The sequence below is a fragment of the Hoplias malabaricus genome, chromosome 2 (genome assembly GCF_029633855.1).
Source record: "Hoplias malabaricus isolate fHopMal1 chromosome 2, fHopMal1.hap1, whole genome shotgun sequence".
Taxonomy (NCBI): domain Eukaryota; kingdom Metazoa; phylum Chordata; class Actinopteri; order Characiformes; family Erythrinidae; genus Hoplias; species Hoplias malabaricus.
In genome coordinates, this window is record NC_089801.1 from 31,119,041 (window position 1) to 31,263,219 (window position 144,179).

Consider the following 144,179-nt stretch of genomic DNA (forward strand, 5'->3'; position numbering starts at 1 on the left):
CTACAGACACGTTTCAGTAGCCGATCCAACAGGGTGTGTTTTTGGACTTTGGGAGGAATCCGGAGCACACAAGGAGAACACACCAAACTCCTCCCAGACAGGACCCTGGAGCTGTGTGACAGTGACACTACCTGTTGCGCCATTGTGCCGCCCGTTGTAGGTTCATGACTTTTGTAATTCAATATGTAGGGAAAGAGGAAATTGAATTTCAGCCAGAGACAAGCACGCTGTGTGACATCAGCTTTGAGACTTCACAATTATCCCGCCTCCTCATTGTTAATCTCTTCAATAACAGCGCTGATTAGTAATAGAGCAAAACAAACACAACACACACAGAGAAATAAGATCACCAATTAAACCTGGAGTAAATGAGAATCAAGCAAAAATGGGTAAAAAAAAATCATCACTCCTCGCTCCTGGGCTCTCGCACTGAACTGATCTGTGGCTCATTCTCATTTAAAGGAACAGGTGCTGAAACCAGTCGTTCTGAACAGGGCTGTGTAGACAGGGGGAGAACACAAGAACACAGCTGTGGTGTTTATTTATTTATTTATTTATTTATTGACCACAGCATGTCACAGACGTTTCAATAAGACCCCAGAACTGTTCACTAGTGGAAAATGGGTAGAATATGTCCCCGTTACACACTGTGTCTACATGGGCTGTTTTCATCAGAGGAATACTGTGGATACTAAATAAAATCAGTATAGATTTCTTTATTCAGAAAAGCCTTCAGCTACGATTTAATCTCAGCAGAAGGATGTGTAGCATTGTTCAGCTGTGCCCCACTATTGAATATCACTCAAAACGAATCCAAAAGCGGGTAAATATACAGTTTAAGTATTGTTGGAGAAAATTGGCACTGCAAAATGACATCCTCAAACAAGTAGCTCTGCCCACTCCTCACAGAAGTAATTATGATAAATATTTTCTGAGCGTTATTACAGGTTTCAGGTCGATGTACAGTGGGGAACTTTGCTTGTCATGATTAAAACGACACTCACCTCCGAATTACCATAATTACCAGCTTCCGACTGAGGTGAACACTTTGTTTTTGTGCTTGATGCTTGGTTTCAAACGCTATCCAGTGCTTGACACCGTCAAGTTATAGTTCTGCACATGACAGGACCCTGCTGTGCACTTGTCTGTGGCACATTTAACTCCTGTGCCACTTGTATTACGTTTATTAAATAAATCAACCGCTGCCATTTCTGACACCACTGAGGCCCTTAGCGAAGCCCTTGGAGTCATCGCTTATTTTGGCCTTTTTCTATAGCTCTGATTTTGCGTTAAATATGACATTACACCATGTTGACTATATTTTCTCTTTTTGTTTTTGCTCTCTCTGCCCCTCCCCCACCCATTCCTTATTGTATTCAGCTTGTAGTTAAGAGTCAGTCAATTACAACCTTTTTACAGCATCTGTTCCGTCCTATTTTCCAGACTTTTACTCACGTGGGACCATAATTTGTTTAAAATAAAATTTAAATTATGATTTTTTCCTTTCTACTTTTTCTAAGTCTAGAGCACAAAGCCAGTACATTCAACTGGAATTAGCTGCAAAGCCCAAAGACTTTTTTCATGCGCCCTTGACCCAGCCCCGAGGTTTGATGCCAGCGTTTTCGGTGACCCCTGAGGTTTAGTTCTGGTTTGTAGACACCTACATACCGTGATTCTTCTGAAGGGTATGAACAGCCTCTTCTGAGGTCTCTTCACACTTTATGTTGGTGAGGACATCGCTGAGGATTTGATTGACCACAGCCACATGAGAACATTAGTCATATAGATCAGATAGTCCGTCTGGAGCATCCTCACTCTACAAAACATTTTGCTTCTAGCTGACACTTGATTTTGAGCATGTTGGGTTACTGTGGGTGAAGAGTTTGGTGTGTTCTCCCTGTGACTGCATGAGTGTTCTCCAACAGTCCGAACACACACATTTTTTTAAGTGGATTGGCCCCCAGGTGTGTGTGTGTGTGTGTGTGTGTGTGTGTGTGTGTGTGTGTTCCTTCCTTGCATCCAATGGCTCCAGATGGGCCCCGGACCAGCCGCAACCTTGAAAAACACGAACTGGTTACAGAAGATGACTGAATGAATGTATCTTGAGAAGCGCTTCACTGTTGTGAGACAGTGAACAACTGTTAAAGCCGTGGTTCTTCTTGAGAATGTATCTAGAGAAGCATTCTATATACTGTTTAGCCTCAAAGCAGCACTTCTTTCGTTGTTGCTGTGTTGTTTGTCCCTTCATTTAGGGGCAGGAAGCCCTGATGCTGGCTTAGTTTTGCTGAAATTTGCCCCCTGAGGCTTTCAGACCCAATGGCTTGAGAGTTCTGCAAAGAGTACACAGGAGAGCCATAAAACTCCATTGGCCCAATTTTACCAGGAGTGCAACACATACCCTCTGGGACACATATATTTGTGTGTGTGTGTGTGTGTGTGTGTGTGTGTGTGTGTGTGTGTGTACCTGAAACATTGTAGGGACCCAAACCTGTTTAAACACAAACATTATGATGATTTTTCTTCCTGTACTGTAAAAAATTGCTGTAAATTTACAGCAAGTCTGTTACAGTATTTTATTGTAAATCACAGTATTTACAGTAAATTATTGCATTACTCATTTACAGCAATATGCTGTAAATTTGAAATACAGTAGTGTTCCTGTAAAAATACGATAAATGGCTAGGAACTCTGCTGCCAGTATTTTACTGTAAAATTAACAAGAAATGTTTTACAGTGTAGTGTTCCCCACAATGTAAATAAATATATGATTATAGAAGATGAAGACATTTTAAAGTGAAGACATTGGTTAGGGTTAGGGTTAGGGTTAAGCTCTTTGTACTTATGGAAAAGTTCATGGTAAATCTCCATAAAATGAATGGAAGCGTATGCAACGTTCTAACAATTCACAAATACAAGATTTTGTGTGTGTTTGGTTGTGGGTTGTAGGAGACGTAGGGATGGTGTGCTGGTTTTGGTCTTTTTGACCATCATTTGGACACTTTTAAGACTGTAAAATGTTTCTTAATAGTCATTTCATATGGTTTTATGGAATAACAAATGATTTCTAAATCTTCTTTTATTATTATTATTCCCCAATGTTATGTTTAACCATTGCCAGTTCTTGAGGCGGGGAAACTGAGGGGCATCCTCCCCAGTTTATAAATGCTCTCTTTGACTATTCCCAGTTCCCTGAAATGAAATGCACTGGAGCAAATGCACATGAGCTTGGCAATGCCAAGCATCTGAGAGAGGGCTAGAAAGCCCCCCAGCGTGGGGTGATGGAAAACTACTTGCTGTTTTCATTGATACTTATTAAATGATTGATCTTGGAAAAGGAATATCAAGATTGAGAGGAATCAATAATTCATCAACCAACTCATCTCCATTACACCCTTTACTACAGGAGAGAGAGAGAGAGAGAGAGAGAGAGAGAGAGAGATGGATATGAGGAAGTACAGCTGCTGCCTTGTTGGAGAGGATAGGGATGACTCTAAGGAGCAGCAGTGCTGAGCTTGCTGTTTGATCCGTGCCACTCCTTTCATTTTCCCATCACACCCCTTGTTTTGGTTTTTTTTTGTTGTTTTTTTTTTTGGTTTTTTTTTGTTGCTCCACTCATTTTTGTTGGTGGGATGATGCAAAAATATATAAATAAATGAGAGGACTAATAGAAATTCTACAAAATTATTTGTAATAAAAGTTTTCCATTGACTTCCTTCACCTGGAAATTGACTATTTTTTAAAGGGGACATATTATGCAAAACTCAGTTTTTGTGTGTTTTGTATTTCCACTTGGGTCTCTTCTGCTCCTATAAATACTCCAAGTGCAAAAAAAAACATCCATCCATTATTTGTGAGTCCGCTGAAAGATTTTGGTGTCAGGAATCATTTGCTTCTACAAGCTGTTTGGATGGCTCTCTTATTGTGACATCACAGTAAGGAAATTTGCATAGAATCACCCTGTCACCACCCCTCACCTTCGTAAACATGGGATGGGTGGGCGTGGCCAGCAACAGCTTATTTGCATAAAAGCGACAGAGCCCTTAAACGGCTCATTCTGAAAGGGACTGAAACTGGCAGGAATAGAGCTAGTGAGATCTCTTTATGTGAGAGTGATTTTGTGCAAAGGACTTCATGAACATGTTTTGTATAGCCCATAGACCTATTCTATCTATCTATTTATTTACTTATGTTATTAAAATGTTTTTATTAAAATATTTACTCAGTTTTCCCCTCCCAGGATCATCACCTTAACGTAGTGGAGGGGTTTAGTTGCCTGTGTGAGCTAGGAGCTATGTTGTCAGGGGCAATAGCCCTGGTAGGGTCTCCCAAGGCAAATTGGTCCTAGGTGATGGGCCAGACAAAGAGTGATCCATAAAGACCAAGATGAAGAGATCAAAAACAGGGACACAGCTTCCCTCGCCCGGAGTAGGCCTGGTGGTCAGACTTTCACTCATGGGGTCCGGCCGGGCTCAGCCCGAAGGAGCAACATGGGTCCACTCTCCAGTGGGCCCACCACCTGTGGGAGAGGTAGTAATCCAGGTCTGGTGCATTGTGGATCGGGTGACAGCCGGGGTCGGGGGCCCTGGCGTTCTGATCCTCGGTTACTGAAGCTGGCTTTTGGAACATGGAACATAACCTCTCTGGTGGGAAAAACAGACTGAGCTGGTGTGCAAGGTTGAGAGGTACCGGCTAGATATAGTTGGGCTCACCTTGACACACAGTATGGGCTCTGGAACCAATCTACTTGAGAGGGGCTGGATGTGCTTTCACTCTGGAGTTGCCCAGGGTGAGAGGCGTAAGGCAGGAGTGGGCTTACTCATAGCCCCCTGGCTTAACGCCTGGAGCAGGACTCCATTGTTCTGCTGGGGGACTTCAACGCTCACGTGGGTAATGACAGTGAGACCTGGAGGGGTGTGATTGGGAGGAACGGCCCAGCTGATCTGAACCCGAGTGGTGTTCAGTTATTGGATTTCTGTGCCCGTCACAGTTTGTCCATTACGAACACCATGTTCGAGCATAAGGGTGTCCACAAGTACACCTGGCATCAGGACACCCTACGCCACATTTCGATCATTGACTTTATAGTCGTATCATCAGACCTTCAGCCATGTGTTCTGGACACTCGGGTAGGGCGAATGGATGAAGTTCGCCCCGGGTTGCTCAAGGCTCTGGATGTTGTGGGGTTGTCCTGGCTGGCACGTCTTTGCAACATCGCGTGGACATCGGGGGCAGTGCCTCTGGACTGGCAGACTGGGGTGGCAGTTCCCCTTTTTAAGAAGGGGGATCGGAGGGTGTGTTCCAACTATAGGGGGATCACACTCCTCAGCCTCCCCGGTAAGGTTTATGTGGGGGTACTGGAGAAGAGAGTCTGACTGATAGTTGAACGTCGGATCCAGGAGGAACAATGTGGATTCCGTCCCGGTCGTGGAACACAGGACCAGTTCTTTACCCTCGCTAGGATCCTGGAGGGTGCGTGGGAGTTTGCTCAACCAGTCTACTTGGGTTTTGTGTATCTGGAGAAGGCATTCGACCGTGTCCCTCAGGATATTCTGTGGGTGTGCTCTGGGAGTATTGGGTACTGGTCTCTTTGCTACGAGCCATCCAGTCCCTATATAAACAGAGAAGGAGTCTGGTTTGTGTGGCTGGCAGTAAGTCCGACTGGAGTTGGACTCTGTCAGGGCTGCCCGTTGTCACCGGTCACCGCAGAATTTCTCAGCGTAGCCAAGTGGCGGAAGGTGTCCAGTTTGGTGGTCTCAGGATTCCATGGAATCCTGAGTTGGAATCCAACTCAGGATTCCATTTTTGCGGATGATGTGGTCTTGTTGGCTTCATCGAGCCGGAATAGGAGCTCGGACATCCGGGAGAGACTCGGAGTGGAGCCACTGCTCCTCCACGTTGAGAGGAGCCAGTTGAGGTGGTTCGGGTATCTGGTCCGGATGCCTCCTGGACGCCTTCCTGGTGAGGTGTTCCGGGCATGTCCAACAGGGAGGAGGCCCCAGGGCAGCCCTCTCCAGAATGACCAGTTTCAGCGTCTGTTCCTTTAAATGAGAATGAGCCACAGCTCAGTTCAGCACGAGAGCCCAGGAGTGAGGAGCAGAAACTCATTTTTTTCATTGTACCCTTTCTTTGAAGTTATTGTCTCCAAATTTAACCAGTACTTTTCCAAACTTTTTGTTTTGCTGTGTTTAACCTCGTCTTTGTACCCTCGCATAAACAGGGGTCCAGTTGAGGAGGCGGGACAATTCTAAAGGCTCTGCACTCTACACAGGAAGCAGCGCAAAATCATTTTCTGCCAAAAAAAAAAAAAAAAAACACAAAAAACTGGGTGGTCTTGTTTCACTGTTTGTGTGTTGGTAGGCTCCAGAACCCCAAATGGATGTGCACATGCTCTGAACAAGTCAGTTTTAAACACAGCCCAACTAACAGATACTTTATCTTACCCCAGTGCTAACTGTTCACACGTTTTACATCCATGTCGCTCTTGCCTACGTACGTATGTACACCCTGGCGTCACTGTGGCAGTGTTTGGAATTAATCCTGTGTCATCTGAGTGTATAATCGAGGGCTCTGCACTGTGTTTTATCCCAGTCCTCAGGGGGGCTGTGGTTTTTGCGGTTCTGGCAGTATTCTGTTATTCTGTTATTCCGTTAACTGATCCGCCGTGATCCCAAGAGTCGCCGAGCCCATCTCCCTCATTAACATCCATCTCCCACCCTCCCCCCGGCACAGAGAGAGAGATCCGGCACAAGCCGCAACTCATCCATCTTCCCTACACACTCTCACACACACACACACATTCTCTCAACCACATATGGCTCTGTATCTCTCACTCTCTCTTTCTCTCTCTTTCACTTTACCTCTCGCCCTTATCTACTTCAGAAGCAGAGTTACTCTTGCCGACCAGGTACAACAGACCTTGCAGTTTTGTCTCTGACATCCACAAACACAAATAGTGTGCTGAATTGTGTACACTGCCTGGTCAAAAGTTAGTGGACATCCATTTGTGCCGTGCTTCACAGTGGACAATTGTTAAGGCATTTGCTAGAGTCTCTACTATTCTGGGTATATGCTCTGTGCTATATGTTGGAGGCAATGTTCTGACAATTTGATGGCAGTCAGCCATGTGAACTTTAGTCAGATGTTGGTGGACTAGTTCTGTGTAAAAATAAAACACTCCACCTAATCCTGAAGATATTGGCCAGTGCTCTGTCACTGCTGACAGCCCAGTTACACAGCTGCACAGAGCAATGCTGGGGGACTTCAGAACCCTCAAACTGATGCCTGGGACTGAGAATGGTGACCAGTTGCTCATGTGCAGCTACTCATGAGCATTGACTTAACTCATTCACACAGCCATTGTATATGCACCTACAATTCATTTTACAAGACAGATGTCCCTACTCACTCACTGGCCACTTTCTGAGCGGCACCTGCTTTAGAGTTTCAGTAGCCCATCTGTTGTCCTGCACCATTTGTTAGCTTTCCACTTCCCCATTAATCATTGGAGCGTTGTGTATTGCACTGGTCCTGAGGTTGCCAGGTGGCCTGGTGTCCTGTTTTGCACTGTACAGTGCTCCTGAGCTCCACCATGCAGTGTTTGGTTAGTGTTGTTTAGAATGAAATTTATAACCCTTACAGTTTCCCCATATTACCTCTGGGATATTTTACAGTAAACTCTTAAGAATGAATAACAGCATCCAGTGATCATAGCATAATGATACAAAGCGAATATATAAACAAATACTCTGACGTACTAAACCCATTTCCAGGAACGTTGGGACCTTTTTTGTGATAAAATCAAGAATATCATTTGTTAATTCCAATAAAAGCTGAGTAAAAAGCAGAAAGAACAGAATTCCAGTGTTTTTACTGAACAGCTTGATTGTATTTAGTAAAAACACAAGCACAATTTGATGCAACACACTACAAAAAAGCTGGGAGAGAGAGTCATGTTTACCATTCTGTTACATCACCATTTCTTTTAATTATTTAATCGCCATTTACTCATTTGCATACGTATTGTTAATCTTTTGCAAGTGAAATGTTTGCCCTTTCTTTCATGATGCAAGGCTTCAGTTGTTTAATGCTCTGTTGTGGCCATTGCTTGATTTTTCTCTTCGTGATGCACCTTCAGAGACAGATCTGGACAGCAGGCAATGCTTTAAAACTGCACTACATAGATTCTCTATAAACGTTTCACCCTTTTATTTATGTTATTAACATGTTTACGTTTACAAAACACAGTCGAGTTGTTCAGTGAAAACATTTGGAAATTGATGTTTTTTTTGTCAGTTTTATTAAAGGTTATGTTCACAATTTTATTTTAAAAATTATAAACAATGAAGAGACCAGCAAACTGTGAAAAGCATGAACTGAGATGAGGATATTGCTCTATTCCTGCTCTAAAGGTGCTTCATTTTTGCTGTAGATGGAACTGACTCGGGAGAGACCTAACTGCAAGAAAATGATCACTGACCTACAAAACTACACAACTCGAGGTCCAAATGACTTTCTGTGGTAATTCAAATGGTGAATAAAAAGTTACAGACAAGTTCAAATTCAATCACTATTTTCTCCTCAAACACACTGTTCCAACTTAAAAGACACTGAGCATCTGAATGTAAACAAACCAGAGAACAGTTTTTGCCCCCAATGCAACCCTGAGCCTATAAACCAAACAGTAAGCTTAATACATGTATATTTTCCTTGATCCAAAGATTAAACTTAAAACTAGACATCAACCTGATGTTAACCTTAACCTCCAGACATCACACAAGAAATCACCTTAAACATTTCTCTGACCCTCACTTCAACATTAGGCTTCACACTAACACTAACTCCTTCTAACCCTGAGCCTACATCATGTGGGTAGCATGGGTGACTCTTTATTTTTTTAAGGCAGTTGGAGGTTGCACCACCAGAAGAGAAAGGGAGGTGCCTGTTCTACATGGTTGGGTTTGTCCTGCCTCTGAACATCAAAGTCCATTCTGCACCAACTGGAGCACAGATTGCTCTCATGGTTAGGGTTTTTATTTATTTATTATTATTTTAATGCAGATGTTTCAATGCAATTTCTACATTACTTTGTGCTGCAGTATTATCAGGAACTGAATTACAGCTGGTTGTAAATGCCATCTTGTGGTTACTGGTGGAATGGTCACATGGAAAAATGACAAACATTGTCAAGTTAGCTTCGTACATGGCTAGGTGCCAATTATCTTAATTTACAACTTGAACTATAATGAATGTGATGTGTGAGTCTACCTCGGACGTATCTACACACATGTTCAATAAGCACCTTGCACTTTATTTCTTGTACTTTTGCACCTTTGTTTTTGCATTTCTGCACCTTTTTCAATGTACCTTCTCCCCCTTATGCATGCCATCTCCCATCCCTTATCCACTATAGTCTGCACTGTGTCTGCACTAGAATGTAGACCAACAGTGTTTCATTATACTGTACTACACTGTATTGTATAAGGACAATAAAGCTGAATTGAATTGAACTGAATTTATAGTTATTTTACATTCAGTAAAAGTGCTCCTGCCAATGGTGTCACGATTTATTTAAACCTGTATGAGAGCTACAGAAACAGTGCTGTAAACTGTTACGAGAGAATATTACACAGGAGACAATCCTTTCTGTAGATTAACGTTGGCCCTAGGGTTAAAGTTAAGGTTAAGGCTATGAGTCATGGTCAGGGTTATTGTTATAGTGAGGTTTAAGGTTGATTTTAGACGTTAGGCTGCACTCCTCACACATTCCCTTGACAATGATAGTCGTCCCAAGCACCAATCCACACCTCATTGCACATTCTTTCTCTTGATTTCACGTTTGCAAGTTGCCCAGTAACGCACAGTGAGGAAGCATGTCTTTCTTTTCTAATAACTACGCATTTTTATTCCCATTAACCCCTTTACAGTTGCTTTCTCCACCTCCATTGTTCTCCTTAACTCGATCTCACCCTCTCTGTGTGATGTTCTCTGTCCTTATCCCCCACTCCTCTCCTTCTCCACTCTCATGGTAAGGTTATCAGTTCCTGGCAGAGCCACTCTGCATTATGTATGAACAGTGGAAAACGGCACTCATGGGATAATTAAGCAGGGGTTGTTTAGTATGGAGGGAGAATGGAAACGATGGAAATACTACGATGGATAGATATTAGAGTACAAAGGAATGAAAGCAGAGTTTCCGCTCTAGTATAAGGTGTGCCCAGTGCCGACACAGCTCCGTTTAAAGGTGTTGCCCCATTACCCCTCAGAAGAGGAGCCTCTGGAGCAGCTGCACATGAGCTTGAAGTTACCACACCCAATGCCAGTTGTTGGCAGTGGAGTAATCGAGCCCCACTAACATTTCTGTAAAGGAAACCCATCAAATCCTCACAGAAGTGTTGTAGCGTCCAGTGTTCCATATCGAGAATGTGCACTTATTTCACTCCCAAACATATGGCCAGAAATGACCATGGATGAGCTTAAATACATTCTGTAACTAACTCTAGTTAATAAAGAGTATGGGACGTGGAGGTTGTGGGTTCGAGTCCCGCTCCGGGTGACTGTCTGTGAGGAGTCTGGTGTGTTCTCCCTGTGTCTGCGTGGGTTTCCTCAAGGTGCTCCGGTTTCCACACATTGGTATTGGGATCCACACAGGGACAGCACCCCCTATTGGCCTAAACAGCACCACTTCCAGCAGCCAAACAGAGGGATAACAGCTCATATTCCCCTCTGTTTCATCTCAAGAAAACAACAACAAAAAAACATGCATCCGTTTTTGTCAAAGACAGAGTACACATGCAAATCTCCCAAGACCATCACCACGACTTAGCTGTCAGTAGTGTCTGTCAGACAACAGCTTTCATCAGTTCTACTTCATTCGCTTTACAGAAAGTCATATGTGCAATCAGGAGAAAGTTTACATTTCCTTGAAGCTGTGGCAAAATCAGGGCATGCAAATTGTTATGAATATGGAAATGCACGAGAATGTGCCCATTGCCATTACATAGCTCATCCATTACATCTCCAGCAGGGAGTTAAGCTCTTTGTTGCTAACTTTAATATTCCAAAATACATCCACAGACACACGCTACATCTACCTCACTTCTTAAATGAAGGGGATTAACAGGGAGTGTGTTCCACTTTGATGCAGTAAAGCCTTAAAGACTCTACACTATACGTCACACCAAGCTTTCAGCCACTAAAGCAATAGCAAAGTCAGCTCTGGATGTTGAATGACAGTTTTCCGAGGTCCCCCAGGTTTGTGTGTGTGTGTGTGTGTGGGGGTGTGTGTGTAGGGTTAGGGTAAAGACTAAGGCTAGAGTTAGGGTAGGGCTACAGTAAATGTTAGGCTAATGGTGCTTAGGGTTAAGGTTAGCGTTGCCTTGAAATCAATGTGTGTATGTAATGTCCCCAAATGTGTGTATGTGCTTCTCAAACCTCTTCAATCAACTGTGCGCCCCTTGTCTTTTTCCCTCCTCCACTACAGAAGCAGACTGCATTCATTTCTCTCCCCTGCTCTCGCTCGCTTACTCGCCCCACTCTCCCCTATGCTCTCTCGCCCCTCCTTTCTCATTCCCTCATTATTTTAGGCGGGTGACCTCATCACAAAGCTCTCAGTGTGTGTCCGAGCCCTGAATGAATGATTGTAAAAGCGACTGAAACACGCAACTGAAAATAAAGACACTTCCCCTTCTGCCACCGGCCCCTCAGAAACTCTGCAGGAACCAGAGCCAGAACCAGAACCAGCTGCCCTCCTACTGAGCACTTCAAACTCTCTCTCTCTCACTCTCTCTCTCTCTCTCTCTCTCTCTCTCTCTCTTTCTCTCTCGCTCTCTTTCTCTCTCTCTCTGTCTCTTTCTCTCTCTCTCTCTCTCTCTCTCACACACACACACACACACACACTTTTTCTCCCTCTCTCTCTTAATGTCTCACACATTCTCACTCTTTTAATCTCTCTCTCGGTTTCTCTCTCACACTGTCTCACTCATTCTCTTTATCTTTCATCTCACTCACTCTGTCTCTCTTTGCTCTTTGTTTCTCTTTTTCTCTCTCTAATTTTCTGTATTCCTTTATCACCCTCACTCCCCAAGTCTATTTTCAGATAAAGTCTCTCTCTCTCTCTCTCTCTCTCTCTCTCTCTCTCTCTCTCTCTCTCTCTCTCTCTCTCTCATTTCTACAGGACAGACCTAATTAAGATTCAGTCCTGACTGAGAATATGGGAAGTTCCTATGAAGTCACAGTGCCATCTAGGGGCCAACCAGTGAGCTGCACATTCTAACACCAACGAGACACCGGCTCAGCCAACCACTTTACTACACAGGCTATTAATAGGGAGTTTGTCCCCTTTACTGCATCCTGTACACATCTGGTAATACCTTTAGATGTCTTGTCACGATTTGATGGCATTCAGCCACAAAAACTTTAGTGACGTCAGGTGCTGATCCCAGATGATTGATTCTGGATCAGAACATCCACTAAATCTAATCCCCATCGTACTGGATGATGATGCATCACTGCAGAGCATTGAGTCCCCCTGCTATACACTGCTCTAGCCAATGCCTGGCAATGGGTATGATAACCTTTAGCTCCTGCCCAGCTGCTCAAGAGTATCCTGTTATCATTTCATGTATCTCGAAGAAGATTACATGGAGAACCAGTGCAGATTTAAATAATTAATTTTAAGAAGAAAAAATGTATAAAAGAGAGAATATTTGGGCATATATTGTTATTGTTGTGTGCATTCTCAGAGCTAAGATTCAAATCCATTGTTTTAAGACGGCCTTTGAAAATATCTTTGTTCAGTTCTTGTTGGAAAAAAATCTATTTGGCAACAGACGTGATAAAGTTATTAATGCTTTATAACAGGGGCAGTATGGTGTGTTTACAGATCTATTATGTGTTACCTTCTCCCTGCCAAGAATAATTGGACAGTTCTGTTTTGGCTAGAGGCAGACTCATGTCGCTATTACTTTATCACTACCAGCAAGGAGTGGAAGTGAAAATCTAATACATTCTAATGGATTTTTCACCAATGTGATTGAGTTTTAAGGCTGGCTGTTGCTATCCATGGTCCTGAAGCCCTTGGGTTCGACTACTGCAGAGTTCCAGAAGTCAGCTTTGAAAGCTGCCAGCTGTCCAGACACTAACTTAGAATACAAAATTATACTCTATACTGGATGGAAGTTTAAAACTCTTACTGCCCGTGGTTTTGGAAAGAATTGTCAAATTCATACAGGTGTGATGTGATGATTTTTAAAATGTAAACTCATTTCAGTCATTAGGGTTTTATTGTTTGTGAAATGCATTAAAAATGAGAATCTATGATTTGTTAATTCCCTTCAAGATTTATTAAACTGAAAATTTACAAATACAACATTTACAATGTTTTCACTGTATCGTGCTGAAACATCCCTGGCTCCTCAGGACCTGAGCTCAACCCCGTACTGTCAAAGGTTAAATGAATCATCCAGAATGTTGTCAGTGATGGGTTCAAACACAAAGTATCTATTGATCCGGAAGCATAAAGCGTAATTCTAGACTTATGTCTATTCTAGTTATGTCTTTTTCTAGGGAAGTCCATGGTTATTCCAGCAAAACAATTTTGAAAATGCTACAGCAGTGTAGCTCTTCTGCCTACGGTCCACATCTGTATTCTGTGGTGCATCCATGGTGCAAACCAAACTCTTTTGTCATTAAAATAAATTGTAAATGCAAATTTGTAAATTGTAAATTGTAAAAATGCATGACAAATCACAAATTCCTCTTTTTGATTGCACTGTACAAAAAAAATCTAAATTAATAATAATGCAGTTCAATTTAAATTTTCAAAATTTTAATCAAATTCTCCAGAAACGAGGATTACACTATTGGCCATGTAGTAAATGTTATATTAATAATTAAATACAAATTCAACACTACAAAATTATATGTAAGATTTTGCAAGAATGTCCTGAAGATTTTCAAATGTTTTGTAAATGTTTAATTAATAATAGCGAATAAAAAATATTGCAAAGCAAGACAGCCCAAACCACTGTATATATTGAAAACAGCTATAACCAGCAGGATAAAACCTTTTTAAGAGTAAGAAGAATTGTAAGGTTTCGCTTTTGTGTTTTATTATTGCTGTGTAGCTCTAGCTCACCACTTTAAAAAAAAAAAAAAGATAATCTTAAATTTAAATTGCTAATGTTAATTAAAGCCATCTTAATATTTAAGCTCTCCAAGCTAGAGGTATTAGTTAAGCAACATGAGCTGAGCTTTTCAGTATCATTTTGTATTCCACCTCAAGTAACAGTTTAATACACAAATACATTGCATGTGACGTCATTGTAACTAAAATATTCACTAATGCAGCTGAATAATAAACTGCAACCTATGGTGATTATATGTAAGAATTTAGTAATTCCATAAATAACTGAAAAGTGGTTTCAGTCCACCACTGCTAGTTAAATTGTTATGTATTTAATAATGTGTAATTACAAAGTTATTAAACACATCAAGCCATCCAGCTATTACTAGGTGTGTATTATAAGAAGGTGTGTATTCTTCTCGTCTATAACTTTAATGTTGTTCCTTATTAAGCTCACTGTACACACTAAAGTCAGGGTTCAGGGAGGGGTTCCTCTTGATGCGTCTGCTTGGCCCTTTGGGAATATTCAGGGAAGCATAGTACACCTGCATGTCTTCACTCTGCAATAGATATTGAATAACTCAAATTTGGAATAGTTTATTAAGGGGTCACAAAATCAAAAATTAATTACTCATTAATAAACACCGATCAATGTAAGTGTTATTTAAGTGTTCATTAAGCAATAATTATTACTTAGTAATTAAATACTTGACAATAACCACTTTGTCCGCTGTTTGGTTTGTTGTTACTAAATTATTTGCTTATTGGTTTATTCCACTGATGAATGTGGCTACGTGCATGGAGGAGTAGCATTTGAACTAGCTTTTATTTAGTGGTTAAACCTCTTAATAATAAGTTAATCTTCTGATTTATTGATACAGTTTTCCTCCATTTTGAGGTGTTGTATGGAACAGTTCTTGGACTTTACTCAACCCTTTCTAGGGCCGTTTCTACATTCAATTAATAATTCATCACGTTTTGGAAGGAAATTCCATCAATATTAATTCAACACAACTACCACACAAAATTCTATAAGTCTGATACATAAAGCTACTGAAAACTGCAGGAGTGTACCACCTTTCAGCCTGTGGAGATGAGGATCAATCATTAATATACTACAAATACTTAATGTCATCATGGAAATTCAGACCCTACCTGTTCCCCATTGGTTTCCTGCTTGGTGGTGTTTCCTTTTTCATTATGGTCTTGTTTTAACAACCCTGTGGAATACATATTCAAACAGTTAGGTCCATAAATATTTGGACAGAGGCCAAATTTTCAAACTCTGTATATTACCACAATGAAATTTGAACAAAACCATTTAGATGCATTTGAATTTCAGACTTTCAGCTTTAATTCAGTGTGTTCAACAACATGATTGCATAAAAATGTGATGAACTAAAGCATTTATTTATTTATTAATCCCTTATTTTAGGGGCTCAAAAGTAATTGGACAAATTAAATAATTGTAAATAAAATGTTAATTTCTAATACTTGGTTGAAAACCCTTTGTTGGCAATGACTGCCTAAACTCTTGCATGCATGGACATCACCAGACGCTGAGTTTCCTCCTTTTAAATGCTCTGCCAGGCTGTTACTGCAGCGGTTTTCAGTTGCTGTTTGTTTGTGGGCCTTTCTGTCTGAAGTGTAGTCTTTAACAAGTGAAATGCATGTTCAATTGGGTTGACTTGGCCATGCAAGAATCTTCCACTTCTTTGCTTTAATAAACTCCTGGGTTGCTTTGGCTGTATGTTTTGGGTCATTGTCCGTCTGTATTATGAAACGCCGACCAATCAGTTTGGCTGCATTTGGCTGGATTTGAGCACACAGTATGTCTCTGAATACTTCAGAATTCATCTGGCTGCTTCTGTCCTGTGGCACATCATCAATAAACACTAGTGACCCAGTGCCACTGGCAGCCATGCATGCCCAAGCCACCACACTGCCTCCACCGTGTTTTACAGATCATGAGCTGTACCACACCTTTCCCATACTTTTTTGTTTCCATCACTCTGGTCTCTACTGCCCAAAGAATGTTCTTCCAGAACTGTGCTGGCTTTTTTAGATGTTTTTTAGCAAAGTTCGATCTAGCTTTTTCATTCTTGATGCTTATGAGTGGCTTTCACCGTGCAGTGAACTCTCTGTATTTACTTTCATGCAGTCTTCTCTTTATGGTCGATTTGGATATTGATACGCCTACCTCCCGGAGAGTGTTTTTCACTTGGTTGGTGGCGGTTATGAAGGGGTTTCCCTTCACCATGGAAATTATTCTGCAATCATCCACCACTGTTGTCTTCTGTGGGCATCCAGGTCTTTTTGAATTGAGGAGTTCACCAGCGATTTCTTTCTTTCACAGGACGTACCAAACTGTAGATTTTGCCTCTCCTAATATTGTAGAAAGTTCTCTGATATTTTTTTTTTTTCCTTCATTCAGTTTTAATGGGGATACCCTCAAATGAAAGCTGAAAGTCTGGACTTCATGTCCATATCCATTATATAACAATAACTTGAATATGTTTCAGTAAACAGGTAAAAAGATATACACTTTGCGTCAGTGTCCAAATATATATGGACCTAACTCTATAGCACAAAAACATTTAAAATATCTTCATAACATTGTAGATGTTATTAAACATTTTAAGTTCAGTATCTGATAAATTACTTTTATGTTCAGCGAGAACTACTTAAGAAAAACACTATGTATTCTGACTAATCCAGCTGTATATAATTAATATTGAAAAATCATCAAACACTATAAGGCATAATTATGTGAGCATCTTTACCTGTTTTGTGGCAGCAGCAGAACACAAACACAGAGGTAAGTAGAGCAGAGAGAAGGAAGCACACTAGACACACAGTCTGCAAAATCAGCCAACATTGACTACAGTCACGCTCTTCGGTTACTGGAATTGTTGAGGGGACAGAAGGAACTGAGGGAATACAGTGAGAGGCATCTGTTAGCAAACAAAACATAACCGGGCAGTAAGAGCTCTCCTCCAAGTGTGCTGAACTGGCCCAAAACTATTAGTATTATTATTTTTTGTATTCTGTAGTGAATAATATGAAATAAAAGGCATTACTTTTTATTGCTACAGTAAAATCTTCTTGGAATGTTTCTGTGAGAATTTGATTGAATCCATTTTCAGAAACATTATTGAGGTGAGGTCAGGTAAGAGATAGCTTTAGGGACAGTTCAGAATGCAGTTTTACAGGTTTGATACTCCTCTAGCTACAGCTTGGCATTGGGCAGAACATTACATAAAAACAACATTGATTTTGTAATAAAAAATGTACAGTGAGCATGAAGTGTGTCTTAAAAGTCAGAACTGACTCGGATAAATGTTGTACGTGGCCAGTGGAAAAATGTTTTTGGAAGAAATAGGTTGCTGGCCTGGTTGTTCAAGGCATATCTGATTTTCCATTTCCTTATTTTTGTTGTTAAATGAAGATCTATTTCCAGCACAAGTCATTAAACAAAAACATGCTTTTACAGAGTCAGTTCAAATCTTTTTTTTCTTCTTTTTTTGAGCAATATTTGAGGAACAGTATCTCCAAGACTTTGTTGTAGTATACTATCACTTCTTCAAGGTTATTCAATCTTTCCTTTCTATATTCAATAATTATATTTAGAAATATGAGTTCCTTATAAAAATGTTTGAGTGCATTAATGGTCCTTTGAAGGACAGATTCAGATTCAGATTGATGAAATGTGTTTCATATGGATCTATGAAGAGTTAAAAACGTATATTAGTTTTTTGTTTGTTTGTTTGTTTGTTGTTTTTTTATATATCCAGGTCCACTTTAATATATATATATATATATATATATATATATATATATATATATATATATATATATATATATATCCTGTAATAGGTCTTTTCATGGTGAAGTACATGTTATATATCATCTTTCTAAATGGACGCTTCAAGAACAACCTTTTGTATGTGTAGAGTCAATTTGTTTATAAAAGTGGAGCTTAATTAACCATCAGTGTAGCAATTAAAAGGAACCAGAAACTTTTAACATAAATATACATTCAAAGTTATCAAATATAATAAATACATATTTTTGATTTGTTTATTACTATGTAATTACTGCATAGTAAAGCAGCCTATAAAATATTTTATAGCTATTGCTAATTAGGCATACAATTTTGTACAATACATCAGGACCATATATATGTATATATAATAAATATTAACAAATAGCAACAAATATTTGCTCTATAACAAATAGTGTTGAGTACCATGTAGTAACTGTATAATGTCTAAATATTGCATTTAGATAAATTAAATCTAAAAATTTCTGCAGTTAATTAATCAAAGATAAAACAATAACATACATAATACATATAATTGTATAACCATTTTACAAGTACATAAATACTGTAGTTATATTAAGTACTTTTAAGTAATTACGCTATAATAGGCTTTTAGTTGCTATATACAGTGGTATATATTTTGGTACACTGGGACCCAGGACTATAGTACTACCTTCAAACAAAACCTTCATGGAAGTGTTACAAACGCGGTACACTTTTTCCTCTGACAATCTCTGATCATTGCCGTGATCCAGTTTGGATTTGACTTTAGTGCAGTAGTAGAGGCCGAGATCAGTCTTTGTGATATTCTCGATGATTAGAATGTTGGATTTATTCTTAGGGTGGATTTTGATGATGTGCCGGGGAATTGGATTTATAAGGGACTCGTAAGTGGAAAGGACCATTGGAAGTGGAGTACAGATTCTGATCCAGGTGATATCCCAACCAATTTCTGATTTACAGTCACACTGCAAGGTTACGTTATCTCCGGGTTGAACAAACAGCTCCTCACTCCTTCCACAGTTTATCCATTGGCCAGAGCCCTGGGCAACTACTGAAACAGAAATGTGAACAGTACGATCACTCATAAATTATTTAACTCCTACACTTGGAAAAAAAACAACAAACATTTATATATAATTTACAGTGGGTTTTTTGTATTACTCGAGCTGAATCTAAAGGCAGGATATACACACATGGTTTAAGTTCCACCAACTGCCAGCATCACCATTTTGGGCAACTAAAGCATGAAATGCACATTCTACTAAAACTACCTCCACATGCTCTAGGGTTAGTATTAGGCTTAGGGTGATAACTGTGTTAAGCTTAGGGTTAGGATTTAGTCTCTGGGATGTATTTAGCAATGGTTACCTATATTTTTGTGCTTTGGCATCACAAACAGTGTGAGGGACACATTGGTGCACTAAAGTGTGTATCACACATTTTATCTAGATATTGGGTTTGGTGACTAATCGTTCCTGTAGCCTGCAGTCACATAAGTTTTACTGAAATATGTTTTGAGCAATGACATGTATGTTACCTTCAATTGCACTTACACTTCTACGTTTAAATCCTTGATTATTTCTTAAGTTAATATTATTATAATTCTGTTTATGTCATCTGCTATTTGAGTGGACGAACATTGATTTAGTCGTTTATTAACAAACGAAAAATATTATGTTATATAATTTAACATCTTATCATATACAATATTATTATACACATATTACCAATGTGTAAAATGACAACAATATAATTAATACCATTAATAATTCAGTTTTAAACTGGTAGAGTTATAATTTAAGCAATCCTCAACATTAAATAAACATATAAGTAGATTTTTCTTTAGTAATATTTTAGTACTACAAGTAAATTTATTATAATTTTCACAAGTGTAGGCTATGTAAATATTGTTATATAAGTTTATTTTAATCATCAGACATTATACAATAAATAATATGGATGTAATACTTACACAGGAGTGAAATGAGAACAAGGTGGTGTGTGGGCATGCTTGCTTGTTTGAAGACCCTGGAAATGACGGTCGATTTTCCGCACACCAAGAAAAGTGTCAGCAAAACCGCGCGCGCGTGTGTGTATGTATGCGTGTGTGTGTGTGCATATGTGTAATTATTATTGCTCTACTTCCTGTCCTGATTTTAGCTTTGGTATTTTTTTAGTCTATTTTTAGTTAGCCTATTATTGGGGGCAAAACTTTTTGGGTTATTTGTTTGTCAAAATGTCTAGTACAGAGCTGTGCAAAACTATTGATCAAAATGGCGAGCAATTTAATTTAATAAAAATGACATATTTAATATTCAAGCACACATTAATTAAAAAGGTGCAAAAATATAACGGCAGTCTTACAGTAGTCTGTGTGTTCACACTTTGCCTTCATTTCTACTCAGAATGACTTTCAGTTTTAGATATCTGAGATATCCGCCACAAGTTATAGTTAGACTATAAAGTTAGTAGTGGTGTGTGGATCAATACTGAAATATCGGTACCTCCGATACCTGACCTTTATGCTCTAAAATCAATTCTTGATTTCTTTTTTTTTTTCATTTTTTGGTACTTTTTATAATTAAACAATAATTTATTTGAAATGTTTTATTATTTAACTTATTTTTCTCTTTTTTGTGTGTTTGAAACACCATTTTCACATATTTTGAATGATCTGTTTTTTCTGTTGTTGTACAAACCGGATTCCAAAAAAGGTGGGACACTAAACAAATTGTGAATAAAAACTGAATGCAATGATGTGGAGATGGCAAATGTCAATATTGTATTCGTAATAGAACATAGATGACAGATCAAAAGTTTGATCTGAGTAAATGTAACATTTTAAAGGAAAAATGTTGATTCACAATTTCACAGTGTCAACAAATCCCAAAAAAGTTGGGACAAGTAGCAATAAGTGGCTGGAAAAAGGAAATTGAGCATATAACGAACAACTGGAAGACCAATTAACACTAATTAGGTCAATTGACAACATGACTGGGTACAAAAAGACCTTCTCAGAGTGTCAGTGTCTCTACTGGATGCTCGTGATCTCCGGGCCCTTAAACGTCACTGCACCTCAAACAGGAATGCCACTGTCAAGGAAATAACAGAATGGACTCAGGAATACTTTCAGAAAGCATTGTCAGTGAAGACAATCCACTGTGCCATCTTGAAGTTCTTTATGGAACACTGGGACGCCATGTCATCCGGACCAGAGAGGACAAGGATAACCAAAGTTGTTATCAACGCTCCGTTCAGACGCCTGCATCACTGATGGTATGGGGTTGCATGAGTGCTTGTGGCATGGGCAGCTTGCATGTCTGGAAAAGCACCATTAATGCAGAGAACTATGTTCAGGTTCTAGAACAACATATGCTCCCATCTAGACGTTATCTCTTTCAGGGTAGACCCTGCATTTTTCAACAAGATAATGCCAGATCACATTCTGCAGCAATCACAACATCATGGCTACGTAGGAGAAGGATCCGGGTACTGAAATGGCCAGCCTGCAGTCCAGATCTTTCACCGATAGAGAACATTTGGCGCATCATAAAGGGGAAGGTGCGACAAAGAAGGCCCAAGACGATTGAACAGTTAGAGGCCTGTATTAGACATGAATGGGAGAGCATTCCTATTTCTAAACTTCAGAAACTGGTCTCCTCTGTCCCCAGACGTCTGTTGAGTGTTGTAAGAAGAAGGGGGGATGCCACACACTGGTAAAAAATGGCCTTGTCCCAACTTTTTTTGTTGACGCCATGAAAATTTGAAACAACATATTTTTCCCTTAAAATGATACATTCTCTCAGTTTAAACTTTTGATCTGTGATTTGTGTTCTATTCTGAATAAACTATTAGATGTTGGCACCTCCACATCATTGAATTCAGTTTTTATTCACAATTTGTTTAGTGTCCCAACTTTTTTGGAATCCGGTTTGTATTAACTGGGCTGTATTGTAAATGAGGAAGCTACCTGAATATATTTCAGAGTTTAAAATAAATAAATAAATGAATAACTCTGATATTTTGAATTCTTTATGAAGCTATCATTTGAAATACACAATTTTTAGATGTATAGATTTTCCTTTGTATCGGATTGGAAAGGAAATCAGTGGTATTGAACATCACTAATAGTTAGCACTGGTCTGAGAGGTGGCGCTGTAGTGAGTTGGTCAGTTATTTTGCTCCTGTTTGCACTGCTAGTAAATCACCAATTTTCTCTGACTTTAGCTCCACTCCAAAAGGTAGGATAGCATGTGTCTACAATGCCATTTATCAACTTATGTTTTGCCAGTTGTGAACTAAATTGTTCATTTATATTATATTATCTTTTCATGTGTATTGGTGTGACCAGACGTCCTCTTTTGGCTGGATATGTCCTCTTTTCAGGACCTGAAAAACGTCCCCTGCCAGGATTTCTAAATCGTTAAAAATGTCCGGGATTTTGCCGTCCACTGTTTTCCCCCGTCCCAATTCCTACAATAAGTTCTAATCCCTTCTTTGAAGTGTGCACTTCGATGACGTTTGATCACATTGTTGTAGGGGAGCAAAAGGGGCGAGAGGGATAAACTTCGTATTTGGAAGCGTTTCTCTGTCACATGAGCCTTTTACTTTCTGCTTACAAATCTGTTTACAAGTCGTCTCTTCTCTTCTGTCCCTATAATGACACAAATACACGGACACACCTGACCTTTACTGACCTTCCTTTTTTTTTTTTTCATATTTATACATTCTTTACATTTTTACATTTAATGTCAAAACTTTGTCTTACAGGAGTTCTGTGAAGCTGCTTTGTGACAACATCAGTTGTAAAAAGCGCTATACAAATAAATTTGATTTGATTTAGATTATGTTTTTTAATTAAGGATTTTCTGTTTCACATTAACTTTACACAAAAAACAGGCCAAATCTCTAGAACATGGCCGAGAATGAATTAACTCACATACGGTGTGGTGTTTGCTTTTAGTTACGTTTAATGTAAAATGTAAACTCAGTTTCTGTCATGATCATGAGTGTATTGGTGTAAACATGTCACTTTAATACAGGGCTTTCATTTTGTAGTTTGCTATGAACCTGAAAATAACAGGCTTTGAATGATAAAAAGCTGTCAAGAAATGATATATAAAATATTAGTTTATTATATTTAAAGGGCCAAATGTTTAATGGAAAGAAATATGTCGAAAAAGCTTCTTGTTAAAGAGTATCTGTTTATGTTTTAAAGTTCAGGAACATAGTTGTACATTTATGGAAAGATTTGTCAACTTTTTGGGCCCAGGCCCATGCTGCCAACCTGCACAGTGTGTCCTCTTTTTTGAAAACCAAAATATGGTCACCTTAATATAATACCAAAATAACACTTAACCTTCCTCTTGTGTTAGGGTTTTCACCAATGTTTAAATGCATACAATGCTCCATAAATTTGTTTATTGCATCAAGATTTTTAGATGTTGTCAGGGACTTCAATTTCAACAAAATAATTTTTTTTTTTTCTAAATTATAAAATGCTCTTATTAAAATTATGGCTTTTCTGTTGTTAGGGCCAATTTCGACACAGGTATAATTTTAAATCAGAAAACAAAAACAAGTGCCAAATCTGGAATCATAAACACTATACACCAACAGTCTATAGCTGGCTCTTCCTACAACCCCCTGAGCTTCAGTTAGGGGCTTCTATCTTTGTCTGTTTCACAAAACAAGGAAAGACAGACATGTCCAGACATGTAAGGCCCTGTCACTTTAGAGTTTATGTTTTGTAGAGTGTACATCTCCAGTTTACATCAACAATGGAAAAATAAAACCAATCCTGTCATGGATAAGGAGAGATAACAAGGTAAACAAGAGGTAAGAAATAAATTGGTTGATAATTAATTGTTTTCTAGGGGGTCTTATGGCTGATTTAAAACACGGGTCAAAACCGACCCATTAACATAAGAGACGGTAAAAGAGAGCTAACGCAGGAGGAAGGTTAAAGGGATGCTCACAAATGTAATGAAAATACACTTTTCATATAATTCAGAAGATGTTTCCTCACCATTTGCTAACTCTACAGTGTGTGTGCTCAAAACAGATATAATGTGTTAATGAAGCCCTGGTGTCAGTAAATGAGTAGAAAAATGGTCTCTGTCCAGTATGCTAGTCTTTCTCATTCAAAAGAACGAAATGAGATTTCTATTCCTGCTCCATATGTGTGTAATATTGACTTATTTTTGCTGTTTCAGATCTCTTAAGGTGGAAATTTCTCCAAATTCTGGAGACAACTAACTGCATTGCAGTAAAAACTAAACAACCTGAGTTACGAATGTGTTTCTGTAGTAGTTCAAACAGTGAATGAAAATTGAATGTACAAACAACAGTCGTCTTTCTTCTCAGACTTATCATTCCACCTTAAAAGTTGAGGAGCTTCGTAAACAAAACATAAACAACCTGCATTTTCTCACAATCATAGACGTCCACTTTAAGTGTTCAACTCACATTAGAACAAAGTGATGTCATCTAGGGAGTATTTCATACACTGGTTAGAATTAAGGCGTGTGTTACAGGCTCATGGTTGGAGTCATCAGTATTAGTGCATTGCAACACGAAAAACACTCACCCTCATGTGAAAGCATATCAAAGCATGAGTGTTCCACTTTTGTATTTCACCAAAGATATTGATTTCTGTTGTCTTCTCTTAGCAGAAAATGGACAGAACCACATCTGGAGGGAGATGTTTCAGAACAACAGGACATTACAAGAGTTGAGCTAAAAAAAAAAAAAAGATTAAAAGGAACAAATAGTGCTGAGAAATTGTACATCCCTCCAGCCAACTGCACACTGTCAGTTCAGTGGTCTATTGCTATTATTGCGAAAGGAGAGCCCTGTGAGTGCAGCTTGCTTGAAACCCCTATCGCTGACTGTGAAATGTTCTGCACACCTAGAAACTGTCAGCAGAAAAGTATGTCCTCATATCTCTTGCTGTGTTATTGACTCACATCCTCTCCAGACCTGAGTCAAGATAATATTCTGAAATAAAATGGTTTTGTTTCAGAAATATGTTTGTGATGCAACTGTTGGTCAGTGTTCTTAAAGGAATCAGCACATCCACAACTCACTCTAACAAACATATCATATCATAAAGAGAAACGTATAATCATAGAGCCCAAGCTTATGAGAATATATACAAATATTAGAAAGAATTTCTTACACCTACAACAGGAATACATTTACCGAGGTCCTAAATCTAGAGTAGGATTTTGTAGAGGCCACAGAGCCTTTATTTATTTATTTATTAAAGAAAAAAGCCCCACCCCTTACTTACAGCCCTCTTTGAAAAAGGCACTCCCCTGAACAGGCAAACGGCAGAGGTGTGGAACTGTTTACCTACCTCATGTCTCATTCACATGTAAGACAACACCAATAACAGCTACACGAATTTTCACTCATGTTTGCCCTTTGTATTTATCCAGGCTCCAATGAATATTCCGTCTATACCTTTCTTTATTCTTTTGGAAGCAGGTAATTGTACCTTCCCCTGACATTCTTCCAGCCTTCAGTCAGACATCTGGCATCTCTGCGTATGTGCATTCGAATACACAAACAGTGCACGTACGTGTGGGCAGGGTGTTGTAGGTGTATTGACAAGCAAGAAAGCAGTTCAGTTCTTTTGTTCACTCTGAGTGAAATGATTGGATAAAGTTTTTACAGTTCTGTCGCTTTTATAGAAAATTACTCTTTGTTGTCGTCGTCAGAGCATTTGATTTATCGGTATGTAAAGAGTATGTTGTCTCTTTCCCACTCTGTCTCCACACCCTAACACCTGTGAGCCCATGATAAAGGAACTGTTCCAACGCTATAGAACATGGTTGAAAATGGCTTGGCTGAGATTGCTAGGGAACTTTCAACGCCTTGTTTCTGACTGAGAGCAAATGTAGGCGTCATGGACATTAAACATGGTGTCATTGGTTATATTTTTAAAAAAATTCTTTATGACACAGGATTTTTAAATGTAATAATTGATTAGATATTCATTCATTGTCTGTAACTGTTTATCCAGTTCAGTGGGTCTAGAGCCTACGTGGAATCATTGGGCGCAAGGCGGGAATACACCCTGGAGGTGGTGTCAGTCCTTCACAGGGCAACATACAACATCTGACACCTACGGACACTTTTGAGTCACCAATCCACCTACCAACGTGTGTTTTTCGGACCGTGGGTGGAAACTGGAGCACCCGGAGGAAACCCACGCGGACACTGGGAGAACACACCAACTCCTCACAGACAGTCACCCGAAGCTGGACTTGAACCCACAACCTCCAGGTCCCTGGAGTTGTGTGACTCTGACACTACCTGCTGCACCACCGTGCTGCCCGATTAGATATTGTACGCTGTAATTTTTATGTATTTTGAATAAGGTAAAATTGCTCTCACCTCTCTACAATATTCATCATTTTCTTGTTCCTATGTTCAACACCCTCTCCCTCCTTCCTCTTCCTCTTTTTTCTCTCTCTCTCTGTGTCTCTGTCAGTCTAGTCAGACTGTATATTACACAGTAGGAGGTGTGTGGTCGTCTGGCCTTAACTGAAGCACATATCTTTTTGAGCTCTTAAAAAACACCTGCGGCACAGAATGGTTTGTGTATCAATCTGTGTCAGCTGCATTTTTGAAACTGCAGCACATTATGCAAAACCAGAACTGAGAAATTTCTAAACTTGTATATCGTGGTAGATTTGCTGTAAAGGTTTCACTTCTGCAGATTGTATCATGAACTTCATAATGATGTGTCTGCAGTTGAGCTCTCACTTCATTTTCTTTCATAATTCTGTCCCGCTAGAATAATTATTACTAGACAATGCTTGTTTCATCATCTGATGGGCTTTGTTCTGCTGCTGTAGCTGATAGCCTCCTGATAGGCATTTTATTTAAGTAGAGGAGGTGTAAATCTCCTGATCTTTAATGTACGGGACATCTACTGGCACTTCTACATTGATCCTAATCTTTTAATTTCAACTGTTTATTTAGGTTAATTTTACATCAGCCTTCTGAGTAACACAGCTGCAGGCGATTGAGCTCATATTCACTGTGAGCAATATTCTTCAAACATGACAGAACCTCTTGTTTTTCCATCAGGAGCAAATATTTTACAGCTTTATAAGGAAACCTATGTGGCTAGCCAGCCAGTTCCTGCATGTCTATAACGTACAGATTCACACTCTACATAGCTTCATGGTCAGGATGGCATGTCTAGCAGGAAGTTGAACATAACCGCAAAATGTGCGTTTGAACAAGGGGAAGTGAAATAAAATAATACAAGAAAATTCTGAAATAAAAACTACACATTTGAACTATGTTAATTTGGCAATTTAGAGACATAGACAGAAATGTTATTTTCTCACACTCAAGATATGGCTTTGAAAATAACATAAACAGTTGTTTAAAAACGGAAAGACAAGCAAATTCATCAAGTGTGGTTTATATTAACACATCAAGAAACAGACTTCCTGACACATCAACAGACACACTACCAGAAAACAAACAAGAAAAGCTAGACACACACTGCTGACTTTGTAATGCAGCTGTCAGAGAGCACTCATCACTGATATTGTTTCAGTCATATCGGGCACTAAGTATTTTTTCTGAAAATATTTTTAACGCATTTAGAGTTAAAATAACCCACAACAAATAAATACTATGTAATGAATGAGTAAAATAACACAATAATCTAAAATTTCCCAAAAAATATAAATGTGAGATACTGAGAAAATAGCACTTAACTTAAGTAACAAACACACACACACACACACACACACCACCGTGCCGCCATTATTAATAATATATTAATTAATATTATTATTATTATGAAAAGAAGGGTGGCACGGTGGCGCAGCAGGTTAGTGTCGTAGTCACACAGCTCCAGGGGCCTGGAGGTTGTGGGTTCGAGTCCCGCTCCGGGTGACTGTCTGTGAGGAGTGTGGTGTGTTCTCCCCGTGTCCACGTGGGTTTCCTCTAGGTGCTCCGGTTTCCTCCTACAGTCCAGAAACACATGTTGATTGGTGACTCAAAAGTGTGTGTGTGTGTGTGTGTGTGTGTTGCCCTGTGAAGGACTGGCGCCCCCTCCAGGGTGAAAAGAAAGTGTCCCTCCTGCTCTAGATTCACTGAATGGCCATGCCATTACTTGGATGATTGAAAGAAACAAAAAAAAATTGACCATTTCCTAAATATTACTGGAGATATGTAAACTAAAAACTGTGCTGCTGAGATGTGTGATACACTTTTGTATGATCTGCTAATAGACCCATAGTGTTGATATACATCTTTAGCACTAGTGTCTGTTATAAAAACTCACTATTATATATTCACAAAGTGTACAGAGTTTTATCTAAACCACTTCTAAAGCATTTTAATAAATTGTCTTGGGGGAAAAGCTTCTAAAATTGTAATGTTCAGCAAAAGGACTGAGTTATTGGGGGTTTAATCTTGAAAGTGGGCCTTTTAAAATAATGTTTATCCTCCCACCCCTAATATTTAAAACAAGACCTAATTTAGTAATAAATGTGAATGTATCAGGGCTATCTTTGTTGTTATTTGATTTTGTATCTTACATACAGAGCATTTGGACTGAGTTTGGGATTTGAGGACGGTTTAAAATCCCTCTGCAGAAGCGACACGGTAAAGAGCAGCACTTAAGTTTATTATTGAAATCCTCTTAGAAGTATTCGCTTCTGATTGGTCCAGCAGCGTCCAGTCAGCGTCACACTGCTGACCTCGGCCACTCAAAAAAATAACCCCACTGTCAGACTGGACGGTGCAGGGAGAAGCCTGTGGAGTGCGCACACAACATGGTACAGTAGCAGAATGACGGTGAGCAGGTTAACGGAGCGAGTGTCGGTGTCATGCGAGCGTTAGAGTTGTTCCTTCTCTCCACTGAGAGTTGAGAATATGACGGTCGTTGAAGGAAACAAACCAGAGAGGGGGCATATGTGGAGCCGCAAAGACACAATGGCACAATCCTTACTCAAATCGCGGGTTTTGCTCATTTTGGGGGTAAGTTTTTCCTAAAAACTAAACAGTTAAACTTGTTTTCTAGTTCGAAATGTGGACTGGTCGTGTTCCACCTTAAAAGTGGCAGCGGGCGACACGGTCTAAGTGCTGTACCTTTTTAAGGTGGACAGGGACAATTCGTAAATTCGACCAGAAAGCAAAGTTCCGGCTTGTAGTTGAATTTAAAGGTAACAAAATCCACAAACTTGGACCGATAGGGGCACATTTTCTGACAGAAACCGATATTCAAAATATTTCGTTTAAAAATACCTCAGTAATGCGCCCATTCAACTCCTGAAAGTGCAGTTTTGGCTTGGTGTAAGCTCAGAGAAGTCTGAACGTGAATAATTTGACTTAAAATCACTTTATACTAGAAACTAACGTCATATAAACATCCACTGACCTTCTCTTTTGATATTTTAAGCCCTTTATAGTCTATAATACCTGCTGCTGTGTTTTAGCAAAAGTGGGTGTTAAGTAATATGTCTAATATAAATTACATCTAATACTTAATTAAATTAGTGAAATAATATATTTTTTTCAGTAATTTTTGTGTTATGTTTAATTATATATTACTGGTGTTCTGCTTTGGGAATGAATCCTATCACAAACATAATCTTAGCATTTTATTTTACACCAAATTTATCTCAAAAGAAATGTAGAGCCTAAGACTCTTCAGTTCCTGTGCTCTTAATTGTGGGATGTCCTAAGTATGTAGATAGTTACTGGGTTTTTAAGTAGTGTACTGAGCGGCTGCTTTTATACTCCTTCCCAAGGTGACTTTGGAAAGTCATTCCTGCTTGTTTTTCTTTTTTACTCAAGATCTGTGCACTGCTCTACACTCTGTTTCTCAGACAAACAGATTAACATAACTCAGATGTTGTTTTACTGGGCCTAGTAAAGACAGTAAATCAATTTAAAAATGATTTTTGATGTCATTTTAACAATGGTTTCTACATGTCCTTATGTTTCTGTTGGGTTATGAGTGTCTTGACTTTCTCAGTAAGGTAAGTAGCCCTCCCAGACTACAACAAACTTTAGGCCACCGCTGCCCCTTTAGAGAAGTGGAATGGGACGAAAGGTTTGCTCTACTGATCCATGGGACTCCGACAGGAAAAATGGGTTTGGGGGACTAAAGAAAAATGACATTTCTCCTCTCTCAACATCTATGGCTGAAGTGCCTGGGAATAAGGAAATTAACCACCCGAATTTCTGTGTGTGTGGGTGTGTGTACATATGTGTTTCTACCACCCCTGATAATTGGAGTGTGTGTTTGTTCACTGCCCCTTACCCTTATAAGTAGTGTGAGAAAGCATTCACTGCAGTGGATGGGTTGATCAGAGTCCACACTTTGTTGTGGTGCTGTGAACTGACAATAAAACCATGTAGAACCCTCTTAGGGTTTTCATGATATTTTTGGTATTTAATTATTATTTAGATTACTTAACAAATTTAGACAGTCGTGTTTAAGAGCCCCCTTCCATGTTTGGTACATTTGCAACAACCTTTTAACTAGCACAGTTGACTGGTTAAATTAAATGCATTTACCTGGTGTAACATCTTATAGCTGTGCAAGGGAAATTACTTGCTGACAGTTATTTACAATCAGATTCAGAAGAAATAACTCCTCAACATCTAATCCCCTCATACATAATTACTTCACATGTATATCTGGAATTTTAGCCTAAATCTGGACAAAGTGTAACTAACTATAATTGAACAATGGTAGTATAAAATTAGAGCACATAATATACCAACAAATGATCTAAATACCCTTTGACATCTATGATTTAATGATTATTTATACATTGTTAATATACCAACTTATTTTACATTTGTGGTGCAGTGGGTAGTGTTGCTTTCACACAGCGCCCGGCTCCTGGGGTTGTGGGTTCAAACTCTACCTCAGGGTTTTCTCAGGATGCTTAATTTTCCCCCTGTAGTCCAAAAAACACATGTTGTATGGTTAATTGGCTGTGCATAAATGTGTCCATCACAGGAACTGGCGCTCAGTCCAGGGTATGTGCCTTGAGCCCCAATGATTTTGGGTAAGTTTTGACCTACTGTGACTCTGAACAGGATAAAGAAGTTTCAGAAAGTTAATGAAGCCTAGGGTCTCATACAATTTCACCCATTTCTGTAATGGTTAAATCATTCTTACAGAAGATGATTCTGTCAGTGCATTGTTGTCTGCAGAAAAATGAATTTCAGTTCCAGGGAATACAACAAATAGTTGGCCACAGTTTTGTGGAATAGTGCATTCTTTATAAGTTGAAATTGCAGAAGGCTAGTCAATGGTTGTTTATTGATTTAACAAATGGGCCCTGGGGCATACCAGGAACTAAGAAGCAGTTGTCAAGAACTGTGTTGCTTAGAAAACAATGAGGTTTTGTTCTCAGCCCCATTCTCCATTTCAGTTCTGCCCCTATAGTAAGAATGTGGTCGCTTATTTCCACAATGGCTAAAAGATTGTTGTTTAAAAGTTATTTTTTCGCTGTGTGCAGGATTGAAAGCTGCTGCCATGTGTTTGAATATTGAGTTTCCTGAACAAGTTACTTCCAGAGTAAGGTTAAAAAAAAAAAAAAAAGAATTAAAATGTAAGCTGCAGTGTCTGCCTCTCACAGGAAATCTGTGACCCACTTGACCAAACATCACATGCGTATAAAAAACCACACTCAAACCACACATGTACTTTTTTCCATTCACCCTGGAGGACATAGTGTATTTTTTCCTTCTTTATAGGTGAAGAAGGCACAGAAAGTTAATTAAAATCAACTTTTAGAATTTCTGATCTATATACAGCTAGACCTGTATCAATTATATTGATTTTTCTATTAAGTCTGTCATATGTAAACACAGTTTCAGCTGTGTTTCAGGAAACAAAGTCAATCCCACCAGCCTGTTTCAACACTTCAAGTACAGTCATATCAGCAAATTTGAAAAGTGCATGGCTGAAAAAAATAACGCTGACAAGCTCCCAGCAACATTAGAAAATATATCCCAGCTTTAATATTTTAGTGTATTTACTGTAGAGTCTTTGTCATTGAACTAGGGGAGTGCAAAATAAAATCATAATAATCCTTTTTTAATCATAGTTGAGGTATAAAATATTTAATTCATCATGATATTGATTTATGGTCGTATTGCCCAGCACTAGAAGCTTTCTTAGCTAACTTAAGTTTGAAATGGTCCAATCTGAGTTTATGGAATTAATTATTGTAGAATAAACCAGGCAATGTATCTAACGTTCTCAGAGTGAATGGTAATGTCTTGTTCATTATTAATGGTGTATAATTTGAAACATATGAAAATGAAATGGGTCTGATTATTTGTTTAAATTGAGGGCAAGATATCACTCAAGACAATAGCCAATCAGGGCACAGCCCTTTCCTTTTTAGTATCAATAATGTGAAATAACATGGCCACGGCATCAGTCAACAGGAAATACCGACCTCTGACTGTGTGTTATCGTATTACACATCTGTTTTGTTCGTTCTGTTTCAGACTGTGTTCCTGACCATAACACTGTTCCCAGTGGTGCGGATGTTGGCGCTTCAGCTGTACAGTGCCATGAGTGGGAGTTACATAGCCGGACACCACTCTGTTTTGCTCATCAACTGTCCTACTGAGCAGGTGGCTAAAGATATTGGCAGGTACACTAACACATACACAACAAAATAAAAGATTTAGGAACACAGTGAGGTTCAAAGAGTGGATAGAGTTGCTTAGTAACGACATACAAGTAACAATTTGGACACTTCTGGTTAAATAAAGTTGTCATTATTTGTAACTGAAAAAGCCAGCACTTTAGTGTGTCCAATATGGTTGGTTTTGTGGAACAGGTAGAAGGAAATATGCTTCCACTAAATTTCAGCCAATTCTGGAAGCAGAACATAGGAAAACATAGTCAGTCTTCAAACTGAAGTTGCAAAGAGGCTTGTGTCTACCAAAAGACAACTCAAAATCTCCAGTGAACTATTTTTAGTATTAAAAGCTGAAGATTTGCTTCTTCAGGAAGCTAAAGGCCCAGTGTCAGTCAGGTTAGGGCAGCATGTAAATGAAGTGTGTGTGTGTGTGTGTGTGTGTGTGTGTGTGTGTTTGTTTCTAAATGAGAACACTGGGTGCCTTTGACTCAAAATGTACTTGTGTGCCAGTACACTTGAAGAATTTAGAGTACACTTTGTCAGGATGGCTGCTACTTATGACTTTTTAGTCACTTTTTATGACTAAAAGAATAGCTTAAAAAAAACAGGATCATAACAAAGCAACAGATGTGGCTCAATATAATAGTAGCCAACTCATAAAGTCTGTCACACAACAGCCATTCAATGCTAGAGCTCAGAGGCTAGTAGAGTAGAGGCTGAGTTTCAGTGCACTGCCTGTAGAATACTAAGTATTTAATTTTGTTTTACCAGTGCCAAGATGGTAGAGAATTCCTGATCACCTTTCCGACCCAGAATTCTGCTCTAAGTTCTCATATATTGATTTAATACCATGTAACAATACCTTATATCACCCACTGTCCATTTTATCAGCTCCACTGACCATACAGGAGCTTTTTTTTTTAAAGTTACAGACTGTAGTCCCCCTGTTTCTTGGCATACTTTCCTATGGTAGTGTGTGTTGTGCTGGTATGAGTGGGTCAGACACAGCAGTGCTGCTTGAGTTCTTAAAGCTCTCAGCATGACTGCTGGACTGAGCAAGTCCACCAACCAAAAATGTCTCTGACTTCACATCTACGAGGTGGACCAATGACATAGGGGTGTCTAAAAGTCTATAATAAGTTTGTGTGTATAGATATAGATATAGATATACACAAACATGATATTGAGGTTTTAGACCACACACCGTGTATATACACATTAAACACTCACTCACTGAATTAGGAATGCGTGTGTGTGTATGAATATATATATATATATATATATATATATATATATATATATATATATATATATATATATATATATATATATATAAAATGACACACACAGTGGAACACGTCATTGTGTTTTACCACAACCAAACACCATATATTCCTTTCACTCACATTCTCTCTCACTCTCTTTCTCTCTCTCTCTCTCGCTCTCTCTCTCAGGCACCTCATGGAAAAAAGGATGGCTGCATGTGTGAATATTCTTCCCCGCACTTCCACCATGTGAGAACATTAAGCTTTTATATACAAACCTTCATACAGTTGTACTATCAGTTAGTCACTACAAAGATAGAGGAGACAAAGTTAAATGGACTGGCATTTATGTTAAGGGATGTGTCCTCAAGGCCAGCCTTGCAGTAGGAAGCTTGTTAAGTATTAACAAGTGAGTTGGTGTTAACCTTTGAAACTAAAGCTCAAACATCATGACTTTCAGACACTGGCACGATTGTCTGCTGCAGTTTATTACTTTATCACATGGAAACTCATGAAAGTCCTCATCATTTTTATGAACTAATTCACAGTGGATGAGTTGCTCAGGTGTATCAGGTGTAATACTCTGGGTGTTTTTGGCGTTTGTACAATATTTAACGAACACTGGCTCTAACCTGTATATGTAGACTATAGCTAAAATGTGTTTAATTATCAGCATACACAGGCTGTGTTCTGTGATATGTAGGTTGTAACAAAACTCTTTGGGCTATAGTCACTATATGAAGGCTATAATAGCCACACATAAGCTATATCCAGTGTATGTGAAATAAACCTGTATTTGTAGGTACTGTTTATGTGTGGCAACACTGTAAAAGTGCATGTCCTTTGAGCCCTCAGATGGCATGGCTTGACAAACTGTCATTCTACTGTGACAAATATAGCCACATGGACTTGGGAGCACTTTGGAAATCCCTCATCACATGGCACAGTCCAAAGTACTGATGAAAAAGAAATATTGGATATTGTAAAATAATAATAAAAAAAAAATCCACTGATTGGAACGAAACGGATATGACATTGGTAAAAAATATTATAGAATGCATAGTTAAACCATTTACACATTTCTGCAATCTGTCCTTTAAAACATTTCCAAATAAAATGAAAAGTCATTCCTGTCTTTAAAAGTGAAGACTATTATAGACCTGTTTCTTTGCTATGACAATTCTCAAAAATCTTAGAAAAATATACATTATTGAGTGACCAACGGTATGGATTCAGAGAAAATATGTCCACTTCGATGGCTGTGATGCAACAGGTTGAAGAGATATCTACTGCAATAGACAATAAGGAATATACTGTGGGTGTGTTTATAGACTTAAAAAAAGCTTTTGATAAAATTGTTCATGACCTATTAATGAAAAAACTGGAGAGATATGGTATTAGAGGAGTAGCATATTCATGGCTCAAGAGTTATCTTTGTGACAGATATCAATGTGTACAAATAAATAACATAAAATCAAAACTTCTGAAGGTCACTTGTGGGATCCCACAAGGTTCAGTGATAGGACCTAAATTAGTTCTGTTTTATATAAATGATATCTGTAAGGTGTCTAATTTGTTAAAGGTTGTTTTATTTGCTGATGACAGAAATGTATATTGCTCTGGAAAAAGATTGGAACAGCTTCTGAAGGCAGTGGAAAGGGAATCGGAGGTATTAAAGAAATGGTTTGATATTAACAAGTTATCACTGAATTTAAATAAAGCTAAGTTTATAATATTCAGAACTAGACAAATCAAGAATGAAGTTAAACTTATGATCAATAACGTGGAAATAGAAAGAGTATATGAAAACAAATTTCTGGGTGTGATAATTGATCATAAATTAGGTTGTAAACCACATATAAATTATTTGAAAACTAAAATCTTTAACATAATTGCAGTATTATATCAAATTAAAAATGTTCTGAATGAGAAATGACTTTATATACTGCACTGTTTTTTCATAGTTCCGTACATGGCCCACTGTGTGGAGGTATGGGGAAACACATATAAAACCAGTTATCATGCTACAAAAGAAAACTATAAGAATTGTAAATTGAAGGATTATTATGAACCAACCAACAAACTATTTATTAAATTACAGGCTTTAAAATTCAGTGATCTAGTTAACTTTAATATTGCACAAATAATGTACAAAGCACAATACAATTTACTTCCCAACTGTGTTCAGAAGTTGTTTGAGGGGAACAGGTATGTTTACAAAAACAATTATAAAAAATAGATGTATATACATTAAGGGGTTAATTTGTGGAGTAGTTTTGATAAGGAACTAAAAAATGTGTAGCTTGTAAAAAAATGTTAACCAAGGAATGATTATTGTTAAATAAATAATGAAATATATATATATATATATATATATATATATAATTTTTAATGTTTTCTTCCTGTGGTGGTTTTGTATCGTCTAAATACAGAAGTAAAAGGAATGTTAATTAGCTAAGTACAGGATGTCCTCGGGTTACATCAGTCCCGAGTTACGATGTTTCGTGGTTACGACATCTCTCTTAAGTGGTTTTGCGTCGTAAACGTCGTAATGCGAACTTCGTGTTTGGTGTGCGCGGCGGAAGAATACACGATTACGGGGCTCGGGAACGAGGAGGATAGGTGTTAGGATAGGATAAGTGCTTACAGTATGTTATTTACGTACAGTATTTACGTATGTTCTGACTTACACCGAAAATCGGTTTACGATGCAACGTAGGAACGGATCAACGTCGTAAGTCGAGGACCCCCTGTACAAAGGGTAGGCACAATAAGCTAATGCTTCAGCCTATACCTTTTCGGTTTGTAATGGTTTTGTTTTGACTGTCATGTCTATTAATTTAATATTTGTTACCATTTATTTATTTATTTTATACTGTATCCATTTTGAAAACCAAAATAAACACTAACAAACTAAAGCTACATTAGTTTTCAGCTTTTTCATAAAAAATGGATGTTGTGTTTTTGTGTGAAAAAGATGAAGGTACCATCCTTACAGTTCTCAGCGATAGGTGCTGAAGCCAACATCTCTACTGGTGCTGGGGGTGCGTGGGTGACTAGCATGTGATTAGTTACCATTGATGTGGTGGTGAACGTTTGCTGCCTTCAAAACAGTGTCTTTTCCTTCAAGAAAATGCCAGGCCTCATTCTGCACATGCTACAACATCATGGCCTCATAGACACAGTGTGTGTGTGCGTGGCTGATGTGTCTGGAATCCAGATCCGTCGCCTATGGTGCATCATAAAGAGGAGAATCAAGCAGCAGTGACCGTGGACTGTTGAGCAGCTGAAGTCTTGTTAAATTAACCTTCAAGAGAATTAACAAACCAGATTATTGTTTTTTTACTACTTTTTATAAAATGTTCCAACTTTTCTGCACATGGCATTTGTATAATAACGATGTACTGTTTGTGTTTATTAGGTATTACTGGAAAGGAGAAATTCAAGATGCTTCAGAAATATTGCTGGTATATGGACTTTTATATTTTCATTAAAAAAAATCTAAATTCAGTTTAAAAAGCAAAGTAATATAAATCTGATGAAATGTATAATGTAGAATATAGAAAGGTATAATTAATACATGTGTATCTGTCCTAGCTGGTGAGGACTAGAACGTCTTTGATTTGGAAAATCATTGAATCTGTAACGTGAGTATATTTAGCCTCCTTCCAGGTTTGTGTTTAAAGGGCCTATATCTACCTACATATCTCTATGTGATGTTATGAACCTAAAATCCAGCTTTATCACTTAGAAATAAAGAGCCTTTACTGTTAATGTGCCTTTTTAAAATCGGTATATTTATGTGGCTTCTCCTCTGGTTGGCTCCCCTGTGTCATGTGGCAGTCAAAAAGCAGGTGGGGCTGGAGTGCTACTTTCATATTCAGCATGAATAAACAAAGCTCTGAAGTCTAGATAGGAGGATATCTTAATTACATTTTTCATGACATCACAAAAAGTAGACTCAAACTGTGCTTCCACAGTGTTCCTCATTGTTTCTACATTCATTATCCATTTCATCAGCTTCATCTACTGTAGAAGTGCACTTTTATGTCTGCACTTACAGACTGTAGTCTATCTGATGCTCTGCTTATTTTCACTCTGTTCTTTAATGGTCAGGGTTCCCAGAAGACCACCACTGAGCAGGTGTTATTTGAGTGGTAGCTCACTCAGAATTGCAGCGACGCTGACGTGTCACTGCTGTGTCAGATCTACACATAGCCACACACCACATGCTAGCACACCACCACCACATCAGTGGCATTTGCAGCGTTGAGAATAATTTACCCACTAAATAATACCTGCTCTGCACTGTACGGTAGACGTACATTATTGTCACAAAATGTACAACAGTGTTTAAAAGTCCAGTTGTGTTCCCTGAAGGTACATTATAGAACTGTATCAAATAAAAGTCCTGGAGATTAAATGGAGCGTATGAAATCAACATAATTTAAAACTCTACAATTATAATAGAATAAGGTACAATTATGTTCCCTAATTAAAGGTACTAAAACCCTTGAAGGAACTACCACAGAGAAATGTTCTGTCAGTGTGTGGTGGTGCTGATAATTGAAGAGCTTATGGAGAGCGCGGAATGGAGTCAATGTGGCCAGTCAACTGCCAAAGTACAGTGGAACCTCTACCTACGAACTTGATCTGTTCCGTGACCCAGTTCGTAAGTGGAAAAGTTTGTTTCTCGAGTCAATTTTCCCCATTTAAAATAATGGAAAAGCAATTAATGCGTTCCAGCCCCCACCCCGAAAGTCACCCTTTTTGAACTGATATATGTTAACAAAACTCTCAAATTAGTAAAAATACATATAGCATTACTAAAAATAAAAAAGAAATACAGTGGTAACAGTAATAAAAAGTGGTTACATATCTATCTTAAAGATGTGATGACTGGCTGGAGGAGTAACACAGGCGCTGGCTGTATGACGGGAGGTGGGAGGTGGGTGGAATAACGGAGAGTAGGCGGGTGAATGTGGGGAGACGAAGCGTAGATACGGCTTAACTTAGCACGAATTTCGATGTCTGCTATTTACACTAATGCTAAATTGCTAAAGCTACAATTTGCTAATCTTAAAAGCTCACTCAAGTCTGGGCGCGCTGGGAGACTCCTATTGGGGTCAGTGGCCATTTCCAGCCGCCGGCTCGGCTGAGGCTCGGGTTCGTTTCTAGAGTCATGGTTCGTTGGTGGAGGCAAAAAAATTCAAATGCCCGGTTCGTATCTTGGAAAGTTCGTTAGTAGAGGTTCCACTGTATGTATGTTTTAATGTTTAGACATTCATCCAAATATTGATAGTGATTGCGTACCTCTTGTCCTCTAGAGCTGTTCATCCATATGAAACTCCAGAAATCCTCAGTTTTCCAATTGAAGATGGAAGTCTAACCTATTTGAAGTGGATAGATGTTGCAGTCCCTGAATTATGATAAGTCCTTTTCAGCTGTCCAGTTGAAGCACACTCCTAATGGATGAAGAATGTTTCCGGTTCTGGATCTTACAGGTATTAAGGACCATACAGACAACACGGACAGAAAAGAAGATGGTTTCGTTCATTTGGAATCAACGAACAGACACACACATGAGAGGGTGGGTATGGCTAAGGACAGATTTAACAGAGCTCCCTGAGGAGTTTACTCTCCTTCGATCCTAGTTTTATATAAGATGAAAGGAAAAGTTGTGGACCAAAACAACTTTGAGAAAAATCTATTGGTACTTTTTACATTGAAGAAAAGTGTGTTTTTTTTATTTATTATTATTATTTTTTTTTTTTCAACAGACATGTAAACTTATTTATAGGGTTTTCTATGACAGAGTGGTGTAAGCGGTCATGTCACTCTGACACACCTACAGGGTCCTGGGGGTTGTAGGTTCATTGTCTCTCAGGGGGGTGTTCTTCCTGTGTCTGCATGGGTTTCCGCCAGGAGTTTTCCTCCCACAATCTAAAAACACAGTGTCCAATGGTGTGTGCGTGAGTGAATGATGGTGTGATACCCCGTGATGAACTGGTTCTGCTTTTGTGCTCAGAGGTTCTGGGTAAGGTCCAGACTGGGACCCTGAACAGGGTGAAGCAGTTACAGAAAATGAAGGAATTATTGAGTGTTTTCCATGACTTAAGGCATGATGAGTGAGGATTCAGAAAATGTTTAAAAGCAATAATAATAATAATAATATATAAACTAGGGGCGGCATGGTGGTGCAGCAGGTAGTGTCGCAGTCACACAGCTCCAGGGACCTGGAGGTTGTGGGTTCGATTCCCGCTCCGGGTGACTGTCTGTGAGGAGTTGGTGTGTTCTCCCCGTGTCCACGTGGGTTTCCTCTGGGTGCTCCGGTTTCCTCCCACAGTCCAAAAACACACGTTGGTAGGTGGATTGGCAACTCAAAAGTGTCCGTAGGTGTGAATGTGTGTGTGTCTGTGTTGGCCTGTGAAGGACTGGCGCCCCCTCCAGGGTCTATTCCCGCCTTGCGCTCAATGATTCCCTGATCTTGGGAATCAATGACCCTGAATTGGATAAGCGGTTACAGATAATGGATGGATGGATAATGAATGAATGAATATATAAACTAGAACCTACACAGCTGGGTCTTGGTATCCACTAGAGGCCCTGAAAAAAAAGCTGAATACAAATATATTTAAAATGAACAAATTTTAAATATGTTTATAAACATTAATACATTTCAAGACAACACATTAAGACTGAGCTGAATAAAAAGGTTATTGTGTATATTACATTAAATCACAAGTCTGCCTGAAGAAACTTGAGGTGACAGGACCCTACCCGGAATCACTGGGCATTTATTTCAGAAATGTGTTTGATTAAAATAAAATAAAAGCATATTTAAGAATATAATGCTGTGCATTGTAAAATAAATAAAAAAATGGACTTGATTTGAACAGTGTGAAAATAATGAGGGAACACAAGGACTCTAGAAATTGCCAAAAGTCTTATTTCGTCTGCATTTGTATTTGAGTGACCCACTGATGTGGGACGAAAGGCCTGGCTCGCAGTCTCCGATCTTATCCATCCCAAACGTGTTCTATCAAATTGAGGTCAGGGCTCAGTGCAGGCCAGTCAAGTTCTTCTACGCCAAACTCGCTCATCCATGTCTTTCTAGACCTTGCTTCATGCAGTGGTGCACAGTCATGTTGAAACAGGAAGATGCCATCCCCAAACTGTTCACACAAAGCTGGGATCATGAAATTGTCCAAAATCCCATGGTACTCTTTACACTTGGCACAGTGCAGTCAGAGAAGTGCTGTTCTCCTGGCTACCACCAAACCCAGGCTCGTCCATCAGATTGCCAGACTAACACGTCACTCTAGATAACACGTCTACACTGCTCTAGTGTCCAGAGGCAAAGTGCTTTACACCACTGCATCCAACGCTTTGCATTGTGCTTAGTGATGTAAGGCGCTGAAAGTTTTGTTACCTACCACTTTGTGGTCGAGTCGCTGTTGTTCCCAGTTGCTTTAATACCATTGACAGTTGACTGTGGAATATTTGGTTGCAAGAAAAAACTTCAGGACTAGACTTGTTTCACAGGTGGCATCCGATCACATTTGCCCTGCTGGAATTCACTGAGCTCCTGAGAGTGACCCATTCTATCACAAATGTTTGTGGAAGGCGCCTGTATATCTAAGTGCGTGGTTTCATACACCTGGAGCCAAGGAAGTGATTGAAATAAATGAGTGAGTGAATACTTTTAGCTATAGTGTAGACCCATTTGTGACTGTATCGCACACACAGCAGCTGAGGTCATGGCAAGGTCAGCCTAGACTGCTTATTTCCTCACAGCTGTTTCTAAAGAAACGGCTATTGACAGAATGTAGATTTATAACAGTACAGACTGATAACATGCAGATCATACAGGATCATTTGTAGGTGGTTATTCGAAGGTTGTAAAAACACTATTGTGTTTACAGTGATGCAATAAAAGACCAATAAAAACAAGCTTTGTATAAGTTTTAAAATGCTTAGACAGCTGTTCAGTATCTACAAGATACTACATAAACCCACTGTGAATAAGTCCCTTTAGTATTTGAAATGAGAGCACACTTTACATGTGTGGTACTTTGTATGTTATCAAATAAAATTTGTAAACCAAGCCCGTTTCATGGTTGGAAATGACTGGAGTGTGTCAATGACTTTATTTATACATTTATCAAAACACTGACAGTGGTGCTTGTCAGTTAAAGTAATATATTTGTGACGAAGAACTGGGGGAATATATGCAGAGCAGAATTACAGTCTGTAATTATAGAACTACAGTGTGCACCTGTAAGGTCAGTAGAGTTAACTAAATGGACAATGAGTTAGAAACAAGGGGTTTTTAATGTCATAACTGATCAGTTCATGCAACATTTGCCATTGCTCTACCAGTGCAATAACAAGCTTCTTCTTTCTGTGCATAATATAGTCAGTGTTTTTCTGATGTGTGGCTCTACTGCAGCATCAGGGGTCTTTATTACGATGGACCTGGACTTTAAGCCAAACAATGGAAACGCCGATGTGGTGAAGTGGCTTTGTGTCTGTGGGGATTTAGTGCCATCCAATTACAGTCCAATGCTGACACTAGTGCACAAAGTTCAACTGCCTAGGCACAAACCTACAGCAGTTTCTGCTTATTGTTTAACAGGCAGCCGGGAGAAGACCTCAGAGTTCAAAAACTATAATAGAAGAGACAGCTGAATATACACTACATGGCCAAAACTTTGTGGACACCTGCTAATCCAAGAATTCTTTTTTTATTATTATTTTATATTAAATGTTTGAACATAACTTTGGATCATTCCACTGTTCCACAGCTCCATTCTGGGGACATTATACCCCTCTAGTCCACTCTTGACACTGAGCATGGTGACCTCAGGCTCATGTGCATACTAATTTAGTGCTTTTCATACTGTACTATAGAGACTTAATGATAGAATTCTGGTTAAACAGGAAAATACCCTTCTGAAATTTCATAAATATTTATTTCATATCAATGAACAATATGAACTACAGCAGTGGTCAACAGCACTTAATCAAATAAAAGCTATTATAATAATAATCATTTTAGTTTGAGGCCACATCTGAAACACAAACATTTACAAGTATTACTTGGCATTAAAAACAATGGCAATACAATATTTTAAGACACTTGGTGTTTTTTTGTTTTTTTTTTATTATTAATTTTTTTTGTTTGTTTTTCATTTTGATATCACAGAATTTCATCAACAGTCTAAACAGTTAATATTGATTTAGATTACAAAACCACTGCGAAAACAGTTTAGGAGCGTGTGACATGAGAGAGAGAGAGAGAGAGAGAGAGAGAGAGAGAGAGAGAAAGAAAGGGGAGGCAGAGAACGAAGTGCTTTTTAAAAATAAAAATAAAAATAAAAAACAACATAAAAATTACACATCATCCGTCAGTCTCCAGCTCCACCTCAATTCCTGTCGAAGAGCGATAATAAAATAAATAACATTTAAAATTTTCATTTTGCAAAAATATTCCCATGATTTTTCCCTTTTCAGTCAGGCTGCTACTAGTGTTGAGTAGTTGAGGGGCGGGGGTAAGACGTACAAACAGAGGGGAAATGAGGGGGAGAGGTTTGGGGAAGGCATGCACTGAGCTTTAGCTTTAGCAGAAACAGTACCACAGCATGGCGCCACTTTATCTGAGGCCAATAACTGTCTTTCCCTTCCACTTTGCACTGAGAGTCTGAAGGGAATGAACCCAAACTACGCCCCACTGCACACTGTCTTTATTCAGCAGTATGTGTTGGTGTCTAGTAGTGTAACTCCCTTCTGAGTAAAATGTCTATGATTTGGTGAAGGTATTAAATCCTAATTCTAACGTTTTAGTATAGAAATTCCCTTTTAGTTCATAATGGGATTCAAGGGAGGCATGCAGGTGTCCAGAGCCCTTTTTTTTCCAGAGGCAAAAGCTTTTTTTTTTTTTTTAAAGAGTGCACTTACAGTGTTAAGCTAAGCATCGAGATCTAATGAAGCAAAGCACAAAGCGCTTTGTGTCAGTTTAAGTAAGCTGTGTATTATAAAACAAACAACTGGCCTTGAAGTGTATCCACTTGCCTCATGGGAAGTATAGTCTATGGCCAATTTACTACAGATGCTGGGAGTTTACGATAAAATGGCACTTGTGGGAGACTTCTGCCCTGTTTGCCAAAAGGTTGCAAGTCAAGGGTTGTTAGCTTGGGTAGAGTAGGACATAAAAAGTCACCTGTGTATTTCATCTTTAAATATATCTAGAAAGGATATTTGTGTGTGTATATATACCTATGTTTTCATGTGCAACTACAGTCTGAGATGCACATACATTTCATTATTTAATCACAATGTGCATAGAGCACGTAGATCACATGACTTAAAGTACATATTCCATTGTGGTGTAGGTGCTTCAGTTTTACATTCAGGCTTGGTTCATAATGCCTTGCCTTGACCTAGAGTCTTAGGTGAACCCCTTTGACCTGAAAGACCTGAAGTTCTAACCATTTATTATTCATGGCTACATTTAAGTGTATATTATAAAGCTCTTTCTGTTCAAAAACCTGATCTAGGACCTGTGTCTACAGCCCACTACAATCCAAACACAATGCACATCCACGGTGTCTGGCCCTTTTCCATTTTAATCTCACTGAACAAGACCAAGACAGATGCACGCACACACCCACATACACACACACACACACACACACACACACATCCCCACACCTGCATTTTAGCCTTTCTCCCAATGTTTAATGTAAACTCACTCTATGGCAAACTTGTAAGGACTTTTTCTACACCACATACTGCAGACTGGGGACTGATAAAAAAAGTTCAAAAGAAAAGTCCCACTAACAAAACTCAACAAATAGGTCACAGGTGTGGGGTTCAGGAGAGGGGTACAACGGGTGCATTGTGGGATTGTCATCACTTCAGATCCAGGATTTCCTCCTCAAAGGAAGTAGTGAGCGTGAAAGTACTGGTCAGTGGTGGGCTGTCCTCTCGAAGTTCCAGCTCTGAGCTGGAGGAGCAGTGCCGCTGAATGTCAATGTCACCATCAACACACTCCAACCCGACTCTGTTTGAAAGATTTGACAAATCTCCTTGGAATTCTGGTCACGCGGTTTGGACAGTAAACACAGGCTGCATACAAAACAGCTCTCTTCACATTTAGCTCACTATGTAGGACACAGTGGGTCAGTGAAACGAATTTAAATCAACTGGTTTTCTGTTCCTTTCTTTAAGTACATAGAAAATATAGTGAATCACTTGTAATGTATTGAGTTGTATTACACTGAACCATCATTGGATTAGGAACACATACCTTGAATCTACACTCACTATCTATTACATCAGCTCCACTGACCATACAGTAGCACTTGTAGTCCTCCTGTATACTGTCTTATCACCATTTCACCCTGCTATTCAATGCTCCGGACCCCCACTGGACCAGCACAGAGCAGGTATCATTTGGGTGGTGGATCATTCTCAGAAGTGTCTACTCACTGTCCGCTCTGTCAGACACACCTACCTTGTTGGTCCACCTTGAAGATATAAAGCCAGAAACTGTAGCTCATCTGTTGTTGCACTGTTTGTGTTGGTCGTCCTCTAGTCCTTCGTCAGTGGACACAAGACACTGTTGTCTGGATATTTTTGGTTGTTGGACTACTCTTCATCCAGCAGCAACACTCTAGCAGCACTGCTGTGTCTGATCTACTCGTGCCAGCACAACACACACTACAGTGTGTAACTGTAGAACATACATGTATGATCAATGGAGCTGATCAAATGGACAGTGAGGTAGGTAAGGTTCCTAATCCCGATACCGCCGAGTGTAGATTGGACCACAGTTTGACTGCAGTAACTCACTCAGTACTTGTGATCCCTGCTGGTTTCCTTTTCTCTTCCTCCTTTGTTTTCTTGCTCATTTTCCTTTGTTTGACCGAGCTGCTGTCTGATTTACTGCTGGGTTCTTCAGTTAAACCTAAAGAGAGAAAAAAATACACATTAACTTACGAAAAGATACTTCCTGAGACAACGGAAATGCCCATATAAACTAAACAGACATTTCTTTATTGTTTCTAAAAGTACTACATTTCTATCACAACACAGAACTGTGACAGTATGCTTTGTGGAGAATAAACAGTCTATAATGATGTTGTTTCTATACCAAGTCATGAATTGTTATACCGAAGTGAGCCACTGGGAGGCGGTGTTAAACCCTTAACCTAGACAGAGAGTTTTTATAAGTTTATCTGTTCTGTTAGGATGAGTTACTCACCGACACTTGTTTTTATGGAAAAAGGCTTGTCTGTAACTACTGAGCATGCATTAATGCAGAGCATTCAAACAGCCTTCATTAAATCAGATTACTCTGAACTTAAACAGATTCCAACTTTTTAATTCTAAGAACAGATGGCGGCGACTGGCTCTCCAGATTTGATTACTTCTTTAATGGAGCAGCAGCTGGAATCTGCAATGTCCTCTGTGTAGGCTCACCAATATTACAGGAACAAAAGTGACAATCTTGAAAACAATTCTAGTAGCTTCTTGAGCGCACGCACAGACACACACACACACACACACATACACAGACTTCGCTCACCCAGCAGTTCTTTCCGTGTTCGGCTAGCGATCTCCTTGATCTCCATGCGTGACAATGAAAGGGAGGGTGTGGTCGGGATCATGGGGACAGGGGCTATGACACCAGGCCCCGGTGCCGTGAGCACCTTATTGACCAACGGGGACTTGAGCGGTCTCTCTATGCTTCGTCCAACTAGGTTACTCAGTGGAATCTTATAAATCTGTTTGGACGGGGCCTCGCCTGCAATAAGGAGGAATTACGACAATAAGTAAATGAAGTCCAGTCTGAAGAGAATCAGGAGCAGAACAGTAATTCTCAATCACTTCTCATGAGACTTCACTGTGCACTTACAATGTTGACATTCCTTTGTGTTAGAGCTGAGGACCAACAAAACAGTTCTGCTTAAGGCACCCTTGCAAGACAGGGCAGGTAGTTCGGGTCCAGAATGTAAAACTTCTCCCCAGGATTTTGTTCCGGTTGACTAGCTTCTCTAGTGTGCTCAAATCAGCAGTGTCCAGGCATTTGAAAAAAGTTGACTTGGAAGAAGAGGAAACTTTCTGAACCGGAGCTACACACCACTGCTTGCAAGCCACAATTCTGGCTTTCAGGGGGTGTCACATGGTATGGTAAAATATTTTGAGAGGAAAGGGCCAGCTAACACACAAAATGCTCTATCTAGTCATTGGTGGAATAGGGCTATTCACTGTAGGGGACTGTGTACCAGTCCTACCTCTGCACAACACAAGTTATGGTCTCAAACACATTAAGAAGGTGAGCAATTCTATAAATTAACTCTTGATGAAGCCACAGCTGTTCACTGAAAACCTTTCCAGGCGACGACCTCATGAAGCTGACTGAGAGAACACTGAGAGTGCGCAAAGCAGTCATCAAAGAAAAAGGTAGCTACCCTTTTGAAGAATCTAAAGTTTAAAACATATTCTAATTTGTTTAACACCCTTTTGTTTACTACATAATTCCATGTGTTCCTTCATAGCTTTAATGTCTTCCACATTCATTTACAATGTAGAAAGTAATAAAAAATAAATAAGAAAAAACATTGAGAAGATGTTCAAATTGTATTCAAATTATTAATTTATTTAAATAAATTCCCTGACATCTACATCTATGGAAATCTACAGAGCGGTATGCACTGATAATTGTGTAAGAGAGTCATTAAATTCATTTTTTTCAAGACATACAGAATATATTGCCCAAGAGTCTTCTTAAAATCATCAGAATGAGTAACTGCAAAGTGCACAGATTCTCTTAATATAGAAATTTCTTTCTGTTATTTCTAAAATGGTGGGATAAATGTGTAGCCAAATTCAATATGGTAAAAGGTGTGGCAAAATCACAAACATATGGTTAAGGTCACACAGCAGGTAAAATTGGGTCACATCTCTTTCTTCATAAAATCACACAGAATCTGCATTTTTTTTTCCATCAGATTTGGGCCACTTTCATTTGTGTAATTCAGATCAATATCCGACCTGTGGCAATGAGATTCTGTCTGAACAGAGGGAGCAGAATTCATGTGAATTTTACATACCAAAGCATTTTCATTTCAATTTGATCTGTGAAACGTCTTAATCTGCATTCCTGTCACTATTTATGAGAAAATAAAACTCATGGAAATTGTTTTTTTTAATCATTCATTGTCAGTTTTATATTGCTAATGTTTATGAAGGCTGTTCAAATGTGTATCATGGAAATATTAAACTCACATTGCTGGCGCTCTTCTCAATGGAGACCCTGTGTTTAAGAGGAACTCTTGGAAATAAACATCCACACACCTACGGACACTTTTGAGTCGCCAATCCACCTGCGACGTATGTTTTTGGACTGTGGGAGGAAACCCACGCGGACACAGGGAGAACACACCAACTCCTCACAGTCACCCGGAGCGGGAATCGAACCTACAACCTCCAGGCCCCTGGAGCTGTGTGACTGTGACACTACCTGCTGCGCCACCGTGCCACCCACTACACATGACCACTGCACTGACATTTGGAAATAGTTCATGTTTTAGATCAGTTCAAGTTTTTAATTTATACTCTGATTTTCACATACTGTGCTGCACAGTAAAACACCAATCCGGGTCTGTTCCTCCATTTCAAATTGATAGCACTTTGGATGGAACAGACAGTCCTTTCCTTCTGGTCAGAGCCTTAAGCAATGTCCTTTTGTGGATAGGGGTCAGTTTAATAGTGAGATCGTTTCAGACTGATGTCAGATACAGGTCACGTTATATCGATAACACAGAATTTGACCACAGTCAATTTTTTGCCAGCTGTGTGAATGTAGCCCGTGTAACACTAGGATACAAAAATGCTAATTTGGGCCACTGAAAAAAAGCTTTTAAATGCTATTGAGCTTTGTAAACCAGTTACTTCCCAACACTGCAGTGTCATTAACATGTCACTTATGTAATAAACAAAGCATCATATGCCATCTTCAAAATCAAAGACACATCACTCATTTAAGAATGCTATGTATGTATGTATGTGTGGAATTGTTTATAGTATGCTTCCTATTGACTGTGCCCTTTAAAAGAATAGCATCTAAACTTTCTCCACTAGAGGTCAGTAACATCCTGTTCTTTTTCCTCTTCAATTGGCTGTTTTTCATTTAAACCATACACTAAAATAAACAAATAAATGCATGATAGCCTGTAAAAGCTGGATAATAGTAAAAGGTATGCCAACTACACAATGATCATATAAAAGCAAACTCTTTAACCTGAAGTGCCTTTATAATGGCATTATTGTACCGAGAACCAACACTCATGTAACACCCAGACACATTAATTATGCTTGAGTGTATCTGACCACAATTTACAACCCATTTACACACGTAAAGAGGTCAGTTCCACCTGCAGAAAAAAAAATGGTCAGGAACAAAGGGTCACTAACCTAACGCATGCACAGGCAAAGAAGATATCCCCCTAAAGAGAAAATTTAAAACGTAAAAGTGTTAAATTAACAGATGTCAAAGCTTGGGTCAACCCTGAATTGAGATGGTTGATTTGAACTTTGGATTCTCCAAACAGTCTCATGGGGATTGAACATAAACTGAATTGGAAAATCTCAGCAATGCACAGAGTAGTTCTAGCCCTTCATCTTTTTTTAATAGATTCTGTACCATTCAGGAATTGCAGCCAGGTCAAGAAATGTATTCACGAATCGACCCAGTCTTTGATGGGAGCATGCATTATCTGGAATATGTGGAAATATTCCTCATACATTTCTGCACCACTGGGCCAGTCTGAATAGTGCACTGTATAATCACATATGGTTTTGCAATCAACTTAGAAAGTTTATTCATATTCATACAGTGCATTTTATCTAATATCTCAGTAATAAACAATCTATGCAGTGGCAGGAAAGTCTGGTTCCCTCCGGTGATGCAGAAATAGCAGCTGTAAGGTGATTGGCTGGCTAATTAAAATACCAGGATGTGGATTTTTGTCATAGCCCCTCAGGCTGCCTCTTTGGACAGAAGAGCTTTGGGCTGTGAGTGTGAACAGGGGCTTTGACAAAAGTATCCATGGTAACAAAACAATCTGTAGGTCATGCTGTGGCAAATGTGTCCCTCTTTTATTGATCACTTTAATTTGTCTCTTTTCCTGTACATATCTCTCTCCCTCTCAAATTGAAGGGACACATTGTGTTCACAGAACATTTTCTCAATGCACTGTCAGCATGCATCTGTGAATGGAAACAAAAACCAGTGAGTTTCCATGGCAACGTGCATGTTAGTGAGGCAGCATGGGAAACGTAGGCAAAAGCAGAAGTCCCCGCAGTACCTTCAGAGTCTTTAGATATGTAGAGGGAAAGCTTGGTGCCGTAGGGGATCCGAATACAATCTGGACCAGGGATGGAAAAGAGCATTACACCAACCCAACCCACGCATTACTTCAAATTAAAAAAAATATTTTCTAACTTTTTAAAAGACAAAAGACAGAAAGACAGAAAAACATGTTTATCACAAAGATTTAGACGTAAGTACATAATTTATTGGACCACACATAATAACATATGCACCAGATAAATAGTTTGTAATCACAGATATATACATTTAAGTGTTTTTTATTTTTAAATTATAAGTTAATCAACAACAAATAAAGGAGCTTATCACATGAACAATATCTCAGCAACCTCTCACATATATTCTGCCATGATCTGTAATGAAGAGAAACCTACCATCTCCAAGAGGGGAAGGGAAAATGGGCATCTCGTAGCCTGTTGGTGTTTGAGGAGAGCTTTGGGAACTGGTGTCTCTTGAGCTACAGTTGGAGGCAGAGTTTACTGGCGCTGATGATATGAAGTAGATGTCAGACTAAAGAGAGAATGACAGAAACTGAAGGCACAAGAAGAGGTTTCTTCTAAGAAAGAGCATTTGAGAAGGCTGACATTTGCTGTAAATATTCATCTCTCTGTTGCACACCTTCTCTTTTACTTAAGCTGATCCAAAACAAATGTCATCAACAGTTACATGTTGTGAACTGTAAGACTGATAAAATCACCATGGAATCTTAGTGATGGAACTCGGTACTAACCCTAGAGGCAACCAGCTGGAGCTCCGGAACCACAGCAGTGTACACCAGGTTTCCGTTCACAACCAGTCGGATCTCTATGGAGTCAGTGGTGAAGGCCAGAATGTAGGGGAATGCACAAACTGTAACAGGAATTACAATTTCAGTAGAGGGAAAAATCAAAAACAAAACATACAAAAGTAACAAGTATTGGAAAAATAATCCAAACATTGAGCACTGGCCTTTAAAATGTCATTTGAAGTCTTACATGTGCACATGCATGTCTCTTACCAGCCTTTATTGAATTTATGCTACTGCTACATGTGCTGATCTAACCGTACAAGGCCTCATTAAAATGCCTTGGGAAAGCATTGCTAGATTTTTCTGCTGTGGGACAACAAAAACGTGTAGAAAAAACCTAAGCTCTTTCTAAAAAGATAATGATCATGCAATAATTACCATGCATAGAACAGCTAAATAATCAATAAGAATGTAATAAACTCATTCTAAATATTTATGAAGCAACCAACTATATAAAGAACACACAAATTGTGTTACTGTGCTGCAGAAATGGGGGGGGGGGGGTCTCTAGATGGCCTTGTGTGTGACCTTTAATGCAAAGCTCTGGTCCTGGAAGTACACACCAATAAATCAGACACGTTTATTTAAAAACCCTGTGATTTAATGAGTTACTGAAAGTGTATCCTTGCTAACCAAATGATGCTTTAGGATGAGGTTGCATGGTTTAGGAAACTGATGAGCATTTTGGCTTTGTTTGTACAGATTTGACAATTTGAGTGATTTGACAGATTTGAGTGTAGCTGAAACTTGTTTAAGCAATTAAAAAGTAACCAGAAAATGACAGTGTTTAATATTTGCCCAAACTCTGTTACACCCACTTCAGACATGCACATGCTAAAACCAACCTGCTTAGGAAGTCTACACAGTTCAAATGTAACATATTATTTGCAGGTCTCACATTAAAATGCCTGACTGTCCCAAACTGTCTGAGGCCATGGAACCAGAGGCCATAGATTGCGTTTCTGTGGTAACCAGGGGCTGGGCCAGGATAGTGTTGCTATGGTTACTCACCAATGCTGTTGGGCATCTGATTCCAGCTGAAGTGAAAGTCAGAGGAGTTGGGTTGAATCATGGGTGTGGCCCCATTAAATGGACACACCTTCTTATAGGAGCAAAGATCTATGAGCAAAGAAGTTAAGTTACGTAAGACAGGATGTAGGAGTGAATATGATTAACGAGCAAATTTGATATAACCAAATATAACCAAATATTTTACAAATGACATTGTTATCCGTCAAAAAAATAAGCTGAAATTGGATTAACAATTTTAAAATGACAAAATACACTAACTGTTATAGCAGAGCAGTAACCCAGCCTCCCCATCTTCATACACATCTATAGCTGCTACAAAGTTTACCTGCAAACACACAAGAACAATCACATGAATGTCTACATTAACACACTCTAGAATAATGAGTATGTGTGTGATTCTAACCCGGTTGGAGTCTACATGATGCAGTCTGTAGGCATCTCCAGTGCTCTCATTGATGAGGTCAAACTGATGTTTATAGGCCACGCAGATCATGTGATCATTCTCTCCTGTCGGCCCGTCAACCAGCGCCATCACGACCGGAGAATCACAAAGACAAATTTCCTGTGTGCCACACACACACACACACACACACAGCGAACAAGACATGTTTGATGGACAGCAGCAATTTCAGGTGTCATTATTCATCTCTGAACATACACACACACGTAAACAGAAACATAATAATATTAAATGGACACATTAAAGAACTGACAGCAAACAAATTCTATGATTAAGCTACACTCATTAACTATACTACTACTACTATATTTCTTTTTCTAATCATTTTTCTTTACACATTTTCAATAGTGTAAGATTAAAGAGAATAGACTGTGGACTCTCCTGTTGTCTGTCAATGATTTTCTGTCACTCTGCTACAGCACTATGCTCACTATTCAGTCTTAGAGGTAGATTTACTACAAGAGACACTAATTATACACAGCCCTGAAACACGTTTTGCTGGTGAGAATGCCTAGTTTAACTAATTATTTATTTATCCAGACCTGACCAGTAAATTAACACAGGTGGGGAACCCATATTTTTGTATCTACGTCCCCGCTAGGTGTAAAACAGGTATTAATATAATATTTGAATCCTTCTCTGCTTTAAATTGTGATTCATTAGGTCAATAATTTCCCGTTTTTACAAATAACGTTATTACATTTTGAAAAAGATGACAATATTTTTAATTATATATCACAAAATCAGGAAATGTGTAGAACACAAACACACACACTCCCCAGTTCCCCTACCCGAATGTACTGGAACTCCTCCACTGGTGAATCACTGGTTCCAACACTTGTGCCTACAGAACTGATGCAGTCAAAGCGTGGCTGTTTCCTTGTGATGAGGAGGAGCTTGTTCCTTATCGCCGCGACAATGCGAAGCTCCACCCCATGGTGTGTGTTTATGGAGTACAAATGGCAGCCTGAAGGAACAGAAGCATGCACTTTTAACCCAAACCCAGGGGTCCATTTCTTCTATTTTGAAACATGGCTGTAGGACAGCTGTACTGAGCAAAACTTAATGTCACAAATGCAACAGCATCTGCATATCAATGTCCTCTGCATAGCAATGTTAATTCTAGTTAGAAACACACTGACAGCTGATGCTGATTCAATCTAACACTGCCTGGAAGGAACAACCATCCTTTGTATATCAGCATTCTGAGTGCCCCAAAACAAAAAGTGGGAAAACACACACACACACACATAGAGAGAGACAGAAAGAGTACAATATTACTATACAATGACATAAATATTTCCGTAGTTAATTTGGGACATCGTTTCTACCCCGAGTTTTCTCCAGCTTGTTTTCTCTGCTGTCACATTTTGTGCGGACGAGTTGCCGCTCCTCTATTCCTCGTTTAAGTGTGCTCAGTCTGTAGACGTACAAACGAGCGTCCTTTCCTGAAACACAACATATAATTTTACATCAGACCTCAATTTCATTTGTCCTTTTATGTTTGTATTTTATTAATTGCTAACACACACTGATTTCAGGTTTTGAGTCCAGAACAGCAAGGCAATATATTGAAGCACAGCAGTTCATTATAGAAAGCTGAATGAATTTTCCTTCCTATGTGCTGAAGGCCTGTTGTATATCAGGTAATATTTAACACACCACCACTCATATTCCGTATGATTACAGCTCTCTGTACGCATGCAGGTTTCTTAAGTATTTGCTTCTGCAACACTTCGGCCCCCCTCTGTCTCGAGGTGATGTTTACACAAAAGGCAATTTACTTGAAGCTATACTCTATCAATAAATATTGTTTAGACTACGACTGGAAGGAAATATTTCCAATCAGCGCCTGTTGCTGAGTAGTTATGTGGCGTCACACACTATGTGCTTGCTTAGATTACAAGAGGTTTTGATCTCCTTTCGTGGTATAGTAGCAAGTCTGTCTGACAGGGTATTGTGTTAATACAGGTGTGATTCTACTTGGTATTTATCTGTTTGTCCACTAGAATATATTATTTGACCTCTTGTATTACTGAAAATAACCAGGCAACCAATTAAAGAACGATCTCATCTGAATTAAAGCCAGTTTTGCTAATGCAGTTTGTTGGTATTTAAAATTCAAGTCACAATAAACAGCAGTTTCCCCAGTGATGAATGCCATACAGAATTCACCATTATTTTTTTCCTGCAAAAGGTCCTAGCTGGTGTCAACTAAAGGTGGAAGTCCAGTTTGCACAGGCTCTGGCTAATGACTAGAACAGGGCACATTAGTAACCAGAGAGGTGTACAGATTTCTGGAACTCCTCCTTATGTCTCTATAATGAGCTTTGAGTCTTGTCTTTGCAGTAAAACTGGGACAAGGTGTATGTGCCTGTGTGTGTGTGTGTGTGTTAGTGTGAGAGAGCGAGTCTACTTGGCGCTGTTACCAAGGAAGTTAAGACATTCTTTAGGAAAGAAGGTATGACTTGTCAAGATATTTCTTGCTGTACTCTTTTGTGCCTTCTTTCATTCTTACAGATACTGACTCACTACTTCATTAGTAACAGTACTCTAAAGCAGTTTCCATGTGGAAAATAATTACAGTAAACTTTTAGCAATATCCTTGAGGGCTGACTGAATACAAAACTGATAAAATGTGAGTTAATAGCTGATATATCAACAATCGGAATAAAAGCATAAGCACAATGTTGTAGCTGTACTGTATCGTCTCCGTCATTTTCAACATGATCAAATAATTATTCCAATAATAAAAAGGAGGCTCCCTTACTTGGCTTACTTGTTTTTTTTCCTCTGAAATGCCTCAGGTCATTTCAAATTGTCTCTTATATTTTGTTTGTTAATTTGGTTGGTAATCGACTAAGATTTTCTTAAGCAGTAAATACATTTTAAGTATGTCTGTGTGTTTAACAAAAATCATGCAACAAATGTGTGTAGTCAAAATGGATAGTATTTGTGCTGATATTACAAAAGTGAATTATATATATTAAAAAAAATAATAAAAAGTTATGCTTTTCATCAATAGTTGTATCCTCACTCACATACTCGTATTCATACCTTTATCTGCTCGTGTGATGAGGAGATCCTGAGGTTCAAGCACATGCAGCTGTTTGATAGTTAGAGTCTTGTCAAACACTTGGACAGGAGGCAGTGTCGAAGAGTCTGTTTCCATGAAAAGCAAAACATCAGCTGGAGGTAACATGGAGTGAAAACTAGGCATTTTTAAGCACTGGCGATTTTCTTTTATCCTTAAAGCATTAAATACGAAATCGGAAATAAAGCTGGAAAACTTGTGTACGGGCATTACAAGAATAACAAAGTACTGTATTTTACCTGCATTAGACAGCAATGGATCTGATGCTATTAAAAGAAAAAAAAAGAAAAAAAAATAAGTCCACAGAAATTATGCTTTGTGTCATAGCAAGTTCAAATGAGTGTTAATGTGGAAAACCCAATCTGCATAGAAATGCCCATCTGTTGCTCTGCCCAAATTCAGGTTTCAAAATTCGCTGTTCCTTTGTTGTTTAAAAAAAAACCCTCAATTTTCTTTGAAACTATGAACCACATTCCTGCTAATGTTAATTGCCATACACCTTCAGCTCCTCTTGCAAAGGGCTACCCTTTTTCCATTTTCTTGTTTTTATCTTAGCTCATTCCCTTTTCTCTCCACATTGTTCTGCCTTTTATTCCTTTTTTCTTTGTGGGTCTGCTTAATATCACAATCTCCTGAGTCATAAAATGTGTCCAGGAGACAATGGTGCACGCTTGCGTCTGACCAAACTGTAAAAGAAATTTTAATGCTCTTCTTTTGTCCCCTCTTCCAAAGATGTTTTATTGCTTTTCATTTTTCTTTTTTTCCAGGGCAGTTGTCGTTTGAAAATATATGGATAATAGCACTGTGTAACTTTATTAACCCAATACAAACACTGCAACCGCTTATCCAATTCAGGGTCACGGTGGGTCCAGAGCCTACCTGGAATCATTGGGCGCAAGGCAGGAATACACCAGTCCTTCACAGGGCAACACAGACCCAGAAACACACATTAACGGACACTTTTGAGTCGCCAGTCCACCTACCAACATGTGTTTTTGGACTGTGTGAGGAAACCGGAGCACCCAGAGGAAACCCACGCAGGACACAGGGAGAACACACCAACTCCTCACAGACAGTCACCCGGAGCAGGAATCGAACCCACAACCTCCAGGCCCCTGGAGCTGTGTGACTGCGACACTACCTGCTGTGCCACCATGCCGCTTTCATGGCTCATATCATTCTTAAATTAGTGTTAAATTTACTCATTGATCATACTCGGTAAAGTCCAGCATGAATGGAGTAAAAAGAAACTTAAAAAACACTGCAGGTTAGTCACTTTAAGTCATAATACTTCAAAGCAGAGCAGAGTAGTTGAGCCTATATACTCCACTGATTCAGAGCTGTAGATATGTGACAAAGTGGTGCATGCTGATTCATGCAGAGAAAGAGATGATCCTGGGGGATTACAACCATTCCTAAATTTATTTCAAAAGTTTTGAACCAGTATGTGCCAGTGTTTTATCTGAAGCTAAAGATTTTCCTTTTACCTCATTCTCAGGCAAATTTTCAGATTCAAAATCCCATATGGAACTGGACCGCAACATTCACTCACTCACTCAAAAACTCATTCAGTGTGAAATTGCACCATCAAGGGCACCTTTTGGCACATACTCACTCACAATTATGGGCCACTCCACAAGGTGGTGCTATTGTGCTTCACAATAATCAAACCATGTGTCTTTGTTAAATACCAAACCCTTGTCACATCCTTTGCTTCAGACTGTGAAACGCTGCCTGTTGATTCAGGTTCATTTACTGCATTTATGTAACGTCAACATCGCACATGGTTCCAAGACCATGGCATGTTCATCCAGCTGTCAGTAGGACACATCTGCATAGCTGCCAGCAGAGTTTCACAGCACACATTAGTCAGGTGTTGGAGTGGAAATGACACTGTGCCCTGGGTGGAATTGTGTTTAGTGAGCTGGAGAATATTGTAAATACTGTTAACAACTCTGGAATATTTCACTAAGAATAAAGATTCAAAAGCAATTACAAGACTGTGATGCTATCCAATATATTATGTTTACTGTTTTATTATTAATGTATACTGTTCTATAATTGTTTGCTGCATATAAAGTATACACTCAAATTTGTGGAACTACAAAGTAAAGATAGTTTCTGTCAGAACAAAAACAGGTATCTAACTCATGAGAAATAAAAAGTGTTCTTAAGTTTGTGAGTGAATGTAAAAAGGTTTTATTCAGGAGCATTCTATAGATCTGTTTGTCTTGATGTTTTCACACTATATAAATGGCACAGTTTTCAAACAGTGTAAAATAGTGTAAACAAAATAGAAAATGTCTGCCTAATTCAAGGGTTGGATATGAAACGGTGCATTCTTATGACAGGAATAATGCAGTTACTCATGTTTCTATATACAGTATACATAGAAATATACATATACTGTGTCCCAACAGTAATTATATTCTTAGCTGTATATTGTACGTTGGTATAGTAGCATAAACTGTATTCAGTATTAGTTGCTGTATTTATTGTCCTAAAATACATGAAAGTGTGAACTATATTTGAAACTTGTGAATAAAACAGAATTATTCTTTTAATAGAGAAGAATTTTGAATAGCTTTGGAAAGCCATGTGGTTGAAGTCAATTTAAACATGCAGACAGTTCATTTATGGTCTGATATACGCACCCTCCAACAGCATGACCCCTGCTGAGTCTGTGGCAACCAGTAATGACTGACCCCAGGAATCGCCGCATACAATGTCATACGCAAAGCTACTGCAAAAAGTCTGAGACTCCCACGGCTGCAGAAAACATAAAAATAAAGCAAGGAAATTCTTAGATAGGCATGTACACTCTCTATTCGTCTCGCATTGTATTCTTCCCTCACCTCTTTCCTGCAAAGTCCAGTATTGACAAGACTAGTCGGAGCATCCCCTCGGACTATGGTTTTCAACTTCAGTGCCTAGAAAGGAACACACACCTATTTCATAGCTTAAAGTACAGCATTTGTCATGAAAATGTCAGCACACAGTCATGCTGCTCATGTGCTGTAATTCCAAGAAGGAAGAAAACCTGTTACATTTGCAATTTTTAAACAGTTGTGATGTTAATCAGTGAGGACTGAATATATTGAAAATGTGTTGTAATAAATAAGGGAGCTTTGAATTTTGGCATTTTATTTATTCTTCAGAATTTTCTGTGCCCTGCACCTGTGTGGCTGTTTCTATGGAGAAAAAAATAAATTTTGATCAATACCATAATGCATTTGTGTGTGTGTGTGTGTCTGTCTGTGGAAGAATATAGTACCTGTCCTATCCGGACGAACTCAGCTTGCCTTGCCTCCTCCTTCTTCCGGGCCGACTTGGGTGACTCTGGCAGCACGTCGCTAAAAGAGCGGCGGTTGAGCATGTTCTGCGGAGAGAAGGGAACCTACAGGAGCAGTAACACACACACGGGTCTGAGAGGAGGACCCAGGAAAGAGGGGGAACTCCAAACCAGCAGAAACAGGCCAGGCTGGGGTTAGCAGCAGAGCAGAGGTTGGGAAACAATAGAGCAAGAAACTGGACTAGGATTGCTGCAGCAACAACATTTTGTGATGACTCAAGAAATATGAAGGTGTTTCCCAAAGCTGTTGCAGCATTTCTCTCAGACATTGCTGCACTCAGCATCAAAACATCGTCTGTTGGAAACGAGGGACTTCTCTGTGGTTAGAGGTGGTATTTAATATCTGAGTGCAGTGTTTTTCTTAACTTTCTTCTAGCTAGATAAGCTAGACATGAGAGCATCCTCTCTGAAAACATAAGCAACAATGCAACAGCAACTTAAGAAGGGGTCATTTATATATACAGTATGAACTGAGCAATATGTAATATATATGAAATAAAAGAAATGTAATAAGACAGATTAGAGATGTGACAACAGTGATTTTAACAGAATAAACTAAGACAACTAGTGATTTAAACTCCTCCAAAGCCCAATGTAGCTGCTGACGCTTTTAAAAGCTAAAAGCTCTCGTGTGGTAGTGTTAAAATTTAATAGAACCTTCCTGTACAGTGGAGGGGCTCCCAGAGCTATTATACACTATATCAGCACTCATGAACTATATTTTGTCCAGTCAAATTACTTTGTAAGAACAAATGTTCATATAATCTCAGTTTTATATTATTATTATTATTTTTTTTTTTATTATGTGATGTATTATTATATAATAATATTATTAGTATGAAAACATGAGAATTTTCCAGGTGTTAACTTTCTCGCCATGAATGTAAACTGAACATATTTTTGGAGCACTGATTTGCTCTCAGTGGTAGACAATGTACACACACACACACACACACACACACACACACACACACACACACACAGTATAATCAGTCTGAGCAAAGAGATAGTACACCTCACTCACAATACACACTTGATATTTTGTGTGAAATAGAAAATATTGCACCCAAGCCTTTGCTTAGAATTTCATAGAATTTCATATATCATATGTCCATTTTATCAGTTAAAACTAGGCATGTTGTTGGCTTAGCCATAAAAACAAAAGAACTCTCAGAAAGAAGATGACAATGACAGGAAATTTTTAACAAGAGAGTGAGCCAAGACCGAGATTAAGGGTGAGGTACTGCAGGAGAAAAAGCAAGATGATGAGGAGCCATAAAACAACATGAGTCTGCTGTGCTGTTAAAAGAGACTGTAAGGAAAAAGTGACAGAAGCAGTAGATAATTAGAGTGTCTCTGTGTATCTACCTTGTGTAGGTCTGGCATAAGGTCTTGGTACAGAGATCTAATCAGCATGTCGAGAGTTCGCTGACGTTTCTGAGCAAAGGTAGGGGTCTCAAGAGTGGCTTTCTCTCCATTTATTACTGGAAGATAGACAGAGAGGTAGTGAGAGACAGCGAGATAAGACAGAGGTTCATTATGTGATCACAATTGCTTTTTATTTTCATAGTGACTTTCCAAAAAATATGTATCTCCAAAATAATAATAACTTCACAAGAGAAGGAAAAACCTTTGTTTACATTTAAAGTAAGTCAGTGCAATGAGATTTTTAAAATACGTTAAATTAGTATTAACATTAATCTGGACAGGGAAAATATGTCCTATCAGCTTGAAAAAAGTATGAAGCAGAAGTATGAACTGAAGCAGAAAGTGTAGACTCACATTTGACTAGTAAAAAGTCCCTGAACTCCTGGTGGTCTGTGAACACTGGCGGGGAAGGGAGGGGTGGACCAAACAATGGCACACTCTCCTCTGAGAAAATTTTCAACCTGTATTACATACAAAAACTATTAATACAATTAAACATATACAATGAGCATAAAATGAGAGGACTCTTTCAGAACAGAAACTTACCTATAGCTGTCATTCTGACTGTTATATCTAACTAAGGCAAAAATATCTGTGGAGTGAGTTAAGGATACATGAATGCCATGCATAACACTTGCAGACACATATAGAATCATTCATCTATTCTATGAGTTTTAGATTCTTTTCTTTTTCATTTCGAATGCAGGGATACGTGTGAAATGAGATCGGATCATAGATGGTTTGAAGGACGGTGAGGCGTCATCTCCCTCCTGGAATACGATGGTGACAATGTCGTTCCCGATGTGTCTTTTCCTCTCCACCTGAAGATGACCAAGAAATAACAGTTCAATGATTTGTAATATAAGCATGTTATAATTCCATAAACTGCACTTTTCAACTACAATACTACTGTAATTTTCCAGCTAATTCACTGTGTATTACTTTAAATAGATAACATCACTCTGTCAATATCGGAAAAAAAATACTGGAGAATTTAAAAGCAGAGAATTTTGAACACAGATATCCTCCGATACCATGAGTGAATACAACCTTTATTGTGTTCAAGTTTAAAAAGTTATATTGTGAGAAATCTGATGAGAAATATACATTTTTCCTAAGGATATCACGACAGTAATATAAATCATGTCATCTCTGGAAATGTGAAATATAATATACAGTAAGCAAATGCTTGGATGCAATATTTTCAAACAAACAAAACATCCAGTGTGTATTGTGAGTGAGGTGTACTCTCTCCTTCGTCAGACTGACTGTACTGTGTGTGTGTGTATGTGTGTGTGTGTGTGTGGGTGTGTGTGTGGGTGGGTGAGTGAGTCGGGGTTGTGGTATATGCTCTTTTCACAGTTGGTTTTGGTTAATGTGGACTGGCAGTAAGAGTTAAAGTTGTTTTCAGTTGAAGGCAGCGAAGGCCTTGGGCGGTTGCAAATGCTTTGAACATTCAGCTTTTGTGAATGTTTCCACAAGCAGCTCAAGAGCTGCACTCATACTCAACCTGACATCTGATCTCAGTATAGGAGAGCGAGAGTGAGAGATAGATAAAAGGCTGGAACTGAAAACTAGGACTAGAAATAATGAATAAAATAACTATCTGTTTTTTTTTTCTAAAAGGGAATTCCACCGGTTTATGGCTTAACTGTAGATGGGGCAGTTACTGATGCGTGTATTGGTTGCAAAACAAAGGCATATTTTTTCCTTTCATAACCATAATTTTGGGAGCCTATGACATCATGTCACCTGACTTAAAGCTAACTTTAACCAAATATATTTAGAGAGTAGTTGGAGATTAAACAAATTACTCTAATCAACCGAAATGATCAAGAGAACACAAGATTATCTTCTAGGTCAAATTTGTGTTTAGATTTTTTTTTTTCAATCAAGAAAATTTAGAAGCTGTATATACACAATACATACATTTCCTTTAGTCACTATAATAGTGCAGAAAAAAATGGAAAAATTCTTATATTTGTATTTGAACACTTAATTAATATCAAATTTATAGGCTTTATCCACATAGACATCATAAGAACAGAAACAAAATCAGCCTAGTACTGCAATTTTTCATGAATAAACTAAGGAAAAACACTTCAAATCCACTGAGGATTTCATTGTGAATGTGTCTTCATTAGAAAATATTTGGCTTTTCTTACTACTGTATGTACTCTATGGTTTATAACCTTGAGTTTGACTGTGTACTTTTAGCTCTAGATTAAATATCATATTGAGATGAACACTTGGGCTTTTGGAATGATTTCCCTGCAAAGAATTTAAAACAGTTTTCCAGTTCCAGAGTACTGTATGGACAGACATTTCATTCTTTATTTAAGAAGAGCTGCATACAGTGAGCGTTCCATTTTTAATGCATATGTATTTTACAGTTTTTTTTTTTTGCAGACTGTAGAAGCATTTTAGTTCTCTAGTTGTCATGTTGATTTAGTTGTTTATTTGTCCTGATTAGTTTGTCACTTGACACTAATTTATATGTTGCATTAAATTCATTATGGTTGTGTCCACATCCAGCCACTTCATAAAATTCATAAAGCCACAACTTCTATGTCACATAAATAGATTGTTCATCTAGAACTAAGACACGAAAAAAAAGATATTGCAGTTGAGGTTTGAGGAAGTTGGCACAGACAAAAACCATAGAAATCTTTTGATGATAACTCAGTGACTTTTAGCAGATGCACATTTATTTTAATACTTCCTTTTTCTTTTTTTAAAACCTTCGGAACTTCCTCTGTCTCTTTACAAATAATCATTCTTACTACACATGATTTAACAATGCACAATACTCCATTATAATACTCTGCTCTGTGCTGAAGAAGTAAATTATTATTGACATGTTTTCAATTGAATTACCTTTAGAAATCTCACACAATGCCTCAAATTAACAACTGTATAGTATTAACTATATAAGTATTTTCAGTCTAATTACCAAAAACAACTAGAGGCTTGTTGTCAGAATCAGCTTCTTTGATTAATGACCTTTTCCAAGCTCATAAGTTAATGGACTTCTGGAACAGGCTCCCTCTTACTCTCAGTCTAAACAATTACCTAATGTCATAAGATCTTTTATTCAGTTGAGTGTTTTGTCTTCCTGGACTAGCTAAGAAAGTATCAAAAACACAAAGCAACAAACGTAGATTATCACTTTCTCTTTTACAATCAAGACCCATTTCTTAGAAATCTCATCCCTTTCTAGTGGTCTAAGAATATGATGTACTATTGTAGCACACTCAGCGTATTATCTTTCAAAAGGACAAGAAATTCTCTCGTGTCAAGAAACTATTTTCCCAGTTCAGACACAGAGAACATTTGTAGAAGGGAAAAAAGAGAGGAAAAGTGGGAGGGAAAGGGAGAAACAGGGAAAGAAAGGTGAAAGATGAAACTGATTGCTCCAAGAAAAAATATGAAATGAGTTAACACATTCTGTATGGGACACCTTTACAAGGTTTGACACTGAATAAAAACGGCCTTAAAGGAGAGGAAACTGTAGATAGAAACAAGGTGATAGGAAGAATGTTCGCATAAAGAGAGAGAGAGAGAGATGAAGGGACAGCATGAAAGAACAACAGCTGTGATATCCATGGTTCTGGAATGGTTTATATAGTGTTTTTGACCTAACCACTCACTGTGCTGCAGACTGGTTACACTTCTGCCTCATTACAGTCTCTCTCACTCTCTTTCTCTCTCTATAAATATATCTTTTAGTGTATTCATCTAAGGAGTCTACCATACTATTTAACCAACCTTTCTGCTCTCTGTGTAATATTTTGTGTGTATGAGAGAATTTGACAAAGCTTGATCTGCAATTTTAGCACAAATGTGTGTGTGGTTTTCTTGATTCTTGGTTCTTGTTTCACTCACCTGTTGCTTGTTTTCTTTAGAGTAAGGAAGCATGGTAGATACATGGAACATGAGCTCATGACCCTGATAAACCGTGTAGATGGAGTTTATACCTGTAGTGTCATCTAGGGAAAGAAAAAAACGTATTTATATATAACAGTATTTATATCAAAATTTGAGTTTAGAGCTTTTATCAGGATGAACACATCTGCTCTGGTCAAATGTAACCAATGCATGACAGACAGCATTCTGACAGCCTGCATCAGAGTGTGGCCAGTTCATTCACTGCTCTGGCTAAGCATCATTGTGCACACTACCCACTTCAGCTTCTTCCCTCAGGGCTCTTAACTGCAAATACTGACTGACTGCTGGCACAGTACTACATTACGTTTTGGATAACACTGTCCTGCATTGTCTACAGTTTGCTTCAGTCAAATGTTTGGTTAGTGTCTACATTAATACAATCTTTGTCAGGACAAATGTTCAAAACGTTTAAAAAAAAATAAATAAGTTTAAACGTATTTATTACTTTATTCGAAAACAATAACCTCTGTTTAAAGTTTTGTCCAGACAATACTTTAACATATCCTAAATGATGTATTTTGCATCTCATATACACACCACACCCCTTATAATGAGTGAATTCAGCTACTTTAACATTCACCAGTTTTGCAGATATGCAGTCAGGCACATGCCATTTTTATAATCTCCATAAAAAAGCATGAAATAATATAATGGGGACAATCTCATCCATCCCACTCCTTGGGGACATTTTCATGTTCTGTGATCCAAAACTAATCATCTAACATCTATACCTGATGTTGCTAATGCTCTCATGTTTGAATGCCATCAAATATTTACAATCTAGCCTAAATTCTTCCTAGAAGAGCAGAAGCTGTTACCAAAGAAAGGTACAGTGTATTACCTTACAGTATTAATAATGATATAACCTTGTACTACACTGTCTATGCTACACTGCAATGGGAAATCACTTTTTTGTTTTTCATCTTCCGCCATCTTTACAGCCAATAACCTTCACTTGTCTGGGGTATTTGTCTAATATGTGCAACACCTGTGTAACCTGTGTAACGTTTCCTTCCCCCAGGGTCCCGCGTGCATTTCTTTTCATTCATCAGTATACTGAAAGTTGTTTGAGCATGACAATCTTACTCTTAGTGTCCAGGCCTCCTCTGTACCCAGCCCAGCCTTGCAGACAAATAGTGTCACCAAGCAGATTCAAGAACTTATTAAAGTTTTCACTTCCAGTCTCTGTAGAAATGTTCACAAAATTAAAATCTATTAGAGCAATTAATAACTAAGGCACAAACTCATGCAGCAAGTTTTGAATTCACGTGTGACAGCTGATTATATGTAATAATGACAAATTAGGGTTGTAGCATCATGCTCACCGTTACTGAACATTTCATCATCTGTCAACTGACCGTCTTTGGCATAGAGCACTCCAAATTTAAAGTTTACACTGCCCTGTAATTACATGCATCCCAAATGTATTATTACAGAATTTGTTATTAGAGCTATTATAATTTATATATTTTATTTATATAATTGTGATTATTATATATGGTATTGTATAAATATAATATTATTACAAGATTTTTTTAAATAATAGAATTAGTACAAATTATTAAAAATATTATATAATTCAATACCAACATTACCTCTTGCTCTTCTAGCACCAGTAAATCCTAAAAGAAATGACAAATGGTAAGAATAAGACCATTAATAAATAATGTTTTAAGTCATCATCTTTTCTAAATGCATAGAAGATTCATTATGGACAACAGTGCTCTCTGGAGAATGGGACAGCTAGTGATGAAAATCCCAAGTGAAGAATGGGAGAAAGAAAAGATGACAGGTGTGACTCATACCTTTTGGATCTCTGGGTTGAGGATTTCTCTAGGGCCCTTCTCAAAGCGCTCCATGTTCATGGCACTACATGCAAAAAGAGAAGAGATCAAATCGAGAATTAAAAAATGTTAATTTGAATAAGGGGTCACGTACTCTTTAACCCTTTGTGGAAAGAATATATTGCTGCACACAGTGTATAACAGTGTATATCTGTTGTCAAAAACATGTTTAACAAATAATCACCAGGTTCCATGTGTAATGCATTTCTATAATAGCATTCACACAATGTGCTATATTTTTTACACATTATGAAATCGAAATTCTGGTCTAAAATGCATATGTACTGCCCCATGCACAGAGTGAATCAGTAAATCAGAGCGCAGCAGCTATTTTTTCATTGCTTGGTGCATTAGAGGATTAAATAGACCATCCAGAAAATCCAATCAAAGTAGGCAGAATACTTTATAGGCCCTTCCACGCCACCATGGTATCACTTCAAAATGTGGCCACAGACATAAGCAAACTGGCTACTCTAAAAACTGTCCTGGTGTGAGTAAATGAGTGTGTATATGAATGAATGACTGTATGTGTGCATGGCCAGATATGGATGGTCACTCTATCCTGGGTGAACACCCTAATGCCCGATGCGGTCCTCCAGGTGGATTGATCCTGGTTGAGAGTACACTTGTGTGCATTTGGCAGCTTCACGCCAGTGTGTATGTGGACTGAATACTGAATGGAATGCTGTTCTGTGCAGTGGTGATTGTACAGCTTCCTTGGGTGTCTAGAAAGGCGCTATATAAGTGTAACTATAAATAAATAAACTTTTTTTTTTAGATTCATAATGTTTAAAAGTGGCATCCCAGTGAAGTCAATGTTCAGTGTCAGCATCTCTGTTTCGGGAAATCGATCTGCATAAGCGTATTCCTTACCTTAAAATGGATTTGACTGATAGTGTTTTGGTGGGGCTGTAGGGAAGGCTAATCTTAAGGGTACCCTGTATGAAAAACAGGGAAGTACATCAGACATACAGTAATTAGACTGACTTTTAATAGATGTTTTAGTCACAGAGTGGGTTACACAGATATAAAAGCTGGCATGACAATATATGGGAATGCAGTGAGTGGACAGGGAAAAAAAAGTCTCTGTTGTGCAGCGCTTAGCTCAGCTAACTCCCCTACATTCTAGTCTCAGCACTATGTGATTATTGGCTAACCACTCTAGAGAGCATCTGTATCTGCTGGCTTCCTAAAGACTGCTAAAATGAAATTAAAGTCATTGTTTGCTTTAATTATCTACAATGCTTGGGCAGTAGTTTGTGAATCTCTTGTGAATCTCTTGCTCTCTCTGCTGTTTATGTCCATAATTTAAAGATTACATTTTTAAACCAATATATATATATATTGGCCTATTTTTTTCCCAACTGAATCCATGTAGCTAGAAACAAGACGGAGAATGACTGATTGACCATAAGAGACACACTTACCGTTTTGCGCCAGAGGATGGCTCTGTACTGGGGAACTCTCTGGTTGTTCTGGTCTGATAAAACGACTGAAAGGTAGAAAGGATTCTTCTCTGCATCCACACCAATATAGTTCTGATGGACTGCAGGCAACATGTACAACAAACTGGTTACAAATAAATTCTTTCACTAAACGGACACATGCACACACTTGCAGTTGAACTTGTATTCACACTGGCAAGAGAAGTCAAAACTAATTCAGTCTTATAGCCAATCACGTGCAAAATGCACAATGCTTAAAGCTTCAAAAGTTGGCCTAGGCTATTTTGGATGAAAGCAGGGTGGTGGTTAGGAGACAGAAGATAAATGAATGGAGGCTGAAACCCAATTACAGCACAAGGATCTGTTCTGTTTCACTGTCCCCACCCTACTCTGTGTTGTATATTCTCTCTCTCTCTCTCTCTCTCTCTCTCTCTCTCTCTCTCTCTCTCTCCCCTCCATCTCTCTCCTCCCTTCTTCCTCCTTCTCTTGTCTCTGAAAGGTATTTGTACTGATTAAAATCAATTAAGATGACATAATGCAGGCATCTGCTTCCTGAGCATGTAGTGGCAATGAGTGTGTGCTTTGCTGAATTTTGTTAGTGCGTGTGTCTGTGTGTGAGAGAGAGAAAGTGAGGGCGAGAGAGAGGGGGATAGAGGGACAGAAAATGAATGATAGCGCTGCTGCAGAGGGTTCTCACACAATGCACCAACAATGTTATTACAAAAAAGGCCAGACAGACTTTAACTGCATTATCTCCTTTGTTCATGTGAGTCTATTCATGTGCACGTTCATTTACATTTATACAAATGCATTTGTTCTAATCATTTTAACATTAGAGGTCAGTTTTGGATGTCTCACAAATGCATTTGGAACCAAAAGAGCTTAAGGACTTTGCAAAAGACAAACTTTAAATTCAATGAATAATACCTAAATGGAATCAAATTAATTAATTCCAAAAGCAAATTAATTAATTCTTTTGCATTAAGAAAAACCACAGAAGAAGATGTCCAAATTTTTGACTCTTCTCTTCAACACAACATTTACACATCAGACCACTATGAGTGACATTATTTACTTAACTATAAAATTGCCCTGAATTTATGAAAAACAAGCTCATTTAATTAATGCCTTATGTTGAAACTGACCAAAAGATGAAGAAAAAAAAACGTTACTGTACTGCAAAATTAACTGAAGCATATGACGGAAGTATGTGCATGTGTGCATGTGTGTGTGTGTATGTGTGTGTGTGAGAGAGAGAGAGAGAGAGAGAGAGAGAGAGAGATACATACATACACAGAGTGAGAGAGAAAGAATTGGCAGCATATACTCCACCTTTTCCCAGGAAGTACTTGAAGAACCATCTGGTGTGGTACTCTGGGTTCTCCAGATGGACGTCTGTTCTCCTCCAGGTTCCTGGGGTGTAGACCGTAGTCTACAAGAATGGTCAAAAAGAGAAGCAACACACATCACTCTTCCTCGCTAAAAATTATTGTACTATGTTAAGACTGCAGGATATTACATGTGATACATTTATAGAATAAAATCCAGGAATATTAATGATAACCAGTTATTTTATAGGGCACAATAAATATTTGTAGTGTCGCAGTCACACAGCTCCAGGGACCTGGAGGTTGTGGGTTCGATTCCCGCTCCGGGTGACTGTCTGTGAGGAGTTGGTGTGTTCTCCCTGTGTCAGCGTGGGTTTCCTCCAGGTGCTCTGGTTTCCTCCCACAGTCCAAAAACACATGTTGGAAGGTGGATTGGCGACTCAAAAGTGTCCGAATGTGTGTGTGTTGCCCTGTGAAGGACTAGCGCCCCCTCCAGGGTGTACCCTCCAGGGACCCACCGCGACCCTGAACTGGATAAGCGGTTACAGATAATGAATGAATGAATGAATGAATGAATGAGTTATTTTATAATCTTGATTATCTTGAGTCATCTGCAGGAATAAATACCCCTTGTAGAGAATCCTTAGCTTAACTGTAGAGAGCTATGTCATTTCACCACAACGACACACATGGACACATACAAACCTTCCAACTCCTTGACCTGATCTCAGATCTGTCTAGTTGTTCACCCAGAAATCACTCACATTATGTTCCTCCTTGAATGCAAATGATCATTAAAGTGCTATTAAGCCACAATGTGCAACACACAAAGACAGACAGGGTCACCCACCACTGGGTCAAAAATTGACACTCAACAACTTACGCCCAGCTCCACCCAATCTCCCTTTTGGGAGGACAAAACCGCCTGGGTTGTCATAGCGACAGTCAGGTGCTTGAGATGGAAAAGGAGTAAGGGGAAAAGAGGAGGGGGTGGGAAAGGGGTGTTGCATTTGCAGCTGAACACTCCACTGATTGAATAACATGGAATCACTTGGCTCTGATTGTTGCTTGTGCTGATCCTTGTGTATGGTGTCTAAATGCCCACAGACAAACTGCCACGCAAACACAGAGCCTTGTTCTGAGCTACAGCTCTGTTTTATTTTTGCCATCCTTGAATAACTGTATATAATAAAGTATAACTGTGCAATATTTACAATAAAATAAATTAGGAAAATTAAAAACTATCCAAATAACGATGCTCACAATTTATCACCGAAAAGCACTACCTGTAGTTAGGACTGGACTTAAGAACCCTACATTTTCTACACATTACTAGTACCTGTAATATATCACCGTAAAGAATGGCACATCCTTTGCTGTATCTTGTGGACATATATTATATAACAGTGTTTTCTGTGAAATCCCTTGCCTTTTCATTAGTAGCCTTGCTTATCCAAACAGCGGCAAAGAGGATGCTAATTTCTGCCGTTGTGTATATGCAAGTCTCTACTGTGTTAGCATCAAGCTAACAGTGATGGGATTTTCCTCCACAAAGAGAAAATAATTAATTGCAGTGTTATTGCCGACTGGGGTTGAAAACATGTATTCATGAGACTCCAAGTGGAATAGGATGGGAAAAGAGAAGCAAAATTACAAACCACATATACAGTGAAAATATTATTAGTGACATTCATTAGGTATCTCATTCATCTGCCTTGCCACAGCCCTCCTGCAATAGCTGCTCTGTCCCAACACCCCATGCCCACCCCAGTGGGTGCGCCCCACCCCACATTGGTAACCACTGGCTTAAGGCTAGGGTAAGGTTTAGGGTTAAGCTAGTAGTATATAAGTGGTTCAAAAGAGGGAGTATATAATTCACTGAGTATTCACTCAGTGTTGAAGGGTACCTATAGACATTAGGTAAGCATATATTTGTGTGTTTGTGTTTGTGTGTGTGTGTGTGTGTGTGGTGTGTGTTTGTGTCTGTGCGTGTGTGTGTCTGTGTGTGTGTGTGTGTGCATGGTGTACACTCCCCACCTCATCTAATGATCCGTTCTCCACCCTGAACCTTCCAGCTCTCTGTATGGCTCCATCTGCATCACTGGAGATCAGCTGCAAGGAGAAAGCAAGTACATCATTAGATAATATCAGAGCAGTGACTCTTATACTGAGGAGAGGAAACGTTGTGGCCAACAGAGATACTCTTTTAAAGGAGCTACAAATATAGATATCAGTTAACATTTTGACCAGCTAAGTCTTTGTTAATAGTGATTCTTTTGCTGACTTGATTCAGTTGTCAATTGTGCCTCTAAAACAATAAGCAATAACAATGCCAATTTAGCTATAGCTTCAACAAACGGCACCCTAAATGTTTCCTGACATACTGTCCTCATGCATTTGGTTCTTATGATAAATTGTAGTTAATGTGCCTATTAGATGTAATCGTTCAGCGTTTATTCATGCAATGGAACTGATCAGGGGTCAGGTCAGGCCTGTCACAATAGCCATTCTTTGTAATTGATATTTTGTCTCAAAAATAATTGTGATAAATGATATGATCAATTTAAGGCCATTTTATGCCACTGATATAATGATAATATCAAAGCATAAGCATGTAATTAACTTGTATTTTAGCAAGAATTTGTTATTAAGAATAATCAGACATTGGACCTGGAATATAATGTTTAATATCTTAAAACAAACAAACAAAAAAAATACCATGGGCCTTATTGAGGTCAGAAAAAAAATTATTGAAGAAATGTCCATATATTGTACGCTAAGTCAATAAGCTTTCTTTCTGTTACAATACAAGTCCCTCGATATCTTTGATAGCTGAAATAGAACTTGAGTGATATCAGCAAATATTTCCAGCCAGCCAATATGTTGATCAGGCTCTACTGGTGACTCTAGGTCAGATCTATATTTTGTTTCTGCATTGCTCTTTTCAGTTTTTAACATGCAATATTCAACATGGCATAATCAGACTTGTCACATTCCAGTGCCTTCAAAAATCCTCCAACGTATTTGTGCCCAGCTTTATTAGAGCAGACTCCTTATGAAGTATGTTGCCCCTCTGCACTTCTCTACAAATGGCTTTTTAAAAAGTCTCTCCTTGAAAGAAATACTTCAAATAAACTGTTAACATTTTTAATAATAAATGACAGCTAATGTGTTGAGCTAGCATTATGGTAATGAAATCAATGGCCCATTGATAGATGCATAAACAACACAGAATACCATAAACAGTTTAAATTTTGGACAGTTAAGAATACTCCAGAACACCCACAGTCTTATATCATGTAGTACTAAGTTTACTCTAACAGTAAGTTGTGGTATCTTTTGGCAGAGGCACATATTTGCCGAAAGAGGACAGTAGTCCATCCATGGCTTGCTTCCTTATTGCACAAAAAGTTCTTCTATCCAAAATTCTACCAACACATCTCACTAAGCTGTAGTTATGTGGTATTAGACAGTATGCAGAGCTCTCTGTACTGAAAGTTGAACAGGGACAGACTCTCAGGCATTCTCTCCTACCACCTTCCTCTCGATCACTCCCTCCCCCGCTCCTTTCTTTTATCCCTCCCCCTTTGAGTCTCTCCATTCTATTTTTGCATTGTTTTTTTCCTCCAAAAGTGACTCAGCTGGAGCTGTATGGGTTTGTGTTGGAGGTGAGAAATAAGATGTGATTATGAAAGAGAGTTAAAGGGGGAGATGGAAGAGAAAGTGAGAACAGTGAGTGAGAAAGATCGACAGCAAAGGCCATTCTGGCACAGTCATCTGTCAACACCGTGTAACAGACACACACATACACGTGCACACACTCTGTTTACACGAAAGCCCTTCAGCAACAATGGAGAACCAGCTGCACACACAATCTGACACTAATTACAGAGCAATGTGTGAGTGTGAGTGTGTGTGTGTGTGTGTGTGTGTATGTGAGTGTGTGTGTATGGGTGGTGCAAAAGATGGAGTATATAATTCAATGAGTATTCACTCAGTTTTGAGGGGTAGCTATAGACATTAGGAAGGAAAGCATATATTTGTGTGTGTGTGTGTGTCAGTCACCTGTACCTCTGACACAATGTAATCTCCTTTTGCTGGAAATTGTGACATCCTCCAGACGGAGCAACGCTGGTTGCTAAGCAACAGATCACAGAACCTCACCCTTCCCCTCTCCTTCTGCTCCCCCTCGCTGTCTTTCCCCACTCTTCCATAAATTCCACCTGTTGGTCCCCCTTTCCTGATCTCACTCATATTCTCAATCTCTCTCCATCTCCCACTCTGTTTGTATGTGCAGCAGATGGTCTGCCTCAGTCTGAAAAAGCTGAAAAGACAAGCAGAATATTACTGAAGGGCTAAAGCTGTAAAATCTTCCTATGGGTCACATAAATATCATCACTGTCCAAAGAAAAACATGTATCTCCACTTTTGTGGATTTCTTGTTTATAACATCATTTGAATTCAGCAGCTGTGTCTAATATTGTGTGAAAATGTCATGGTGAATGAAGCAATAGTATTGCTCCTAATTTACTTGGAATAAAATCTTTTTACACTGATGTCCACTGAAATATGTAAAGTTACTTTTGAAGATACCCTTGTCTTCGGACGGCGATGAAGTGTCATGACATTTTAGCTCATTGAAATCTGCTGTTTGTCTTGTTAGCTCTCTGAATTACAGTACAAGTTTCCAAGTGCACAAATTATATTTTTAATTACCTTGTGTCTTAACAATACTTTGGAGCTCCCAATTAAAAAGACAATTTTCCAGATCTTGCACACAGCTGCATAAAAATGGAAGGAAAAGATTTGCAAAAGTAGATAAAATGTTTAAATTCACTCATTCTTTCGTTGTCTGTAACCGCTTATCCATTTCAAGGTCCGGAGCCTACCTGAAATCACTGGGCACAAGATGGGAACACACCCTGTAGTGGGTGCCAGTCTTTCACAGGGCGACACACACATTCACTCACACCTATGGACACATTTGAGCCTTCAATCAACCTACCAATGTGTGTTTTTGGACAGTGGGAGGAAACCGGAGCACCCGGAGGAAACCCACAGGGAGAACACACCAAACTCCTCAAAGACAGTCACCCGGAGAGGGACTTGAACCCACAGCCCCAAGATCCTGCAGCTGTGTGACTGTGACCCTATGTGTTCGGCACTATGCCTTCTCGGAACCAGATCTGAACCAAATGCATTCAAATGGGCCTTGAAGGGGTAACAGCAAATTAGGAAATGGCCTTAGGACTTGTAAAATTGGCCACTAATCGTTCCATCTATGTTACACGTATGCAGACTGTTTCAGAGCTCTCAAAGCTGTTTTGAATCCATACATTCTCTAGGCCATGCGCAATGAGGACTTTAGTCCTTTACCATACAGCCCAAGTGTGTCAAATCATTTCAGGTTTTGTTTGAAACAAAAACTGATGGAAACATATCCTTTACAGAGTTTATGAAAAAGTGTGAAATACTTAAATGAAAACTCCGCAAAACAAAGCACAAAACCAAATAAAAATGTATTCACTGCTGCTCTCTAAAGGTGTTATTAACATCAAACAAACAAACATGACTCACTACTGCCCTCTGGAAGTGTTATTACAAACATCACCAACAATGGCTCAGCAACACCAACTCAGCTCCACGCTTTTTAATGTGGAAAGGTATGTTGTTTGTAAGTGGCTGAAATTTAACTTTTCTTAGTTTTTATTCACTGTATGAATTACCACAGACACTCATTTGTAACTGGAGTTGTTTAGTTTTGTAGCACTTTCGGTATCGCAGTTAGCCGTTTTCTAACTTTTAGACATTTGCACCTTAAGTGGTAAAAGTGGCAAAAATTAGTCACTATTACACACCTAGAGCAGGAATAGAGCAATTTTCCCATCTTTGTTTGTGCTTTTCAACATTTGGAGTTCTCTCCATTGTCTAAGAAAACTCCAGCTCCCTCTGCCATGATCAGAGAGAGAGGACGAGAGAAAGACTAGCATACCAGACCAAGACAGTTGTGTTTTTTTTTTTGTGGCTTCATAAACACATTAAACAGGTTTTGAGCACACGAACAGACTGAACAGTGAACAAATGGTGAGGAAAAGTGCAGTGTACATAAACGATGAGGATCCAGACACAGCGGAGATTGGATGGAGAATTACAAAAAACAAAAAAAGATTATTCCATAGACATGTTTTAAGTGCTGGTCATGCAGTTGTGCAGTTTTAATCTGATTAGCTGTCTAAGCTGTCATTTTGCAGTACACTAAATGTTTGGTTCAGTGACTTTGTTTAACTGACAGCAGTTCGGAGGCGTATGTCAAACTCAGTAGACAGCTGAAGGTCTTCTTTGTTAAGGGCAATATACGCTGTCAGAGTTAAAGCTGAAGAACTGATGTTAGATGCTTTTTATTGGATGAGATTTGTGAGAGAGAAAGAGAGAGAGAGAGAGAGAGAGAGAGAGAGAGAGAGAGAGAGAGAGAGAGAGAGAGAGAAAGAGAGAGAGAGAGAGAGAGAGAGAGAGACAGAGAGAGAGAGAGTGTGAGGGTGAGGGCACAGGTCATTCAAAATTAACAAATTTTATATTTTATTTTTCCATTAAAATATATAGATATACCTACTTTGGGCACATATTCAGTAATGAAGATCAATTTTTAAAGGGGATATATTAAGGATGTGTTCAGCGCAGCCTGACGGAGCATCCCCTCCCTGCGGTATACCGCATACCATGATAATATTTTGAGACGGTATGATGGTACGAAAAATGTGGATACCGCCAATCCCTAACACCAGATGTACCAAACGGACCAAGACTGCCAAGCAGGTTAATTTTTTTGCACACCAGACAAAAGTTAGAGTTCACACTTGCTCTAATGAACTATATTAACAGAGCAATCGCACCAGAATTCATTTTTTATAGAACCAAAGAGGATGAGTCTGAACACAGCCTAAAAGAAAATCACTTTCTTAGTCATAATTTGGGGATATGGAGCCCACCAATCCACAAAATGAAATAAAACCATTATGTTTATTGTGATTTGTGGGATAAAACGCATCGTTCTGATTTTGTGCTACATCTTACATATATGGAAGGCACTTCAGAATTGTCCCACCTCTTTGTCTGAGCCACTCCAATCACAGCGCGGGACGAAATTCTTATTGTGAGCACAAAGACGAGGTTAAATAGAGCAAAACAAACAAAACAAAAGCAGAGGAATGTGTACCTATTAAATATAGAGGAAATTAGAACACAGAAGAAAACAGTGAAATGACTAAAAAGCAGCATTTATGTTCCTTGCACCTCACTCCTGGGTGCCTTGTGTTGGCAGTAAACAGTTACATTTTTTCATTTAAAGAAACCAGCCATTTTCAACAAGGCTGATTAAACAGTGGAGAACAGTGGTGTGTTGTTTGGTCCTTGTTGCATTTGGACAATGACTCAGGCATTTCATTAAGACCCCTAGAGAACAATGGGAAAGGGGGAATATGGTCCTATTATAGAGTCCTGACATCAAAGTAAGGGAGTTAACTGGTGTCCTAAACAAAAAATAGGCTGTTATGAAAGCAGACCTCTGCACTAAGGCAAACAAACATACAAAAAAATCATAATACTATTTTGAAAGAAAGGCAAGGAAAATGGCTACATTTACATTCAAACTCTAAGTATATTTAGGAAACACAAAAGAGAGGGGAGAAACAGAAAGACAGAAGGAGGGGATAAATCAATGCTATTGCAACAGCGGATATATAATTGATCTCATCAGAGCGCTTCCGAATGCATTATCACGCCTCACACACAACGGAGAAAGGGTGAGACTGAAGAGAAAGAGGCAGCAGGGGGATTAGTGAAAGGATGCAGAGGGAGACAGATGGAGAATAAAAAGCAACGAGTCCCAGAGAAAGACAAAAGAAACATTTACATAGTTTGAATCGGTGTCTGCTCCATTCTCAGAAATGAAGCACGCTGCTGACTTTTTGCAAATCCAGCTGGATATCAACACCCCAGAAAAATTAAGCTATAAATCTTGAGTCATAGTTAAACAAAAAAAAAAACAGATCTGCACCTACAGAATATTTCCATGTTCAAATACTTCCTGTTATCTGAAATATTTGAAGATGCTACTTCAAACTAATACAGATAACTACTGCATACACAATGCACAGGACTGTGGCTGGTCGTTTGAAAGTGTTAAAGGAACACTAGGTAGTATTCTTACCTTAAAATACCAGCTTCACAAACATTGTGATGCTCCACTGATATGTAATAGTGAGAACAGGACCTCTGTCAATGCTACTCTGATCTCAACACTGCTAATACTGCACTACCTTTGGAGAGAGTTAGGAAACCACCCCCCTCACATTCCAAACCCCCTTGATTTCAGGACAGTGCTGTAAAAGTTAAATACACACTGTAGGGGGAGCCCAGGAGTAAAAACACCAACTCTTACATTGCATTCCTTTAAGACTCTTGTATAATTTAATTATCACCTATTGAATTGATTGTTATTAAATGTATACTTGATAATTAGATGTATTAAATATGATAACTGAAGCGCTGATAGACACAAACAGTACATGCATTGTGTTGTATCAATTAATAAGGCAGTATGTCATATTAAGAAAATCAGTTCTGCAGTGTTCAAAACCATTTTTTATACTATGCTGCGTGTTAACTTGCCATGTAATATGAAGATACTTGTTGATGTGCATAATTTTGACATGTTGGGCTTTTAACAATTCACTGACATGAAAGCTGATGACATATATGATTCACTTACTGAAAAATCACTGCAACAATAAGGGTGTTCAAATTCTTCGGAAACCCCCCCCCCCCCCCCCAACACACACAAACAAAGCATTGATAAATATCAGAGGGACATTTTTAAATGCCCTTTTCTGAGTACTATAGCATTGTGTAAAATGTCGAAAAGGTAGAGGTCATAAGCTGAGACTAGACATATGATCTTTTCTTTGCTCTGTTATCAAATGAGAAAGGTTCCATCTCTATTACTCTCCATCACTTCATGCCCCTCCCTCAGTGACTCCTATACACACACACACAGCTATGTCCTGGACACATAACAGCAAACAGCAAAATCAATAACATTTTAGCTACAGAGAGAACGAAGAGATAGCAAAGAGTGAAAGATAGAGGTCTCCTTTAGTGTAATTTAATTTACAAACAAATAGCCCCCCACACAGATGTACCTTGTGTTCTACAAATTCGAGGATATGATTTGATACTCGAATGCATGTGTCCAACCGATACACTATTCACAACAAATGGGATTCTCCAACAGTTTCTAGGATCTCCAGTTTCTCCAACACTATTCTGGGAACACCTGTTGATTTGTGAACACCTGTTGATCCACAATCACAAAAGTCAACACATTTTTATTAATCTATACATTTTTATAAAATTATGTCATCAAGCTAATCACTGCATCCCAGTGGAGACATACTCTGCAGAGCTTCCTGTCATTTCAAAGATCCTCAGACTCTCCAGCACTTGTTTGAGCAATATTCACTTCTTGTCGCATTTGTTCGTCATGTACTTCACAGTTAGGCCTACAATTGTTGCGTTTGTACTGAATGTACCCATGTTTTGGTCATTAACAGTATAGCATAAAATCTATTTTCATAGGATTTACATTGCATAGGATATTACAAGTAATTTATAGAAGATTATTTGCAAAGGTTATGAATAGGGATGGGTGGTATCCACATTTTTCCTACAGTCATACCTACCATCTCAAAATATTATAGCGGTATACAGTATTACCGTGGGGAGAGAGTGCTCTGTCAGGCTGCGCTGAGCCTTATATCTGTGAGCACAAAGTCGAGTGAATTTAGCTAAACACAGCCCAACAGTGAACACCAACACACATGTTGACGATAAAAACCCGCTTTCACATGTCATAAACACCGCCCTCATTTTGAGATACCGTCCACATATTTAAATCTCGTAATATACAGTATTATTGTTATACTGCCCAACCCTAGTTATGAGCAAATACATGGATTTTGGTATTCACGGGGGTCCAGAAACCAATCCCTCATGAATACCAAGGGATGACTTACTTCATTTACAAGCACAGCAGTTAAGTGCAAGAAGGAGTGTGTCCCCTACTGCCATGCTGGTGCACAGGAAACGTGTCACCTGGAACAGTTATGTTTGTTCAATGTGAGGGCTTTTTTCATCAAGTCAGCTTTTACAGATTTAGCACAATAAAGTGTGCTATGACAATGAACATGTTCATCGTGTCAAAAGCCTTTTTATTTAACATTGAGAACAAGAAAAGTAAAATAAATGGCAGCAATAGTGTTCTAACACAACAGTGATACACAATAAAAACCTTCATTAACAGTTTAATTCAGTGTAAAATGGTAAACCTGAGGAAGAAATAAATAAAGATTTACAACACACTCACTACACCATCCTGTCTTCTGTCCCATCATATTGTATTTTAGGACTGAGTGTAAAGAAAAAGGCACACCCACATTATTGGCCCTAATATGCTTGAGTCATGCCAGAGGCATGGCATGATATAATGAAATGCGTCTGCCCAAATCGGTTATTTTTACACCAGTGTGGATCTGCTGCCAACTCTGCCTCTGCTAAGCATATGTGTGTGGGGTTTCCACAGAACATTAAAGTCTGAGGTCTTTCATTTTCAGATATACTCAATAACAATTAAGGCAGAGAGAAAACTTCTGTTCAATGGCACATCCTAATGATCAAATTAATGGAAGAAACAATCAGAAGAGCTGCATTCTGTTTATGCTGCATCTGCTTCGTAAGTGGTTTTATATATGGCATAAATGGACTTCTCCTTCAGAGTGTTTTGTGTTAACGAAACACATAGTGAAATATTTATTTGAAGAAAAAAGATTCAAATTGATATTTAATATGTATATATTAAATATAAATTTGATATATTGTCCAAATTCACATCACAAATAATAAAACTTCATATAAATGGACCTATATCAATAAGAAGCATAAAACAAACAAGCATTAAAGAAACTATTAGATATAGAAAATTAAATGTAACAAAATGCGTTCAGTGTAAGTGTGTAAATATAGAATGTCAAAGAGGTAGATTAACCTAGCATCTATAAGACACAACAAACTTAATAAAAACCTCTAAAACCCAGTAAACAAAATGAGATCAAATTTAAACTGTAGAGTCTCTATAGTCTCTAGGTCTAATGTCAACTTAGAGTTAGTGACATAACTTCAAGATATGATAAACTATATTTAAAGACAATCGTTTTATAAAACTAACTCAAGAGTTGTGGTTTTAATGCTCTTCCCACTCTTGGATGGTAGAGTTATTCTGCGCAATTTACACACAAGTGTTCTGATCTTAGTCAGATTTTGGAAAAAATATAAATACATAAATAAATAAATTAATTAAATAATAATAATAATAATAATAATAATAATAATAATAATAATAAAAAAACAATACTATTTCCATACTGGCACGCTGGCTTTCTTGATTTCCTCAACATCTGAGGAATGTAATTTTCTCTCTCATGCTGTTTCTGCTGCTGTCATGTCCAAGATGCAACTGAGTAATAAACCTGTTAAATAATATGTTAAATGGCTGTTTCTATGTCACTCATAGCACATTCCATTATCAAGGGATATGACTGGCTCTTTAAGAGCCAACTTAAACAATAATTCATAAATAATTCAACAATATTCATAAAGCCAAACCTTGCGTACATGCTTTCCTGGTGGTTCGCATTTAAGTGAAATGCTTGAACATTCCTTTGGAATATTTTTTTTTATTAGTGCTATTGATGGTCTATCGCAATAAATATTACTACTGTTTTATCACCCAGGCCAACTGTAAAAATTTAAACACACTCTGAAACGTAGCTGTATGAGATATGCTAATATTAACCATAAACAAATTCATACATGAAACCTGAATAATTTCCCCTCTGGACTTTTCACACATTTTCTCACTCTAGTACACAGGTATACATTAGAGAAGATAATGATAACACATTAGAATTGCTATATAATGAAAGGGTGATTGTATGAAGTCAGTTATTACTATTTGTACCAGGCACACAGAATCAATTACATATCACATGCCCTCATTAATATACACTCATCCTTAACATAAAGGTTTGGGTTTTTTTCTGAGTCACAATCTCTTGACTAATGAAGTCTACACAATATAATGGAGAATTTAACTGAATTTATGTTTAGCAAAATCACAGCAAGCACACAGCAATTAGGGACAAAGTGTTTTAGATTTTCACTTCCTATACGACTCAATTCAAGATGCTATTATGAAAAACCAAGCGTAAGAGATGACGCATTTCTATCCCATCCAAATATCCATGACAACAGTAATGATGTCATATAACAGGAGCCCACATGAGCAGCCCGGACTGGAAGAAGGATGGCTCAGGGTTGGTCTGGCAAGCCAGAGAGCCTCCTGGAGAGACTTGTTGGTGGGGCTTCAGCTACCAGAGGTTGATTGTGTGGGGGCGAATGCCTCTGACAAGCCTGAGGCTCAAACTGAGCAGGGAGGGGAAAGCCCTGCAGTAAATAGTTAATGAGAGATCATTTTTCATCTCTGGCTAAGAGCGAGAAAGAGAGAAGGAAGAGGCGGTAGGGAAAGATATGGGATAGGATTGAAGCAGAGAGGAAGAGAAGACAGGGTAATGTCTTCAGACATTAATACATAATATGCATGTCCTCACAGACCAACATTTTCAAAGATACTTTGATACAATTCTTTACTTCATTAATGTGCAACAAAGTCCTGACAATGCTGGAAATTTCCTGGACTGTATTCTAGCCACAAATGCAAATCACAGTTCAGTTTTATTCTTCTATAAGAAATGCCAACTTGAGCAGCCAGATCTCATCTGCCAACACAGAAATCAGTGAATCACTGAAGCACTTTAAACTCCACAGTGTACCACAGAATCAGGTCTCAATATCTCAAGCTGCAGGTTTGTCAGAAATGTACTCAGTCTATATTCGCACAGCAGGGAATAGTGGCACAAACGCAGTCTTCAAGTATGACACAGAACTTTTGTTTGTGTGCCTGTGTGAACAGCGAAAAATGCACAGAACCGGATATTTTCAGATATGAGTCAAGCCACTTGTTTTACTGAGTTTTACTGAATGTTTGCAAGCGATCCCTAGTACACGCACAGAAGGAAAGAAACTTTCATACATCGAGCCTGTGGATAATCACTAACTTAAGAAATCAGTTTTTGATTTAACAAGTCTTTTTAATAAAGAATAATGCTGAAAAAAAGCAGGTTTATTTGTGACAGAACGCTGCACATAAAAATCTTCATTCCTTCATTTCAAACCCAAAGTGGTGTAGACGAGGACAGTGTGAATTATCTACCTAAAGAAACATCTGATTTATTTCATAAAATAAGATTTTGGCCACTTTTACCTGCTGTAAATGTAGCTTTAAAGGGAGCATATACAATTGTGGGGAAACGCCGTTCTAAGCTCTGCATTTTTTAAAAGGGGAACAGTGTGTTTGAGGGGAAAAAAATGACAGTTGTCTGTAGTTTAACTTTTATTCCCTGTTTGATTACCACAGAAGCTCATTTGTAACTGGAGTTGTTTAGATTTCAGTAAGGCAGTTAGCCATTCTCTGAGCTTTGAGACATTTCAATCAATCAATCAATCAATCACATTTTATTTACACAGCGCTTTTCACAACAGAAGTCGTCACAGAGCAGCTTTCCAGAGATCTGGTTCCAAGCCATGGGCAACAGTGGCAAGGAAAACTCCTTAAGTGATGCGAAACAGCAAAAATAAGTCAATATTACCCACCTATGGAGCAGAAACAGAGCAATCCTCATTTTGTTTCATGCTTTTCAACTTTTGGAGGTCTCTTTGTTGTCTAAAAAAACTACAGATGCTTCTGACATGAGCAGAGACACAGAGAGAGAGAGAGAGAGAGAGAGAGAGAGAGAGAGAGCCTAGTGTTTTTTTGTTAAATTTTTGATTTTGATCATTTTAACAATAAGAGCCACCACATTTTTCATAGCGTCTCAAAAATGATTACGATATATGGTATTATCTTGGGCTGGGGGTGCAATGTCTGGCTTTGTGAGCATCATATCTGAGAGTGTGGTTCGAATGAAGGGTTTTCAACGCTAGGCAATTCAGCTCAGCACAGCCTGTTCCGACTGTTCACACGGACACACGTTTCTGAAAGAGCAAATTTCAGCAACTGGTGCTGAAGAAATATTTTTTATACAATGTCAGAATCTTGGCAAGTTATGGTTGTTTACAAAATAAGCAAATGTTTACACATTTATTTGTTTCTTCTGAATGTTTGAAATTGTTAGATGTTAGGTAGTACAAAAATAATATATAATTCTAAGAAATTAAATACATTATTAATTTAATATAATTAATACTGATATAACATTAATTTTGTTGCAATAGTGTGTTCCTGAAATAAACTAGAGGCAATTTTATGAATTAATGTTACTGCAAAGCCTTCAGAATTTTTAAAGATATTGAAATGAATCTTCAGTGGTCAAAATATGATCAAAACAACAAAACAATTTAGCCACTTTTCTAAATTGAATTTGGAATCTTCTTTGAAATTTTCCTTTGGAATCTTCAAAGACCCCAACCTCTCCATAAGGAAAATTATTAATTTCCTTAATTATATTTTTATATAATTATAATTTCCTTAAATATTAATTAATATTAATATCATGCACCTCTCCAAATGGCTTTACCCTCACTAAAATGGTATTTAGTCTTGTTAGTCTTCTTAGTCTCTTTAAGGCCAGACGCATTTGAAAGAGGGAGCTTTCCCCGATTGGCTGTAGACTGAGGCCGCCTCCCTCACTCCCCTCCTGTGTTTAAATGATCTCAGTAGGGACAGGGCAGACAGTGAAAGGGATCTAAGCTTTGAAAACATATTTTAGTGTTTTGATTGTTGTTTATTTTGATTGCTGTTGCCATATAAAACTGTGTGTCGTCTCTCGTGGTGCATGACTGTTAGGGGCCGAAGCTTGGTTGTTTCCTCGCCTCCTTGGTTGAGCATCGACTCTGATTGGTCTACAGACTTGATTGACATGTCGTTAAAGCTGAGAGCCCAAGCTACAGGGTCATAGTGGAGATCCATGGGGAACATACTTAAACTATTTTTTATTAGATGTACTTTATTTTCAACTGTTGCTTTTATTTCATTTTGCAAGTCATCTTGACAAATTTGGTCTTGTTTTGAAAGGGACAACCCACATAAGCACTGGTATGCTTTGTGTGTGTGTGAATCGCTTGCGAGGAAGAGATCTCATGTATGGAATAACAAATTATTTTGGTTTTAATTCAGTAGTCGTAAATGTTACAGTAGTGACTTACATTATCGGTGTCCCGAGAGTCTACCCATTTGACTGATGTGTAATATCTACACAGTACATAAACTGAATATAAGAACTGCAGAAGACTGAATGTGCATTAGCACAATCCGACAATCTCTAAAGTTCTTATCGTTCACGGTCTAATATCGTCATATCTCACACCCCTAAAATGAATACAGTTATTTTCAGTGTTTTTCCATATCGCCAAGAATATTGTTATCATCAAAATACCCTGAAATATCATGATACTATGTTAGGGACATATCTCCCACCCCTACCTGTCTGTTTGCAGCTTCATTCCTCTCTCTTTTAGCCCAACCTCAGCGCTAGACTCACAGCTGTGGTGGGCTACTAGGCTTGAGATTTTTCTCCACCCATTTTCAGACTGACATCATCAGTCAGTGAGCTCCTACAGCTCCACCCCCTCCCTGTGGATCTTTTAGATGCACATAAATTAACCTTGTGTTCAGAAATTTGACACACGACACACGTCATAAATACCGACCACACGTCATAAATACCACGGTATATGATATTATCGTTATACAACCCAACCTTAGCCATCACAGATGAGATATCCAAACATTCACAAACATTAAAGAAGCCTTGATTAGACATGCGTTTTCAGTTCTGACCTGGAGTATTTTACAGACATGTAGGTTTTTAATGCATGGCATACAATAACTTATGTAGGAAACAAAAGAGTGTTAAATAAATCAGAATATGTTTTATACTTTAGATTCTTCAAAGTAGCCAAGTTTGCGCACTCTCAGTGTTCTCTCAATGAGCTTCATGAGGTCATCGCCTGGAATGGTTTTCAGTGAACAGCTGTGGCCTCGTCAAGAGTTAATCTGTAGAACAGCTCACCTTCTTAATGTTTTGAGACTATAACTTGGGTTGTGCAGAGGTAGGACTGGTACACAATCACCTACAGTGAATAGCCCTATTCCAACAATGACTAATGAGAAGATGTGTCTCCAAATTTTTGATTTGTACTGTATATCCTCACCTCTCATTCTTTGTGAAAGTATTAAAAGGTCCTTGATTCTGGTATTTTTATTAAAAGCCTTGAAAACCTGTGCATAAATGGCAGTGTCAGTCATATGCAGATCCACCAAGCTCCAGAGAGAAGAATTCATTAAGTGATACATTTCTTAGTACCTGTTGGGATATGTTTTCCTGCAATGGCTCCACTCTTCTTCCTTCATTTGCAATTACAAGTGGCATATTATTTTTCATTGCATTTGATTTCAGTTTTGGATCTAATCTCTGAATAAACAGCAGTGAAATGCTTCACCTCTTTGTACCACTTTCTACTTGTAAATGGTGTTTGTGTTTTGCTAGCAGGTGGCTGGCCTAGTATTTCAATTAACTTTCATTTTAACATCAAAACATCTGCTCCGCTAAACATTCCTGGATCTCTGTTGACAAAGATTACCTTTACACATCTTAAACTTCACCCTGCAGTCTTCTTTCTATTTTAGTCCTGTTCGTTTCACACATGGACTACCTCTACTGTACTTTAATTCACCTAATGTAGTCAATCTTGACCTCATGGACCAAAATATTCCTTTCATTTTGGACAAACCAATGTAGCAAATCCTAGCGTTCCACCTGAGGTCAAATTTTACTCTTTTTTTTTTTTCAACAACTATCAGAGTGACAGCATGTCACTATTTTCATGAGATGAAATGAACAGTCAAAACTTCACTCATCTTAGGTTCTGTTTTCTGGGATTTAGATGTATTTCAGCTGATATTATTTAAAATGCATGTTTTCCTCCAAATATCCATTCATATGAAAATATAAAAACATGTGGGTGAAGCAGCTCTCTTAACAACTTAAGTGATGTCCCTGGCTAACAAATATTTTTTCACCATTCTTCTGCAATAACCACATCAAGTTTGGAAAATGAAAATGTATATATTTCACACCAAGTCCAAAACTGTCACACTGTGCTGCTGCATCATTTTTTTCTCCTATTAGAACCTGCTCATTTCTGTGTTGTACGGATCCATTAAAATCAGGCTGACCAATTAGAGCTTTTTTGTCATGGCTCATGCAGAAGCAGAGCCTCAAATTCCCACACTGATCTACAGAAATACCTTCAGAAAAGCTTGTTATGCAGTCTCAGGTATTGAAGGAGGTGCTGGAACTCTCCATATTGTTGCCTTTTCTGTAGAATTGGGTGAACCCAGTGTATGCATCATTTAGTTGCGATACTTAAAGTAAAGGGAAATATATATATATATATATATATATATATATATATATATATATATATATATATATATATATATATATATATATATATATATATATATAAAGTAAATTAAAGTTAAAGTAAAATGACAATTCATCACTGTTACTACTACTACTCAAGTACTACTCAACACTACTCTTCCGTTGTGTTGGGGTCTTGTTTTTGGTTTGAAATTTGGTATGAATAGGCGCTAAGGGTAACTACATTGGTAACAAGTTAACAATAGTAAGTATTAACAATTTAAAAACCCAGACTATGTTAGTTGCATCCACCTTTTTTAAAAAAGGACACAATGTCAAATCACTGACGCCAAACAGAGGAGAAGATAGCACAACCTCGACTTTACTATCCTAAAACTAAGGAAAATTCTTGTCTACATGACAACCCTGAAAAGTCTCTGGTTAACTTTATCTTGGAGTTTTCCAAAAGGTACATTTTCAGTGACATAAAAGGCTGTTTACATTTGGACAAAAACGTCAATACGCATAGAAAAAGCAATTTAAAAAAATTATAAAATGTTCTAGGATTTAACTCTGGCTATTAGCCAACATATAGGTTATAGATGCATTGCTCTTATTTCACAAAAGGTAAACAGTGCAAGACTCCCTTGTTTAGACTCTACAACAGAGGTCTCCTGAACCAGACTTTGGATCCAGGTTCCAGGATATTAAAATGGCTGGTATTACACTACAGCTGCTATTGCTAACTGGTAATGCACCTAACTAGCCAGGCATAGTGTAATACCAGCTGACCACTGTAAAATCCAGGCCTGGAACCTGGACCAAAGGTCCAGATTTGAAGACCCCTGCTCTCTGACTTCTCTTTGATTGTTTTTCTTTTTCCTCCATTTACATGGCTCTTTGGCTGACCTTTTGTTTCATCTGTTTCCTCTATGACATTGATTTTAACTTCACTGTATTTATTTTGGCTACCTTTATATCTGTTATTTATAAACCATGTTCTTCAAATCTTTATGCAAACACCTCTTATTCTTTTCTATCTTTGTATTAGCTGCTGTCTCCATTGGTGGATTTTTGCTGAGCGTGTTCTTTAGAGTCCTGTCACTGAATTTAATGTTGCTGCTGCAGTGATGACAAAGCATTTCTCATCTCCCACCCCGTTCAAGCATCAAATTCAATAGATTTCCCACAGTGGGCCGACTTTCAGCTATCTGTTAGACGAACGCACTATGATATCTGAATTCCTTGCCAGTTTCCTTGCTGGCTGATCTGTGCAGTGTTTCTTTACTTGTTGTTTACATTTGGTCTAGTTCAGGAATGCTGGTGCATGGATACATAAACTCACTGGTATATATACATTTCACTTAGGAGTCATAAAATGCAGCAATATCAAGCACTGGGCACTGATGCACTGCACCACATTACATGCGGGATTTGCTTCTGCCTTGAAAAGGAGGTGGCTCATGCTGGTATATAACTGCGTCTGAAGCCATTTACAATGTCTCCTCAATACCACACACACACACACACACACACACAATTATGGCATTGCTTTCATGGCATTAGAACTAGTCACAGATCAAAATCAATTAGCATTACAGAACCATGGAAATTACAATATGTCGCTCTCTCACACACACACACACACACACACACACACACACAAACTCACTCTCACAGACACACACAAGTACAAGCTACCTAAAACAAGACTGAGTTGTGAAGTTGCACACACACACATATCCTCTAATTAATAAAATTAAGCAATGTGGTAATTAAAAGAAAGAAAGCATACTTTGTCTCGCTAACAGAGGCTGACTGTAGGCCTCTATTTCTGTCATAATAACTGCATACACCTGTGTGTGTTTACAAAGAGGCTGTCAGCACACGAAAACCTAATTAAAATGAATCAGATGAAAATAAAAAGGCGGGCTTGAAAGAAGCTCTTATGCAGAAAGCACAGGGGAAACACACACTGTCACACACATTAAATATTTTAGAAAATGTATGCACACTGATAGGATAAATGGAGCACATATGCTGGATTCTTGGCTTCTGGGTGTCATGATGCTAGTGTCCATTGCAAAAGCAGTCATTCTGAATAAAAGTGAAGCAACTTTGTAGAGAAATGTACCCTAAATTCTTTAAAAATCAAGCAACATCGTAGGATATGCTTCACATATGACCCTCATTACACGTGTCGACATGTGTCCATCTGTAAAACATGATAAAACCATGGAAATCCACAAGACCTTACATGCCAGTGTCTGTATCTGTTATCATTGTCTGTGACATAAACAGCACAGTGAAGAACAGGACAAGAAGCATTTACAGCCTTCTGTTTCATACTTCTGAACAATTTAAGGTGGAATGCAGTCTATTCTACAATGTAGTGCTATTCTATTTACCGCCAACTGTGCTGTCCACATCTTCTTTGTAAACATAGACATGGAATTATGTGTCCTAGGTAAGGTTAAGCATGTGTTTGGCAGCATGTTTGCATTGTATATGTAGGAGTTTGGAGTTGTGTAATGTGTTATCCTTTAGTTTGAGACTGACAATTACCCAGTCTCCAAAAAAATTTGCAAAAACCAGTTGTGTAGCGTGAGATACCCAATCTGTTTTTAATCTACTCCAACTTTAAAAGTTACGTGGTGTACCCAAACTTAATGAGAATAATCAGGGAATCCGTTTTGAAGACACCTTTAATATTTTATTTTTTACCAATTTCCACAAGGGATGCATCAGCCTCTGTCACACTGTAATAGTCTGGGCCTCACTTAGTGTTAGGATGCATGACCGTAAACACTTTCACTAAAACAAAACATGATGTTCACGCCCTTCACACTCGCAAACTGATCTTGATCATATTCACCATCTGCTGTATATGATAGCAAGTGTGCTGCTTTGTCACTCAACTCTATCTGTCAGAAGGCTACCCTTTTCATACTGCCCACAAACCCTCTAGTGTTTTCACAAAGGAAACGACATGGAGTGCGGTTCTCAGCCACTTCCCGTGTCTCTTGGCTATCGAGCCAGGCCAGACGGTAATAAAAGGACACACACAAACACCAGCACACAAACGTAAATATTTCCCTTCTCAAATTGCACCACACAACCCAGGTCTGGAACATTAGGAAACTGTAGCAGGGTTGTATTATTTTTGGCTAATATTGGTATCTATTTGAAACAATGAAGAAAATCTGCTCACTGAGGCAGGCAGGTGGATATGTACAAAGAGTGTGTCAAAATGACAGATTCCCCTCTAAGTGAAACTCAACTAACAAGCCCCCAGAGCAACATTCAACCCTGTCGTTCGCACCAAAGCTGTGGCACAGAAGAAAACAGTGAAATCGATGATTCCTTCAGGAAAAAAGCAATATACCTGGCTGATACAGGACCAGATTTCTCTGCCCAAATCCCTACCCTTCAATGTTAGATACAGCCAACAAATCCCAGATCAATGTATCGGAAGCAGAGCACTGTAAAGACGTGATACATACCCACAATGGAAATTAAAAACACTAATACTCACCAATTCTACTGATCCATAGTGTTTCCGGCTAAACTCTCCCCTCCTGCAGCCCAGGTCTTCTGAGGCAGAGCTGAAACACAAAATGGACTGTCATTAAATATACATAGCTCTACATACCACATGCTATTCAAATATACATATTAAAGCCTAAATGCAATAAGCTGTTTATACCTGCTCACTAATGCACTGTCGTTACAGAGAGGAGTGCACAGTGATGTATTTAGTTGGAAAGAAATTGATAAATTCAGTTTTATTTTTATATTTATTTGGCAAGCACTTTCAGTTATCGATATGTAATGTGTTGCCTGAATTGAAAAAGTTACCATAAGCAACATTCATAGTATCCGTGTCACTGAGTCCAATGTCAATCTTTTGTTTGCATGTTTAAAAAATGCTGTTAACACACTTGGATAAAACACTAAAAATATGCTGACATTTCAATCAGTAGAAGCTTTTTCATGGCAGATGGTGTTTTAAGCAAGTATGAGTATGTGAAAGGTCTGGACCAGTGAAAGGGCTATCATTATGTTTCCATTAGTGCTTTATGCTTCAAATAATTTAATAATTTATGTTCATAAAAAGAACTCTGACAAAGACTGTGTCTGGCTTGAGGTCATGTTGGAGATTGTGTGTGCCATTTGCAGCATTATTTTGAGGCTGAATATGTGGATATGTGGATACTTCCTCAGATTTCTCAGAGTATCTATGAGAGTGTGGGTCAAATGACTAAGGACTTTGTGTCTCAGCTTTGTGTCTGATCCACTTCTCACTTTTGTCCTCCAAAGAAGGTGTGAGAATGGATGTGTATTTCTGAGTAACTGCATTAAGGACTGTGTAGGCTGACTGTGCTAGTTCTAAGTTAAGAGTTAAATGGAGTTACAAAGTGAGGAAGTGTGTGGAGCTTTGGGCGTTTTGCCACAAAGAAGAAGCTTCCCAAAACACTAGGATAGGTTCTCTGGGTTCTTTATTCTTTCTGGAGCTTTGCATTCTTTGCTCAAACCACAATTACTGAAACCAAACTGTGGTCTGAACTCAGAAACAGACATGAAAGAAGCTGGTTCTCTGCTTACATCCAGACCTTCTATGAATGTCACCACCATTCTTATATTACCATAATTTGGCTGAAAATATTTTATGAAGACATATGTCATTTAAAGATGTCATATTATTCATTAATTCATTAATTGTCTGTAACCGCTTATCCAGACCAGAGCCTGCCCGGAATCACAGGGCGCAAGGCAGAAACACACCCTGGAGGGGGCTCCAGTCCTTCACAGGGTGACACACACTCACACATTCACACCTATGGTCACTTCTGAGTCATTGATCCACTTACCAACATGTGGGGTTTTTTTGACCATGGGAGGGAACCGGAGCACCCAAAGGAAACCCATGCGGACATGAGCAAGACACACCAAACTCCTCACAGACAGTCACCCGGAGTGGGATTTGAACCCACAACCCCAGGATCCTGGAGCTGTGTGACGGCAACACTGTGCCGCTAAAGGAAATATTAAGGATTTTTTCACATTTGCACATTAATTTAAGAATCCAGATCCTACCAAGCCACACTCTGAAACAAGATCACCAAATCAGTTTTTTTGTGGACTGCACAAGGAATATTTATATGAAAGCACAAAAACAATAAATCAACGAATGTGGAGAAAAAGTGCATGGATTAAATAAGAAGAAAACAAGAGGGCAGTATAAAGAGAATGAAGCAAACGTGGCTAAAATCCAAAGCTCTGCTCCTCACTCCTGGGCTCTCACACTGAACTGAGCTGTGGCTCTTTCTCATTCAAATGAACAGGCGCTGAAACCAGTCGTCCAAGACCAGACAGGGAGAACATTACTGTGGTGTTTGGTCCTTGTAGTATTTTAACCAAATGAAACGTGTATGACATCCTTAAGACCCCAGAACTGTGTTCACTTGTGGCAAAGCATAGCATATGTCCCTTTAAAACAACAAAGTGTTTGATTACCAGCAAATCAACAAGAAATGATGTGTGTATACTGCTGCTCTGATGCCCTATCCTCAAATGCTTTGTCTCCCAACCCAACGGCTGGTTGCTAAGGAAACAGGGTGGGGGCAGCTTGACTGCCTGGACAAAGGTCATCATGTGGCACTAATTAGGGTCATCGACCAGAAAATCTGTCAACGTGACTTTGACTCCATTCATGTTAATATAGCATTTGGAATACATGTCACAGAATGCTCATTTTCTCTTCAGGCTCTTAAAGGTGTGGCACATCAATATCCAGTTTACATACTTCTTCATGCACAGCTTTCATTATCTCTGTTAGTACTGTTATCTCAAAAAGGATGTAGAGACAGCTGAATTTGTCACTTAACATCAGGCTATTTTGTAGATCAGAGCATGCAGTTCCTTGCCAGTATGTTCTCACCCCATGAAATATCATCCAGCTGCAACAAGCCGGACCCTCATAACATGATGTGGCTCCCAAAACCTTCTTGAACTGTTGTCATGCAGAATCTGCTACTGCACCTCCTTTTAGGCCAAACTGCCCAAGAATATTGTTTTACCCTAACTTGCAAAATTTCAGTCCCATGTGCTCTAGCCAGGGGCTTAATTCTTGTCTGTCCTATTGGCAGGTGAAACACTACATTTGAAATAAAATTAAAAATAAATGCATTATACTTTAGAAAAGCTGGATTTCTTACAAGGAAACTCATTCAAGAAAATCGGCTGAAGTAGTGTTATCCACATTTTCACAATCTTAGAGATTGTTTGTGCATTTTTTTTCTTCTCACTGAAATTAATACTAAATGTTACAGTGAGGTTAATGTTAAGATAATCCACTCTAGTGGTTCAATAAATGATTAAATAGGCTTTACAGAACAGATAGATGTTGTATTAGTTTCTCACCGATGCTAAGATGCATTTGACTAAACGCTATAAAGGAATGCAACACAGGAAGCTTCATTTACATTTGTGTCAGGTTGCATCACCCTCTCACAGTGCATGGCTCAAAAACAGAGACTGACACACTCTCAGCAACATTAGAAAAAAATATCACATCTTTAACATTTGAACATATTTACACTACAAATTATGTCCGTGAACTATGAACATTCATTCATTGTCTGTAATCACTTATCCAGTTCAGCGTTGTGGTGGGTCCGGAGCCCACCCAGAATCACTGGGCGCAAGGCGGGAACACACCCTGGAGGGGGTGCCAGTTCTTTGCAGGGTGACACACATTCACACTATTTTTAAGAAGCCAATTCACCTACCAGTGTGTGTTTGTATCATAAAAATATATTTCTTTCATCTCTAGTGCACAAAGAAGCTATGGCAGCTCTGTGAGCTCCTGAAGACATTTTCACAGCTCTGAGTAAAGCCTAGCATAACTATAAACTAATGTACTATGTGTAGAGCCACCACCCCATCACCATCTTCTCTGAGAGGAAAGTGGGGCTAACCACAAGTGCTGAACTTTTGGCAGCTGTATGGACTAACAATTGGTTCCTCTTTGCGGTATCAATGTGTGAGGATGTTGTGTGTATATGTATGAGTGTGTGTGGTGTGTGTGTGTGTGTCTGTGTTCTCCATGGGAAAGCGGTGCATGCAAGTCCATCCTACCGTGAACTGACCATTAAACATGAATTATTCACACATTTTCCATGTGTTTCTGTGAAACCAAGCAGTCAGTTTACAATGGCTCATATTTAACTCTTAGAAACTCCTTTTAGAGCATATTTACAACTGTTTAAGTTGTTAAAATACATATGATTAAGGATATAAAAGTATCAACCATAAAATTAAAGCCACCTACTTGTTTCTAGTCATGTACACTCAGGTCCGTTTTACCACATAGGCTCACTTTTTTATCATCACAGACTAGAGTACATCTCTTGTTCTGCATAATTTGTTAACCCCGTTCACCCGGTTCTTCATTGGGCAGGTCCCCACCAGATCAACACTGGGCAGCATCCTGTGACCCCTAAGGCATAACGGATGCCTAACACAAACTGTGCAGCAACAGATGAGCTACTGTCTCTGACTTTACATCTACAGGTAGACCAGCAAGGTCTAATAGAGTAGCCAGTGAGTAGGCACAATGTTTCAAATCTCCAGTAGCACTGCTGTGTCTGATCCACTCATAGCAGTGTAACATATCACCACCACATTAGTCACTGCAGCGGTGAGAATGATCTAACACCTGTTCTGTGCTAGTCCTGACCACTGAAGAACAGGGAGAAAGAGTGCTAACAAACTATTCAGAGTAACTAATTGTAGCTAATTGTAAAACTGCAGGGCTGTATGGTCAGGGGCACTAATATAAATAGGCAATGTGTGTAGATACAAGGAAGTCATATTAATGCCTTAGAAAAAGAAAGTTATTATTGATTAACTCTGACATTTAAGGTGGAATTTTCTCATATGTTGTTCAATTTCCTTTTATCAAGCAAAATCCAATCAGAAGTTAATACAGTTTCGCGTCTGAATGTTCCATTCCACCTTAAATGGCGTATGTTTAAATTCTGCTGCAGCTATTTAAGGTGGAAAGAATCATTCCAACTTCAGCCTGCGTGCCTGCAGCTTGTTGCTCAGTGAAAACAAAAATGTTGAAGAGAATTTGCTGCAGTGACAAGAATAGAGCGTTAATTGGAGAGAAAAAAAATCCAAAAACAAAGCCCATTTAAAACAAATAGCTTACAAAAAATAAATGCGGGTTAAGATTAATTTAGAAAGAAAGTCTACCCTCTCACCGCTGGTTGAAGCAGAGCAGTTTGCTCATCGCCGCAGTGTCTGCCCCGCTCATTTCATCGGCAGTTTATAATAGAGCTGTGTCTATTCCCTTTCCTTTTTTTCTTCCTTTCTTCCCTCTCCTCCGTCAGTGACAGTCACTGGCAACCATCCTCCCTTCACTTTATCACTCTCTTCTTTCTCTCCCCGCGTTTATAGTAACACTCCGTCTGTAACTGACAGACTGACTGAGCTCCTAACGGTCGCAACGGTCGAGAGAGAGAGAGAGAGCGCGCGAGAGAGAGAGAGAGAGAGAGAGAGAGAGAGAGATGAGAGAGGGGGTAATATAGTAAGTGAGAGTGCAACGAAAAAGAAAGGGAAGATAACCTAAGAACCTATAATTCTATGGAAGAGACTAAGAGAGAGGAGGAGAAAGAGCTGGAAGTAGAAAGCAAGCGAATGGTCGCGAGCTCTGTGGCTTTCCCGCGGATTTCCCTCAGATGGTTAGGTTAGCAGACTAGCTGACACACACATATGCTCTCTCTCTCTCTCTCTCTCTCTCTCTCTCTCTCTCTCTCTCTCTCTCTCTCTCTCTCTCTCAAACACACACACACACGCACTCAGACACACTACTGTATTACTATCTTATCGGGATATAGCCCCCGTTCAAATGTAAATCCCTCTCCAGCCATAACGTCAACATAATTCTTCCATGCTGGAGACATTCTGGGTCCTCTGAGAAGCTGAATTCATGCCCACCCGAAGCTGTTATAGACTGCAGCCACCAACACAAAACCAGTGTCCTTTTATAAACATGTCCAAAGCATAAAGCAAGCCCTAACTAATTATTAAGCCTTAAATTAGCACTGCCATTCCCAAAGCTTTAAAGTCACGCTCTGTTCAATGATTAAGCCCCTAAAAGCTTGTACTGTTAATCAGAATATATATATATATATATATATATATATATATATATATAATGCCGTTAGTCCCTCGCCTGCAGCTCTCAAGCCCTGCCCTGTGAGTTGAATTGATAGGTTCCTTAGGTGAATGATGTGAGAAACCCCAACTGTCTGAATTTGTCCACTGGAAACTGCCTTGTGAACAATTTTGTTTCAAAATGTAAATGCTCAGCCATGATGTTCACTGCTTTTTTCACACATGATGCATCCTAGCATATGTAAAAAATAATAATAAATACAAATTTTAAAAACACTTGATTTTCACAGATGATGAGTTTTTAAAGAGGAAATGAAAATGATTCCGTGTCCAAGAATCAGTCATTCAGAGTTGTCTGAGGTATAATGGTGCTAGTAAAAAGTGATAGTTGTCCTAACTTACAAATATTTATACTACATACTTATTCAGTTCTCAGATTTTTTCATAGTGTTATGTTATTTTTTTTAAAAAATTGTATTTTTTCATCATAAATAATCATAAATAATCAGAAATTATGATGATAATCAGTCCATCACAAACACTGGACTTGGGCCCTCTGGGACAAAAATTGGACATTACTGACTCACATTGGGTCACAATTTCTACCATTCGAATTTGGCTGTTTAACGATATGGTATATACAACATTGATATACTTAAAATACGGGTCTCAAACCCAGTCTCAGCAATATCTTTAAAAAAAAAAAACGAGTCACAAACAGAAAATATGAAACCATTTCCTGTAATACTTTCCTGTGAGAGAGCTTTTAGGTGTATAACACCCTTCAGATGTCTGGTTCCTATCACCACCTCAGTGAACAGTTATTACTATACACTATACTACACCACTATAAATATCTGTTTACACCAGAATAATATGATTGTGCAGAATGCACGTGTGTGTGTGTGTGTGTGTGTGTGTGTGTGTGTGTGTGTGTGTGTGTGTGTGTGTGTGTGTGTATGTGTTTGAGAGCTGGTATGGTGGTAAGGCGCAGTAGCTACACGCAGCCGTGAGCTTTTACGTGACAAGAGACTTAATTAGCTGTGAGGATGGTGGTAATTTGCCACCAGGGGAAAAGGAGACACTTCATTGCAGTCATTTCATACTGTATGGAACACAGTGTCCATGTTTGTGTGTGCGTGTGTTTGTGGCTGCGGTTGCAGCTCCTAAACATCCTCAGGAAAGTGGGAAAACACTAAGTTTGGACAATGATGTAAATATGTTATAATATCAACACTATACCATATGAGCATTACAGCTTTACCCTAAGCATGCATTTCCGTGATATATATATATATATATATATATATATATATATATATATATATATAATCAGGACTGTGAAATTATTTAGAATATTCAACCGCAATTAACTTCGGTTAAATATTAATATTAAATATACATTGTCTGTAACCACTTAACCAATTCAGGGTCGCAGTGGGTCTGGAGCCTAACCAGAACCACTGGGCGCAAGGCAGGAACATACCCTGGAGGGGCACATACTCACACATTCATGCACACACTCACAGTCACCAATCCACTTACCAACGTGTGTTTTTGGACTGTGGGATGAAATCGGAGCACCCGGAAGAAACCCACACTGACACAGGGAGAACACACCACACAGACAGTCACCCGGAGTGGGATTTGAACCCACAACCTTCAGGTCCCTGGAGCTGTGTGACTGCGACACTACCTGCTGCGCCACCGTGTATCGTGTAAAAATGTTTTTACAGTGGGAAAACCCTGAATATCAACATCACATAAAGTTATAAGTAAATTACAAAAGTACAAATAAATGACTTACTGCCTGTTTACTACTGCAAGAAAAGATATTTTCTGAAGAAAGATATGCACATTTTTACTCACAGACCAAAAGAGATGCTGCTTTAATGAAGGATGTTATTAAGGAGCAGATCAGACAAAACAATTTGGAACGGTTCCTATGGTTTTTCTCTAATAGCAATGAGCCCCTACTTTTTTGTTTTATTAGCATTGTACATAGTGCACAAATGCACGTGTGCATACAAGGGGATATACACAAGAAAAATGATGCCAGTGGACAAATGAGAAATAAAACATACAGCAGATCATACAGACTCTGTAAACACAGAACATTAGTGACACTTGCTTACACCTTTTCTGTCGTTAGAAAGAATGGCATAATACACCACTCTGGTTTAGATCAGTGGAAGATATCAGAGATGTGGTGATATTAGACTTCTATTTGCAAGTGGATTGAGACAAGTGTAATGCAAGTGTGTGTGTTTGTTATTTCATATTGCTATCCAAATTAGCAGTAATTATTTAGGAACTACAGAGAATGATTCTTCATCTCATGTTAGATTATGGTTGGAAATATCACTGATTGCTCCTTTAAGCCTTATATAGATCTATGTGTGATACTCGAGTCCAGACCTCTGGCTTTAGGCACAGGTGTAGCAGTACTTAACAACAATAGACTGCTCAGCTGAAAACCCCCTAATGACGACTCTAGAATACGTGTATGTGTGTCTGGGTTGAAGCACAATATTCAAACGTACTTGTTTGTCTTCTTTGTCCAAGGACACAGCTTAGTTTGCATTCACCTTTATGGGCTACAAACACTGACCACTAATAACCATATATACTTGCCTCTATCTCTTGCTCTCTCTCTCTCTCTCTCTCTCTCTCTCTCTCTCTCTCTCTCTCTCTCTTTGTGTTGTGTGTGTGTGTGTGTGTTTCTTGACAATGCTCTTGGCCCATATGATCTCATAACCATCACTCTTTCTTCTGCTTGCTCCAGTCTTACCCATAATCTTCATGTCTAGCCCAGGAGGGATGGAGAAGATGAGGTCAAAGTCAGATCACACAATTACCTTTGCTTCCTCTTTTCTTTGCTCGCTGGATCATTCTCTCTCTCTCTCTCTCTCTCTCTCTCTCTCTCTCTCTCTCTCTCTCTCTCTCTCCTTTCTCACACAAGCACAAACATAAATTAATAGTTTCACCACGGATTCATCACACTAAAAAATCACAAGGATGGGGGGGGGGGGTGGAGGGTAATGAAAGCATGGCTAAGCATGAGAAGAAAGAAAAGGCAAAAAGACAGAAAGAGTCATTCAAGAGAAACATCAGTGAGAGGCAGGAGAAAGAGAGAGGAGGAGGAGAGTAAAGGACAGAGAAAAAGAGATGAAAAAAGTGAGGGACAGAAAAGAAAAGCTAAAGAGGAAAAATGGAAACAAAGAGAAAGAATGTAAGGCCCTAGAGAATGTTTAAGGATAGCGAGGGGTACTATGTAATAGGACAGTGGGGGGGGGGGGGGGGGGGGCACTGCCTTCAGTTTATTACCTCACATCTTTATTAGTGCTACATTACTATATTAGCTTTTAGATGAAGGCCTGGGGAAATCAGTCATTTCTCTCACACACACACAGACCCAACACTCAGGTGGGTCATATGAGAGTGTGGGATATTTAAGTCCCTCACAGATGACATCACACACAGTGCTGGAATGATAGGACTCATCAATATTTAAACTCCAACAAAGAGCATCATGGGTAATGGCACCTTCTCGACACAGGCTCTGACTGAAATGGATCCCTGGTGTCTTATTAGTTTTGTGTTATATGGAGTGAGCTATTTGGGTTTAGATAGCGCCGATATGGAAATTCTGAGTTAATGATACCAATATGTCATGTAAATGTAGTTGGAAGGTAAATACATTGATATAAATGTTGATGCATAAACATAAAATGTAGAGGCTGGGACTGTGTGTGCTTGGATTGACATCACAGACAAAAATAACCTTAAATTTCAGAGGATTTCACTCGTAATAAAAATGAATAACAAACTGAATGGTGCTCTATCACTCTATAGATTACAGTGTCACTGCTCCAGAGCCCCATGGTGGGGCTTTATACCCCTCTAACTACAGATGACATCACACACAGTGCTGGAAGGACAGGACTCCTCAATATTGCCATTGGGATTTTAAGCTCATGTACAGCTGCTCCAGACAATCTCATTTAATTGAATGCTTTTCCTCAGAGAGTACACAAACTCTGCACAGGCGATGTTGCCCTAAAATATCACGCTATTTCAGGGTATTTTTGCAATAATGAGATTTGCAATAAAAAACTGAAAAATATTTTACTCATCTTAGTTTAATTTTAGTGTAAATGTAACTATTTCAAACATTCAGTAGGTTATTTTGTAAAGAACAGTAACTTGCCAAGATTCTATAAAATAAATTGAAATAAATAAATCATCCGCAAAAGTGCAAAATGTTAAACAAATGCTTATAAACAGCTAACCTAAAAATATCCTTAAAAATAGCCTTAAATCTTGATAATAAATAACAGAATAAATACAAAGTAGATGCTATACTTAGTGCATATCTGATATGTTGTAACCAAACCATCTCCACACCACTGAAGCCGCTTAAATGACACACTTAATAAACATATTTCCTATTATGTGTAACTGCATGATGTCATTATGTAAACAAGATTACTACTACTTTTCATTTCATGACTTTTTTATTGTTTAAAAATGATACTGATAATATTGGGAATGATTAGGATACAGCACGACTGAATGTGTCCATGCTTAAAGTATTTTTACATCATTTATTTGTAAATACCAACTATACATTTTGTCCTTCTCTTTTAAACCTAACATTTTAAAGATATGAGGTTTTGTGGCCGTAGCTGAGGTATGCTTGTAGACATTAGTACTCTTCATACTCTGGAGTATAAGCAAGGGAGCATGTTTTTGAAACCCAAGCTTTTGAGGGTTAGGCTTGTGGGCATGAAAGCACCTAATGTAATATAAGACCCAACACCTCAGTGTCAACATGGGGTTTCACGTTCCAGGCAAAACAATAACACCATACGCCTTTACACACAACAGTGCTGTCAGGACTCTACCTTGCTATGACGATATTAACATGCCCGTGAACATGACACACACACACACATATATTACGTACACTACTAGATTGACCACTTTGAGGGAAAAATCTACCAGTGATATTTAATGTCACTGCAGTTCTGAACCTTTTATTTTGGCTGAGATCACCACAGTTTTGTGGTGTGAGGCCTCCACACCAAGAATTTTGACAGACCGCTAGTTAGTAAGGTTGTGATGTCAGACCATGTGACTTTTTGCTGTTTCCAATTGGGCTAAATCCGCTCGAAAGTCCACAAACTCTGTGCTATTGACCTAAATATTATGCCATTAATCTTGTAGGCTGTAGATTTTTGGAAAATTGGAGGTCTTGTGATGAAAATCAGCATTTAATAGTGTGATTTCCATATAGCTGATTATTCTTTCTGTGCCACATACAGCAGCGTAAGTCACTGACATTACAAATTATTTGCATGTCCCTCACATTTCAATTCACCTTGACTTCGCCAATGCGAATAAAGATTGCATTAAACTGGACTGTGTTTGGGTGGGCAGCTGGCTGCCTGTCTGCCCTTTGTCAAGAGGCAAGAGTATTATACATTACCATTATAAGGTGGTGTATCCACAATCTAGAGCAAATTTAGCTATTTCTTCAACTTCTCATAGGTCCCAAGTTATTCAGTTCCTACTGTCAACAGCGTGGTGGCAAATCTTTTTGAACAGCCTCTAACCACACACACAAAACAGCACCTTGGACAGACAATTGTACTTGAGTAATCCTCTTCAAAATCACTCTTAAAAAACACTATTTGCATTCAATAATGAATGTAAAATACATCCCACACAGAACATATTCAACAGGTGGCAACACTGTATTAACACCTGCTCAAGCCCTGTGGCTTTAATCACCACATGTTGTTGTGATACAATCCACCTCTGTAGCCCTCTCATTCAAATACAGCTCTAAGTCATTTGCATATAATTTGTGAGCAGCGCAGCTTGGCATAGAGTTTAACTAATTATCAGTTTATCTACAATTATCAATAGTAAATTTATCACCATTTTAATTGTTTAAATGTACTGTGTTTTTTAATTTATTTATCTATTAGGCTCAATTCACTGTTTTATCAACTGTCAAGGAAAAGGTTCGGCCATACTCAAGCTATAGCTAGTCAAGCAGAGGACTGTGGTACCCACCCAGACACATGCTGGACCACCATGAAATCCATTTAACAGATACCCTGTCACCTGTTAAGTTCAGCCTGCCCTCAGATTCTACAATCATTATGCAATAGATAGCTATTGCTTTCCACATTTACTAGTTTGCAGTCATATATTTATGTCTCAGCAAAGAGAATGGCAATTAAACTAGTTTTCTTCAGCTGGTTTGGGGCAAAAATATGCACATATAGCGCAACAATAAAAATCATTAAAACTCTTCAAAAAGTCCTTAACTGTGCCATCCCCTTTCACTGTTTTATGTGTAACACACGACACAAACTCCCCCACGCTTTACAAAGCCAGTACCTGTAGCACTCTTACACACCAGTACGAACCATAAATATTGCAGCTGTGCAAAGCCAACCACCTAAACTTGCCACACCGTAATGGTTCCAAAACTATTTGACTGTGCAAACTGTCACATAATAAACATTATCATTATGACAAGTCTGAACCTGGCCTTTCTCTTCAAGCTTACCAGTTGTTCTCAGCTTGCAACAACCCCGTCATGCTGGTATAATAATCTCTTCCTAGCAGCCTTTGACACATAAAATTCCTACATCCTGGAGCTCATCTGTTCAACAGCTGTATCATCTGTTCAGCAGGTGAAAAGACACTTTTCTTCATGACTGAAAGAATGCTTTGGTCATCCTCCATAATTGTCTTCTGTTATCTACCAGATCTCTTGCTATTGCAAATGCTCTCCAGAGTATTCTTGCTACATAATGCAATAGCTGACTTGGATGTATTGTCTCTGATCCATTTAATTTACACTGTTGGTCACATATTGAGATACATTTAGAATGATCCTGGCTTCTCAAGGGGCAAGCCAATCTAACACTGTCCCTTTAACTAAAAGCTCTGTGTATATTATTAATATTAAGATGCACAGCGTTGAAATAGGGATTCCTTGTGAAGCATTTTGTTAAATGTAAGTGACAGAGTGGATGAGTGAGCGAACATATGGGAGAGGGAGTTGGTTATAAGTCATTCCTGTGTGGTGCTTTGCATCTAAAGGACTGAGAATAACGTCAACATGTGTCAGATCTAAACCCTCACAGGACCAGTGTGAAATCTATAAATATTCATCTTTAATAGATCTAACAACCCTAGGACTGACCCCATCCCGTAAACATAAACCTATATATAGCAATACATAACATGTACAAGACAATAAGATTCAGGTACTTATGCAGAATTGTAAGAGAGATGTGCACTGCTTGAACACGTGGGGAAACCCATCATTTCTCTAGTTATTGTGTCTTACTTGCGCACACAAACATGCCTCGATCCTGACTCCCCGAGGCATGTTTGTGTGTGCACATAAGACACAATGAACATATTGTGCGTTTGCTTGCCAAGAGGCATCACAGCAAGATTTTTTTCACACATAGCTCAGGTCCAGTTCTAAACTGCCCTCACTGACCTCAACTCTAATACAATCCAAATCATAAACAAACAGATAAAGTTGCAGTGCTGCAAAGAGATCTCACATTTCTCAGCATGGCACATAGTTTTATTGGTTGAAAACCTTGATATGAACAAATATCATAAGACCACTTAATCATAAGACCACTTATCAATAACTAGGGACTGCTCCAGAGGGGGCGCTATTCAGTGCTTGGCATCAATGACACTGTGTTCTTGTTAGTCTCTGAATGATCATAACTGCTACTCTGGAACTCAGCGTCTTTAGCCCTCTTGATATAAAAACTAGGAAACACCTGCATTTGAGAGACTTCAAAATGTCCACAGATATCTCTCCACCAGCTGCTTTGCTTTAAATGGATTATTTAGTGTTTGGCATAGATTATTCTGACTCTCCTATAAGAGAAATTAAAGATTGATGTGACCTGTTTCGAAGGCCTGTGGCCTATAGAGTCATGAAGTCACACACTATATAAAGAACACATACAAAAAAAATTATAAATGATTTATGTCCTGGCCCAGAATTCTCCCCATTGTTGACGCTATAGCAGTATGTAGAATTTATGCCATTTTTATAACCAATCAGAGAAGCTGCTGGGTGATTACACAGCAAACAAACAAACAAATAAATAAATAAAATCTATTTCAGCAAATGAGCACATTGTGAGTCAGTTGTAAGAATATTCAAATATAATTCGTCCTGTTTCTAGAATTGTTTTCCTTGTTTTAAGTTATTTTATCATGTTACATGTTAAAGTGAAAATATTAATTAAAGCCTTTGGAACACACTCATCTTTTCTCATACTCCAAAAGCGAAAAGGCAAAGGATGCTAAACACAGATTAGGTTTAGTCATTCGGTCACACACCCAGCAACTGGCCATCTGCGGTTGAAAGGTTAAATCCTTTGATTATGTTAAAGAGTTGGGCCATACTTCATGGCGTGTGCCGGACAGAGTGACATTTCCTGAGGCCACTCTGTGGCACGCTGGCATTTCAGACCCTCATATAGGACAGGCAGGGGTTCTGCCACTGCATGAGGGCAGTATTTCAGATGTAAGGTTACTGAAACCTCTGGTAAAATCAAGCTGATTACAAAAAGAGCCCACAGACATATGGTCAGGTTTATATGATTCAGTGGAAATGTCCATTCTAAAGAAGCAACCTACTTTCAACCTCTTGCTATCACCAACCTCAACAATGGAATACAACTGTTGCTTTTCATTAAAGTCAAAGTCAAATTAGTTGAGAATGAACTGGTACCTCCAGGACATGGTGCTAGATTTACACAGAAGCGCTGCAGACAGCAGTGTAAATAGACAACAAACAAAGAAAATTCAGTATGCAAACACTTAGGAAAACACCAATGAAGAGAGACTAGATTGGAAAGGGGTATAGCAGCTTGAGGGCTACAGCTGCAGTTGCTATTGTGAATGTATTATCAGTAACTAATTGTTACTTAATTTTGTTTTAGTGGTGTAAAACTGTGGCGATTTAAAATGCCCATGCACATAAAGTGACTGGGTGCAGTATGTAAGCTGTAAAATAATGGATGAGTTATTGTAAAACCCAAAGTTGCGGGGTTTCTCTAGTATATATTGCTTTCACTGTCCAAATTAAAACATCCAGAATAGTAGAGTTAGATTTGATCTTGTGATAACTGTATTTTACCAGGAGATCAGAAAATCTGTTTTACAAGAGACATCTGGGATGACTCACAACACATCAAATACAACATCAATTAATATATGACATATACCCAACACATTACAATACAGCTACTTAAAATCCTCTCAGGGTAAACACCATGTTCTTTTAATGAACATTAACATGTCAATTTTAAATCTTTCTGCAGATTTTTCCATGTCCATGGTGCGTTTATTAAACTTAGCTTATAAGGTCAAAGAGCAGCACAAAGGATCACCTTCTGCTCAGAGCCCATTGTCTATGGACTCTTTGTTTATTGACACATTGTGTCCTCTAGTGGTTGCTTTGACTCAGTGCAGCATCGACTTGACTCCCAAGAGTGAATATGTGAGTCTCTGCTCTTCCAAAATCATTTGCTCATGATGCTCCAGAGCCCACCTGGAATCATCAGGCGTATGCACTCTCACACCTGTGGATAATCTCAAACACTCACCCAGGCACACCTGTGTACACATGCACACACACACACACACACACAGCCAATTCACCATGTTTTTGGACAGTGGAGGAAATTTGAGCACCTGGAACAACTGGGGGAAAACCACGCAAATACAATGAAAACACATACACAGTTATAATATTATTTTACCAAACAATTTTTGAGATATTAAGTACGGTACTTGCCACATTGTACCAACAGACATTGGCCAATTTAATAGAAACCCTTTCCACACAGGTGCACTTTATAGAACAGGGAAAAATAAATAATTTACATAATTCACATTATGAAATATCATGAAAACATCATAATGGGGTCATCATATTAAGATAACGTCACACTGCCCACTCCATTTTAGAGGTGTGCAGTTTCTGATCGTACAATTTGTCCGCCTCACTGATTAGTATTTACTGTCCACTAATTGTAGACACATTTTAGGTTTACAGTTAGAGACTGAAGCTCTTACTTTTTCCACATACTGTTTATCCACATACACTAAAACAACATGACCTCCTGTGCCCACAGTGCCATAAATATACACTGCAGGCTTCTTATAAAGTTGCACCTAGTGGTAAAAAGACAACCAACCACCAGCATTTTGATTTACACTGAGGCCAATGACAAAATCCTGTTCCCTTTTATGTTGGTCGTGGTTCAGCTCTGTTATAAAGGGAAGAAAAGTTTGGGGTTTTCTTTTTTTCTCGCTTCCACTAGCATAGCTTCCTGGAGAGAAAAACACTAATGTGTAGGTATGTGTCTTTCAGCCTTAAATGGAAGCAGATGTGGGGAGTGCAGTGCAAGTTTACACAGAGCTGTAATCAGAGCGAGACTCGTTCTTTTATTCCTCTGCCTGATTTCCCTCTATTTTTCTCTGCGAATGAGGCGAACGGGCTGGAGAACCACAGGCCGCACAGCTGAGAGTGATTAGAGTCTGCCGTAGCTCTGGTACTATCGGGAGGCAGCAGCCGCAGGGCAGGGTACTCAAAGGCCAAAGACAAACTGACAGACACAACTGGTGCTGCACTGAAAGTCAGTCCAACACTACTTCAATACACTGTGGTGAACAACTCAATTCTAAACTTGACATTTCTTTATCAGAGTAGGCTATGGAGATTTTGCATTCTAATTATATATATATATACACATATGGACAGTAACGGCTTATTACCTCATGTATCAGGAAATAACAATGTACAGCCTATTTTGTATATTTTCCCTGTGTCTTTGTGGGTTTCCTGCAGCTGCTGTTTCCTCCCACAGTCGAAAAATCATGTCTTTGTAGGTTGACTGACGATGTGAAATTATCCCAGCCATTGCACGTATGCTCATAGCACAAGCCCCAAGTATGGATGTTGGGAGGGTGGCATCAGGAAGGGCTAAAACCTGTGCCAAGATGAATACTGCATGCATATGCCACGGTCACTGTTAAGATCTTAACAATGAGGACTAAGAGCTTGTCTTAAATTTGTTTAATTTTTTTTAGCACTTTTTGTTTGTGTTTACTTTCATGCAGTTAGCTGTTTCCCAAATTTAGAGTCAGTTCCACTTTAAGTGATAACTACAGCAAAAATAAATCAATATTACCCTCTTACGGAGCAGGAGTAGAGAAACATTCTCATCTCTTTACTAGCTTTTCAAAGCCCAGAGGTTTCTTCAGCATCCAAACCCCTTCAAACCGTTTCTCGTAGCTCAGCCAGCGGCACACAGAACACAACGGAATGTTGGAGCAAGCCACTTATTTGTTTTCCCATTTACAGATTACTGGATTTGTACAAACCCCTGAGTAGCAAATGGTGGAGACATATCCTCAAAATGCTATATAAAGTGTTTTTGATACATATATATATATATTTATTGATAATAATATAATTGAATATAATTATTTGTCACCTTTAATTATTTATTTGGTTTATATTGACTGTTTAATATTTCGTATCCTTACATTAGTTCCATTCAATATGTTAATCTACACTTTGTGACTTTGTGTCAGCATCAAAGAACATTCCAGTGTCCTGGACAGAATGATAGCCATGATGAGTTTTCTCTCATTCTCTTACTTATAAATATATTGCTAAGATACATTAAAAGTACAGATAAGTACTAGTTATAGCATGACCCCTCTCAGTGGAAAATGTTGCTGGCAAGACGTTGTGGTATGTGTTTAAACGTGCACCACACACACACACACACACTTGTGCTCCACAGAGAACACACACTCTATGACTCACACTGTGCATAATCCCCACCCTGACACTTAAAACGAAGGGCTCTCTTCATTCCTTCTCTCAGTAAAAGTAAGGTCAAGCTTGGCATAGTAGAAACGGCTTTAACACCAGAGTCATTTTCTTCATTAAGGATCAGAATGTGTAACAATGTGTTCAGCTGTTGTTTGTATGTAAAGTATGTAATGCATATAAAATAAGACCTAGGCGCCACCAGCATGGACAGAGGAAGAAAATTCCCTACCCATAGGGTCAACACTGGCCAATTCTTATGTGGAGAATGTGGTTCTTATGTTAAGAATAGTGTTGAAACAATGACTACATGATATTTAAGAAATCCAAGGTGTTTCTTTCCATCCTTGCACTGATTTTTGTCAGTTGTTTTCAGATTAATGAAGACACTAGCACAGCACTGAATGTCTGGCTATTGCTTCATATATTATAAACCAAAAAGGGGGTGGGCTCACACAGCTCAGGGTTCTGGGATTGTGGGTTCAAACCTTGCCTCAAGTCACAGTTTGTGAGGAGATTGGTTTGTTCTCCCTGTGTCTGCATGGGTTTCCTCCAGGTGCTCCACTATCCCCCCCTCACTATCCAAAGACACATATTGGTAGATGGACTGGCTGTATAAAAGCGTCCACAGGTGTGAGTGACTGGGTGAGTGTGTGATGCTCTGTCCAGGGTGTGTTTCCGCCTTGCACCCAATGATTCCAGGTAAGCTCTGGACCCACCGCAACCCTGAACAGGATAAAGCAGTTACAGACAATGAATGAATTAATCAAAGAGTGAAATTGGAAATCTTTCACACACAATATTTAGAGGCACTTGGCCAGTTTTGACCGTAGTATCAATTAAAGTTGATGGACTAAACGACAGATTGATTGGCTCCTTGATTGTGCCCCAAACTCTCAGTGCCTTGCATAATTTATGGTGGTGAACATTAAATTCCCATTAAAGGTGTATTGCCAGTGAGTCCTGGCAGAAAGGCATAGGAGACATTAAGTCACTGAAACTCAGAAAAAGGGGGAAAAGTTCATATGTGTAAAACAAAAGGAGGTCTGTGTGCACACACGTGTTGCAAAAATGGCTTTAACAGACATCAGACCTAGCAGCAAATCTTTAGACAGAATGAAACTGTCTAAACTGATCACATTCATTTATCCCAAGACACACGGAAGTCCCACAGATGCTACAGTGGTCCAAGGATGTAAAAATAAGGCATGTGTAGCTTAGAATGTAAAAGTTAAATGCAACACATGGCAGGAAACTATACCTAAATTTAATATTTAGAATGTATTAGTGGTTGTAGAACAACAGAAGTAGCGTTAGCATATAATGCTAATGAAAATATACTTGACAAAACAAGGGAACATACAGCACCAAAATATATGAGTACTAATAGCTCCTCCCCGACGTCTTCAGCCTACTAAACGTGAGGGTATGTGAGTGAGTGAGAGAGTGATCCACATCTAAATGGATCAGAGATCTACGCAAGGTTAAGGTCTGCTAAAATTATTTGTCCTGCAGATAAAGCTGTAGATGTGTGCACAGGCACCAAAACTCTTGAATATGCATTTGAGTATTTATGTTTCATTATAGTAAAAGTTCGTTTTATGCTGAACATTAAATAGGCATATGGATACACACTGAGCCTTCTGTCCATGCTCTGTGTTCATTTCATCGTTATTTGTGCTCATTCTATAAAAGCTTTCAAGTGGGGACTGAAAAGAGCAGTACCACTGGGGGCCGTGTAGCTGATAGTTCAAGCAAAACCTAACAACTGATAAAATAAGTGAAAGGAATTCTCCGTCCACATGTCATAAAGTATTTAACGGCGAGTAATGTCCCCGTAGAGCTGGGCAATACAGCTAAAATCTATAATCATTTTTCTTAAATTTGGTCAATACGATATAATTCCGATATAGTTATGAACAATAAAAATAAACATGACGTCACCATCAAACAACAACCTTTTGGATTTGTCAATATTCATATTTTTAATCTAACTTCACTTTCCGAACAGAAGTCAGTGGCAGATGCTGTAAATATTGAAATATTGAAAATGTGCTTAAAAATCATATTATTGTTATAGAAATATTTAATATCATGTTATATATTGATACTGAATTATTGTCCAGCCCTATGTCCAAGCAAGGGTAACATTGTTTCATACAAAACACTCACTAGGAAGTTTCAATCCTGTTTTTTAAAAATGTGAATTAAAATTGTGTCCCAAGCCCCTGGAAACTAGACAGAGTTTTGTGGCTTCAGCCCCGCTTCAGTCCATGGGCTTTCTGAGCTCTGCCTTCCCAGAGAGGTAACAAGCCTAGGAAGAATTAACAACTTCCACCAAGGAGGCGGCACTCAGAGCCAAGCCCTGAGCCTCATGGACGAAGGTGAGACCACAGTCACAAAACTCTCCTCAGCTCCTCTGGCTTTGAGTATCCACTGGAGTGCTTTCAATGAGAAACACCTGGCAGAGGCTAACTCATGGGTATAAAGGGCAGGAAAGAGCAAAAGAGATTGAGGAAGAGATGGAGGACAGTTATGTGACTCAATTTGGACCACAAATTGATATATGTGTGTGGGGGTATATGTGAGGCCCTCTAAGCTTCTTGAAGTAACTTCTCTTAAGGACTCACTGCCCACTTTTGCCTTGGACTACATTAGTGCAGTGTTTGTGTTTATGTGAGAGAGAGTGTACCTCACTTTTCTGTATGTTGCTGAAAGGAAAAATCGGAGCTAAGATTAATACAGCCTCGTGTGTGACATTCAAAGATTCTCCAAGTGCTGGGCCTGGCCACCTACGCTTCATTTTCCAAGCGATGCCTTCATTAAGAATGTCTGCCTGCTCATAACATGACATCCTCGCTAGTCAGATGCCCACAGCTTTTACATAAACACTATTTAAAAAGTGATTACAATTATAATAGTGAGGCAGCACTTGTGGGCTTCCTGAGAAAGAATTCGGTGCCATGGAAGCTTGGGTGAGAACTATAAATGTAACGCCTACAATTTTGCACAAATCACTCAGGCCACCCTGGTGAAAACAATTACCACAACGTCCTGTTACACACACATGGCTATAAAAAGACGTGCCACCTAGTATGTGTACTGTGATTGCTCATATGTCCACTAACAGCACACAGACAGCACACACTATCTATATAAGGCCTCTACCCATGAGTCACATGTAACTACCCATGAGCCATCTGGGTTATATATGAAAAGGTTACACACTGGAAGTATTTTTAATACCAAAGAGTCATACTGTAATAAGGTCTGTTATAAGGTTTCTAACACAATAGAGCACTATGCTTTGGGAATCCATAGGTATTAAACCATAAGAGAAATTCCATATGCGATTGCCTTGGAACCCACTGAATAAGCTGTGGAAATCCTGTCCCAGAAATTCTTCACTTTATTACATACTACTGCAGTTTAAACCTGGCTTAAATATCCCTAGTTATTACTTGTTTTGCAACATTTCCTTACAGCTTACAGTATTTTTAATTATTCCTATGAGGGTCTTATACATCTTGAAGTCCCCCAAGTCCTCTTTTAAACATCTGTACATAGTAAACATGGTCATAAATAACATCGCAATGAACATTTTCCAACCTTTAGACATAATCAGGTTGTGCCTGTAAGAGTGGTATATGCAAATGAGCTCTGTTCTAATTGGGTATTCTATCATTTGTCTTGCTCAAAAGCAAGTGTGGACACAAAGGTGCAGAACAAAGTGTAATAATCAGACAGAACTCCTTGAAGAAAGAAAAAACCATACACAGCCACTTTTTGATGCCTGCATTTTTTGGAAGGCAGTAATGATACATTCCTTTCACGACAGCCAAAAAAAGCAAGTTTAATTGGACAGTCCCTCCCCAGTGCGCACACGCATGCTCACAAACACACAAAAGCACAGAGACACAACGCACTTCCACTCTGCTATAGAGAGTCTGCGGCAACAACACTCCTTACTTACTGTTGTAGAATGAATGGATGATAAGGTATAGGCTAAATTTTGTATTGAATCTGTATATATTCTTACCATCTTTTCCTAACTCTTTTTTTTGTGGCTTCTATACATTTATTTCACTACACTGCCATGCATTCCTAGCTTTAGAGGGAAGCTTTCTCCAAAAGGAGTCCTGGGAAGCCAACAACACTGCTGTTAACCAGTCAAACATTTTTCTTTAACCTTTTTTCCACTGTTGGTCCGAATGGTTACCATATCCCCATTGTGCAGCTCCATGCTGGACTGGACTCATGAGCCAGGTTACAGTTTCTGTGTTCCATACAAAAGGCACAGAAAAACTGCCAAGAACAAACAAGAAACAGGACATCACAGTCAAATGTAATCCTTTTGACCTTGTTAAGCTTACTTCAAAATTGAGGGCAGTGAACTGACAGCAGCGTCCTGTAATGAACGTCAGGCAGTGACCATTCCTATGATTAATGGTCAATAATGAAATGTTAAAAATGTGTTAAAATAACTATGTCACACTTATTATAAAATTTTGATATGGCGATATATAGTGATATTGAATTATTGTCCAGCCCTAACAAACACTGCTCTGATCTGAATGGAATATCATAAATTTGGAATCAACCAGCGTCATTAAGCCATCAACCCACCAGACGGGTTCATCAGCTCTCAGCATGGTTATCTAGCCGTGCTGAAGACTCCAGGCTGAGCTAAGTTTCTAAGTGTTCCACTCCATGTGAAAACTCTTCGGCCTGGCAAACAAAAGTGGAAAAGAGGCTTGTGTGTCGTTTTGCTATCCCAACATTCATAGTGGACTATGATAAACTGGACTATGATCAAATGGACTGTTTGGAAATGTATTCCCAACACTGTAAGTGCTTTATGTTGTTATTAGTCACAACAATTACCTGCTGAATATAGCTGCTTATATTACAGGCATTTTTAATATCACCACTATTTGAAGTTGGAGTGCTACACATGCTACTCACTGTGGATGAAATGGATAAATAGAAGCTGACTGAAATATGGCAAATGCTAGTGCTAATGCTGTTTCTGCCGATGTCACAGTACCTACTATAAAACAAATATTTTATCTTTTTTAAAAGGTGACACTGGTTTATTGTGACAGTGGTCTTTACTGTTTCATTTTTCATTGCTTGTATTCACATAAAGCCCTTGAAATGAGAACAGTCGCACATCCAGTGTATTTGTACAGGCATTAATTCTCTAGTTAGATCCAAAAATCAAAATCATATCACAATGATAAAACGTGACGCAGTAGGTAGAGTCACGGTCAAATAGCTCCAGGGACCTGGAGGTTGTGGGTTCAAGTCCCACTCCGGGTGACTGTCTGTGAGGAGTCTGGTGTGTTCTCCATGTGTCCGTATGTCCTCCGGGTGCTCCGGTTTCCTCCCACTGTCTAAAAATACACACTTTGGTATGTGGATTAGTGACTCAAACTGTCCATAGTTGTGAGGGTGTGAGTGAATGTGTGAGAGCGTGTCGCCCTGTGAAGGACTGGCGCCTCCTCCAGGGTGTGTTTCCACCTCGCGCCCAGTGATTCCGGGTAGTCTCCGGACCCCCTGCAACCCTGAACTGGATAAGAGGTAACAGACAATGAATGAATTAACACATTATATAAAAACACTTCATCATGGAGTCCTACTTAAAGCCATGATGCCCTGTTTCCGTGCAGGTAAACTTAGTGTGAAGTTTGTTTCTAAGAGAAGTGGAGGATAGACTGAGCAGTCTATAAGTGCTTGCGGCTGCTGTGTGAAGATGCCTCCAAATCTTTATCAATGTCTGGTCCAGTTCTGATAGACTCACTGAGGGAGGGAGCAGTGCAGCTCAACGGGTTAGCCCTATTGATCCAGAGCAAACACTCAATCTCACATGCACACACACACCACTGATACAGACATAGACACCACTACAAAAACACATAATCCCACATAGCCATCGCTGATACAGAAATACAAACAAACAGATGTGGACAATAACCATGAACATGTTTCACATTTTGTGAACTAAAACTGCACAGAGCCAAGAACTCTCCCTCTATTTCTTAAGAGCACACACATACACACCCACATGCACTCTCTCTCTCTCTCGCTCTCTCTATCTATCTATCTATCTCTCTCTCTCTCTGAGACCTACACACTCAGAAATTCACCCTGTCTGATAGACACACGCACACAGATGCAAACAAATGCATACGGTCTATTGATGCAGATACAGAAGTGCACACACACATACACACAATCACACACACATATATACCCTGTTTCAGACACACTCATGTGGTCCCACCCACAATACAACTGTTTTCCTCCACAAGAACAGACACACACACACACATGTATGCAATTACACATGCTCTCTACTGATCCATATGCAGATACAGGCATTCACACGTATTTCCTGTCTGACCTACTCGCAGAGAGCCAAACTCTTTCTTAGAGACAGACACAAACATGAAAGCGTGCACACACACACACACACACACACAGTCTGATTTATGCAATCATCACACACACTGAGACACACAGTAATAAACTCTCACAGACACTCACATATACACAGATGCACACAAAACAAATTACGTAGACAAAGATGTGTCTAAGATACACTCTACACACACTCAGAACTACACCCTGTCTGAGTGCCCCTTTTACTTACACACACACACACACACACACACACACTGAGTCTGTACTGCGACACCCTGTGTGCTGCTGTTGCTGTGCAAAGTATGTGTGTGTGTGTGTGTGTGTCTGTGTGTGAGTGTGTGGAGCTGTTAATGAGACGACCTGTCTAATCCATAAACTATTGTGTGTTATTGACAGAAATGCACCATGTTTCAGCACCTCATTTCAGTTGCTGCATAAAGTGCATGACTCTAAACTCATTTTCTACATCTTTTGAGCACTTTGTTTAAGAAATGATGAGGACACTGAACAGGGGCTTGGAGCTCCCTCTCTCGGCCGAAGGGGAAACCCCACTGGACTCCTATAAACTATGGACTATGGTGGCTGAAGCTGGTTTCAAAGTAGAATTTTTTTCTTCAAAAAATGTCACCATGGTTCAATAATACTGTAAGGAAAAATAATTTCACACAGTGTCTAATATAAGACAGATACATTTCAAGACACAGCAAGATTGGCTTAACCAGCCAGCACACCACACGTGTTGGTCCATTATATGCATGGTTCCTTGGTGGGTTGGAACAGACGTTTAGTCAGACCCAGTTGGGCCTATGTCAAATAAAGTTGAACAGCCCAGTAAGTGTAAATATGGAGCTCACCTAGGCTGCTCATATTGGCCCTATGTTTAACCCAATCTGGTCTCATTAATGACTATGGAGGGCATCAATATGTGGGGCCAACATTTAAAGCATGGACAAAACTTACCGGTACCATCCTTGGTTGAAAACTGTGCCCATATATTAGGCAAAGATTAAGAGATTACACAAAAACATTATAAAGATATAAGAAAAAAATATGCCAATATTGGGTAAATATAAGATGTGGAATGTGCCAGAAACTGTGCCAGCAAATATACAGCAATAGAACAAATGTCATATTCAAGGGTGTTTCCTGTCGAGGAGGTGTCCATTTCCCCATGGGGTTCCCAAACTTTTGAACGCGAGACTGTATATACATGCGCCTGTAGGTGCCAGAATGTAACTGAATGTAACCGGTGCAAGATTTAAGGTGGAGCGGAGGATACGCTGGATTTGAAAAGACAACTTCTGTTTCGTTTAGAAAAGCTGAGGAGAAAGTCTACAACAGAAAATGGTGACGGCGTTGATTAAACATAATACACGGAGTCGGAGTGTCTCCGAATACGGTGTTAGTTCAAGTCAAACTAGGAGTTAATTTAATTTAATATTCGAGGAGTCTGAAGCCTATGACACGGCCACTAAACACTAACATTAACGCTACCGCAAGTTCCACAAGCTGTAGCTGCCGTCCTTTGGAGGGTTATGCAGTTTTCCCACCACAAGCCCAAATAAATCCCCCCTCCATGCATCCCTCAGCTCCCCCGTCGCTTCATCCCTTCTTCCCCCAACGAGCTCACCTCGTTATTTCGAAGCTGCAGCCTTTCCTCAGTAGGTGGGCTCTCTTTCTCATGATGCCCGCTTTCTCCCGGCCCAGGTACGTGTTAATGTCCGAGCTCATTGTGGACAGGACACTTTCACTTCAGCCTTTAATCCACGGAGCCACCGTGGAAGCGCAAAGGAGACGAAGAAGGGGAAATATATACACCCACTGCTGCACTGGACGGTGCGTGCGGAGAGAGCAGAGACTGAGGACGAACAACCAGAGGAGAAGGAGACTGGTTTTACCTCAAGCAAAACAAAGAGGAAAGAATGGGAAGGAGGAAAAAAAAAACACGAAGGACTATCTCTCTCTCTCTCTCTCTCTCTCTCTCTCAGGAATGGACGGCGGTGTTGGGGAAACACCTCTCAAACTCCATCCAGAGGACTGAGGGAAGCGAAAAAAAACAGTTCCTGTCAGTAGTGGACGAAAAAACTAGTGAAAGCCAACATAAAACCTGTAAAAGCAGAGCTTAGCCGACTTCGAGCCGCCGTTTCACCTCCTCTCCTCCCGTCTTTAAGAGCGAGCTCTGTAACGGACTCTCTCCTGGAGAAAAGCGGTTAGCGCCAACCGCCGAGTCTGCGCGGTCCTAAAGACTAACCAACCACACACTGCCGGGTTTTCCTCACAACCAGCCTGACAACACACACCGGGCAGGAGTCACCGATATGAAACATATATATATATATATATATCATTGTATTTATTTTTTCCCAGACATTTTCTACTTTGAAAATGAATGGTTATTAATATATATATATTGGTACAGTAAGGGAAAAGTTTAACAAAAAAGACAAATGTTGTAAACAACCTTGAGCACATCAGGTCCTTGGAAAGGGCCAAATACACTACCTCTCTCTCTCTCTTTCTCTCTCTCTCTCTGTCCCCCTCTTTTTTTCTCCCCCTCTCATTTAAATATTCTTGGAACTGAGAGGCCATATTGTCGGTCACATCCAGCGCTGAATGTCAGCTGGGCAATCCAGAAATACCAGTAGCTTCATAGCTACCCATAACAGGAGGGTTAGCAGTAATTATTGGTGTAATAAACTTTAGGTTACTCTCTCAGCATCTGTGCATGTTTGTGTGTGTGTGTGTGTGTGTGAGATCTTTCCAACATCTGTGACTGGGATATGTTTCAAATCTCACTGCAAAGCTATACTAGCTCTTTAGGTCAAGGGATAGCAGCATGTTTTATATTAATAATTAATTGTTCATATTCAGTGTTATCATGGTGTAATTACAGTGCTGTTTTTGCTCCAATATTATGAAACTTAAGCACATGTTCACACTGTCCTACGACCAAATAAATGTCTTCTGAAATTATTCAGAAATGTTATTACTAAACAGCTGCTTAAAGGTGGACTAGTTGTGATTGAAGATACATGGCCTCTGCTAGATAAGTAGATAAAAATACAATAATAACAAAACACTTTGGAAGCAGACTCTAAATCCCACTCAGAGCACATAGCAGTTGAACCTACGGTGCCAGCAGTGTTAAGAGTCCAATGAGGAAGTAAGCTCTGTAGAATCAGAACACACCGTTTTATCATAACTTAAAAACGCATTAGTAAGATATGATACACACCTACACTTAATTCAGCTCAGAGTGAACTAAGCAGATTAACGAATAAACAAGAATCTTTACTTTACAAACCTTTTCCTCATTTCAAGCGTTAAACACAGAACATTTCAAATGTGCTGCACATTTCTTGCATCGATGCCCAGAGCGCGATACTTAAATTAGAGGTTTATCACTCAGCATGGATCCTAGAGGACAGAAAATAAAAAGTAGTTACCTTATAAAGAGTCATGTAAAAATGGCCATTCAAATAATGCATTACCTTATACAGATTGTGTTTATATACCTGTCCTAAACAAACTTTGCCAGTTCCATCCCCTCCATGGGTAATAGTTCCTCCTCTGCATCATGTAAAACATCCAACGGTTTTCACTCTTGTTTTAATAAAGTTCTTTTCACTTACTTTTTGGGCAGTGTGACGTGGTTTTTATAAGCTGCTGCAATCCACATAGTTTTCTGGACTAAGCACACACAGACAGGGCAGAGTAATGGACACTGTTGAGGACATGTTTAAATAACCGACTTGCGATCCGTGTAAACAGAGAGATGCACTCCACCACAGAGTGCAGTTTTTCAAACAGGTTTTCAGAGGCACGTAGTGCACTTGTTCTGATGCTGTAACTTAAATAACTACATTCAAGCCATGTCCTGTTTATTCACAGTTAATTTGCACTAGTTAGAAAGTGGACTAAATGACATAGTGTTCCTTTAAGTACAAACTTTTCTATGAGATTGCGAAGGAGGTGCAGGTTGGAGATGGTTCATGATTGAAGGGTTTAAGTCATTTTCTTTAGCCGTGCTCTCAGTCTTAAGTGGGTCTGAAAAGCTAGTTTCTAGTGTGCAATTTACTATATTCAGAACTGAGTTGACCAGGCTCTCAAAAAGAAGGAGCGAAAAAAATATCAAAGCCAAATCAAGTACGTTTCAGATTTGAACTAAGAAAACTTACAACCAGTTGAGGGCTGATGTAATGATTTTTTAAACATTTTTTTTAATACAAGGTGAGGTCTTCCCATTTCAGTGTCAATAGGATGACCCACCACCCAAATTATACTGTGATGAAGCTGTGTGTCCTAAAACACCTGCATTCTCTGGTGTTTGTGTGGGCACCGTGATTACTGATAAACAGGATAAAGGAAAGCTTGGAAATGCACCAAAACCTATGGACAGTCTGTAGTTGTAAAACAATCTTGCCATGTATATTATATTATGATTACATGGACAATGACCATGATACAGGGTGTTTGTACCTAATAAAATGGCTAGTGGGCCATTGACCAAGGCACACAGGAAAAATTCACACAAAAAATGTTCCAAATCAGGATCATTCCTGCCAAAAGGCATGCTGGTCTGAGTTGGTGTGATAGGGCGTAAGCTATTTGCTGAGCAGCGAACTACTCAAACTCATTTGTGGTCATGGCCTTAAAGTCAATGCTTGCCATTTTAGTCCAGTGCACTTTTTGTAAAGTTCAGAGAATGTTCTCTAAGCATTTGCCTGCTCTCTGGACTGTGTGATCTCTGGCAAAATGTCCAGTGTTTATACGCAGCCCTGGCTTTGTGAATGGGAAAGAAATGAAGGGTCTTGGTCCAAAATGGCTCAGGCGTTCTCTGTGCGCCGCTGGCTGAACCACCTTCATCTATGTACAACCTGTGTTTAGGATATTAATGCTTCCGGTGTGTGTTATTGGAGTAACAGAAGGTGACTCATGAGAACCGCGTCTAGAAGATTCTGACCTGAGGTTATATTCAGTTGTTCTGAAGGCCTGCAAACGTGTAAATTGTGTTTGTGTGTGTGTGTGTCCCTCTAGGACTCCATTTAACTCATCAGCAAGTGTATTACATTTCAAAGTGTGCCTCATTAACACATAATTAGGGAAACTATTACCCTCACTTCAAAAATAGCAGTATGCTTGTTGGGGTATGAGACTTATGCGATACCTACTTCCTGGTGTTTTTTCCCAGACAGAAAAACTATAATGAATTTTGGTGAATTCGCTCTCAGTGCATGGCAATAAATTGCATTTTTTGATTAGATTCTGACTGTAACTGTCACATAACAATAACTGGAAATGAAGCAGACTCAACCGGGGGTAATCGAATCTTCTGCTTCACATCTCTTGACATGGAAACAATCAGATACAGACTGTGTTAAGTCACAGCACTCAGCGAGCACATTGCTGTAGTGCCTGACTGCCAGATTTTACTTCACACTCATGCAGCTGTGATTCACCCAAATGAAACGGCAGAAATAAATATATTTAAACAGTCCTTTTTCCCCCACAACAGAGAGGGCTTTGGCACTTTCATAACACTTTGAATCTAAATGGGCCAATCACTTAGATATTGAGATTAGCCTGGCTGCAGCATGCTCTCGATCTTTAGTGCATTTGCATAATGTAGATGTGAAGTTGAGAGATTCTAAATACAGTCCTGAGTTTTCTGTTTAACAGATCAGATCAGACCAGCATGAGAGATCTCGCTACTTCAGTTTTATTTATTTACCTTTTTCTAGGTGTCATTGTGAAGGCTGGGTGCGAGCACAGAAATCAACAAACTGTTGTTTTCATTGCAGTCAGGATAGCTTCCTCCTGGGCATTAAAGGAACACTAGGTAGTATTTTGACCTTAAATTACAGCTTCAAAATCATTGTGATGACCCACTGACCTGTAATAGGGAGGATAGCGCCTCTGTCATTGCTACTCAAGGTTCAGCACTGCAGAAACTGCACTATGTAATTTTGGAGGAGGGTAAGAATCCAGTCTATCCCTCCCGGTTGATTTTAGTACAGTGCTGTAAAAGTTCATAACACTCTGCAAGTATAGAGTATTCCAGGAGCCATACCAAATCTTATCAAGTGTTCATTTAAGCATGTAAATACTTTCCTGTTTAAATACTGTCATAGCTTTGGAATCTGGGAATTGAGACATAGGAATACTGCAATAAGCAATCCTTAGGCACAAGTGAACTAGTGGTTCTGACTGTGTAGCAAGATCCTTGGGAATGACACACCAACAGATTCAGTCTTCATAATTAAGGCCTTGTTACTAACGTCTCCAGGCCAGTAGGGACAGAGATGAGATTTTCCATGTGCAGCAGATAAAATGCTCTAAATGAACCAGCAGACTTGGCCTCAGGGAGCTGGTAAAACACACTACTGTAAAATCCATTAGCCACACTTTTATGAGATCTCAGTGGCAAGCTTTTTTTTTTTTTACTGTGGAACAGGTGCTACATGCTCAGTTCAAGTGTATACCACTATGTCTTTGTCCCCTTTAAATTATTACAGTACTTCCCTGCCCCATTGCACATAGCTGCCTTTGTTGTTGGATGCACTGGAGTAAGAGAAAAATTAATCAACAGGGTTCCACTCTTTCACCCCTCAAATCATGGGGGCTTTAAGCTCATTTGCAGATGCCCATATCCATTTAATATCACACTTTTTTAATGGACAGGGTGTCAACTGTGTGTGAACAGTGGAACATCTGGGTCCACAAAGTAGCTGAGGTCACTAATGTTAAGGAGTGTTCTGAAAATGGCCCAGAAATGTTACAACCCTCAGAGATCAGGAGTGTGTTTGACTTTGGCCAAAATACCACAAGGATCAAGCACTACAGCAGCGTTCTACCCCTGTCTAAAGCACCCCAGTTCAGTGCGAGAGCCCAGGAATGAGCTTTGGGTTTTATTCATTTTTGCTCTGTTCTCTTTCCTCTCAGTGCTCTGATGTAAATGTGGTTTCCCTGCTGTGATTGGAGAGACTTTGACAAGGAGGCGGGACATATCTAGTGTCTGAATTCTATGTAAAAATCAGCACAATATCATAATCATTCTTTTATCACATGTTTTTAAACTCAGGAAGCACAAAAAAAGACTGGTTTGTTTTGTTTCACTGTGTGTGAGTTGGTAGGCTCCAGATCCCAAAATTAATGTTCACAAGCTTTGAAGAAGAGATGATTTTTTAAAAATATATCCCCTTTAAGTCTGGGATTTGACTGCACAGATAAAGCAGAGATTTCATTATTTGCTCTTGTCACTTCATTTGCATACACCAGCTATTGAATCGTTTAGTTCTGCAGAGTGTTCAGTAAAGCCATGTTTGATTGAAATGCTTTTAAAGGGCACACAGCCTCCATTAGACCCTAACAGCTCAACTCTACCACTATGGAGTAGATTCCCTTTGAGATAAATGTGGTAATGGTACGGCTGCAGGAGAAGAGACAAATGACTTTTACCTTAATGTTAATTTGTCCAACTCTGTTGCAGTAACAGCTACTACTCGTCTAAGACATTTTTACACATTGCAGTGAGAGTTTGATCACAATCAGTTACTGGACTTTGGTGAAATCACAACTGGATCCAGGCCCTAGTCTAGACCCTAATCCTAAAGGTACTGGATAGGGCTCCATCTCTCCAGAGAAAACAGGTCCACAGTTTAGTGAGAGAAAGCTGGAGAGGGGAGAAAGGGAGAAATGAGAGAGACAGAGAAACCAATAAAAAGAGGAAGCCTGACCTTGAGAGAGAGAGAGAGACATAAAAGAGTGAGGGGGAGAGATGGAGAAGGTTAAAAAGAGGTCTAGAGAGAAAGATACAGAGAGGCAAAGAGAGACGGGACGAGAGATTAAGAATGAGCCATGCAGAGCAAGAGAGAGAGACACAAGGAATAAGAGTGAGACTGAGGGAGGCAGAGATGGACAGGGAGAGTCTGAGAGACAGAGGGAGAGACTGTTGGAGAGAAAGACAGAGAGAGATGACCTCCTGCTTTAGCTTGTAAGGTCACCTTTGCACTCCATTGGCCAGATGGTAATTTAGTGTATATTGCAGTCATTGTGTGTGTGTGTGTGTGTGTGGGTGTGTGTGTGTGTGTGTGTGTGTGTGTGTGTGTGTGTGTGTGAGAGAGAGAGAGAGAGAGAGAGAGAGAGAGATGTGAGATATTTGGCAGAGTAACACTATGCAGAGTGTGTGTGTGTGTGTATAATGAGATAGCCGGAAGGGATGATGGAGGTGGGGAATCCCTCTTCTTACTCGCTCTTCCGTCTTCTTTTACATTCCACTCTCAAAATTATACACTCACACTCATTAACATTTAACACACTGTTCACAAACCCAGGGAAGCTTTATTGCCAGGTGACAATATCTGCCACACAATCAATCAGACAAACACAATCTCTGTATGCAGTCGTATATTTGACACAGGCGAGTATGTCATTACATCTTCACTGTCCAAAGAAAAATGTATATCTCCACAATAGTAACTTTTTTTTGTAGAAGGAAAAAACCTTCTTAGCTTTTAAAGGAAGTCAGTGTAAAGAGGTTTTATTCCATTGGTCCATTCATCATGAAATCTTGATGACAGTTGCTGTGTTCAAATGAGTGGTAAATTAAAATCCATTTCCAAAATCCAATCATTTTTAAATTATTTAATTATTTATTTTAAAAAATGACAGCAACAATTTATTAAATAATATCATTCATTCATTCATCTGTAATCGCTTATCCAGTTCAGGGTCACGGTGGGTCCAGAGCCTACCCGGAAGCATTGGGCGCAAGGCGGGAACACACCCTGGAGGGGGCCCAGTCCTTTACAGGGCAACACAGACACACACACATTCGGACACTTTTGAGTCGCCAATCCATCTACCAACGTGTGTTTTTGGACTGTGGGAGGAAACCGGAGCACCCGGAGGAAACCCACGCAGACACAGGGAGAACACACCAACTCCTTACGGACAGTCACCCGGAGCGGGAATCGAACCCACAACCTCCAGGTCCCTGGAGCTGTGTGACTGTGACACTACCTGCTGTGCCACCGTGCCGCCCTAAATAATATCATTAATTAAATTTAAAAAAATAAAACGTGAGGGTGGTGCAGCAGGTAGTGTCGCAGTCACACAGCTCCAGGGACCTGGAGGTTGTGAGTTTGATTCCCGCTCCAGGTGACTGTCTGTGAGGAGTTGGTGTGTTCCCCCAGTGTCCGCGTGGGTTTCCTCCGGGTGCTCCGGTTTCCTCCCACGGTTCAAAAACACAGGTGTGAGTGAATGTGTGAGTGTGTGTCGCCCTGTGAAGGACCGGTGCCCCCTCCAGGGTGTGTTCCCGCCTTGCACCCAGTGATTCCAGGTAACTGTGCTTGTATTAAGACAATATCGATTCCCATGCAAGTGCTATGTAAGAGATGAGTCATATATTATGTATTAATATTTCCGACTCCATATTTAGAGTGCGGACCCAGACTGGAACAGAGAAAAAGCCACCTGACAGAACACTAATGAATGTGCCTTAACTCAGAGTGACTGCAAAAGTTTGCTTTAAAGTAGTAATTTGCCTGGAAATGTGGTTCACTTCCCGTAACCCAACAACCCTCGCCTTTGCACTAATTAGATAAAAGTGGAGCTTCACCAAAGCCCATTCCAGTTAAAGAAACAGGAAAAGAAAAAGAAGAAATGGGACTTTTTGCTTAAAACTTTTGCCAATTTCAGGCTTTTTACTAAATGTCAATTCAAGTGGAGGTGGACACACTTGCAACATTTTCCAATCGAATGTCTATTTATAGTATCCGAAGCATATGCCGGGAAACTTCACCGGAGTGTTTGGTGTTTCCTTTGGTGACTGACCAACACCAGTCAGCCCTAGATGTGCATTTGATCAGCTCCACTGGTCATTTAAATTCACATTGCAGTTCTACAGTTACAGACTGTAGTCCATCTGTTGTTCCACGTAATTTTTTTTAAGCACTCGCCTACCCCCATTTTCACCCTGTTCTTCGCTGTTAAAGACCCCCAAAGGACCATTTAGCTGGTGGATAATCCTCAGCACTGCAGTGACACTATAGTGGTGTTGCGAGTGGATCAGACACAGCAGTGCTGATGAAGTATTTAACCCCCTCAGTGTCACAGCTGGACTTAGAATAATCCACCCGCCAATAGCGTCCTGTGGACAGTGTCACATGACCATTGATTAAGAACTACTGTTTAAAATCACCGGTTAATTCATCTGTAGCTTTAAAAGCTGATACAGTCGATCCAGAAATCTCACATCTGGGTGCAACTGCCAAGGAATGTGTACTGAGATGGGCTTTTGAATTCAGGTCAATTGACCACCACAGCTGTGATCTTGTCTCCCTTCACCAGAATGATGCAAATGACCTCTAGTGTGAACTTTGTTGTTAATGCAGATATATGCATTACTGATTGAGGAAAAGGGCCAGGGGGTCAGAATTTGATCAGGGTTGCCCAAAGTGTGTGTGTGTGTGTTTAAATGAGAGAGAGAGAGAGAGAGAGAGAGAGAGAGAGAAAGCTTCTGTATAAACCCTCTTGACCTCAGGGTCAGTGCGAGAGAGAAAATGCTGAATGCTAATTCCTCATGTTCAGCAGATGGTGTTTCCCACTGGAGCAGAAGTGATTATCTGTAAGTAATTACATCTTTACGTTGAAGTGGGTTGTTGTCAGAAATAACACTTCGCTTTCCAAGTCTGTTTGGTAAACATACTGCTAATCTTAGCTTGTTGGCTTTGGTACTTTTCTAACACCCTCACACACACACAGACCAAAATCCCCCCACCACACACATTGTAAAACATGCACATCTTGATGTCAATAAGTATGTAGACATAACAGGGATTAGATAAAAATATGTATGGCTTAATCACTGACTAGACCGCTTCAATTGTGTCATTATTCTGTGGCCAGTGTGCAGGCCCATACAAGGAATTCTCTGGTCCAAGCTCCATTTTGCAAAGAGTTTAGGTTTCAGAAATGGCTGCTAGCATAGGACAGTCTCAGTACTCACAAATGTCCTATGTTTATTTTTCCAGGGATTGTCAGTGGATCCCCCTGGGTCCTGGGGTCCTTCAATTCTCATGTCAGGACGCTGTCTGTGTGTGTTCTTCCCATGTCGGCATGGGTTTCCTCTGGGTTTTTTGAGTTTCACAGTCCATCAGCTGTGTCAAATTGTCTATAGGTGTCAGTGACTGTGAATGTATAAAACTAGCCACAGACGTGAATGTATGGAGTTAATGGGTGAGTGTGTGAAAGCATGTGAGTAACTGTGTGAGTTTCTGACACTCTGCAAAGGATTGGCACCCTGTCAGGTGTGTACCCACCACAACTTTGATCAGGATGAAGTGGTTACTGAGTTTGAATGAACGAATGAATGAATGAACAGATTAATCATTGAACAAACAAATGAACAGGTGAATGAATGAATGAATGAATGAACAGATTAATCATTGAACAAACAAATGAATGAGTGAATGAATGAATGAATGAACAGATTAATCATTGAACAAACAAATGAACAGGTGAATGAATGAATGAATGAATGAATGAATGAACAGATTAATCATTGAACAAACAAATGAATGAGTGAATGAATGAATGAATGAACAGATTAATCATTGAACAAACAAATGAATGAGTGAATGAATGAATGAACAGATTAATCATTGAACAAACAAATGAACAGGTAAATGAATGAATGAATGAATGAATGAATGAATGAATGAATGAACAGATCAATCATTGAACAAACAAACGAACAGATGAATGAATGAATATTTTGGCAACACATTGAGGTTATAAGTGTGCTAAAAAAACAACAGCAGCAGCAGTGTTGCCAGCCCCCCAGCAGAATCCCCTTTGATGGACAGTAACTTGGCATCAGTAGACAGTAATGTGCAGAAGCCTGTGGATATCTGGTGACCTGAACCACTAACAGATTTAAGGGAAAACAAAGATATGACCATCAAAACAGCCGGTCAAGCCTTTTGCCTTCGTCTTTGTGTCTCCTCCTCTTCCTACATGCTCCTCTTTCCACTCTTTCCTCAAAGATATAGTACACAAATAGACTCTCTCCTCTCTCTTGCTGAATTATGCAGCAAACACTAGACCACAGTGATGCTTTGTGTGTGTGTTGCTCGGGGGGTTTACTGCAGTGCTACAAGTGGGGTTAGAATTCCTGGCCACCCTTGTGGGGATATAAAACACAATCATAAATCAGGATGAAATCCCCTGCTTGGGTGAGCAACTACCCTGCACACTATCAAAAACGGAGGTCTCCATTGCTTCTTTAAACCAGGGGTTTATATTTAGAGCCCCTTTCTACATAAATAATTAATAAAAACACGGCCACAATTTTCAGCTGGACATCTCGAGCAACATTGCATCAGAGGTTAAGGAGGTTAATACAAAGCTTATCCTCCTTCCACACTGGGTAAGGCCTTAAACTAGGAACATAGCTGGGTGGATCTGATGGCATTAAGCCATGAGAGAATTAATGAGGTCAGACACTGATGCTGGATGAGCACTCCTCTGCACCAGGGCTGTTGAGCAATTGATGTGTTGGAGCAGGCTTTGTGATCCAGAACTAATCCTCCAACATCAGTACTTGACCTCGCTAATGTTCACACAGCTGAATGCCATCAAACCCTAATAGAAATGTTTTAACGTAATGGGCAGCACTGTGGTGCAACAGGGAGTGTCAGAGTTACACAGCTCCAGGGTCCTGGGGCAGTGGGTTCAATCCTCACCTCGGGTCACAGTCTTTGTGGAGTTTGGTGTGTTCTCTCAGTGTTGGCGTGGGTTTCATCCAAGTGCTGCAGTTTCCTCCCAGTTTCCTCCCTTAAATAGATAAAGAGGTTACTGAAAATGAGTTAATGAATTAGGCCTTCAGGTTCAGAAGAATATGGGATGTGCCGGTGTCAAAATACCTTTGGTTGTGTAGCCAGTTTTGGCAAGAAATGCTCTAGTATGTGATGGTAGAATGTCTTGGGTGTTTACTGTGATGAAGAATTAGTAAATTCCAGGCAAGGTGATATAGGGATAAGACTGGGCAAGACTGACAAATGGTGATGTGTGTGTGTGTGTGAGAGAGAGAGAGAGAGAGAGAGAGAGAGAGAGAGAGGCTAGAAGTGGCCTATGTTCAGGTGTCAGCATCTTCTCTGCTCTGGGGAGATAAGGCACAACCACTAATCACCACAACAATATCCAATCAGCATCACATACACACTCTGGGTCTAACGCTTTAGTGTGGTTCCTTCGGACACAGCTGGATTATATCAATCAAATTAAACATTGATAACAAAGAGAACAGCTGTGTAGTTTTGAGATTACTAGAACATTGCTGTGAGCATTTGATTGCATTGGGAACATTACAGAGGTCAGGTAATTCCAATCAGATGTTGGATAATATGTTGTGGATCACAAACCCCACTCTGACTCAAGCTTATGAAATACAGAGGCCACTGACCAGACTGGAAGCACAGCAAGACTGGACAGTATGAACATCTGGCCATGAAAGTGGACGTGTTTGATCAGATTTGGAACATAAACCCATAAACGTATTCATCCTGCTGTTGTGGCAACAGTGTGTAATGTCCATCAAATAGGGGACATGCAGAGGTCATCAGGAACAAAGCACCATCCCCCGACCGGATGGAGGTAGTGGGGGGAAGGGTTGCCATGGAGACATCAGGTGGTAATTGGGCAGGATCTGATAAGGTCGTAAAAGAAGCACTGCGATGAGGGATGGGTACGAATGTGGAGATTCTGCTCTCAGATTCCAATTAGCTTTAATGAATGTTTCAGCCCACTGGTAATGGGGTAATAAGCTAGTTATAGCTAATGCATGAACATGAGGAGATTCTAGTGCCATGTCGTCTCAGTTCCAAATGCCTGGAATTCCACAAGGACATTTGGTTTCTGTTTCATATGTATATATAAATATATATATATATATATATGAAATGCACAGAAGTTTTCTTTAATATTATTAACAGTTTATTATGCATTATTAAGGTGTTAACAACATATATATAGAATGGCTCATCCATTATTGCCATACATATAAAATGCATAATGAATTAAAGCCACGAAGCTTCATCCAGTGCCTTTGTAATGAGTCGAACAGGGGTTTGTAAAATCTCCACAGAAAAGTATTAACCAATAGAATAAAAACAGAGCTTTAGGTCAACATGCTCAATGCCAGGAGTTGACTAGAGGGGTGTGATAAAGTTCCTTCCATATTTTGTTAGGAATTTAATTAGTGGTTGAACATTTGTACCTCACTAGTGCTCTCATAACTGCATGCCATCGATTTCTTGCAAACACTGTACCTCTCAATATTCCAATGCTAAAACTAGTTCAACTTGAATAAATACTAACATCCGATGGAGTTTACTGTTTAATTCTTAGATTATAACTCTGTGAACATGCGTTAGTTATACACATATTGTAAGTATTTTAAAAAATTATATAAAAACATTTAAAAATGACCTTTAGGTCTTGGCCTATAGGTAATCATCTAGGGGTGTTGCGGAACCTACACTGTAAAAAATAAAAAATGTGAATTTTACTTTTTCCAATGAATGTGGAAAACAGTAAAACCATGACAGTAAATGACTGTAAACTCTAAAAAGGTTTAAAACCTGTAACTGTAAAAACTTTCTGTAACAGTAAAATATCGTAAATACTTTTATCAGCCAAAATACATTATTTCACTATTAAACGCACAAACCATTGGGGGCGGTACAAGTGTCCAAGTACTGGGAGGAGCTGAGACTCATTAGGGAGCTCCCAGCATGCCTTGCTTCTCCATATTTTCTATGATTTTTAGAGTTTTTTGGGGTTTTTTCTGTCTTTGAGCCTTTTTGATTTTGGGTTGCATTAGGGTGATTATTTGGTGTATTTGTTTTTCTGTGTATAGTATGACGAGATGTATGTTGGTCAGGAAAGTTCACCATCAGCCTGTGTTCCGAGTGCTGGAGTGGGCACCCAGATACCGCACATTTCTTTGGTTCTTTGATTTGTTACACAATTTACATGTCAATTTGATAGCATAATTTTATGTTTCTTTGTTATTTTTATGTAAATACTATGGGCTTTTTATGGTGTATATCTGTTTTTTAACAGAAAAGTACTTAAATGTAAAAATTATGATTGCCAAAAATGTGGGTGTATATTTTACGGTGAAATTCTGGCAACCACAGCTGCCAGTTTTTACCATAAATTTTACAGATTTTTTTTACAGTGTAGTGTCAGGGGTCTTGTTCAACCTGCCTGGGTTTTGACCCGAACCCAAGTATCCCACAACTGGGTCATTACGTTTTGTACTACATATCATCCAATGCCTACCATGACAGTTGGTCCTCAGAAGGCTAGTAAAACAAAGTGCCGAGACATGCTAAAAACTGGCTCTCATTCTTCTCCACATTGTTCCTTTTCCCATCGCCCACGCACTCCCCAGTTCAATCAGTTTGAACTTCAGTTGTTCATCTCCCATTCTAATTACCAAATCAACTTCCGAGCCAACGCCCACTTGCCAACAGCAGCAGAGTGGGGACCCAGACGTTGACCCGGTTAACCTGGAAGATCTGAGCGGCTAAACTCTGACACTAGAACTGGCTGGAAACACACTTTCCAGGCTTTGATCGCTCCTGGAGCTTGAGACATGCATATGCATGAGGACTAATTGGCGCACAAAGTAGCTGCTTATTTTGATTGAGACGGAGCAGGCTTAATGAATTACAGCATTAGAGACAAGGAAAAACGCTTGCAGGAATAAATGAAAGCAATAAGCTTTGAAAGCCCCCCTTTACCGTGCGGCGGCAAATTACACATTCAGGCTATAAACGCTTTATTTGCTCAGAATCATTCTGTACACATGGACCAGACATGCTTCTCCTGCCTGGGGTTTTGCTTGGTTACAGAGATTTCACATGACATGGCGCTGTTAAAGGTGGCATTTGATGAAAAATCAATTGATCAATGCATTAACACATTCATTTGCAGATCTAGAGCGTTCTGATTTTGTTCTGCTTCTTATATGGAGTGCAGAGGCTGTAGGATTGCCCCGCCTCTTCGTCTGAGTCTCTCCAATCACAGTGCTAGGCCCGCGTTTATGTGAGAAGCTGATAATGAGTGTAGAAACATGGAGGTCAATTGAATGGCATTGCTGGTAGACTTACAGTGATGTCTGTCTGTAATTAGGACGGATGTGCAGATGGACAGAGAAACAGTAAGTTGACCTCATCTGACAGACATTGACTATAGCCACCTACAGCTGCTAAGTCCATAGTGACTTCCCTGAACAGAAACGAGAGAGGGAAAAATCAATTCAATCTCTCCTGGAAATGTCACTCCTGCAGGGGCCGTTTGTACATGAAAGCACAGATCGCATTTATAGACCAAGGGGAAAGTTAAAATGACAGACTTGAGCTTCTGCACACACACACACACACACACACACACACCCACACTGCATGAAGAGAAGGTCATATCTGATCAGGCCCTGTAACTTTTGCAAATCCTACTATCTTAATTGCTCAAGTCTCAAGCTAATATTTTGAGCGGAACCGATTAGACAGCGTCAGAGTCAGTGATGTCTTCCCCTCGCAGGTTTTAATATTTATGAATGTTCCCAGAAGTGGAGCAGGACTGCAGGTGGCAGGGGTAAATCTTATAAAACTGGCAGTTAAAGGGACGCTACTGAGGGTTAAAATGTGTGTTTGGATCCTGGTGAATTGCCTTTGTTTTTAAAGCCACAGTGCAGTTTAAAAATTAGTTTACACTAGGGTTCTATAGGTTTATAACTTTCAGTAACTGTGTGAGAGATTGATAGTTCCACTGCACCACAACCCAATGCCTGGGGAAAAATATATCTACAGAAAAGAGGAATAGCTCAGATATTGGTAACGTTTACTTTACAGCCACTAAGCGAGCTACCATTCACTGGTGGTACTTCTTAAATCCACAAAAACTCTCAGTAATGAAGCTGTAGAAGAATCACAGAAACAGTGCTGTAAACTGTTTTGAGAGAACATTACACAGACAACAAGCTTTCTGCTTTTAAGCTTCTGGAGCACATTAGGAGTTAGGGTTTGGGTTATGGTTGGGGGAATGGTGTAGGGAATACATTGTGTACTACACAGAATTGAGGAAAATATCACCAGGACTTCACTAGAACCCTAGTGTTTTGAAGGTTTAATTGCTGAGTGACGCAAACATCAACACACGAGTACAACGGCGGAGGGCACTGGCTACAGCATAGTCTCTACACTGAGTCAACACACAAGCATAAATCTGACTTTAGGGTTAGTGTTAGTTTTACAGATAGGTTTAGGGTTAGGGTCAGAGTTAAGCCTGATTTTTCACACTACATTGGCATTAATAAAATTACATGCATATCCAAAAATACAAGCTATACTTAATATATGCACAAACCCTGGGAATATACTTTTAGTCAAATATGTACAATTTCATATTGCGACCAGGCTGGTGTGGGGGCTTTATACTCCAAGCTGACATTTTGCACTGGGTATGGTGACCTTAGCGAACACACTCGAAGATGATATCCTAGTAGTGTCCCTGTATTCCAATGGCAGTCTTTTTTTATATGGACATTGTACAAAATGTATGTGCACAACAGAACACTTATGGTAACACTGGCTGCACGTTAAAACAACAGAAATCACTTATTGGGAGGTGTTGACAAGTTCTTGGTGCATGGTGTGACCAACATTTAACAAGTGTGTGAAGGAAAAGTTGGAATAAAGAAGCAATCCAGCCGTATTGAGTTGAATTTGGCATTCACCTTACCTTGCTGCCAAGTGGCTTCCAGCAGGAAATATAACTCTGCAGTTTTATAAAGCACTGAGTGAAATACTGCACTGCTACAAGCTGTGTGTGAATGATGGATAGCAGATGGCTCATATGATTGTATCTGGGCACACACAACCAAATCAGGATCTGTTTGGGTTCAGAGTTTGGCAGATAACCCTCAGCCCACCAACCTTCAAAGTTTGGCAAAGTGAACGAGTTAAAGCAGTTTACGTTTGGCGAGGAATAAAGGATAATGCAGAACAGGTGTAAAAACTTTGAAGATGCCAAAAAAAAAAAAAACCCAAAAAAACAAATAGCACAGCTCAACTGAACTAAAATGACTTGTTCTCACCTCCAAAGTTGTCTCAGATGTTGGTTTATTTTCCCCCTTCACCTGATCCAAGTAGTTCCAAACACCTTCAGTGAAATTAAGGTCTGGGCTCTGGAGCTACATTTTAACCTACACTCATAGCAATGAGCTATGAATAATATCAAATTACAGCCTGGTTGTGTTAGCGCTGGTGATAAATGTGAAGGTTGACAAAGATAAACGGTGACTGTAGACTTCATTCCAGTCCTGTTCACTCTACAGAAACACCTGGGTTTCATCATATTGTGGGAGCTGCTGTGGTTTGCCAGAAACCTTGTGGAAGTCATCAATAAGAATGTTTGGGTCAGTGTACCCACAGCCTGCTGGATAGGAATCTGGGATAAATCAGAGCCCAAAAGCACTTTTTACTGTAGCTGCAGCACTGCCAGTCTTAACTCTGTTACCGGTAAGAGTGTCCCGGAACAGCTCCGGTAATCTCCCGTCAGTGTTTACTGAGCAGCTGCCAAGGCAGTATGACGTTTTCTTTCAACTTTTCCAACACGTCAAAGTTCAGTAAATGAAGCTGAGAACATGGCTTACAGGAAGAAATCATTCGCTGGTTGCCTTGCCACACACACTATAAAAACATCTTCAAATACCTTAGCCTAGATATTCTCTTAGTTTCTGTTGACAGACAAAAGGATTTATTTGATAAATTGAGCATTGCCATAATCACAATTTTAATGATGCTTTGTTTTACTTGTTGCTTTTTGACCATAAGTATATATTTTCATGTTTAAAATCAGTGGATGTGTTTACAGACATTTTAAAAACAGATCTCAGCCCAAAATCATTCATTTGAGTGGATGGACACATGCTTTGAAAATTTACTTTTACATATATTTACACTACAAAGACAATTAGAGATACTGAGTTACTTAAAGTATGTAAATGTTGAGATGCTTATATAATAATACTGGCCAATAAGATAATTGGCCAGAACTATACTTAAGTGGCTCTATAGCTTTAATGTCCTGTGTCAGAGGAGTGAGTTGTGACATCCGCAGTCACAAACTGGAACTACTTTCCCTTTCTTTTAGGATTTGGCAAAGGCCCATCACTGTCGACCCAAACACTGTAAAAGACTCCTCGGCCACAGTGAAAAGACATAAAGCAGAGTGTTAGGTTCTCTTTTTCAATAACACAGAGAGAGAGAGAGATTCTAAATGCCAAGTGAATGTGCAGAAATCTGAGATTCCATTAGAGGCATAATAACTGTACACTTTTTGTGGCTACTGCCTCTTGTTGACCTAAAATTCTGTCATTTCAGTATTTCACTACTTTGATGATCTGACTCTCAGAATCTACACACACATCTTCCAGACATTTCTTGGCTTTGACAAAGTGCACTACTCTAAAAAAAACAAAAATGTAGGAACTTTTTGGAAAATTTTTCATATTGGGAAGATACTTAAGATACAAGTCTTAAAAATCTTCTTTAATCACAAAGACTAAATGCATTCTTTAAAGAAATGCCAGTAGCACTTTATGGATTTATATAACATATAACATATGCTCATATTGTAATAATAAAGTTTTAACAACTTCTATTTACGTATGAATCAAATGAAAATTCAGGTCAATTGTGTAATTTTAGGGTCATTTCCCCAAACACAGCTCAGTAGTTCTGCTGAAGTAATGTGTTCTTATTGTAAAACACTCATTCTCTTGCTTCTGACCCATCATTTGAATATCATTTGATACTGAACCAAGACATCACCCTCTCAACAGGATACGACAGAGAGAAAATGCTGCTGAGTAATGCAGGAGGTGGGCTGAACCATCCTCATCAACTGCCGCATGTGATGCATGTGTGAAAAGCGGAGGCGTCCAATCAGGGCGTCCAATCAGGGGCACCCACATTTGAATACACTCCAGGGAGTCATAAATGGGGAAAAAAGGGATCCACACTCTCAAAAATACAGATAAAAAAGCAGTTGTTTGTTGTGAAACTATGGAAGGAAAGAAGGCTATACAGGAGATAATGAATGCCAGTGAGGATCTGATTGCATTCAGCCAAAAGACTACTAACAATGCCAGGTACTGACAAAAATAAATGCTAAAAAGCAGCTGAAGTGTAGGTGGAGATATTCGTCCCCTCCTCTTGCATATTCATATAATATTTTTCCACTGGGAAGTGCAGTATGACTTGCTAAGGGTTCAAATCCATGCTCACCCATTTTGTCCAAACATACACTGTCAAGGGACCTATACTCTACTGAGGAATCCCAGCTGAATTCGGCGATTGTTAACTGCTGTTACTTGAATTGTTACTATTACTTGAATAACACAACCATTTTAGCTTCCCCCGACAACAATTGCTTTTTAAATTTACTGTTGAACCAAGGGCTCCAGCATTCTGCTAAACAGTGCTGCAAAGCAAAGGCGTGAGTTTGTTAGTGACTGGGAGAATGTGGGATGCCCTGTAATGGACTGGTGCCCGGTGATGTTGTTTAGTCTCTGGAACCAACACAACACCAATAAGGATGGAGATTGCAGTGACAGATGAACGGATGAATGAATGAATGTGATTTTCAACACGTCACTAATGCAAACACGATCACAACATGGCCATTCACAGCTCTGTTAAGTGATGGAAAATAGACACAGTTGTGTCACAGTTGTTGATAGTTCTTGATAGCTGTTGATTGCCCAGTGGAACACCACCCATAGGTCTGCACGTACCGACTGAATGTGAAGGTGTTGATTTGTTTTCTTGGAAATAACTTAAACCTCTTTAAAGCTGATGAAGAGAGATTACTTGTTATGGTCTTAATCAATGACCAGAGGGGATCTTAATGTCCGTAATCAAGCTGACAGGATTTTTACACTGTATGGGCGAGTTTTATAATGTTGCTATAAATTATAGCCCGCAACCGCAAGGGGAATTATTATCAAACGCCTGCAGAGTGGCACCCCTGGTGGTCTGGTGTCCCCCAGGCAATTGCTGGTTCTTCTAAGCCCACACACACCAACACTTGGGGCGTTTCTCTCTCGCTCTCTCTCTCTCTTTTTTTCCACTTAAGCAACCCCTCTTTCACCATGTCTCTCTCTAAAAGATGGCAGGAGGTTTGTGGAGGAAAGTTATGTGTGAAAGTAAAGGGAAATGTGTTCATTTGCTTTAGGTTAAAGTGAGGCCAAAACAATGAATTATGTTTTTTTTTAGTTTGTTTCTTCATCTCTCTCTCTCTCTCTCTCTGTCTCTCTCTCACTCTCTTTCTCACACTCTCTCTCTCTCTCACACACACACACACACACAAACACATGCACACACACATACTTGCACACTGATATCAGTGGGCTGTCCTCGGGGTCTTCAGAGAGATCTCATGATTTCAGTGTAAAAAATATGCATGTCTGTTGTGTGTAGTCCTTAGCTGTTTCATAAAATCATTATACTCAATCCATTTCAATCTCAGAAATTTGGAGTTAGTAGATGTGACAGGGGTGGAGTGACGGGGTGGCTTATGCCCCAGAAGGTTTACCGAAAGCCCACCAAATATTTTTCAGATGCTAAACAAACAAAAAATAAATAAATAAATAAAATAAAACATTAAACATCCTCTAATTGGACTGGTAAAATCAATATTCGAAAAAACGTATCGCCTAATTAATATTAAAGAAAGGTTTAAAATCAATTGTGGAAGGTCTTTTAGCTGGTTATTGTTGCTGGAGTTTTGACAAACACCAGACATTTTTAATGTGATATATTCCACAATAAGTTAAAGATGGCAAAGTTACTGTTTATTAATTTTCAGACGTGACCATGGTTCTGCACAACAAATGGACAGAGAATTATTTTCATTTTTTACATGCTTCGCTTGAGCTACCTGCTACACTGCCCCCTAAGGTTTGCAGTGCCACTGCTTCGCTCTGTCTGCATCGATAAGCTTTCTGAGATTGTGAAAAAATATGATTTAAATGAATACAAAGTATAGACAGAAGGCTCCATTCATATTTAATGTTGAACCTAAATAAGCCTTTATGGTAAGTGTTAGGCCAGTATAAGTTAGTGTAAAGGTTAAGGTCTCCACAAATTCGAGTCTATGTAAAGTCCTGACAATGCATGAAAACAAAGACCTCTGTGTGTGTGTGCCTGTGTGTTCCAGGCTCTGGAGAAACCTGCAAAAAGCAGATATTAAAAACTATGCTCTCAGATCGCCTTAAATTCAGAAGACAGTTCAGCCCTGTGCCTTAAGTGCTTGATATTATTTTTGTTCAGGTCATGGAGTCATACATGTGTTTGATAACTGTAATTATCTCTTCATCTTTTCATTCAAGCCATCATGTGTGTGTGTGTGTGTGTGTCTGTTCAAGAGAGATAGACGGAGAGAACATTCATGTGAGTGCTTGCATGCATTTGATGTTTGCAATTTGCTTTTCTCACTCTACCAATTCTCTAAAGACTAAATTGTTTCCTCTGCTTTTGTAGACCGCCTGACTCGAAAATGAGCCACTTTCAGGGTCTCTGGATATGAGCTGAATGAATTTACCAAAACACTGTTTGCCTAAAGGTATTTAGATGCTTGTTCAGCCATCCTTTGCTTGGAAAACAAGGGCCGTAAAAGTCCCTCTTTGCTGCAGTAACAGCTTCCACTCTTCTGGGGACACTTTGCACTTGATGTTGGAGCGTTCTGCGATTGTTTGATTGTATTCTGTCATAGGTGTCAGAGAGGTCAGACTGCTGTTGAAGGATTAATTCGGAACCACAAACACCACTCCAACTCATCCCAAATATACTGGACAGAGCTCCATCACTCCAGAGAACAGTTTCATGCTCTGCAGCCCAAAGAAGGCTTTATACCCGGTAAGCGTGATAAGCTTGGGCTCATGTAGCTGCTCCAGAGACTCTGAAGGTATCATGTAGGCATGTGATTGATTCAGCAAGTCACAACTTATGAAAAGCTAGGCATTGTGGGGACTGAAAAACTGTTATGTTGGCTGTAAGAGACAGGTCTAGCATTAGCTGAACTGCTTTTATTTAGAGCTGATGAAATAACCCTGAAATTCTACCTTTCTCAGAAACGGAAGGACACGAAAGGTTTGATGAGGGCCACCCATTGTCCTGTCTGGGCAAAACCTGAATAGCCATTACGTTAGGACAAGAAGGTCAGACAAACCCACCGCCATTAGCTAAATTGATCTTGAATTAGGCTTGAATACGTGCTACAATAAAAACACACCCACAAAAAATACCCTGTTCTTCAGCAGAGGGAACTGTTGTGATTAAAATTTCTTCAAAACTAATTCATTAAATAGGGGACTGTATAAATATAATATTTGCTACATTGCTGTAAATATTTGCCGCAGTGGTCTTTAGAGATTTTTTGTTTGTTAAATGGAAAACCAGCTTTAAATAATGCACCCTGTAAGTCTGGAAAAATGCAGGTGCTTGGGGTTCTTCTTGAGGCAGGGTGTTTGTAAATGTCTGAAAGCTGGAGTATTGCTTGGGTGTTAATCTCGTAGCATTTAGCAGGTTTATGGTGATAGCTGTAGCCTATTAGTGCTCACAGCTTTATCAGCACAAACACGGGCTTGTTAGCTTAACCTTGTTTGGTGTCGAGGAGGGACCATGGTGTACCAATGATGTGTATGTGTTTGTGTGTGTATGTGTTTCATATGCTGTATACAGAGTTTTTAGGATGGGTTTTTACATTTGTCCCTCTTTCTCTCTCACACACATACAATTTTGTTTCTTTGAATTGTGGTGATATTTCAGTTTGTGGTCCCTACAAATAAAACAAATCCCCACAATGTAAGTGTGTAAACACGTTTTGGTCCCCACCATGTGAGATATATTGCTGGCACACATACACACACTGAATAGAGGTCTCAAACTACAGTCTTATACATGTCATATATTACCCAGACACCATTTTGAACTGCTCTTTCCAAAAAACCTAAGAACACTGGTATTAAAACACCATTAACTAAGAGCTTATCTACCAGTATAACAGACTCTGATATTCAATAATAGGCCATTAAAATAAATAAATAAAACCTTTTAAAAAGCATTATAGTCCAGTCTGAAACACACCTTGCGTGCCCTTGGTGTGCTCCTTGCCTTGTGTCCAATTATTCCGGGTAGACTCCAGACCCACTGCAACCCTGATCAGGATGAACTGGTTACAGAAAGTGAATGAATGAATAATAAATACACTGTTTAGATGCAGGAATTAATTTAGTATATTACAAATTATATATTAATTTTTCAGTTCAGAAGACAGTTCAGCCCTGTTCAGACAGGATTTGTTTTGGTGGGAAGCTGGGGTAATGTCATTTTACCACAGGATGTCAGTAATGTTTATTATGGATACACACTGGATAAGAAATCTTGGTGTAAATAAGAGATGGGAGTGGCTGCTCCATTTACGCATTGCTTTCACACCACAGAACATAGGTTCCGTTACATCTCAACAGAATGTTTATGTGCCTGTGTTTCAGATTGTGGATCAAGCATTGCAGAGTTTTTAGACTCGCTACTAAACAAAACTTCCCTACAGCTGCCTGAAGTTTAACTCCTCTGAGCAATGATTGAGGTTGTCTTTAGGATCAGAGCGTGGTGCGTCGAGCACCTGAGATTAGCCACGTACTTGAATGACTCATCTGATTTGTGCCATACATCACTAAATGCTTCCTCCAGCTCCTCCTTTCTTGAGAAAACCCCCCTTTACCATGGGATATGGTGGAATATTCACTCATCAGTTTGTACAGAATTAATAAAACCTGGAGTTATACTTGCTGCTCATTTTACAGGAGGTAAAAGGCTCCGGAATCCTTCCTGAAATGGGAGAATGCACTCTGGAAAAATGGCTGCTATGCTCTATTAGGGCAGGACTAAAATCAATTAGATACCGTGATAATTACATTACTACATTTCTACAGGTAAAGACAGCACCGTGTGGGTTTGTGATGCGTTTTTTCGATGTTCTCTTCCATGAATCGGGGTTATGAATGTATGAATGTATAAGAGGCTAAGCTAAATTAGAAGCCAGATCCAATTCCCTGCTTCGAATTGATATTTGTTTTAAACAGAGGTAACTCTGAACAAAACTCCACACATGCTGAATATTTTACACACTTCCCATGGAAGTGTTTGTTGAATCATGATTCATTTTTGCATTAGGCAAACATCAGTTTATCCCTCGTTACTGTACAATTGAGTGATAAATATGTAAATGGCTCCAGTTCTGATTGAATGTCCTGTTTTGTACCTCATATAAAAACAGCACAGGCTGAAACACTCTTTATAACATCAGTGTGATGGGTGGGGCTGGGCAGGGGTAGGCAATATATATGTAAATGTGTTGGAAATAAGTGGAATACAGTCCTCTACACGGAAGACATTGAAATACTCACTTCTGTAAAAATTAATTTTTCTGACGTATTGAAAAAACACAGCATAAAAACTGAAAGGTGTTGTAACACTTTCACAAGACGAATATAATGTAATATTTTTTCTAATATGTCGTAGGGTAGGGCAAAATCGTTTGCCTATAACTGTATATCTTCCTGTATTTATGCCATAAAACCCTCATTGTTTCTTCACAGCAGGCGCTGGATTACATTTGGCCAGCTGCCACACCCCAGACCCACAATGCAATTCGACTGGATTGATGGCTGGAAAATGTAGCCTGTAACTTACAGTAACCACAATGCGTTTCAGTTCTGCTGTTCCGCTTGTGTAAATATTATTCTGACATTTGAAATTCTACGTTCCCGCAATAAAAAAGACGGCCTAGGATGGAAACTCTCTTCTAAGGAAGCAGTGTATAGTGTTTATTGTCTCCCAAACAAGGTTTATTCTTCACCAAAGAAGTAATTCTTGATAATAAGACGTGTGGAAGTCCACTTGAGTTTAAATCTGCAAGTTTAATTCAGCTGAGCCAGCTTTTTGAGGACACTGACTTTTTGGATCGATAACCTAAGGACAACAATATTAGGACTGAGAGCTATAACTAAACAAGAAAAACAAATTTCTACAATAACTCCCAAGGGCTACAGTAAAACAATATTTCACCAGGCCACACACTGCGGGCATTTAATCATGGGTAAGGGTGTCCTTAATATAATAAGTTAATTCACTCATTTAATTTCTGTAACTCATTCATTTAATTCTCTGTAACCAATACACCATCATCAGGGTCGCAGTGACTCTGGGGCCTACCTGGAATTATTGGGTGTAAGGCAGAAACACACCCTGGACAGGGCTTGAGGACTGTGGACGTAAACTGAAACCCACGCAGACACAGGGAGAGCACAGGTGGGGATAGACCCCAAGATTCCAGGACCTGTGTGGCAGTGACACATGACCCACCACCATACTACCCTAAAAAACATGTTTTTATTATCTTACCAGGTGGTACAGACTGTCCTTCATCTCTGACCAATCAGCACCGCCAGCCCCTTGTCTCTGACCAATCAGCACAGAATGTCTGTTGTCTCTAGCCTATTAGCCAAAGCAGAAATGATCAGTTATTGAAAACATTTATTTTTTCCAACAGGTAGTAATTTGTGTAGCTTGTGATATTGTTACTTTGGACTGTTGAACATGGAAAAACAACATTCACTCTCATATCTCTGCACTGTATATAGTAGTCCTTTTTCATTAACTATTTACATTTGACATCTAAAAGACTATATCATAATAGAGCAACATTTATTTCCAAACACATTTATGAAGGTGTGTTATTCCTAACTTTAGAAAAATGGCTTGTGTCTGTGAGAATTTGCCCAAGGTCTGTGATTATTTAACACAGCTTTTACAAAAGAATTGGGCAAGTTGAGTTTTCCTACAGAAGAAAGGTACCTACATATATTTCTGCAGGGGACAGGGCTTCGTCTGACAGTTAAAAAGGCTGCCTCTGGTCAAATGGAAATGAGAGGTTAGCTTTGTTGCACAATGTAGACAGCAACTCCTGACTTGGGAAAACACCTTGACATAACTCCAATACTCCAATGGGCTTGACCTGGCCAGATACATGGTACAGTTTTTTCATTGTGGTTTGTGATGACAGGAATTGATCTTTATGTCTAACATTTCCTTTAGAATGAGCACAATAAAATGGCAATTAAAGGCACTATATATGTTTCTGGAAAACAGCTGTTGATATTTGGAAAAAGTAAATAAATAAATAAAAAACACTCTCTTTCAGAAGCCCCACCCTCAAATTTTTGTTTTGCCATTGCAAAAACAATGGGATGGAGACTAAAAAAAATGTCAAATCATAGAATTTGGCATTATGTGTAAGCATGAAAACCCCCTGCTGCTAATTGGCTGGAATAGGGTTGTGCTCCTTACTCTGAGTCACTTTGTTTCCAATTTACAAACCTGCAAACAGCGTGGTCACATTTGCTGAATTTTACAAATACTGTATTGATTCAAAATCGTATATAGCACCTTTAAGTGCTTTATTGACTACAATTGGCAAAATGTTAACCAGTTAGTTAAACTTCATTTTCCCATCTTGGCAACATTTGCTTCAGAGTCCCAGCTAACGGGTGGAAATTGGGTAAAAAGAAAAGCGAAATGTTTGACTCAGGTCTTTGATATTACTCAGTAAACTAAGACCTCTTTTTGCTCTCAGGTGGTTTTCCTGTGCAGCAGTTCATCCCCTCAAATCTCAGGGGAAGGGAAATGATAGGCAGAGAAGTGGTTCCCCTTCCTCTGCCTTCTGATTATAGAACATGGACGCAGAGGGAGGGCATCAAGTCGGAAAGCCGGAATATCTCTCTTTTTCTTTAAGCTGTTGGCTAAATCGAGTCAAGGGAGAAAGCAATGTTATTTCAAGAGTTTCCAACTCACTTATCAAACAGACAAGATAATAGATGCCTCGCTGAGAAAAGGCAGAAGGAGAGATGGAGGCAGACAGATAAATTATAGATAGAATTTTAAAGAGGGAGGGAAAGGAGGAGCGTTTGCTCTACAAACCCTGATGGCAGTATTAATAAAAACAACTACAAAGCACTCAGCAATTTTAAAGCATGGGTTCTGGAGCTCAGGGAACATAGCTTAGTGAGAGCAGAAGCCTCTGAAGCTAGGTCATTAAATTAGAGGATTTTTGTTGCAGTAGATTTCTTTGTAGTACATGCACTCAGAGAAAATAAAGGATGAGACTGCATTTGCTTCATCATTGGCTCCTCAGGATGTAGTCAACGTTCTTGTTCCCATGGTAATAGGGCTGGGACAATTTCCAGTTATGACAATAAAATCTAACCCTGCATTCACACTCGCAGTGATTCTTTTTCACTTTACACCACAATTCACTCGTCGCTTACCGTCTGTAATAGTTTCTGAACACGAGTTGACTTTGGGTGCCATGGTTTTACTGATGCCAAGAGCCAATTTAGAGTGCTGGAAATAAACATGGCAACTTGCTTGATTCCAATTGTAATTAGTACATCACTTAATTCTTAATTTGCATAAAATTAAACTTTGCTCAACTTTGTCGTGTCACTGAGCACACACTTTGCATCGATTACAATGGCACTGCATCTTGTCATATGAAATGGATGGCTCTCATTAAAAACAAGATGTCAAGCTGCTTTTTTAGATCACTTCTTTTAGGAAGTCGTAAAAACGCATGATCAGTGCATGATCATATTTTACTGCATGGTACCTACTCTACTTTACTTTATGCGACTCTACGCATTGTTTGTTGTTATATGTTTGGTTTCCATTACAACAGCTAGTGACATTGCAAAAACACATCTCAGAGGATGTTGGAAACCGTAAGGTTATGTTTATACTCATTTTGTATTTGCGTGATGTTTTTTTTTTTTTTTTTTAAACACAGCCACCCATGAGTTCCACCATATCAGTAGAGTTTTTGTTCCTTGTTGCACCATCCAGCTCTCTCTAGAGTCTTTTATCAAGGGCCAATCCAAGGACCATGTCAAATTAAATAAAATCAAATGTGATCTCAACTGTATCTTAGACATTTAACAAACAGTTTGTTTGTGCTGGACGTCTGCATTTTGTCACAACTGAAAAATCTATCTGGCCAATCAGTGCTCTGCAAGTTCACCCATCACGATTTGATCCCTACTTGGGACCAAAAGACACAGGTACTAGATCCAGGTACCAGATTTGTCTAATGGAAAAGCAAAAAAAGCAAAGTGGAGCCAAGCAGAGTAGATACCATGCAGTGGAAAACTGCCATAGCTAAAGTAAATAAACCCTACATAAATGTAAATTATCCCTATATTTTCTAAACAAATCCAGACACAGGCTTCACTCTATATAATATTGGTACATTTGTTTTTTTTCCCCAAGGAGATCAGTAGAACTTTTATGATGTCAATAAACTGATTTTCATCACTCCCAAGGTGGTTTCTTCTCTGTAAGACACACACAATATGAATTGCCAACCACACCCAAATTCATAACGTTTTAATATGGCCTTTGTTTTTTACATGAGTGATTTAAACACAGTGAAGTATGGTGGAAAGTGGCTCTGACGTGGAGGAATTTGCTCCAAAAATAGGGGAGTGACTTCAGTCATATGGCGGTGGTTTGGTTACAAAATAACTGATGTACAATAAACCATGGTATTGTGTAAAACAATTTTTTTATTTAATATAATTAATAGTAACATACTGTTTATTTTGTTGCAAAACAGTGTTTTTGAAATTGATAAGGTTTTTTTCAGTGTTTTGTTCATGTCGCCAATATAATATTGTTATCGCCAAAATACCCTGAAATATTGTGATATTATTTTATGGCAATATCGCCCACCTTAGTGGACACTCCCTTCAAGCCCAAGTTTAAATGCATCTTTTGTCCTGTTTAGTAAAATCTGTCTCCGTTTCTCTCTTTGGCCCCGGCTACAGACAGTAGGTTGAAACTGAGAAGCCACATCCATTGTGACCACATCCAGCACTGGAGG

The 144,179-nt window shown here is 39.1% G+C and overlaps 3 protein-coding genes and 1 long non-coding RNA gene across 13 annotated transcripts; 1 reads left to right on the forward strand and 3 right to left on the reverse strand.

The window, feature by feature from the left end:
* Positions 1–14,215: 14,215 nt before the first annotated feature.
* On the reverse strand, positions 14,216–20,025 carry LOC136674593 (uncharacterized). The gene is made up of 5 exons (XM_066650666.1): positions 19,921–20,025; positions 18,619–18,999; positions 16,906–17,052; positions 15,278–15,342; positions 14,216–14,682 (listed from the first exon to the last, which is right to left on the reverse strand). Exons 1-5 carry the CDS (start codon positions 19,955–19,957, stop codon positions 14,554–14,556), a joined length of 759 nt encoding a protein of 252 aa, XP_066506763.1. The 5' UTR covers positions 19,958–20,025; the 3' UTR covers positions 14,216–14,553.
* An 8,648-nt stretch (positions 20,026–28,673) lies between these two features.
* zgc:63972 (protein CutA homolog) lies at positions 28,674–41,971 on the forward strand. The gene is made up of 6 exons (XM_066660852.1): positions 28,674–28,964; positions 32,466–32,614; positions 34,060–34,119; positions 37,292–37,337; positions 37,468–37,517; positions 39,198–41,971. The coding sequence occupies exons 1-6, from the start codon at positions 28,860–28,862 to the stop codon at positions 39,298–39,300; spliced, it is 513 nt and encodes a 170-aa protein (XP_066516949.1). The 5' UTR covers positions 28,674–28,859; the 3' UTR covers positions 39,301–41,971.
* Positions 41,972–42,582: 611 nt separating this feature from the next.
* garnl3 (GTPase activating Rap/RanGAP domain like 3) lies at positions 42,583–116,158 on the reverse strand. Of its 10 annotated transcripts, XM_066661365.1 has the most exons (33): positions 93,181–93,287; positions 93,005–93,031; positions 90,117–90,186; positions 73,053–73,311; positions 71,025–71,099; positions 68,992–69,091; positions 67,642–67,760; positions 67,088–67,152; positions 66,176–66,239; positions 65,966–65,992; positions 65,696–65,771; positions 65,457–65,555; positions 64,308–64,411; positions 61,135–61,243; positions 60,969–61,014; positions 60,777–60,883; positions 60,363–60,478; positions 58,917–59,039; positions 58,498–58,572; positions 58,297–58,411; positions 55,882–55,908; positions 55,606–55,710; positions 53,880–53,996; positions 53,340–53,515; positions 52,492–52,650; positions 52,347–52,413; positions 52,068–52,175; positions 51,000–51,118; positions 50,644–50,779; positions 50,247–50,306; positions 46,463–46,681; positions 45,727–45,841; positions 42,583–44,935 (listed from the first exon to the last, which is right to left on the reverse strand). In XM_066661365.1, the coding sequence occupies exons 4-33, from the start codon at positions 73,239–73,241 to the stop codon at positions 44,785–44,787; spliced, it is 3,168 nt and encodes a 1,055-aa protein (XP_066517462.1). In that variant the 5' UTR covers positions 73,242–73,311; positions 90,117–90,186; positions 93,005–93,031; positions 93,181–93,287; the 3' UTR covers positions 42,583–44,784. The 10 variants fall into 10 exon arrangements, with proteins under 10 accessions (XP_066517462.1, XP_066517463.1, XP_066517464.1 ...); XM_066661366.1 differs by lacking the exons at positions 93,005–93,031; positions 93,181–93,287 and adding an exon at positions 115,738–115,754; XM_066661367.1 differs by lacking the exons at positions 93,005–93,031; positions 93,181–93,287 and adding an exon at positions 94,852–94,880 and having other exon boundaries at positions 73,059–73,311.
* A 9,646-nt stretch (positions 116,159–125,804) lies between these two features.
* Positions 125,805–140,744, reverse strand: LOC136686936 (uncharacterized). Its single transcript, XR_010800393.1, has 3 exons — positions 140,648–140,744; positions 126,854–126,944; positions 125,805–126,291 (listed from the first exon to the last, which is right to left on the reverse strand). It is a non-coding gene; the product is annotated as an uncharacterized lncRNA (long non-coding RNA).
* Positions 140,745–144,179: the final 3,435 nt, after the last annotated feature.

Bases quoted from the DNA above. Each gene is read 5' to 3' on its own strand.
- LOC136674593 (XM_066650666.1), bottom strand. From the start codon at position 19,957: ATGCCCACACACCACCTTGTTCTCATTTCACTCCTGT. The intron at 19,000-19,920 runs GTAAGTATTACA...TTTCTGTTTCAG, and splicing joins TGTTCTCATTTCACTCCTGT to TAGTTGCCCAGGGCTCTGGC. The intron at 17,053-18,618 runs GTAGTACTATAG...GTATTCCCTCAG, and splicing joins CATGAAGGTTTTGTTTGAAG to TTCCTTCTGTCCCCTCAACA.
- zgc:63972 (XM_066660852.1), top strand. From the start codon at position 28,860: ATGACGGTCGTTGAAGGAAACAAACCAGAGAGGGGGCATATGTGGAGC. The intron at 34,120-37,291 runs GTGAGAACATTA...TGTGTTTATTAG, and splicing joins CTTCCCCGCACTTCCACCAT to GTATTACTGGAAAGGAGAAA. The intron at 37,518-39,197 runs GTGAGTATATTT...CTTGTCCTCTAG, and splicing joins AAAATCATTGAATCTGTAAC to AGCTGTTCATCCATATGAAA.
- garnl3 (XM_066661366.1), bottom strand. From the start codon at position 73,241: ATGAGTGAGATCAGGAAAGGGGGACCAACAGGTGGAATTTATGGAAGA. The intron at 64,412-65,456 runs GTAAGATTGTCA...TTCTTTCCCTAG, and splicing joins AGGAGGCCTGGACACTAAGA to ATGACACTACAGGTATAAAC. The intron at 59,040-60,362 runs GTAGATACACAG...CTGCTCCTGTAG, and splicing joins TTATGCCAGACCTACACAAG to GTTCCCTTCTCTCCGCAGAA.